Here is a 144179-nt window from a genome sequence, read left to right on the forward strand (position 1 = left end):
GGCATAAGTTGAGGGGGTACTTGGGCATTATCCCTAAAATTTATATATCTAATTTATCGATTCGTTTTGATTATTTTTGCGGTTGTTTTTTAGTAAAAACAATACCAAACCAAATAGTACGATTTTCAAAATTTAAAAACCAAACTAAATCAAATATCAATTTTTAAAAATCGATTTAATTCGGATTGCGATTTAATTTGGTTGTTAATCGTAACCATGAACAGCCCTATATATAAGTATATTTAGTCTGTCTTCTGAAGTATAAACATATAAATAAAAACTTGACCCCATTTAAACAAGTTATAGCCCTTGGTCCAATGGTTAAGGGAGTTTGATTTTGTGCAAGTGTCCAGGGTCAAAATCAGACAACAACAAACTAATTTATTAGTTTTTTTGTGAATTTTTTTTCATATTTGAAGCGATTTGGTTAAAAAAAAATTATTTGTGAATTTTCTTCTCTATATTTGAACCTGCTTGGCAAAAATTTTAGGTCTGTTACCGATGCACTAGATCATTCACATAAATTCCTCTATTTTAAGATGGTCTTTTATTTTTGCCCCTTAAATTTGTGGTCTTTCAGTAACGACAATACGGGCAAAAATTTTTCATAGAAATACCATTACAGAAGGTGTGGGTGGGTGGGTAGGTGGGTTGAACAGCTAATCACATTAGGAGATCTTTGCTAATTGCGTAACTAATGATGGTCAAATAACTAATCAACTCAACAATTTGTAAATTTTTGGTCCTCAAAAGATACAGAGTTCATGGTAAAAAACACACACGTAAACTATTACTTTTTCGTAAATTGAGATAATATATTGTTTGATTTCTTCATGAGTTGAAATAGATAGTTTCTTACTTCAACTATTTATTGTTCCTTATACTTAGCTAAACTATCATTCTATCTGTATTAAAAAAGACCTTAATGTTGAGTTGGTCAAATACATGTTATCGATTGGGAACAAATATTTGGCTAACTCAGCACCGGTCTTTCTTTAACACAAAGGGAGTGATAATTTAGATAGGTAAATGACATAATGGATAGTAAATGTATGAAACTCGAAAAAAAAAGTATTCGGATGTGTGTTTTTTAACTATTAACTCGAAGAAATAATATGCTCGTTAGAGAGCAGAAAATAGTGATATAAACTCACAAGTAGTATTCTTCTTTATATGTTCAGCTTCTTTCCCTTTTAGGAAGTAGCTAGTCGCAAGAGAAAATCAGTAGTGGAGCCAAAATTTGAAGACTACGGGTTTGAATATTGAGATATTAGTACTTTTTAAGTCATCGAGTTCTAAATTTAATAATTTTGTACATATTCAATGAATTTCTTAAAACAAATACACATGATTTTGACCAAAGCTACGATTTCATCATTTGCTCATGTTATATTTGTATGGTGAGATTTACTTTCAATTAGTTAGTTTTATGTTGATGTTAGCCTATTGAAGTTCTTCTCCATTATACATTATACGGACTTCAAACAGGCAATGCGAGCAAGCTCATATGAGAGTTTTACTCCCCGGCATATATAGTGTTTTATTTTTTCATATGGACGATAGTTAGGTTACAAAATCAATAATGATGATTCATTTTCTAGGAACGAAGACTAATGTTTTTCAATATGATGGTAAACTTCTTTACTCAATTTCTTTTAGTTAATGATCGAATTAGTTTCAAGAAAATTATGAGTAACATGATACAATTTGTTCGAAAACTGCAATTTAGGTTGATATTTGATATACTGGGTAAATACATATTTATCACCGAAGAAAATAGACAGTGCATCACAGTAATACTAAGTCTCTTTTTTTCTGTATAATCAACATACAACACTTATAAATATAGAGTACAAATGATAAGATACGTCGTTACAAATGAAAAAGATTAAGAGGACAAATGAAAAAGGAAATCAATGTGGTAAGAAAGGTAAAGCTAGGAAGTTGCAGTAGGCTACGAGAAGCATGACTTGTGGTGATGCTTGATAAGGACAATAATGCTATCATCACAAAGAGGATTGAGCAATTGCTAGAAGGCGCCATTGTTGTAGATTTGTTTAGATGGCTTAACCTTAGGAATCAACAATTGTCAAAGTAAAATGCACATCACTTAACCATATTTAAATGTTAAAAAAGTTTATATGTAAGACCTGTTTTACATTTACTGATTTTGGTGTTAAATAAATAATGTGAATTTCATTTAAATATGCCAATGTTTCGTAATATATTTTTTAAAAAAGGCTAATGTTTTGTAGTGAGATATGCCAAAGACGAACAACTTGTGTTGATTTATAGATGAGAGAATCCATCAAATGGGGTGGCTAAAATGCTCCAACATATTTCTTGAAAATTCAGCACAATAACAAGGAAGAATAATGACAATAATCTTAGTCAGTGATGACACTTTCCCTGGACAATTTCGACTAGTTCTGCAATATTATGACCTCTTTGGGCGATTCCAATGCTCGTCAAGCCAGAGGCTGATAGAGATGCCTGGTTACAGGTTCACGTGAACTCAATAGCTTTTGCCCAGATCTTGAATATATATTTAAAAATCTATTAAACTATGAACTCGGTTACAATTCTAGTGTTAACTCAAGGTCACAACCATAGGAATTCATGGATAAATACACATTAAACAGTAATAGACGCTACATTGGATTAAGACAAATGACATAAATCAATATATATCACTCAGAATAGTACAAATGATACAATACATCGCCAAGAATCACATAAAAGATTAAAATTACAAAAGAAAATGCAAAAACACACGCGGTAGAGACTAGTAGAATAAAATAGGTAAAAATCACGCAGTTGGAATCCGAAAGATTAGTTGGATGGAGGAGGTGAAAGTGTTGGAATTGCAGGCATGTTGGGAAGTGAAGGCATTGGTGGCAGAGTCATTTTCGGAACAGAGGGCAACGTTGGCAAAGATGGTAATGGTGTTGCTGTTGGAAGTGTTGGCAATGGTGGTAATGCTGCAGGGAAGTTGGGAATATTAGGCAGTTGTGGCACTGTTGGTTTAGGCAGCGAGGGGATCGTAGGCAAGTTGGGAAGTTGTAGTAGGCTACGCGCAGCATGACTTGTGGTGATGCTTGATAAGGACAATAATGCTATGATCGCGAAGAGGATTGAGCAATTGCTATAAGCAGCCATTGTATCGATAATTTGAACGAAGTACTATTTTCTTTCTTTCGCAAAAATTATGCTAGTAATGGAAGTTGCAAGTTCTGTTTTAGTTTGAGTGAGTTTGATCATTTTACTAAAGGGGTATATATAGGGAAATCAGAAGGACTATATGACAACTCTATTAATTAATTTGTTAGTTCAACTTCCTTAATGTAAAATGCACAAACTTTTTGAGTCAATAATATTATGGAAGTAGTTATATATAGATGAAGTTTAGATCAACCATATTTGATGTACTAATAAATATTAATAAATATTAATATAGTCATCATTTTTATTTTTAGAGTCAAATTATAATAATTTTGGCTAACATTTTAAGATGTATTTTTTCAGCATATTGATATGCAAAAAATTTGTAATTTATAATACTTTTCATATAGTTTTTGAATATCCAATTTTTTTATTTAAAATAGAAAATTAATGTTATCTAATTTAACTTTGAAATTATTTAAATTGACTTTCGAAAAGCACAACATGACAAATAAAAATGGATCGAACGAAGTAGTTTCTTTGTGAATTTTCTTCTTCATATTTAAACCCACTTGGTAAATATTTTTTGTGTGTGTGAATTTTCTTCATATTTGAACCCGCTTGATAAAAATTAAGATTGACGCATTTATGTATTTTAAAGGTCCATTAATTAACTTGTCAACTCTTGAACCAACAGTAAAACACATAATTTCATTGAAATACAATCATAAAAGGTGTGGGTGGGTGGGTGCGGTGAACAGCTAATCACGTTAGGAGATCTTTGCTAATTGCCTACTTAATGATGGTCAAATAACTAATCAACTCAAAAATTTATATTTTTTGGTCCTCAAAAGAAATAGAGTTAATGGTAAAAAAAACATGTAAACTATCACTTTTTCATAAATTGAGATAATCTGTTGTTTTATTTCGTGAGTTGAAACAGATAGTTTCTTACCTCAACTATCTATTATTCCTTATACTTAGCTAAACTGTCACTCTATCTGTAATAAAAAAACACCTTGATGCTGAGTTGATCAAATACATATTATTGATCGGGAACAAATATTTGGCTAAGTCAACGTCAATCTATCTTTAATACAAAGGGAATGATAGTTTAGATAGATAAACGGATTCATGCAGTTTTAATGATTGATAAAGAAAAATGAAACACGCCGGTCAACATGGTTCAAAGATGCAATGTCAAGAGCAGTTGAATTCGAGAAAGCTTTCAGAATGAATGAAGACAAGAGTGCAGAAATAAAGAAATGGATATTGTTAATTTTGTGAGAAAACCCAAGAAAATAAACATATGACGAATTGAAGAGAAAGAATCAATGAGTTCGATTTGAAGAAGGAGCCTAAAGATGCAAGGAGTCTCACTTAAAGTAGAACTCTTCAAGTCACTATTGAATTGAAGTGTTGGAGTTTTACTACAATACAAAAGAATCAATGAATATAGTTTGAAGAGTAAGTCCAAAGAAGTTAGGAGTTCGAATTGAAGAAGGAGTTTTACTTGAAGTAATACTCCAAGTCAAGAGAGTTCAAGTTAAAGAGGAGTTTCAAGTGAACAATAGCTCTATGAAAAATTGTGGTTAAATGGAAGTGAAGTCGTCCAAAATAAGTGTGCACTTATAGAGCAAAAACAGCAAATTGAGAAATTAACTTCTTGAATGCTACTAGCAAACCGAAGGAACACATCGAAGAACCTGATCCTTTTACATAGTTTATGTGTTTGGAGTTTTTCTTTGTGAATGAGTCTTGATGTAATCTCAGTTCAGTGACCTAAGAACTGAACTAGGAGTGTTGTCTTCAGGTTGTGATAACTCGAAGAGTTGGGAACACATACCTTGGGAGGTTTGTGTTAAAGGTTAAGAATTAGAGATAGTTTCTAGGATTACAAGAGTTGAAATCTAAATCCATAACTTGAAGTTCAGGTAGATTGCAAAGTTTGTAATCTATTTCTTTGAAGGCTCAGTGATTTAGTGAGTTGAAGTCAAATCCTGTAGGGGTACAGGTCGTGATTTTTTACACCTTTTGAGCCGAATGTTTTCCACGTAAACATATTGTGTTTTTACTTACATCTTACTGCTTTGCTGGAATACGTTAGACAACTTGTCTTACATTTACGGGAAAAGTTAAAATCAGTAAATTATCAGGTTAGACTAACACTGGACAATATCGACTCGTCTGCAATATTATGACCTCTTTGGGCAACTCAAATGCTCGTCAAGCCAGAGGCTAATAGAGATGCCTGTTTAAAGGTTCACGTGAACACAATAAATATTTCCCAAATCTTGATATATATTTAAAAATCTATTAAATTATGATCTCGATTATTATTGTAGTGTTGACTCAAGGTCACAACCGTAGAAATCGTTAATCAGTAACAGACACTTCATTGGATTAACACAAATGACACAAATCAATATATATCACTCACAATAGTACAAATGAGACAATACATCGCCGAGAATCACAGAAAAGATTAAAATTACAAAAGAAAATGTAAAAACACACGCGGTAGAGACTAGTATAGAATAAAATAGGTAAAAATCACGCAGTCGGAATCCGAAAGATTAGTTGGATGGAGGAGGTGAAAGTGTTGGAATTGCAGGCATGTTGGGAAGTGAAGGCATTGGTGGCAGAGTCATTTTCGGAACAGAGGGCAATGTTGGCAAAGATGGTAATGGTGTTGCTGTTGGAAGTGTTGGCAATGGTGGCAATGCTGCAGGGAAATTGGGAATATTAGGCAATTGTGGTAGTGTTGGTTTAGGCAACGAGGGGATCGTAGGCAAGTTGGGAAGTTGCAGTAGGCTACGAGCACCGTGACTTGTGGTGATGCTTGATAAGAACAATAATGCTATGATCGCGAAGAGGATTGAGCAATTGCTATAAGCAGCCATTGTATGTTAGTAATGGAAGTTGCAAGTTGTGTTTTAGTTTGAGTGAGTTTGATCATTTTACTAAAGGGGTATATATAGGGAAAATCAGAAGGATTATATGATAAATCTATTAATTAATTTGTTAGTTCAACTTCCTAAATGTAAAATGCACAAACTTTTTGAGTGCAATAATATAATGGAAGTAAATTATATATAGATGAAGTTTGGTCAACCATATTTATTGAATGAATAATAAATATAGCAATCAGACAAATCGGTTTTTACTGCTTCCTCCGTTTCAATTTATTTGACTATACTATAATCATTCACACAAATACCCCTATTTTCGGGTGATCTTTTGTTTTTTCCCCTTAAATTTTTGTCTTTCAATAAGGACAATATGAGCAAAAATTATAACTTAAATTTTCTTTATAGTTAGTCCTAGAAAGATCGACACGTTTATGTATTTAAAATGTCCATTAATTAACTTGTCGAACTCTTGAACCAACAGTAAACGCATAATTTCATTGAAATACCATTAGAAAAGGTCTGTGTAGGTGGGTGGGTGGGGTGAACAACTAATCACGTTAGGAGATCTTTGCTAATTGCCTAATTAATGATGGTCAAATAACTACTCAAACTTAAAAATTTATAATTTTTGGTCCTCCAAAGAAATAGATTTAATGGTAAAAAAATATTTATGTAAACTATCACTTTTTCGTAAATTGAGATAATCTATTGTTTTATTTCAAGAGTTGAAACAGATAGTTTCTTACCTCAACTATCTATTGTTCTCTGTACTTAGCTAAACTATCACTCAGTTTTTATTAAAAGGAACCTCGAAGCTGAGTTGGTCAAATACATATTGGCTAGCTCAGCGCTCATTTGTCTTTAATACAAAGGGAGTGATAGTTTAGATAGGTAAATAGAACCATGGATAGTAGAGATATGAAACAAGCCAAGAAAATAGTAATCAGGTGTATTTTTAACCATTAACGCGAAGACACAATATGCTCGTTAGAGAGCAAAAATATTGATACTAAACTCACAAGTAGTATTCCACTTTATATGTTCGGATTCTTTCCCTTTTAGGAAGAAGTCACAACAGAATTTGAAGATTACCAGTTTGAGTATTGGGCTACTAGTACTTTTTAAGTTATCGGATTCCAAAATTTAATAATTTTGTACATATTCAATGAATTTCTTAAAACAAATACACATGATTTTGACCAAAGCTACGGTTTGTATGGTGTGATTTATCTTCAATTAGTTAGTTTTATGTTGACTGTTAGCCTATCAAAGTTCTTCTCCGTTATATAGACCTCAAACAGGCAATGCGAGCAAGTTCCTAGGAGAGTTTTACTCACCCGCATAGTGTTTCATTTTTCACACGGACGCGATAGTTAGGTTACAAAATCAATAATGATACACTTGATAAATACACATGTATAACTGAAAAAATAGACACTGCATTGCATTAATAAAAAGTCTTTTTTCTGGATAATCAACACACAATACTCATATATATAGAGAGCACAAATGATAAGATGTGGCGTTACAAATGAAAAACGAACAGCAAAAACATCAAATGGTAGAGGTAAGAAAAGTTAAGTGTTGGAAGCCGCGAGATTAGTTGGATGGAGGAGGTGAAAGTGTTGGAATTGTGGGAATGTTGGGAAGTGATGGCATGCTGGGAAGAGGAATATTGGCAGGCATTGGAGGCGGAGTCATTTTCGGGATAAAGGGCAATGTAGGCAATGATGGCAATGGTGTATTAGCTGTTGGAAGTGTTGGCAAAGATGGAATGCTTGGCAATGGTGGCAATGTGGCTGCTGTTGGTAAATTGGAAATAGTGGGTAATTGTGGCATTGTTGGCTGAGATAATACTTATCCGTATTGATCGTTTATACCTAACTAAATAATTTACCTTAAAGAACCAACAATTGTCAAAGTAAAATGCATATCAGTCAAGTGTTAAAAAAGTGTACATGCAAGATGTATGTCTTAAATTTATTGATTTTGCGTGAACACTCGGTGCAGATAGACTTTCAACCAACAACTATCGGTCCATGTGAAAAAAAGACTCTTCCCTAAACTTGGTTTCCTTGTTGATTGTTTAACCAAATATGTTGAACTTCAAAATATTGTTGAGCAGATTAGTTATTTGAGCATCAATTATTAGGGAAGTAAACATATTTTCCTAAGTAGTTGAACAACATTGGAAGAATCAACATAAAATAGTCAAATTAAAAACAATAGAAAATGATCAAACTCACTCAAATTCACACACCAAATACCTCATACACTAATCTTGTTAGTTTTTTCAACAACTTTCCCTATATATACCCCTTTAGAAAATGATCAAACTCACTCAAATTTTCAATTTATATCCTTAACTTCATTTCCCAAAAAACAAAGCAATCTAGCAAATTACAACAAATATGGCTGCTTCAAGCAACTTCTCAATAGGCCTCTTGTTGATCGTAGCATTATTGTCCTTATCAAGCATATCGACAAGTCATGCAGCTCGTAGCCTACTGCAACTTCCCAACTTGCCTACAATCCCGTCATTGCCTCAACCAACAATGCCACAATTACCAAATATTCCAAACTTGCCCACAACATTGCCCCCATTACCAAGTTTAACATCTCTGCCAGCACTTCCAACAGCTAATTCACCTTTACCATCTTTGCCCTCTGTAGTCCCGAAAATGACTCTGCCTCCAATGCCTGCGAATCCTCTGCCCAACATGCCATCTCTTCCCAAAATTCCTACTATTCCAACATTTTCACCTCCTCCATCCAAGTAATCTTTGCAGCTTCCAACCGCGTGATTTTTATCTTTCTTACCACATGCTCTTTTTGTTGTAATTTTAGTCGTTTATGTGATTCTCGACGATGTACTGTATCATTTATACACTTCTGAGTGCTATACATTGATTGTCATTTGTGTTAATCCAATGCAGTGTCTATTACTGATTCATGTATGTTATTTGTCCAATATATTTCCTGATACACGAAGATCAACATACATACATATTTTTGAGCAAATTTGATTATAACTGTTTTGTCGCACACAATCAGATGGCATTTCATTCCATTTAGAGAAGTAACAGTGATTCATACTACTAAGAAAATGGTTTAAGAAATTAGGTGAAAAGAATTAAAATTGGCTACTACATAACCAGACACTCAAACTTGGCCTGAGCTAGCAAGTATGTACTTTAGCAGATCTAAACATCTCAACTTGGTCTCAACTAACAAATAAACACTCCAACTCGTCCCTATTCTGTCTCGTTGACACCTGATGTTGACCTAACACATACTCTAGAGGTGTCTAGATGATCATTTTTGTAAGTTGGAGAGTTTAATTAACATACTGGAGATAAATTCAGGTGTGTCTAGATGTGTACTCTCAAAATTGAAGTACTTAATTACTTGTCAGTTGAGGGTGTCTGTTTATGTTTTATGTCAATAAAATACTCGATTAAATTTTGTAAAGGAGTTCAGCAGAACAAGCAGTGCACTCCAGTATCCGTGCAAATTATCTTTACTCTATTTACTAAGTTTCAGCACATAACTGTTGCTATTACGACGTTTTCAAGGAGGGTAAAACTTATCTCGTATCAAGTATTTACATTAAATCAATGAATGTATAATATTTGTTGGTAGATACACCACTATCATTTAACCATGGTTAGTTAATGCATATTTTCACTACATTAAATCACATAGCAAATTATACTGGAAACCAGTATATTTTCATGTGCATTAATTTATATTCCTCAAAAAAATAACCTTGAATGATCAAATAAATTGTTTCGGTAAATACATATTTGTACTAGATGTTTTCCCCTAATTAGACGGTTAACTTTTTAGAATCAAACAATCTAAGGGAAAATGCGTATTATTTAACCATAGTTAAGTATTAAAAAAAGTATATAACACAAGGGTCTTGCTTTTATTGGTTTATTGGTAGAGTCAATAGACATACATTATTAGCAAAATTAAAAAGAAACAATAAACAATTAAAGTTGTGGTTAAAGAGTGCTCCCTTTAATTGGTTTGGTCCCACGTGATATAAATCTGAATTAGTTTGACTCGTATGTTCTGAATACTCAATTGTCCATCAAATATATTAGTAGTTATTCAATCGTTTGTTTTCGAGTTGATTTTCATAGTGATGTGTACTGTCTGATTGCTTTATGTTTTGATTGTGAAACAGAACTTGATGTACTTTTCTGTTGCTTTTAGCTAATTATTTATGCTTTTTTTTTCTTTTATCATAGTTAAGCCTCTTCTTTGTCTAGTATCTATATTTTATATATAATTTTTGTTTAAAAAGCGACTCAATAAAATTAGTGGTCTAATATCAAAAGGATGTATAAAAACTAGAACACTAGATTTCATAAATTCATACTACAATGAGACACAAATATACATACGTAAAGATAAATCCATAATTTAAAATTTTGTATTCTTAGTTTCTAGAATAACGATATCACCTCAAGTGTTAGTAACTAGCTAGGGTCTAAATTTTAATTTTACGATCAAAGATATTGAGTTCAACCCCAAACCCATATGTTAAAAGACAACCTCCACCCGTGGAGATCTTAGATTTAAGTCCTAGAAATATAATGTCGTACTTGATGGTATGGTACTTCTCTACGTGAATCTAGATTAATAGGGTATCAAACACACAGTAAACAAAGAAACAAATATCAACTATATTGGGTTATTAAATATGTATACCGAAATATGTCAACAAGTCGCTTTGGCCGAGTGGTTAAGGCGTGTGCCTGCTAAGTACATGGGGTCTCCCCGCGAGAGTTCGAATCTCTCAGGCGACGATTTATTTTTAATTTTTTTAATTAATTTCGCCTTCGATGTTGGATACACCATTTTTGAAATTTTTTTAATTTTACTTTCGCCTTCGATGTTGGGTACACCATTTTTGAAAAATTTTTTAATTTTATTTTTACAAAAATATTACAAGAATAATATTGTTAATCACGGGATCAAAAATATTTAGATTAATTATGTTGATATTATCTTTTATCGATTGTTTGATTTATTGTATTAAATGAATTGAATGCATTAAGGTAGAAATAGTAGTACTAAATGAACTATATTAGAACATGATTATTATCTTGTAAGAATAGTAGTAACATTATCTTTTATTGACTCTTTAGTTTGTTTTATTAAGATAGAAGCAGTACAAAATAAACCGTTATAGAACATGAATATTATCTTATAAATAAAAATAGAAGTGAAGATGATGTATAACTAAACATAGACTGAAAAAACACTACCAAACAAAAATAAATCATATAACAAGAAAGTTAACAAACATATATTATTTTTACTAATACCTTCCACCGAACGACTCATAATTTAAACACAAATCCAAATAGTAAATTAAACCACTCAATGAAAAAGAAAAAAAAGACAAACCAAAATACAAAACACTTAAAAAACCCTTTTCCACAATTAACATCTTTTAGGTAGCATAATTGATTGGTCCCCCTAGTAAACGTGGCCTTTTATTATTTCCCAATAAATCTTGGCCCATATTTTGTGGGCCAAAATTTGCCTTGTCCATAACCACTTTTAATGCTCTTCTTAATTGCACAAATAGCCCTTCTTTGCATCCATTCTCTAACATTTCTAGCCACAAAATACACTTAATTCTTCCTCCTACTGTTGACATTTCTGCCCTTACAATTTTTCCTTCTACTGTACTCAATGCCCTTCTTAATTCCATCATTATTTCTGGCCTATCCTCACAACACATTGATGCTTTTATTATTAAATTTCTATCGTCGTTGTTATTATCAGTATTGTTATTATTACTCTCGTTACAATAACTTAGGTTTAATTCATCCGATTCACTCGGAAACATTATTTTCGTCATTAATGTCGTGTGATCATCATCGTCGTCGTTTTCAGACATTGTTGTTGTTGTTGTTGTTGCTCCTAGTTCTGATGTTGTCTGCTTTAGTTCCCTTACACACCTTACTGCCTCTGCTAGTAAAGAGGCCTTGTCTGTCTGCACAATTTTTGGATGAACAAATCAAGTTAGAGAAAATGATAAATGTGGTCCTTTAGGTTTAGGATACGTTCAAAAATAGTTTCATTTAAGGTGTGTGTCATCAAATTCTAGAAATTGAATTTAAATATATTTGTTGAAATCGAGTCTATCGAAAATAACATCATTATTCCACGATAATATGAGTAAGATTATCATATACCTTAATTTTTTTCATATCACATTTATAAAACTACACTGAGTATATTATTATTGTAACTAGCATATATACAAAATATGCATAAAAGTTATCGAGTTCGAATAAATACATAACTTGTACCCTACTACCAATGTTTGTCAAAACTAGCGTGTAAAAGTTGCCTTTTTGAGCGTGAAAATGTGGTATTATTTCAAGCGAGACACAATCATTATGAAAATTATTTAATAGCAACTATACTATAAGTGGTATATTTGACTATATTGTATATTTCTTTATATTTACGAATATTTAAGGACTTTTAAAAAAGGAACAGTATAGGTGGAATCAAGTAATTCCTAGTGTAAATTCTATAATTGAGATCTCGAAGCGTTTATAACATTATTTTTATCTTATAAAAATGACGAGATTATTTCCGATAGAATATCAAATAAAGTATGAACATCATAATTAAAAAGAACCTAAGATTATACCCTAAATTGCATTTTTAAAAAAAAATAAAAAACTTCATCCTACATATGAAACCTAGCTATCACATGTTGTTTGGTGTGTAAAAAGCAAAAAAAAAAAAGAGTAGAGTATTAGGGCCTAGGGGTTTCATGATTATCGAACAAACATACATCATATTTCAAAGTCAAAAATATTAGAGCTAGACATATTAGTACATATTTACATATCGAGAGATAATGGCAAATTCAAAATATTTGACACTATATAGACAATATAATAATTCGATGAAAAATATTAACCTGATCACCTTTAAATTTATATGATTCCAGCTAGCACCACGGTGTGGGCGGAAATTAGAGGTGACAAAATCAAATCGTTTTTTAGTAACTCACTCAACCTAATCATATTTAAACAAATTGGATTATGACATATATAATATATAAGGTAAAAATATTTAACCTACATACTAAATATATCATACTAATCCATATATATAATATATAAAGTAAAAAAATTTAACCTACATAAAAAATATCATATTGTGGTAAAAGATGTTCAATTAACCGCCACATGAAGTGATAAAACCTAACCATTGTTTTAGAAACTCATAACTAAATCTATCTGTGTTTAAACGAATTGAATTATGACTTGTTTATCGACTCAACTCGTTCATTTGTTATCTCTAAAGATATATATACATATATATATTATTGAGATTGAATTAAAAAAAAAACTTACTTTGATAGTGTTAGGAAGAAGATTCCTAAGAGTAGCAAGATGTCCATTGATTCTTTTTCTTCTCCTTCTTTCAGCTTCACTGTGACTTTTATTAGCTGCAATTGCTTTAGCTTCAGCCATTGATCTTGGACTAACACTTGAACTTTCTAAATTATTAATATTATTAAACATTTCACTTGATGATGAAGTTATAATTTCATGAAGAAAATTATTATATGAATCTGAACATGTGTTACCTAGTTCATAAAAACTTGGAAATTGATACATTTTTTTTTATTTAAAAAAAAAAGGTAGAATGTTGATGAAGAAAAAAAAAGGAAGAATATATGATGATGATATATAACAAAAATAAAGATTGTTGATTAAGAGGGTTTTTTTTTTCTGAAAAATGTTCTGAAGATTCTTTGACAAATATTCTTCACAAAAATTTTGGTCAGAGATATTGATTTGACTAAAATTTGGATTATTTTTTTTTCTGTTACTAAATTTTGTGAGTTTGGTTTGTGGTATGAGCAAGTGAGAAAATGAGATAAGTTTGGTTTTTTATAGTAGTTGTAGTAGTAGTGTGGAAGCATAAAGCAGGATATTGTGAAATTTTTGACATGCTTTTTTGACTCATCCAGAGTTTCATTATTTTGGTTAATTGGATTAGATTTTAAAAAATATGTATATATGAGATTCGAGCGTTGTATTAAGCTTTTATTATGTGTAAAATTTAGAAAATGTCAGATCATAAGAGACTATTACACGAAGCTGCCTTACGCTACATTTCTGACAGAGTACATCTCAAACGTGTATATATAACAATAATTTTATCAATTACGTCAAAGCTTTCTATTATAGTTAAAAAAAATGTGTATATGTTTTATATTCATTCAACTAGGAAATAATCATTTCATATCACTTTAAAGGCTCTTTAGGGTTTACTGTTAGTACTGTTCTCTCTTGCTGATTTCATTTAATAAAATTAATGTTATATTGAACTTAAAATGATATTACAACTATATTTTGTCCTATTTTATGTGAGAATGACTAACTTAATTAGCACAAAATTTCAAAAAGAAAGGTGTTCAAAAATTTCTAATCTTAAATTATAAAAATATTGTTTATAAACTTAGTGTGAACTTATTCATATTGTTGGATTCAAGGTAAAACTTGTCTATTACAAGAGTGAGTTTAATCAATGTAATGAATATTCATATAGTAGATTTAAAAAAAAATGAGTTTGCAAATTCAGTTTTGAAGACTTAAATAACTTCAAAAAATTATTTATTTGTAGTTGAAATAATAGGTCAAATAGATAAACTAACACTAATTTTTACGTCAAATAGATGATAGTTCAATACACTAGCCTCATATATGCACGAGATATGAATAAAGACTGAATCATAAAAATCTATTGTACGCGACTTTACCCCGCTCCTTGACATCATTCCATGCATCTAGATAATCCAGAAAAAGTATATAATGAAGCTTAACTATTCACAACTGCAATGACTAAAGTGCAATTTGACTTGGAATAGTAATGTTTCCACTACCTATTGTAAGACAATTATAACTTCTCCACACACACTTAAAAAAAAAGAATTACAAAAGGGGGTGAATTTTTTGGAATATTCTTTAATAAAAGAGTTCAGCCTTTTGGTAGAACAAAGTTTCTTATTGACTATAGTCCATTTATATTTCATGGTCTATTTGTTCCTTGTATATGAAAGTAATTGTAATTATACTAAACCTAAATTAAATATTTCGAGTTCGAATTCACTTTTAAAAGATAATCTAAATTTAATTGTACCTCAGTAGTGATACGGAATATTTGGGAAAAAAATCAACTTAAGTTGTTTACCACATACTTGCAATGAATTGGAAACAAATATTTTATTCTTCATTTGATAAAAGACAAATTTGAGCAAAGAATATTATCCACTGGATTGATGTAAAATTGAAAATTGAAAAGACTTAAAGTTACAAAAAAATTGGAAATGTCAAAATTAATTAGTCAAGGAAGGGAATTCACCTCTCAAAATCACCTTAACATTAGGCTTTTTCTATCATATCATTCAAGCGCTAGTTTTCACTAAAAAAAATTAATTAAAAATAAAAGTAAAGGCAACGAGTACTTTCCTACTGATAACATAATTAAAAACAAACCTAAAATTTCTAAAATATGAATCCATCATTAAAAATATATTTATATGTATTTAGAAAGAATAAGTCGCTATATATTGTTCTTTTTTTCATAAATAATAAGGTGTCCAACAATATATTATTAAGTTAATTTCAAAAATACGTACATAAAATATCTAACTTAACAAAATGTACACAATATAGATAATTATTAACACTCAATTTTGTAGTATGAATACATAACTAACTTCAACTTGTGAATGTGAAACATGATTTGTATTCTTTTTTGTCAAAAATTCTAATATTAATTATTAATGATATGCATTATTTTGCAAAATATTTGGATAAGCATGAGTAGTTGAAGATATAAGAAAAAAGTTTAGAGACAAAAAGTAGAAGGTAGAATATTATTTTTGGTTTCACAAAGATGTACTTTTTAAAGCTTTGACAGAACATAATATTCAAAAGTGCAATCATTTTCCGGCGCAGTTAATTACGGTAAAATATGCCACAAAGAATAACTTGTACTCTCCTATATTCTATGTGTTACCACAACTCATAAATTACTTATATTTAATAACGATAATACTTTAGGTAGAAAAAGAAAATAATTAATATTATTTTTAAATAAATAAAAAAGAAATTTCATGAAGAATTAATCTAAATAATTGAGCATGTAACTGCGTAACCTAAGTATAACTATCAGAATGTATATATATGTATACTGATTAACAAAAGCAAACAGAAAATTTAGCTGGTTATTTACGTAAATACTCTTTAATTATCGCGCTTGAGAACATTCACATAAATTTTTTAAAATTTGAGTTAAAAAGTGATGCAAGTGAGACGAGTGTCTTTTAGAAATAACATGTCAATCTTCACGAGAAAAAGATAAAATTTGTGTTAACAATCTATCTTTCTCAAACGTCATTTATATATGAGATTATATCAGTATTATTTTTATTGAGCTAAAAATATTAAATAAAAATATTTTATCATATATTCATTATTCAGATACTCAAGTCTTAACATATCATAACTGGTGTAATTAAATGAAAATTTAGTAACAAGCTTTTAGAGACGATATATCTACGATAGCTGAACTAAATTCTAGCTATATAGTATATAGTTTCTTATATTCCCTTCCTACATTTTTTCTTTGTTTTGTGGGGGGTCCCAAGACAGAAGAGAAACAAAGGTAAAAAAAGAAAGAAAGAAAAACAGCCTTTTCTTTTCTTTTATTTCTGTCTATTTCATTGTCCCTCCACTACTAAAACCATGGGGACCCAAAAATATGTAAAAATAAAAGAAGAAACACTGCAACTGTAAAAAAAATCTACAGTGTCTGTTTGACCACATATAGTTCAATTAACATATTGTTGAAACGTCGCTATAATTTTTTTCTACAAGGTTTAATTTAATTCTATATGGTTGAGGAGGGGCTCGCGTCTAATTAGCTAGCTCGTATGTAATCGGCAAGGCTATAGTTCGATGGGAAGTTGGTAACTTGTTAGGAATTGGTTACGTCTTAGCTAAAAATAATAACGATTGAAAACACTTTAAATTTGATGTAAAGTATCAGTTTTATTTCTGAATTATAGATAATGTTAAAAAAAAATGTTTTCCTATTTGATTAACTAAACTTAGAGACACTCCTGATCTGTCAAATGACATAGCAAATGATCTCAAACTCTTATAAGAGTCTGAGACTCTTAATAAATAGTTGAGAGAAGTGTTGAAACATTCCTAAACTTGGTAAGAATTTAAAAGTGTGTTTTACTCATGTTTCAGTCGGGGAGGGGATGGGGGCGGGGTGATTTAAGTTCAGTTAGTCAAGTAAAATAGTTTTTTAATACTGTCAATAGTTCGGAATGAAACTTATAATTCATGTCGAGTTCAGAGGTTGTTTTAATACTTCTCTTTAGAGTAAAATGATCAAAAATTAATCTAAATTATTGTTTTGCATGAGTTTCATATATCAATTATCCATTGTTCTCTTTTTATATATATATATATATATATATATATATATATATATATATATATATATATATATATATACACTTAAAATTAATATTTTTTTAATATTAAAATATATTTTAACGTTGAATTGGCTAAATATTTGTTTCTAGTCGACAATAGATATGTGTATGTCAATTCAACATCAAAGTATGTTTTTGGTAGTTACGTCTGAGCCAACCAATTAAAGTTAAAGAGATAATTATGGATAAAAATATAATGAGGTAAAAAAAAATTGTGAGTTTATTTTCTATTTGAATTGTGACCAAGTATTTATCAAAATTCAAAACACTTCGACTAGTTATGATATGTAGTACTGTAAACTCTTTTTGTTTTAAAATGTTATCAAATAACATTTCATGCGAATATTTGAAAAGATAATGATCAAAAATATTTAATTTCAAAATTTATATTTAATCGTAAAATTTCAAATTCAATTTGAAGTTAGAATTCTCGAATTTGAAACTATCAAGAAGTGTTTTTCTCACTTCAAATTATTCAAAAGTAACTTTAATTAATTTGTTTTCTTTTTACAGTTTTCATGATTAAATGGATTCTTAATTCATTATCTATCTTTTTCTTGAAATTAGTCCTACTTATAACCTGTAAATACACAATAATGGCTACCACTTCTAACCAAAGGGCAAATTAACCTTTACCATTCATTTCTACCATTACCCTTTCCTTGTATTAGTGTAAGCCCCACCCCACCCCCCACCCCCACCCCACCCCACCCACCCAAACACACACCCTAAGTTTTATTATAGATGGTAAAATCAAATTTTTACATAAAGAATTGAATTACGAAGAAGTTAATCAGTGTCGATATGTAATATATTAAGGAAATAATTATCTAACTATACAGAGTAATTTTTTGATAAAAAAGATTATCTAATTATACAGAGTAATTTTTTGATAAAAAAGTGTATTTAGATAAACGTAGATCCACCACTACTACTACTTACAATAAATCTTCATGTTTTACCTATACGAAAATTTGAAATGTTCATTTTCTTTTTTTAAATTTGTAAGTAGTGTCTCTACACTCTTTTACTCGTAATCCTTTAGGACGTAAAATTAGATAGTAATGAATTTATATAATCATGCATAAGTAGTTAACTTTTTCCACGTGAAGTAAAATAATAATTACAATGAATATAAGACCAAATTTTATGTAATTTCAAAATTAAAAATAAAAATAGAGCTGGTGGATGGTCACTTTTAGTGTTGGTTAATTAGAGAACATCATATTTTAGCTTTATCCAACAGTCAAAAGTCAAATGTTTCCAACAAATAATAATGCAATTCATTTTCAACGTAAAAAAGTTTGAAAAACTTAAAAATTGTAAAGCTCTAACTTTTTATATGGAGGGAATTATAAAAGCAATTATGTAGAATAGAACAAAAAGGAGGAACAATATGTCAACTAAATAAAATAAAAACACTAGTTAGAAGATAAACAATATATTTATTTTTCGCAATTTAGTATTTATGTGCGTCAAAAAATCATTTATAAGGTAATAACATGTAAATCTCTGTTATAAACATTAATTGATATCCAGATAAAAATTTAATGGTTATGGTATGTCAAAGTATATCGGTGATGTAAATAATCCTAATAGATATTGTCAGTGTATTTGACTTAAATTTCATTAAAATTATGCAGGTTAATTTATGAATATAGATAACGTAATAATTTTTTTACACAATCAATGTAATTTAATTTGATTTATCAAGTTATTAATTGTTTATTCTAGGTTACACATAAATGTTAGTATTAAATAAAATTACATGTCATTACCTAATTTAGCCATCATAAAATTAAACTCAATTTTCATAAACTCTGTAAATTACTTTATTATTATTATGAATAAAGAACATCAAGAATAATATAATACAACTTTTAATTAAAAGGAAATGACCAATAAAGCATAAATGATAGAGTATTCGATATTTATTATTAATATCTGAATAAATTTTCATTCATGTTGTTGAAAAGTTTCATATTTAGTAATAAATTATTTTTTAATAAAAACGATATTATATTTGAAATTCAAACTCGAAAACTTTGTAGAAGCAAAAGTTGTATGATTGTGTACAAAAGGAATAATTTCCCACGTTTAAAAAGCTGAGAAAACGAAAGGTGTAAACAAAGAATATGGAAAGTCTAAGAAAAGGAATTGCTTTTTTTTTTATATATATATATACTAAAGTGTTAATACAACTTTGATTTATATGTGTTTTGATTATTCTATTAATCAGAAGTCAAACATGTTGAATATTTTTAAGTGCTTTGTCAGATTCAAAAAATAAAAGTCAAAATTAATGTGTGAATATTTTCAATTTTTACTCTAATATGAACACTAACATAATCACGTTATCCACATATTAACTTTTATCTTTAAGGGGGGTGCAAGTCGGTTTTGTTGGATTTTTTCATTTACCAAATTAATTATGTTATTTTTTTAAAAAGAATTGATAAACCAAATCAACTTTATATTCGATTTTGATTTTATTGGTTTTTTGTTGCGTTTTCAAAAAATTTTAGAGAATTTGTGGCATGTTAAACCTCGATAAAATTCAACGCTTTACATGAAATCTCCACGATGACACAAGAATATATAGCTAATGCTTTCGCATATTTCTTACGTGCTAGGTATAAGATAGAATAATTATATAGTGTTTCAATTCTCGTGAAAATAAAGGTATATGAAATAAGTCATAATATTATGCTAAAATATAGTGTCGTCGATAATAAAGATGATAAAAACTCGTAAAATAAATGCTACTTTTTCCGAACCACTTTGTTTGTTACATTTTTTTACTTATGCGCGCCCCTTAAACAATTATCTTGAGTATCATACTTTTATTTATTATCTAATCATTTAAAATGTTAATCTTTGGTCAATAAACATCTCTTCGATCAATAAAAAGAAAATTAATCTAAGCAATCGTACTATTGAAGTATGTGTATGTATTCTTCACTAAGGTTTTCTATGTTAATTAGTCAATAATTATTAATTCTAAGAAGGTTTTACTGAGAGTAAAATAGAAGGAATATAATCGAATTATAATTTTTTTAAAATGACAAATACTTTAGACTATCTAATTTTAGTAAGGACAATAAATAAAGTGATCTGGAGGTTAATAAATGATAGTGGAAATGCATATGATTATTGTTGAGCTTTATTTGAGTTATCAAACTATCCATATACAAAATTATAAAATTTGACATTTTGTCCTTCAAATGAGATAAATTTTAATTTTTGTTATTTAACAGTTGAATTTAATCAAATTTATGCATAGTAAGACATAAGTTCTTTAAAAACTAGAGTTATATCTATGCATAATCTATAAAATACATAAAACTTATAGTGAAAGACAAAATATAGGGACAAAAATGCAAATGACCTGCTATCATAGGTTTAACAAAAAATTTATTGCATTCTGTTCATTTTTTTGTCCAACTTTGCATTCTTTATTGTTTTAAGAATAAAAACTTTCCCAACTTTTTATTAATATTTAACTACCGATGTTACTCGAACTCTTCAATAATATCGAGAGCACAAAGAAGCATGCTTGTTCCTCCAAAAGTATTACATTTTTGGAGATTCTGACAAAACAGCGACAATATTTTTGGAGTCCGAGCAACATCCTTTTTCAATCCCTTTGTTTATAGTTTCTAATGAGAACTCAGCAAACTGCAAGTAAATTTTCATTCAACCACTTGATTTCCATCAGAGAAATGCAAATTGTTCCATTGTCTAAATTAGTAAAGAACAAATTGAACAGGTGAAATACATTGATTAAGATTAAAATTGCAATCTCCAACAGCTACATTTCAATTGAGTCTACTCCTTTTTCGATTTGGAGAGAGCTTTCTTTCTCTGCCCGAGCATGTAACCGTACATGTGAGGACTACCTGCAGTTCCGAATATAGCAAACTAATCAAAATCTAAAATGGAAAACATCGTCATGCCATGTATCCTTCTCGGATTTGCTTATGAGGAAAAGGTATGATATAAGGTTGAACACAAATGTATTAGGATACTTGCCTGGGACATAGATACCGAGGGCAACAAGTCCTGCATAGTAGTAATCGAAAGAGAAGTTCCATTTGTTTGGCATCCTAAGAGAATACATATCCGATCCCTAGAAAAAGTAGTTCTGTTAGAAAATGCACCATGCATATAAACAGAAGAATTAGAACTCGTGGCAAGGAGTGAAATTCCAAGTTCAAGAGCTGAATAAACCGAGCATATATATAGTTGCAGGAACTTATGCACAAGTGTCTCGAGAGGCCCAAATAGAAACTATACAGCAAGTTGGTTTTGATGTCAAGGCAAGAGTGGAAGCCGGGAAAGGGTGCAATTTGGAAGGAGCTATGGATACAATAGCGTGTTGCTACTACACAGAAAATCATTTTGTGAAATCAAACAAGTGAGGTTATGCTGGAAAATATACAAAGGAGAAACAGACTTCTCAAACTTTTTTACGACTTATTTTGTAACTTTTATGAGTTGAAAAAGAGAGATGCTGTTTCAGTACCTTGATGTAAGGCAGAGCGCTATATATCAAACCAACTTCACTTGTGATGCCACTAGGATACAGCAACAAGAAGGTACTATACCTGCAAGAAGAAAATCGATATCCAAACTTCAGCTTTGAAGAGCAAACGAAACAAAATTGAATCTGATGGGTTGTCCATTCACAATAAAGGTTAGCAGTTTAGTCTTGTATATGATGCACGGTTGAAACCATCTCAAATACTCCCTCCATTCCAAGTCAAAACCAGACAAACAAGTTGAAATGGAGGAAGTACTTTTTAGTTTCTTTCCCGTTTCTTGTCACTTGTTACATTCCATTCTTGATCATCTATAATGGTGTCGTTTGTCTTCTATATAGAATAGAAGAACATAATGATTAAGACAGCATTTCATAATCCCATATATGATGCACTTGTGAAAAATTTGTTGCTCTAACGAAATGATAAGTCTCTTTTGTGTGGTTATTTGACAAGAAAAATAGGTTGTTCCATTTTAAATGGGCCAAAAGCAGGTTAAAGGATTTGTTAACAACAGATTATCCCCAATCCATTTATCATGCGAACTCATTTACCTTGCTCACAAAGTTAAAAGAGTCATTACCTTAGCCACAAGAGCCACGAAGGTGCAGAGCCAAATGCCTCTTTTGTCCCAAAAAATGAATACCGAATGATCTGAATATTTAGCAGAGAGAATATACCAATAATCAACATGTTGCTTAACCATGAATTGACGCGAACTATCAACATATTATTTAGATATGAGTATCATCAGTTAAACAGTCATGAAATGACATCGTTAATAACCAAAATTGGCCCTTGGTCACAGATAGAAGTTAGTGGATAGCAAGAGATTGAGAAGAATAGTTGTACAGTCACTTTATGAGTTATTGCATGCATCGGTGCAATGACATGATATTTCATCTAATATGCTCTCACAAACTTATTAAGGGAATCAGGGAACATAAGTCTGAACTACACAATTCTACGTAAGTGTAAACTATATGGAGTAAGGATAATTGAAGGGCATCTTTGTTAAGGTGAATCGGTGCATAAGGCATTCCGCGTTCACACAGGATCAGAGGAAGGGCCACACTCCCAAGGGGTGTGATGTAGACAACCTACTCTAATGCAAGCACTATTGGCTGCTTCTGCGGCTCGAACTATGACCTTATAGGTCACAAGGAGACAACTTAACCGTTGCACCAAGGCTCCCTTCAAGAAATATCTCTGTTGAATAACGATAATCAAGTGGACTACTTGGAAATTTTAAAAAGACAAACGCATCAAGCAAACCATACCTATTGTCTACTGATATTCCCTGGTGTAGAGTATTTCTGAATAATTGAACAATCATCCAGTTTAACAGTCTCACAATGCACAAGGATGCTTTAGTGGAAGTTGATTATTTCAACATTCACGTTAGTCCTTACTATACAGAAAGCAAAAGCAAAAGCAAAAGATAAGGACAGCTAAGCTAGCTTGTCTGTAAAAGAACAGTCTAATTTTGTAATATCATCGAGTATTAAATTCATTTAGCTGGTACTAAATACATTAAGCTGCCCCCACAAAACACTCAACAACTTTCGAAACTAAGAAGAGAACTCTGGTGAGAGTAATTCAGAAAAATTTCCTGTCCAGATACCTCTTTATCCTCTTCTCTGTCATCTTCCCATTTGAGTGTGGGTCTCATGGGAACCAACTCAGCCTCAAGTCTTCGCAGCTTCACTGGATTTCACATCTATATGGAAGATAAAGGCTTATATCTATATGTTGTGTCGGTTGGAATGTTAGTAGGTAGTAGAGCGTTGTTGTCTTTCCTTAACAGTAGTCGGAGTATTTCTCTTGTAGTTTCTTGTCTTTCGATTTCTGTTACTATCTACTATCTCTTGTACTTCGATTATCACTATTTTGTTGTAGTTACTACCATTCTTTAAGAATGTTTTGTCATGCTTTCCTTAGTATCTGCTTTGATATGCTTTTCCATAAGCCGAGGGTCTATTAAAAACAGCCTGTCTACCTCCCAAGGTGAAGTAATGTTTGCGTACACTCTACCCTCAGGCCCACTTGTGGGATTACATTGTGTATGTTGTTGTTGTGTCGGTTGGAACATAACACCCAAATTAAAATGAAGGCAGAAGTAATCACAATTTTGAATTCAGCACTCATTGCACATGGTTCATGCTTATGATGGTTTAGTACATCGTAAAGCAGTACTCATGATTGTTAGTATAAGATATTGCAAGTAAAAAGACCCAAGTTATGGACTAAGATTAAGGATATTTTATCGATCTTATAATCAAGTTTTCCTAGACAGTTAAATAAATGGATATAAAAAAACATACGAGTTCTGAATAATCTATGTCTTTTCATTTGTCTACCCAATAGAACTCGCTGTGTTCGTTGTTACTTCCAAACTAAGTACATCCATCAAAATCATTTGAGTGTCAAATTATTGAGATATCAATCTTAAACCCAAAACTATATAAGACCAGAAAAGATTGTGGGGAAAATATTAATGCGTATGGTTAATTTGAAAAGGCGGTGTTGCTCAGCTAGATACTATAACATTCTGACATATAAAGAAGAAACAGAATCAATCTTTATCCAAAAGAAAAGAATAAACAAAAAAAAATTCACCTGTATTTAGGAGTATCTTCGATCTGTTTTATTTGTTATTATTATCACTACAAGGTAGTAATGGGAAACAACTTCTCTACACTTACAATTACTTAGTACCAGCATAGGCCTCGGATATTAGACACTTTAACATAAACAAAAGTTGAAGCTACCGAATAAGTAAGGCTTACCTCCGTTATAGACCAGCTAATCACTAGAGAACTAACAAGAATATGAGACCGAAGCTGCATCAGCAAATAAATTCGTTAGTTAAAGTACTTCTATATTTTACATAGAAATTCAAGGAAATTAATTAAGCTAACCTCAGGGAAACTCCATAGAATACCCCAGGTTACATATAATCTTGAACTTATTTGTGGAAGCGTTGCTGATACTGGCGATCTTACCAAACCTAGTTAAGGGTGATGGAAAAGAATAGGTTAATACTAGAGTTCAAAAACTTCTCCCTGAGCTTATTTAAACTTGGGATCTAGAAACTTACCCACTAAACCATGAAGTATCTGTTTCGCGATTCATGTGGAAAAGAAAATTAATCTGTTAGCATCTAATGATAATAACACCATGAAATAAACAATACTAAACCCACAGTTCCGCAACAACACTTATTTACCCAAAATTTGATTAAGAAATTCCATAAGCATATAATAAGAGGATGGAGACAGCACAAACAACCAATTACATGTCGGTTACAGGCGGCTACACAGGGCAAGTTACATGTGAGTTGCAACTAGGACTTTTATCTAGCAACAGTAGCAGCACAAACCACTGAAACATTTTAAAACTATTTAAGAAATGAGAAGACACATTATTCATTAGATTTAAGTAACTACTCCCTCTATTATAATTTGCTTGTCTTACTTTTCTTTTTAGTCCATTTCAAAAAGAATGTTTTTTTGGCTACTCTTTACTTCTAAATTTCTACATGGGATGACCATAGATTCTATTTTAACATCAATCCAGTCCCCCTTTCTTGTTCTCGAAAAAAGTGATCCGATTGATCGGTTTGGTATGAGAGATGGTTTCAATGATAATCCAATCTTTCGTCTTAGGACATATAAGAACATTAAATTAAAGGACATTTTGATACATTCTACATATCTCTAGTGTAAGACCACAAGATTAAAAAGACTTCAAAAGTCTTTTTTACTTCTTAACTCCATGTGAAGTCAAAACTAGAAAAACAAATTGAATCGGAGGAGGTATGACATTATTAGTCTTCAGAAGGAAAAACATTATCATTAGATAAAGATCATACAAAAGTAGGTACCGTATTTAGAATTTATGTTTCAACCAAGCTTCATTAGTTTAAATGGTCTGTAATAAGCAAATTATATTTGAAAAACCAATTTTTTTTCAAGTAAGAAGAGAAGCAACTTTTGGGAATTCCAAAAATAAAAAAAGAAACTTTTACCAATACTACACTTAACTGCATGTTGTGGGGATGGAGTGGTAGAGTGTCAACAACTTTCAGCCATATTCCTTTAAAAACTTGTCACATTTGACCCAACGTATATGAATGAAAATATATCTATTAGGTAAAATTTCCCAAAATAGATATTCCCTCATGTGTATCAAAATTCAAACATTCAATCTTTTAAGCAAATTGAATAACAAATGTCTAGAATTTCATTTATTCATCAACCTCATATTCCAACTAACCCAAAACTAATGAGAAAATAGCATTGTAACCACCACTCCACCTCCATAAATATACCCATCTACACACAACATGACAATAATCTGGCGGAATTAGGATTTTCACTAAGGGACTCAAATATGAAGTAGTAAACACAAGAAAAAGCCGATAAGGGTTCAACATCAATTATATACTCATAAAAATACTAACTTGTAACCATGTATAAACAGTGTAATATTCCATGGCTCCACCCCTTACATAGCAATGGTGGGAGTTACCTCTAAAATGGCCGCGGTTTGAGCTAAAAGCAAAGGCTTCTCTACAGCATCATAGACATGTTCATGCCCAGATTCTTTCAGAGTTTTCACAGCAAAATAAAAAACTTGAAACCTGAAATTTCCAATTAAAGATCTCAGATCTACAGTTAATGAAAAAAACAAAAAAAAAATCAATCAATCAACTATGTTCAATCCCAAAAAGAAGTCCATATCTCCAAGGTACCTGAACCCCATATTTTGAAGGCGAAACATAAATTTATTGTAAAATTCATTAAAATTGCATATAACTGAACCCATAATTTCAAAAATACAATAAGTTCAAGAACCTTAAATATTGCACCATAAAGTTTAAATCTTGAATCCGGAGAAGAAAAATAATTACATATACAGGACGATAGAAGAAAAAATAAAAGGTGGGTATTGAAGCTTACCATCCAAAAAAGACAACCCAATTGTAAAGTGTGAGGTAAATACGTCTTAGAACTGATAAAACTCCAGCCATTGACGGACTCCAAAAAGCTTAAAACTTTGAAAAGTATAAAAAAAAATACCAAAAAAAAAACCAATTGGGTATTTGAAGAAAGAAGGGTATTTATGAGGAATTAATCAGTGTTGGTGAGCAGATGAACTACTGAATCTGCTTCTCAACTGTCAACGCTTAGCTGACAAAATTATTCAAAATCATGTAAAACTCCATTAATGGTAAAGAGACGGGCAGCTAAAACGACGCCGTAGTGAAGTGGTGGTGAATGTCTCTTCTTGTTTAACCACGTGTCATGTTATGAATGTTAGGTAGAAAATCATAACAATTTTTGTATGAAATTCTAATTCGAAACTCTATTTGAATTAAATTTCGAGTTTTTATTTTAGAATTTGATTTTAAATTTTATATTCTAATTTCTTGATTTGAAATTTGTCTTTTGGTGTCAATTATCGAGCTTTACGATTAGATCAGATTTTGATAAATTAGATGAATGATAATGTGAAAAAAAAATTTAAAGTTAGATTAATTCTAAAGTATAGTATGATTTGATTATGAGTATATAAGTATATATGAATCTAACTCATCCTTTTTCCTACTCATTTTTTCACCCAATTTATTTTAATCTTACGAAATAAATATGAATGAATTAAATTATTTTCATTTATATTAGTATTAACTTTGTTAATATTTGTACAACTATAATTACGCCATTAAATAAAAAAATTATGTTGCGGTAAAATATAAAATAACGTTTCTTCTTTTGGTACAAATTAAAAAAAAATGTGTAATATAGTATGAGGCGTAGAATAATATTTTATTTTCATATAGTGTTTTTTAAGAAGAGAAATAATTGCCATAACTAAAAAAAAACAGTTAAGATGTTTCAAAATTTTAAGAAAATACAGGTGGCCTAGCTATTAATAAAGGTAGATATTAAATTAGACCAACCTCAGTTTTCTTCCAATAAATTCAAAAGATTGATAATATAATTTTCCTTTTTCATAGAACAACAAAATATCTAACCAATAATTTTAAAAGAAAACACAACTTTACTTTAAAATGACATAGAGTCACTAGTTATAATTCGATATAAGAAGGTGCTACAACCACTAATTACTTTCTATGAAACTTAGGTAAAATATGAAGTTTTTTTTAAAAAAAAATAATAATAATAATTTAATGACTTGTTACGGTATTAAATAAAATTGAATAACTTTAATCGTTATAAAAAATAGTTTGATTACTTTAGTGTAATAAAATAAAAGTCAGAATATAAACAACAAATATGTGATTTTATATGCTACGGCTATGACTTAATTTGGAGCTAAATTAACTCCCAACCATAAACCAAAAATTAATTCTTGTTTAATCTACTAATTAACAAGAAATCTTGAGCTTTTTCTTAATTCTTCTCTTTTTAGTTTTCTTGTGCTTTTCTCTCATGTTTGAAACTCTTCCTCTTTCCTAAAATATTTTTATTCTTTTGAGAAAACATAAAAATAAAAAAAGAGGAAGAGTTTCATTTATCATGTGAATTATTTTAAAAAGGAGAAGAAAAAAAGATCAATAATTGACAAGATGTTACAAAGAGCTGCAAGCAATGCTTATTCATGGTGGGCTGCTAGCCACATTAGGACCAAACAATCTAAATGGCTTGAACAAAGCCTTCAAGGTATGGTTTTCAACAACAAAAATGAGTGGGGTATATTGACGTTGATAATCATTTAAATTTTTAATTGTGGTGTCAGGTAGATATCTCGAGTAATTTCATTGAGTACTTATTATCTTGTACCAGCATAACATATGTACCATGTAATTATGTTAACCGTGGTTGGATGAATAGGAAGAAATTAGCTCCTCTTCATTTTGTTTGTTTGCATTGTATTGTTTTTGTATTTTTATTCAATTTAAAAACCAGGTAGATAAATATTATCTAAAGAGTTCTAGGTATATGCTAGATTGCACAATCTTATAACAAACAATAATTATGTACTAGGTCTCGATTTCAAGCTAGTTGGGGTCGATTGAAAAATATTATTTATTGGTTCATTTCAAAGTTATGTTGCTCAGACTTTTTAAAAATATTGTCGCACCCCTTCAAATCTTCCAGAAATGTACTATATTTTACTAAATTTGAAAGATCCAACATGCACCGATTGAAAACAAAGAGTTCAAGTAACATAGTTTCGAAGTGGTCCATGGTAGTGATGTCAATCAAAGGAGTCATTTTCCTTTTGGCATAATACATAAACATACATTTTAAACTTGGCCTTAGCTGGCAAGTAAGCACTCCAACTTTGAGAGTGCATCGCTAGACACCTCGATTAAATTGACGACTAAAACACTCCAACTCGTCCCCACTATGCTTGTGGAGATTCAATACCGACATGACACATAAATTTTGAAGGTGTCTAGATGATCATTGGAGACGTGAAAAGATATTTAGATATGATGCACACTTAAAGTGGGAGTGTTTACTTGCCAGCTAAGGCGAAGTTTTGAATATCTACTTATGTATTATGCTTTTCTTTGTGTCTTGCATTTTCTTGCTTGTTGAATATGAAAAAGCAATAACTCCATTTGTATATGGTGTTAACAGATATGCAAGGGAGAGTTGAAACTGTGATTAAGCTGATTGAAGAGGATGGAGATTCATTTGCCAAAAGGGCTGAAATGTACTACAAGAAAAGGCCAGAGCTGATAAACTTTGTAGAAGAATCCTATCGTGCCTATCGCGCGTTGGCTGAACGATATGATCATCTGTCAAAGGAACTACAGACTGCCTACAACACAATTGCTACTATCTGCCCAGAACAAATTCAACTAGCGATGGAAGAGGAAGACGAATATGGCGCCCCAACTCCAAGAATGCCAAAGGATTTTACACAAATTCCACCAAATGGATCATCAAACATACCAAAGGCTCCTATAAAAGACTTAAAAGGTTTTATGTCAACTACCACAAAACAAAGACAAGGCAAGAAATTGACAGATGATGCAGACAAAAATGATGTCGCGAAATCTGGTTTGTCCAAAAACGAGGCTATTGAAGAGATCGACAAGCTTCAGAAAGACATATTGGCCTTGCAAACTGTGAAAGAGTTCATAAGGAGTTCCTACAAGAATGGACTTGAAAGGTACAGAGGAATTGAAAACCAAATCATGGAAAAGCAACAAAAGATATGTACGTTGGAGGATGAATTTGGCGAGGGTCAGGTTATTGAGGATGCTGAGGCTTGCACTTTAATGGCGGAAGCAGCATTGCAATCGTGTCAAGAAACATTAAATCATCTCCAGGAGAAACAAGATGTATATACACAAGAAGCGCGAGATGAGTTCAACAAAATTGACGATTCTTGTAAGAAACTTAAGTCCTTTAGGCATAAGTATCTGCCCGGGCAAATTGATGAACTGAAGGCCGATAGAGTTAAATTCCCAAACCAACAAGTTAGTAAGGAGATAAAGTCATTACAAGACAAGATTAAGGACCAAATGGACGCGAGCTCTAAAGGGTCTTTAACGATGTCCCAATTGGCGGAGAAAATTGATGAGCTTGTGAATAAGGTGATCAGCCTAGAAACAGAAGTTGCATCTCAGACACTTTTGATTGACAGATTAAGAAGAGAAGCTAACGAACTCCAAACACAAGTTCAGTCTTTGGAAGACGATAAGGCAGCTCAGACAGGCGATACGTATAACCTGAATATAAGGGTGACCGCGATAGAAGCAAAATTGGCAACTATTGACAACATCAATAAAGATGTTGTAAACCAAGACAGTAGCCTACGAACTCACTTTGTTGAAACTCGTGCTAATATAGAACATTTATCCGGTAAATTGAGTAGTGTCCAACCGGATGAGGAGCTCGATGGAACAGATTCATCTCCAAATGAAGTGACTATGAGACAAGATCCTGTAACACAAAAAGATTATCCTAGTTCAGGTGAAGGGCACAAAGAGCACAATTCCAGTCAAAGTAACAAAGGGGAATTTAAACAATCTACAAAGAAGCACGTCACATTTCTGCAGCCAATAACAGCTGGAAAAGGCAATGTGAAAGTCTCAGCTCAATCTGGAACTAGTGTTTACGAGACGAAAATAGAGGAAGTTGCAGAGAAGGATGATGATCTTAATTGGCAACAGATGCTGTTGAGTGGTTTGGAGGATAAAGAAAACATTCTCTTAAATGACTATAAAATAATTCTCAAGGATTATAAGGAAGTTACAAAGAGGCTAAGTGATATGGAGAAGAGAGATAGAGAAATCGAGTTTGACCTCACACTTCAGATCAGAGAGTTTAAATATGCTATCACAAAGAGGGATGAAGAGATACATAATCTACGTCGAAAATTGAGTCTCATGCACCAAGGACATGCTTCTGATCAAGGTAAAGAGCTGAAGGAAGAAAATCCTTTATCTGATAGAAGCTTGAAACCCGATGATCTGCCTCAAAGGAAGGACAACGATACTCCTATAGTAGAGCACGATGAAGAAGACATCAAGACGATTTTGGTTGATAGACGTGCATCAGTACTATCGCCAATTGAGGGGGAAATCCGGTTTAGCATTAATTCAATTCTAGACGAAAACTTGGACTTTTGGCTAAGGTTCAGCTCAACATTCCATCAGGTTCAAAAATTCAAGACCACGATCCATGACTTGCAGCTCGAAATATCCAAACTCAAAGACAAGGAAATGCAAGATAAATCAGAAATCAGGCCTTTATATAAACAGATGAAGGAGATCCACAGTGAACTAACAATGTGGTTATCACACACATTGCTTCTAAAAGATGAACTTGATCGCAAGTTCTCAGCTTTATGCAGCATTCAGGACGATATCACAAAAGCTCTAAAAGAGGGAGTTGCATTAGACGGAATCGGATTGAGCAGTAATGAAGCAGCAAAGTTCCAAGGTGCAGTTTTCAACATGAAACAAGAGAACAACAAGGTAAGAGAGGAACTAGAAGCTGGTGTACGTCGTGCAACTACACTTCAACTAGACGTCGAGAAGACTATAACACAATTAGATCAAGAATTTGGACTTAACGAAAACCAAACACAATTGATGCACACAGTGAGCAAATCAAGAATTCCCTTACACTCATTCATCTTTGGAACTAAATCAAAGAAGCAAAAGCGTTCAGTTTTTTCGCGCATTCACCTCAATAGGAAATACTAGAACCTTGAGGGCTTGAGTAGAACATGTATTCTTGATCTTGTTTTTTCTTCTTCCTTGTGCTTTTTCCAGGTTTATACATGTATCTGGAAGTTTGTTAATAGTCTTAGCAGTTATATATTTCTCTCTACAAACATTCTGACCGGCGTAAAATTATGTTCGTCTAGTCAAAAAGTACTATAAAATGGGATGTTGTAACACTATGGTATAAATATTATGTTTGTACTTGTCAAATTTAGTATAAAAATGAATGTAATGAGACTATAGTATAAAAAATTGTTTGTACTTGTCAAAAGTAGTATAAAAATGTTGTATCTCTCAAAAATTGAGTTTGTTAAAAGCTAATAACAAAATAGTTGGTGAAGAGTTTATACTCACAATGAAATAAAATAAGACAAGTCTCGAGGCACAAATAATGTTCATTAACATACGAGTTCAATAGAATCCAGTAATTTTAATCGAAATCTTCTATTTACATTAAGAAATCCACTAAATATATACAAAACTCAATTACTTAAATAAGTCGCTATCCTCATAAAGCTCAAATCCTGACTTCGTCTCTGCTCAAACTTTCTCGGAAATGACATCCAATTCCCCTTGAGACAAACTCATACTCCCACAAAACCATTTCCTCTCATTTTCATCTTCTTCATAAACAACATAAATGTAAAAGAAAATGGAGCTTGCAGCAATGGCAACGACGTAAAGAAACATAGCAACCACGAAGCCTAAAATCGATGAAAACTGAAAGACAAAGCCAAACATGATGGCTGAATACAAGAACCATATAACAAATCCTATAATGTCCTTATGCAATGACTTTACCTTTGATGGAAAACTACGATATACATACGAGAAGTATAGTAACAAGAAGAAGCTTAAATATACGAATAAGATGAAAGCTAAGAGCGAATATTGTTTGTGAATATATGCTCTGTAGATATTACCCAAAATGTTAAATGCCATAAAAAAAGATACGTATATCATTGAAGGTGAAAAGCATGCCATAGTTCGTTCTTCTATTGATAATTATCAGGGTCGGAGTTACAATCCGCTAAACTATACTGAAAATCTTAGTTCCGCCTCTGTTGATAAAAGATTATGAGGTGCAATGTTGAGTTTGATGGTTTAATTTTGTAGACTTTATTATATGAAAGGTATATATAGTAGGAAAAATGTGTTTGATTTACTTGGTAAAGGCTCAAAGTTAGCATTGTAAAATTGGAATTCAATTTTGGAGTAATTTCCTTTGAAATATCTATGAAGAATCGATCCACTTTACAGGAAGCTGCCTTTAGTCCTTTATTGGTCAGCTATGAAGATAGTTGTTGGGGCGGGTGCGTATTAACAAAGTCACATTGATAATAGACAAGAAATAAAGTCGACAAATGACATTAGCTCTATATTTTGGTTGTTTTAGTCAAATATTTTATTGGGCAACTTTCACGTCATATTTATATGTTATAGCAAAGTTTGTATAATTGCGCTTCATAGCAAACATATAACTGTATAATTCGCTGGCCTAAATTGTATAATTCGCTGGCCTCGCTATACATATACAATTGTATAATCTTGCTCGCCTAAATTGTATAATTCGCTGACCTATTTCGCTGCAATTGTATAATATGCTGGCCTATTTTACTGCAATAATATAATTTGCTGGCGTATTTTGCTGCAATATGTGTATATGTATATAAAATTTGCTTTGCATACAATTGAATTGAAGTAAAATGTTTGTATATTGTATACTTATAAGTGTATAGGAAGAAGATATATGTTTTTCTCTCGCTTTATACAAAAACAGAAACACAATTTATACACTTTTGTTGTATAAAGCGAGAGAAAATTGTATTTCACTGCAATTGTATAATTCGCTGGCCTTTTTCGCTACAATATTTGTGTAAAATTTGCATTTGTATACAACTGAATCGAAGTAAAATATTTGTAAATTGTATAATTAAGTGTATAGCACGAAGATATATGTTTTTGCATGTGTATATACAATTTTCTCTCGCTTTATACAAAAAAAAGAAACACAATTTATACACTTCTGTTGTATAAAGCGAGAGAGGCGAGTAGAGGGAGAGTGGCGAGCGAGAATGAGAGAGTGGCGAGCGAGAGTTTTGGGAGAGAAGCGACCGACAAACTTTGGTAAACGTTTGCTATGGGGCACAATTAAATCAAATAGTAGCTATTCCATTTATTTTAAGTTATTAATTTGCTATTATATACAATTATTTCTATTTTGTTTTATTTTAAAATTTAAATTATATATAGGAAAGAGAAATGAGGGACAACCGGAAATAAATTTTTCAAAATTTAGATAACCAATCAATTGAATCAGTAAGCTTGAATGAGAGTAGTTTCATTAGTTTTTCCATTTTTGTTGTTCTATAAGTTATTTCCGTTATTTTGGCCTCTATTTTATTTAAATTAGACCTTTATATTAAAAATATATTTTTCTTTGTGATATAAAATACATTTATGTATTACATCGCTCAACGTTCCAATACATTATCTATGTTGATATAAAATGCACATATTCTAATACATCATGTCCTGATAATTTTACCCCACTATGGGCCTCGTTTTAACGGATAGATCCGAGCCCGGAACCCAAAATTACTCCAAGCCCCAATTCTGTAAAGGGTTCACTTTGCCCAAGTCACCGGCGGCGGACGTTCTACTTCTCACTCTCAATCTCTATCCGCTGCAAATTATATTCTCCGACGGAATAAAATTGTATGTATTTCTCTCTTACTCTTCATATATTTTCATGTGTTTTTTTTTCAAAAAATTCAATCATGAAAAAATTTAATTCTAAACCTTGCACGTCTAACAATATTGCATATACTACTTGCGGCGTCAATTTTTGTTTGTGAATGATGAGCAATGGAATTTGTGAATGTGTTTGATCCAGATGGCACTAAGAGGTGTTTGGCAGCTAAGGAAACTGGTAGTCAGCTATTGCAATTGGGGTGGCAGTAGCAGGGGAATAAGGTAAAGGTTAACTTGTGAAGTTTTCTTTATCGTTTATATTGGATTTATAGATGAATCTGAATCATAATGAGGCTGTTTCTACTGGGAATCTTCGAATAAAAATGATGAATGAAATGAGAGAGGAAATGTGACAACTAAATTTTTTAGAAATGCTTTAATTCGACATATTTAAGAAATGTGGCAATTGGAAATGTTGTATTTGCAATTTTGAAGCAAAACTATAGAGGAAAAAGAAAGGATTATACTTTATATTATTTCATCCACAATAAGATATCTTTATGGATGATTATCCCACCTTCACAAGTTTTTAAGTGTTCCATACATATTTTTATGCATCCCAATCTGATAACCTCTTCCAAACTTTGTTCTTTATATTTTTTGGTGTTTGCCGAATTTGGTTAAGAGAAGTGTGGATGAATGGAGCAATGCTATTTCCTTGTTCAGTGGAATGGATTGAGTAGTATAATGTTATGAGCCTGACTTTCCTTTGAAATTCTTTTTCATACCTTATCGGAATGTTTAACACAATTTTAGGTATAAGATGAATGTTTTTTCCCATGTTGCAATCTGTCAAGAAGTAGTATTTTCTTTCTGCATATATTGTGATTTGAGGTAAGTGTATCTGTCTAGAATTTTGATGTATTGCTGATGTGCAATTTACATGTGGAGGTGTTTAGTCCTATTTGAAGTTTAAACATGTAGTCGCGAGAGGAAAAGATTCAGACTTTATATTGGTAAAACAAAATGGAATAACAATTATTAATCAACATAAGCAGAAAAAAGAGGAAACAAAATGAGCTGCTAGTTTCTGGATGACTGAGGTAGAGGAATATACATAACAAAATAGCTCTGTGGCTTATGTTAAGATATGTATATACTGTTGCAGGGCATTCATGGAGTCTGAATTGCCAGCACTCAAGGAGAAAAATCCACATCTTGAGGTGGTCACTGAACTCAATCGTGGTCAACATCCTTTCTTGAAGGGATTATACAGTAAGACTTTCTCCCTGTTTTCGCTCAAATCCATACTGTAAACAATTATTCTTTCTGTGTCTAAGGTAGATGTACATGAAGAGAGAAAAATTAGCAAGGTTACTTTCAGTTGACTGTGACCATAGCGTCTTCTGAGTTTTGCTTGGGTTGCCTAGGCATACTTTGATCTGGTATTGAGAAACTAAAAAAGCTCCCACTCGATAAACGCTCTATGTTTAAAGGTTCTTTTATTGTGTGGTTTCCCCCTTTTTTCTCATATATCTGCCAGGATCCTTGGTCAGAAGGAACAAACTCTCCGACTACTATATCCAGGGGGCTCAACTATAGTGGATTACACCGGAGCCGAAGTTACTATAACTGGCCTTTTCCATTATGTCTTGCTGAAACCATTCTGAATTGGAACCCTCTCTAAGTTAAAGCTGTCCAAATGGTGATTGGCAGAAGAAAATTTTTGCTCTCTTTGTTAATCAGCTGTATTCAGTTACCATTCAGCTATGCCCATTGTTATTGGCTATGTTTTCCCTTTCGCTGCAGACCTCCTCAATGAAAACAGTGTCCCCCCCCCCCTACCCACACCCCGTATCATCCTTCTCTTTTTATCTCTGTGACTTCTTATACTTTCCACTGTTGACCTTTCTTTCAATATTTATGCATGTGAGACTCATTGGTATACATCTGATCTCTATATCAGTCATGACCCTTGGTATCTCTCTCTTCTTGTCTGGATAGATGTAAAATAATTAGCCAACCATACCGATTTTGGTGAAGGTAACATAGTTCATGGAACCTATGGAAATAAACATGACACATGCACGTATCTCGTCAAAAACTTATAATATCACTTGCAAGACTTGGTTCAGAAAAGATAAGTATTATCTTGTTTTGAAGTTATTATCCCAATGATGCCATGAATGACATTATCTTTCACCGGATCAGTGTGACTTCTTATATTCCATCTTTCCAGGCATAGCTGAAGAGATATACTGAGTCTATAAATTGATTTACAGATCAGACTTACTCCAGCGAGCCTTATATTGTCTATAGGCTTCGACTAGCAACTATTTGCATTTAAGACTTATTATGTTGAAAGCTCAAGGAAGTGTCAAATAAATGTGTCATATCGAACACATTTTTCCACCACGCAACCATGTTTAAACTAGTCAAATACCTATACATGCACTGTACTAAAATGTTTTTTGTGATATTAATATTCCTAATTATGCCTCGTGTATTTGTTGTATCTGTTTATTCAAAAACCAATTGTTTTTCCTGTAATTTCTTCTCATGGGTATGTAATGATTTGCTTTTCAATTAGAGAACAAGAATGAGCGTGTTGTATGTGTGAAAAACTTGAGTCAAGATGAAGTACTTGAAGCAGCGACCAAGCTAAGGAATTCACTTGGCAGGAAGGTGGTGAAGCTGAAGACACGGCATGTTACAAAACAACCGAGCGTTCAAGGTACGTGGTCAACAGCATTGGAGTTATAAGCGCCAAAAGAAAATGTTATATGCAGGTGATTTCTGTCTTCCTAGGTTTTATCATATGCATCTGTAAGTCGTAGGTGTAGTCCTTTTGGACAAACAAGATATGGATTATGCGGTCTACGTGTATGAGAAGGTAAACTTATCAATCGCTACTGTAATAATTTACTCGTGGCTATAGTTTTGAAGGGGTGCTATATTTAAGATGTTATTGATGGAATGGAATGCATTTGTTTGTTATGGTCATGTTGTAATTGAGTTCTTGGGTTTGGAGTTAGTCAACAATACGTGTATGTGATGTTTGATTGGTACTTTCATTAGTACCTGTTTTATGTGAAATAAAATGTGGATTAAGAAGGTGTGCACAAACTTCTTGCTGAATTTAGTGGTGTTAGATGGTATTGTAAAAAAAGAAGAAAGTTTTTTAACTTTCGATGGCATTTGTTATCTCTAAGGTATAAAATATGGTTGAAAAACAATTCTTGAGCTGCTTTTTTTTTTTTTTCAAAAAATAAAATTTTAAAACAATAAATTTACAGCTAAGATCAAATACTGCAGTTTAGCAAGAAGTCATAATGATCCATTTATTGCTTATTTCACTAGTTGGCTTGCATCAATTTAAACAAATAAAATTTGAAGCTACCCCATGAGGACTACTACTAACATAAATTTTAAACACATGTTGAGTCGGCTAAATATTATTCACTCGACCACAGACACATGTAGGCCAAGTGAAGTGGACACAAACCTTACCCCCAACTTAGAGGTAGAATGACTGTTTTGGTACACCCTCAATTCAAGACAAACAATCCAAATCAATCCAAAAGTAGAGAAGCAATAGATAGTAAGATAAATAGACTACAACAAAACAATACGATTGTAAAAGTACAGGAAACAATAGATAGTAATAGAAATCGAAGAACAATATGTGTCCCATATTTTGAGTCTGAACCACTCACCTACATACAACAAGAATGAGCGCTACAATTATCCAAGGTTCCTCCACCATCTATTCTTGATGGGCATAACAACATTGTCTAAGAGAAAATAGTAAGAGTTGAGCATCAAAACCTCAACAAGCCTAAACCATGTTGTTCTCCAATAAGGATTGATTCCGAGTACTGCAGTTATTCCTAGTAAGATTGCTCCATAAGACACAACAAAGCTGATGTAAAAACTGTCTGTATCCAAAAATCCTGCAGATTCCTCATTTCCATTGTTTGAGGTGTTTGATGATTTAGTACCGTAACACTCGTCTAATGGATAACCACATAGTAAAGGATTCCCCTGATAGCTGCTTTTGTCGAAAGTTGAGAATTGAGCTTTAAATGGTGGTACTGCACCAGATAAGTTATTGTATGCTACGCTGAATATTGCCAAAAAGTGTAGCTCAAGTAGGTCAACAGGAATTGTCCCATTCAAGCTGTTGTGGGATAGGTCCAGACTCTCGATTTCATGTAAATTTGAGAAGGTATATGGGATTCTTCCAAAGATATGGTTGTGCGATAGATTAAATGCTCGTATTTTGCTCAGGTTCCCTAGCTCAACAGGAATTATACCCGTTAATCTGTTACTTGAGAGATCAATACCCGACATATATTTTAGAATGCTTCCCTTGTAAGTGTACGAATTTCGTTTTGTTGAAAACTGAACTCGGGTTTCCACATCCATCAAATTGAAGTCACTTAGAAATCCATATGAAATGTGGTAGTGCCTTGTTGAACTTATCCAACTCTTGAAATCTAACCAAGCTAACCTGGAAGATGCTTGATAATATACACTTCTTGTTTCTGCATCATTTTCTGCTAGCTTGAAGTTACCCAAACAAGGAAGGAGCGGACCATAAAGCTTGTTAAAAGACAAATCCATGATGGATAACTTGTTTAACAGACAAATCTGAATTGGAATTTCTCCATCCAATTGGTTATTATTGAGGAGAAGAAAGTTGAGGCTTGAAAGTAAAGCTATGGTGTGTGGGATGTTTCCAGTAAAATTGTTGTATCCAAGATCCAATGTTATCAGAGATGATATATTGAAAAGCGAATCTTCAAGTTCACCGCCCAATTGATTTTTGTCTAGATGGATGTGTTTAAGGGGTAAATCACTCACACAAGAAGGAACAGGTCCTGAGAGTCTGTTTTCGGACAAAGCTAAGACTTGAATGAGCTTCAAATTGCAAATCTCAACTGGAATCGAGCCTTCAAGATGATTTTTGGCTAAATCGAGCTGTATCAGTCTTGTGTTATCTCTAATCCATCTTGGAATCTCCCCAGAGAAGTTATTACCGCTAGCATCCAGTGCAATAAGGGGTTTGAGAAAAATGTTACTAGGTAACGGTCCCTCAAACCTATTTCCATTCAAGTACAAATAAAATAGTGTACTTGGCCTGATATCCTTCGAAAATATTGTCCCTGACAACCTATTGTTTGAGAGCCGGAGGTAAGTCAGCGCGGGAGAACTAACTGCCAGATCGCTAGGAACACCTCCAGACAAGAGGTTGTGAGATATATCCAGCATGACTAAATACAACCCGCCAATATCAGAAGGTATAGGACCTTCAAGCAAATTTTGTGACATGTTCAGAAAATTTAGCTTTGGGAAAGCTGAACTTATGTTTGCTGGAACATGTCCGCTTAGTTTGTTATTAGAGACATCAAGTTGCTCTAAACATAGATGACTAGTGGATGGCAATTTCCACGGTCCAATGAAAGCATTACCTCTAGCATAAAGGCCTGCAAGTCTGGTGTTATTCTCTAACAACCAAGTTGGAAACTTTCCTGGCAATTGATTTTTGTCTATAGAGATGATTCTCAAGTCGTGCTGGTAATGAAGGAAAGAAGGCAATTTTTGAAGGTTTATGCATCCCTCAACAACAAAAAGCTGCAACTGGAAATTTGGAATCCAATTCTTGAATTCGACATCTCTAGTTATAGTATTCTGGCCAACATCCAAGTAGGTAAGTTTTGAATTGTTGTCGAATTGATTGAACGATAGTGGAATTTCAAATTGGTTAAATGAAATATCCAAGTACTCAAGTGATGTGAGTGTTCTCCAAAGAGGATATGAGGCTATATTTCCAGTGAAGCGATTCCCATGAAGGCTAAGCCATCGAAGTGATGTCAAGTTCCCAAGACATGAAGGAATTGTTCCCTCAAAATTGTTGTTAGTGAGTGCCACCTCTTGAATGTTTTTAAGCTCACACCAACCTATATTTTTTGAAAAAAGAAGATTCAGATGACATTTAGCTAACATAAATGTGTACAATAAGTTATTTCTAAACTATGTTGTTTTTTCTGAAATCGTGTGAATCTGCACCAAAGAGTGTGGCCTAGTGGTCAATGTGGTGGGTTGTGAACCAGGTCTCTGATTCATATCCCACCGAAGATGGAAAACGCTAAGTGATTTCTTTTCATCTGTTCTAGTATTCGTGGATAGGGTTATCTGGAACTTGTTGTTGGTATGAGGTGTCAGGTATTTTGTGAAATTAGTCGAGATGCGTGCAAACTGCGCGGACACCGCGGTTATAAAAAGGAATCCTATGAATTTTAATTATGTCAGATTTACTGGTAGGTTTGAGAAACCTATTATCATTGCAGGCTGGAAAACTCATGTCCTTGTAGGTTTAGGAATAGCCGTGGTCTATAACAAAGGAGTTGTTAAATCTCGTTAAATTCCAGTGTTATTCTTTTTTTCTATTTGCGTTGGTGTGGTTGTTTGTGTGTTAACTCATGATTAGATTCATGGTTTAAAAAAAAAAAAATTAAAAAAGAGAGAAAATAACACTACCTTGATTAGGGAGGGTGCCATTGTTGCCACCAAAAGCCATAGTCAGCACTTTAAGAGACTCTATTTGTCCAATGCTTGAGAGAAAATTCTCATTTAAATAAGATCCCTTTAAATCCAAGTACTCCAGTTTGCTCAGATTTCTTATTGCTTATATCAGAGAGTCGAAGGAAAAAAACACACAACATCAGCATAAAAGGAAGTGGTGATAGAAGTAGTGTACATATAGACTTTGTTGTTGACAAAGGGAACTCGCAGCTGCTACCCTATCGTACAGGTGCACGTGTGCATAAGGTAAACCCCTCTCCTATGTAATAGAGGTATATTGCACTAGGCAACCTCTGTATGCGAGCTCAACCGAGAAAGCATATAGGGAATTTGAACCTGAGACCTCTCATTTGGGAGATCACCTACTCAACCGACTCATTTGCCCTTGCGGGAAAATGTAGAGAGTTTGAGCTAGAGCTTACCATAAGTTACGGAAGAAGCACTGAGATCACCATATTCATAAGAAAGTCTCTTGAGAGATGAGAACGATTTTAAGGATTGTATGATGTTGGTCGAGTTGGAATTAGATCCTCCAAGTCGTATATTCCTCAGTGAACTCATTCTTCTACTACCTGTTTATTAGTGTACATAAATGAGGGTATAATAGCCAAAAAAAAAATATACTCTAGTTTATGTTTAGTTAAGAGGCGCGTAAAAGAAAAACACAATAAAAATTGCTTGAAGGGACCAAGTTCCTAAGAAGTTAGTAATCCTTGTACCTTTGGTAGTCACAAAGCCCTCAAAATTGTTCATCTGAAGATCTAGAAATTTCAAATTGCTCAAGGCTATTATATCTACACAAGTCGATCAAAATAAATAATAAGCACAAAAATAAAATAAAATTCATTGACAAGTATTAAACTAGAGACATGTCATTAAGGGTGATGGGATCCTATTCATTCTACTCCAATTGTCATACGACATTGAAGCAATATACATGTTATAGTAAGAAGTTTTACGAACCACTCGTTTCGATTTTTCCACCAATGTCATTGTTTGTGAGATCTAGATGCTTGAGAGATGGAAGATGTTTAAGAGATGAAAAGATGGTGGAGTTGAAGTCATTGCTTGGCAAATAGAGTCTCTCTAAATTCTTCAGTCCAGTAAGTTTACCAAGACCTGCATTGATTTGTGGAATTTGTTATACATAATCTAGGAAAATTAAAAACAATGTAAAGTTGATGAGAGTGGGGATCCGCTCCTCTTCGGAGTGGCGTGGGGGAGGAGACAATTAGCATGGTGCACATATGGAATTTATTTGTCTTACTCCGCCAACACACTTTTTCCGTTTCAATCTGTTTGTTTGGTTTTAACTTGATATAGAGTTAAAGAAAGTAAAGAAGACTTTTGAATCTTCTTGTATCAAAATGTAAAAAGTTGGAAGTAAAGAGTTGCTAAAAAGGCGAAAGAGACATTATTTTTTGAAACAAATTAAAAAGAAAAATAAAACAAACAAATTGAAACAGAGTGGATTAAGTTATTTTCTCGACTTTTAAGCAACTTCTTTTTTAGTTTTTCACTTGATGTTCAATACTTGTTTCAGGGCTCTGTCTAATATAGTTTCGCACAAAGTAAGGCCCGTTGAGGAATGAAACACTCACTACTAGATTTTTTTTTTCATTTTTAGAGCTCGAACTCGAGATTTCTGGTTTATATGCATAGATACACGTATGGAAAAGGAGCTTACCCAGTGTAGAAAGAAAACTGGTGTCATTGATTCCATATCCTGCCACCATGAGTACCACTAAATTGCTCATCCCTGGACATTTCTTAGTTATGCCTTCATCTAATAAAAATAGAACAATATCATATGAGTTTGCATAAAATTAGTCGAGGTGCTTGTTAGTTGGTCTGAATACCATAACTTAAAGAAGAAAAAAAGAGGTGATATACATTGACGGAACCAAAATTTTACCTTTCTTCATTACTATTGAAAAAAAAAGAAGAGAGTAGTTGAGGAGGAGTAGTATTATGTACCTATAGGTGCAGAGCGATTTTTTAACGAAGGGAATTCAATTGTACCCATTTGTGAGCCGGGGACACGATTAAGTATTAGAACCTCAAGAGATGAAATCCAACAGAAAGATGATAAAACATTTGGAAATAGGAGATAATTGTACTGCAAATCAAGTACTTTCAAGTTGGTCAACTGTGACAGTTTGTTGAACCCTAGATAAACAAAATCACAGGTGAAAAAAATATTTGAAAAATCATGTATATATAAGGTCCTTAACATACATAATTTTTACTAAGATAAAGAGAGAGTATAACCTTCATTTTTGTTCCACCCTGTAATATAATTCTCAGACAATATAAGAACTTGTAGTGATTTGAATGGAAGAAAGAGAGAAGCATTAAAACTCCAACCATCCCCTGATCCTTGCCTTGCTGCTCTGAGATTAAGTTTTATCACTCGACCTGTTGTTAAGTTGCATCTTACCCGACGCTATGAACAACAATCCAAATAACCAGTCTTATTATAGGCTTCCCAAAGGGTCAAGTATCCCCCATTTGAACTCATCATGTCTTCTTCTAGTTTCAGTAGACCACTCCTCTCCTCCTCCCAACACCTCCTGGGTGCAGCAGCGGAACCAGTAATCCTAACAATAAGGTTTCAACAAGATGTGTAACTTAAAGCCAAATTATAATACGGAAAAGGGCCTAAAATACTCTTGAAGTATTTGAAATGGTATAAAATTATTCTCAATCCACCTATTGGCTCTAAAATACCCTTTCCACCCACCTATTTGGGTCGAAAATACACTCACATCACCATTGGTATTTTGGAGCCAATAAGTTGATGAGAACGGCATTTTGGAGCCAATAGATGGATGTAGAGCTGTCAATATGGGCTAGTCCATCCCATTCGGGCTAACCCATACATGCTTTGATATTTTACATGTCAGGCCGGGCTAGCCCATTTTTGGCATGGGCCAGAAAATGATCGGCCCAACCAATAAGTACGTGAGCTACAGGCTTGACGGGCCAACCCACTTTTTTAAAAAAATTATATTTTTTTTATAATTATTAAATTAAATTTAAAATTATAATTTAAAATATTATCATAAATATCGACAAAACAATATTACATGATATTAATGTTAAACTTGTTAATTAAATCAAAATAAAATTATTTTTATAATATTTATAGGGATAATTTCAAAGACCTCCATGTTTCGCTCTATAACACTCACCTCCCCTTTGGTTTACGATGTTACGTCTAACTCCCTTATTTTCATTTACTTGTAACCATTTTTTAAACCTATTAAAAATAAATATAAATTAATATAGATTTGACAATTTTACTCTTTTTTTATATAAATTTCTTCTAAATAAATATTATATAAAAAATAACTCATTTAATAAATACTTTAAAAATAAATTAACAGAAAGACTTGATTTTTTAATTCAACAAAGATCAAAGTCTTCAACTAAGCTGACCCACATTTTCACCAAATATTAATTCTTTTATCTCTATTTCATCTTTACCAATTCACATAATTTCTTTCCTCACAATAACTCATTATTTTCCAGCAACAATTTCTTCAAATAGAAGACAAAATTGAACTTCCCAAGAAAGAAGTTCGATAAGAATGATAAGATTTTGTTCTAGTTAAACATTTACACAAGCGAAGAAGAAATATGATCCAACGAATAAAGATAAATCATTGAAAATTTGATTTAAACATTCATATATAAGGGTAAATTTATCAAATCTAAATTAATTTATATTTATTTAAATAGGTTTAAAGAATGGTTACAAGAAAATGAAAATAAGGAAGGTAGACGTAATATCGTAAACCACAGGGAAGGTGAGTGTTATAGAGCGAAGCCTGGAAGGAGGTCTCTGAAATTATCTCTATTTATTAAGTTTGTTTTTTCAAGTAAAAGTATAAATATATAAATAAAAATATTAAACTAATTATTTTGAATTTGGACTCTCTTTAATTTTAAATTTTAATATTATATTATATCTTTAATTAATTATTATTGGCCCACGGACCGACCCTACCTATATTTCTGAAGCCCATCAAATCAATAGGCTTATTCAGGTCGGGCTAAAAAGTCTTTTTCTTAAATGGGCTCCAAAAATCTTAGCCCAACCTTATTAAATCCCGGGTTAGGCCAAGCCGGCCCAACGGGCCTAGCCCATATTGACGGCTCTAGGTGGATGGAGGGTAATTTTCATTCTCAATACTTTGAGGGTATTTTAGGCCCTTTTCCGATTATAATAAGAGGCCATAAAAAATACATATAGAATAGAAATGAAATAGTTCGAACTTCATGTGTGTGTAGGGAAGGCCTATGTGATAAAAGGATAAGGATATAGAGTTCTAGTTTGCCTTTCGGGGAAGAAATTTGATTTTCCATCTTGAAGGTTTACCATGAAATAGTCATTCTTGTCTTGAATGTTTGACTGACCTCTGCTTATTTCATGGGCAAACTTTCAAGACGAAAAAACAAGTTTCTTTTCCAAGAGGCAAACAAGGTCAAAAGTTCAAGACCAACCACCTCTAAAGTCATTAAAACTTGGAGCCTCAAACCTTGGAGGTTTAAAGCTAAGCAAATGTCGATAAAGGAAATTTAAAAATTTATATATAAACAAAAAAGATTATTTCATCCTATTTGTACTATCTAATATTTGAACGAAGGAGATTCGATTGAACCCCTTTAAACACACTTTACCTCTGCCACTGATTGGCCACCAACATCAGATAAAGCACCAACAAGCAAAATTTAATATTCCTCCTATCCTTCATCCTTAATAAAGTAGTGCACTTTTTTTTTCTGATTTTATATAATTTGTTTTTTCTTTTCTATAGATATTGTTTTGTTGATGTTGCAAACCTAGCTAGTTAAAGGGTTTATATAGGCCCCCACTCCCACCTCCAAAAAAAAATATCATTATTTTCCATGGTGCAAGAAAAAAATTAGGAAGTTTTTCCGTATTTCATACGTTTTTCTATTGAATTGATTCGATAGAAAATAGGTGGGGAAAAGAATCATATTTCGAAACACAAATTTTATTAATTTGCGAAGAAAAAAATCTCTGTTTCTAGTCCTTCTAGATGGCTCAGTTGGTTTCTGGGATCGATTTTCCCTCAATGACCTTCAGTGTCGAGTTTGTCGCATAGATTTGCTTAGTGTGATTTATATTTCCTATATAATTTGTAAATAAAGTTCACCCGAAAAAACAGATATTGTAGCAACCACAGATTATTCCAGAGTTATTAAAAAAGCTTTGTTTTCGATAATACCTTAGCCACTCTCAAACAAAAAAAAATAAGTCATTATTTTCAAGAATGCATGCAGTGACAAATGGGGCAAAATTTTGTTTGTTTTAGATGACTTGACTTGGAAAATCAGGTATAGAGATGAGCAAGTTGATTGGAATATCAAATTATCGATCAATTAAAACTGTGAGATCGATATAAAGAAATTTTACACTATTATATCATAATTATTTATTGTTATAAATATAATATAACTAACTGATGATATATATTTTGAAAAGTATCTATAAAAACATTTTTTGAATGATAAGATGATGAATGTATTTTTATATTAAACGATGTATATAACGTGAATATAAATGAAGGAGATATTTAAACCTCTGCTAGGCAGCATTTCCTTTTTCTACAAATATTTTGTTCTGATCCTTTAAAATAAAAAGAAAGCCTTGTTTTGAATTTCTTAACAGCTTTTTGATTAAATTATGTAATTGTAATATTTATTTTAAAATTTATATTTATGATTAAAAGAAGTATAGGATCTTATTAATAAAAAAGAAAAAAAATATTATTTAGTTAATGTAACTTATGAATAAATTTATATTCGAATGTTAATATTCTTATTCTTTTTTTTCTTTTCATGAAAAAAATTTCCAAGTATGATCTTTTAACGTTAGTTTTTTTCATCCACTCTCTTATTTTAATCAAATAATCTTATAAGAAATTAATATTAATTTAAAAAATTATCATAAAGTTAATATTTTAATTTTTTTTTTTTTTTTGGGTAGACTTGTTTCAATCATCTACTGTGGTTGCCCTAAGTCTACGGCAAACTAATGTTGTCAGCCATGCATTTAACTTACTGGATTTCAAATATATATTCCCTCTATCTAAGTCACGTCTTACTTTTTTAAATCTATTTTAATATGAAATATTAGTTTTCATAATTTAAAAATATTTTTTAGTGAAATGATTTATAGCTACGTAAATAATATATAAGAAAATAGATTTTATTCACCTTTAATAATCAAATAAAATGTGAATAGCTCGTCTTTTTCTTTTTGAAAAAAAAGGTACGGGCTTCTGATTCTGTTAATATTTAAAAGAATGATATTTTCTTCTTCGTATGATTATACATCATCAGTTACATAGGAGGCATTTTGAGAATTTTAGTAACATCTTAAAATATTCACAAAGAATGTTGAAATATTCATGATTCGAAACAATAAGAATTCAACTCAAGGACCGGTGAGAGATACATGTAATTATCCTTTAAATAACCTGATTAGATAAATATTTTTGTACTTTAATAACATAAAACTAAACTCAGTTTATAATTTAACAATACAAGGAATTCATGCCAAATTAATAAATATATATAACATTTGCTTGCACATACATTTCTTTCACTTTAATTAAAAAATGTTTTTAACTAAATTAGTCTCAATATAGAAACTAAACTATTTCATCAAATCATATAGAATATTCACACCTACAAATAGGAGGGGAAAAGGAAGATTTTACAAAAAGAACAAAAAAAAAATTACAAGTAATGGAAAGGCCGATTAACACATTAAATTTAATTAATATTTTAGTTTCTTTGCTTAATAATAATTGGGGGTGTAGCTCATATGGTAGAGCGCTCGCTTCGCATGCGAGAGGCACGGGGTTCGATTCCCCGCACCTCCAATTTAACTATTGTTTTGCTCTTTAGCATAATTTTGTCTTTCATGTATCTTACGTAAAAAAAAAAAAAAAAAGAGAGAGATAAATATCAAAAATATATTTAAATTATGCACTTTTTTTTAGTTTCATACCTAAATTATTGAAAGTGTGAGTTGCAATAATTTATAGTAGTGTGTATAGTGTGTTCTCTTTTTTATATGAAAAAAACTTTGACACATGGCATTCCACATAAATAAAATATTTTATCGAAATAAAAATTAATATTAATTAAAAATTAAAGATTACTATCTATATAAAAAAAATTAAGTTATTTTTCTTATCACACTCCACCACCTCCTCCACGTACCATCTCTCCCCCGCGACAACCCCATCCTTTTTTTTAAAAAAAATTATTTATAAAATGTTTTTAAAATTTTCATATTTCAACCTCCCCCTTCCCCCATAGAAATTAATATTATTTCATTTAAAAAAATCTATCTATATATTTTTTCGCTCACAATTTTTATTTTTTTAAGTTTTTCTTATTTTGTGTTAAATATGCACGTACAAATATTGTTAGAAAAAATTTTCTACTAGTGTGTAGAATATAACATAAACAACTAAAAAATATAAAAAGTCTTGTGACGATAAGTAAAAAAAGCATTTTCGATATGTATATTTAAACACTGGGGAAAAAATTGAAAGTGGAGATTTAAGTGGGATGGGTAGAATTATATTTTTAAGAAAATAAAATAATATATAAATTAATATTTGATGAGGGGGAGGAAATGAAGTTAAAAATGAAATACTTTTATAAAAGAAATTTAAACAAAATAAAAAACTTTAAAATATGTTGCGTGGTAAGAAAAATATTTTACATTTTATTTTATAACGAAAATATTATTTTTTTATAATAGTTTTTTAATTTTTATTTTTTTATTTATTTTTTGTCAAGGTTGAATATTTTGTCCATGTGGAGTGTGATGTGGAAATTCTTTAAAATAAAAGAGAAAGAGTGCATTACACATACCATAATGAGAGTGGTATAAAAGAGAGATGTTTTTCTCGAACTAAAAGTGATAGTTTAGGTATGAAACTCAAACTTTCAATAGTTTACATATGAAACTCAAAAAAAAAAGAATATATTTTAGGTGTAATTTTTACACTTATCTCTAAAAAAAGGAAAAGGGCCTAAAATACCCTTGAAGTATTGAAAATAGTATAAAATTACCCTTCATTCACCTATTGGCTCCAAAATGCCCTTTTCATCCACCTTTGGGTTCAAAATTGATCACTTCTTTAATTGTTTTAAAATTAAAATATTTAAATATTTTTTAAAATACTTGGCGTTCAACTATTGATTATAATTTTGGACCTAAAGGTGGATGACAGGGGTATTTTGGACCCAAAAGGTGGGTAGGAAGGGTATTTTAGAGCCAATAGGTGGATGAAGGATAATTTTATACCATTTCCAATACTTTGAGGATATTTTAAGTTATTTTCTGTTAAAAAAAAAAAGATATCATATACATCGTGTAATGTAATATTTTACAATGAACCTCCTCGACCCTACCTAGCTCCGCCCCGCGATCATATTTGAGAGTAATTAGGAAGCTTTTTCTTACAAGGTAAGTGGGAATAGACTCATGTGAAAGTCTAGTTAGCTAACCAAATTTTTTAAAGAAACAACAGAAAAGGGTTTGTCTTTGTATGTACACTTGATATATGATAACATCTTAACAAAATTCTACTATAGAATATACAAAATTATGATCAACTACAAAATGAATCATCACTATGATGATTTCAACCAAATACAGAAACAATATGAAAGAAAACATAAAAAAAAAATGTGCACTTTTTTCATATGTTATAATGTACTTAATGCAGTTCATTCCTACTGCATTACTTGTGCTGCTCCGTAAAGAAAAACTCAAAATTTTAGATGTTGATTCTCTTCGTTTAAATGGGGTAGCATCTCGGAAAATTTCAACCAAAAACTAGCAGCCATCGACTCAAACTCCTCTCGCTTTTACATGCTTATATAGCATAATGGATAACAACTAGAATACACAGAACAGCAGAAGCAGAGCTAGGATTGATAGCATTTGACAAAAAGAGTGTGCAAAGATTACTCCATAACGAGCTCCATATGGCGGTTGAGATCCTGGATATAATGTGTGCTTGTATATTCGTGTGAAAACATCAATGCTCTCCCTCCCATTGACCTCTGCTTCATTTCTACTGGTGCGTTCTCGCCTCTCAATAGCTGAACAACCTGCATACTCGAAGAAAATAACCATTTCGTGAAGTTTCAAATTTTATTTGCGGATTGTGTTTATTGTGCATATAAATATCAAATAGCAACTCTTATTCTTACTACAAAATCTGGTAAGTCGCGTTGGATATATGTTACTCTCTCCGTTTCAAAGAAAAACGCCTCTTTCCTTTTTTGACAAATCTTTAATTTCAATTTTTCACGAGATATGTTTAAGACCACAAGATTAAGGAACATTTTGGTACATTCTACATATTTTTAGTTTAAGACCAGAAGATTCAGATGCGTGTTTGAGATCTTTTCTGTTCTAACTCTATAACCAAGAACGCCTAGGTGATTGAATCCTTCACAGGATCAACCTTTTTTAGCTGTGTGCGTTTATAAACCTAACATTTGCAAATTCTAGCAAGGATCAGCAACACTCGAAATCAAAATTACAAATGATGGTGGGAGTTGATATGAAGGACATAAAGGGGACAGAACGTAAAAATGTACTGTTACCTTTTTCATGTTCGGACGAATGTCAGGCAAGTGGTGAAGGCAGCATAAGGCTGTAAACATGGCGCGTTTCATCTCAACAACATCGTAAACATCACCTAAACGAGGATCTGCTATTTCCTTGATGTTGTTCTTTTGCAACAACGGTTTTGCCTATGCACAATTGTAACAGGTACCAGATAATTTTCAGAAACATTGAATGAAACATACTAAAACCCCTTCAAATGAAGTTGCATGACAAATTGTATGAATATTGTGTCAGTTTAAGAGGATCATTACCCACAACACAAGGCTCTTTCTATATGAATCAACTGCACGGCGACCAGTAATAAGCTCCAATAATAGAACTCCAAAGGCAAATACATCCGTTTTTTCATTGACAATTCCATGCATAAAGTACTCTGGAGCCATATATCTGAATATCAATTTGCAATACATTAGATCATAAGCAAGCAACATAAAGGAACATGATCCAGGATTTTCACTAGGGGGTTCGAAAAATAAAAATATAAAAAAATAGTGCAGTCCCTAAGAATCAAACCTTGGAGAGGTGGGTGCATTTGAATGCCCGAACCGCTGAGTTAACCTTTTGCTTATTGTTTACAGGATTCAAAATTTATACATGTACATAAACACAAAATATCTACCCTATATATATATATACAGGGTAACTTTTTGTTGAGGGGGTTCGGGTGAACATTCTCTCGTCCCTCTAGATCCGCCCTTGGTCATGCAATTTAAAAGTACTAATTTTTACATACCCAAAAGTTCCTTCAATGGGAGAAACAACATGATGAACCCATTTTTCTGGCAGCCACTTTGCTAGTCCAAAATCAGAAATCTGCACAACAAATTGGAAAAAAGAACTTGAGAAATCGAAATGAAATCTCACTTCCCAATTGAAGTTTCTAAACAGAAAGAAAGATTGAAACCTGAGGTTCATAATCTTCAGTTAGTAATATGTTTGAGGCAGTAATATCTCTATGGATTATGCGCTTTGGACATTCACAATGAAGATAAAGCAATCCTTCGGCAATACCAGCAGCAACTTTATATCTTATATCCCAATCAAGTCTCTCATCCGAACCTGAAATGCCGAGTTTTCTGCTTATCAGTCACTCTATAGACATTTCATTCAATGTTAAGTGCATATTTATGATCACTAGGCAAAGAAATCAAATCAGTACTGAACGAACATAGCTAGTGTTTAGAGGGAATACAGCACCGTGTATTAAGGAACCGAGGCTTCCATGGTGTAAGTACTGAAGAACAAGGTATAAACCGCCATCAGCACTATAACCTATTAACTTAGCAGCATTAGGATGGTTAATGTGAGCAATAATTCCCAGCTCAGATAAGAAATCATCAACTTTATCCTCGTCTTTCTTCTCTTGCTTAGTTATTTTCTTTACCGCGACTACTTGACCATCAGATAAACGCCCTTTGTACACATCTGCATGTCCCCCTTGCCCGATCAACTTGTCTGTCACATTTCAAGGCATGATTTAGTAATTCAAAGGGTTAACTACGCGCAAATTCAGATGGTTTTCGAGTAATACAGATTATGCAATATCCACTTAAAACGGATTAGATTTGCAAGGAAGTGACATCATTGGTGTAAAATTGTTGGAGCAATGACAATGACAAGAAGATGCAGAGAAATGTTAGCTTGCTGACGACGGAACACATCGTCAATTAAAAGGTCCTCAGGGTCGTCCGATAGGATGCATTAGAAAAAGTACTAGACACATTAGCTTGTTTTTTTTTGACGACAAGGGAAACCCGCAGCCGCTACCCTTTTGGGTGCGCACAGGGTAAAACCCCGCTCCTATGCAATAGCTTGCAAACCACATAGGAGAGGTAACCCGCACTAGGCAAGCCTGGTGCACGAGCTCGACCCAGAAGGCAAACCCCTTACTTTCGCTGGCAAGGAGTTTCAAACTTGAGACCTCCAACATGGAAGTCCCAAACTCAAACCACTGAGCCACCGCGAAGGGTAGACACATTAGCTTGTGTAGTACCAATACCTTGTTAAATTTTTTCAACTTATGTATAGTTATACACTATTTGATATTACATGACCAATCATGGTATTAACAATGGAAGGTTTCGAATGCATGCATTAGCATGGTTAAAGACACAATTGTCCCTCAAAACCTTTTCCACATCTTTTCTACCATTATTTGTGGAGGGTACTTTCACCGACATAATTTATTCTAGAAATTATACAATGCATATTATTTTTTATATACCAAACCAAAGAGTGTGTAAAAATAATCACAGCATAACTAATACTAACATTACTAATAGACCTATTCAACGCTCATCTTACACGCTCTATCAAACGACCTCTTAATGAGACAAAAGCATCTTACACTTTCTTGGTGGGGACAAATAGAAACATGAAGGACCATAGACATTAAGGAAAATTTAATAAATTGGCCCATCAATAACACATGGCCAACTCTACAACAAAAATTTCCATATTCAACCCTGATGTCTGATAGCTGGCCTAATGTTCAATGTTCTGAACATTACAATAGTTCCAATTCTTTTATAGGAACTACCATTTTCTCTTATCTATCCAGTCTCAAGAACTTGACAAATTAACCATAGAACTAACATAACTTTTATAGATCAAAATAAGGCACAAAAAATGAAACTTCCTACAAAGATGATCTAGTGAATGCATCAATCATAGGATGAAAATTACCCGTTTTGATTGTATATATAACAAAATTAATGTATTTTTCCTAAAAAGGATTACTTTTTTTTCTTTAGTACTTCAAGAAGTCAAAGTTTACTTTCCACCATGCCCAAAAACGAATGAGGATCAAGAACAGTCCTGTTTCGGCAGCAAATTACACTGGTTATACATGATTAAAATTATTTTGTGTATATATATATATATATATATATATATACACATAGTAGATCTTGAAAGTCCTTTGGCTTCTTCGTGTGTTCACATTTTCATATTTTGAACCCTCTTAATGAAAACCAAGGCTCCGCCACTGTGACCTCAGGCACCCAACATAAAGGGAACTCTAGTGAAATCTTAAGCAGGCATAAGCAGGGGCAGAGCCACTCAGCATGAGCCTCCGTGTATCTATTTCTACAAATTTTGAACCCCCTTATTGAAAATCCTGGCTCCACCACTCAGCATGAGCCTTAATATCTGCAAAGTACTTCAATATATGTCTTTTTGTCTAGCATTTTGTAGTTAAATTAATCAGAACTATATAGCAGAGTATATTATTTCATTTAGTACAAAATGGTCCTACTTTGAGACATGACTTTGACATCAAAAATAACAGATGGGAACTATGTTACTCGGACGCTCCAAAAATTCTGTCGTACCCATGTCCAATCCTCCCAAAAAATGCAGAAATTTTTTGGAGGATCCTAGAAACACCCAACGGAATTTTTGATAAATCCGAGCAATATAGAATAGAATCACCTCTTCATATTCTTAAACTTTGTGTCAAATCAAATGAAGATACATAAATTGTGACGGGAAGAAAATACCCCGTAGAGATGTGAAAATTTGATGCAAGTTATTTATACTTAACAATATAAAGTTACCTAAACTACCTTATAAAGGAACTTAAATGCATAAATATTCTTTACACCATCAATGCATATCACTTAAACTCGTAAAAAATTATGAAGTATGGATGTATGTACCTGGACTGAAATTATCGGTTGCTTCAACAAGTTCCCCATAGCTAAAATTCCTCCAAGAAGGCTTAGGAATATCATCAGAATCATTAGCCTCTTCTTCAGCACTTCTATTCTTGGACAAAATCCTTCTTATATTTTTTGGTAAAATCATCTCATATCCTAATATTGGTATACTTGACAATCTTCTCATTGACCTTCTTTTTATTTGATCAAAAATATTTTTCCAATAAACACCTTGATTTAATTCCCCTGAAGGTGATGATGCAAAACTGCTGCTCCTATCATCACTGCTGCTAATGCTGCTATTGTCTAAATCCGACGAACCCAATCTGGTAGTCTCTAAAACTCCTCTTGGTGATGACGATGATGAGTACTGATCGTCTCTATTGTTGTTGTTGCTGATATCTTCCTCTTTTTTCTCGTCCTGTTCCTTCTTGACTTCATGTTGTTTCTTGTTTTCTCCATTTCCTTGGACATCAGCTGCACCTCTTCTACCTACAAAGTTCATAAGCGAAAAAGTTTTATCAGTCTTTAAGCCCGAATAAAGGAGAAGGGTTACCTTATACATTGACAATCAACATATTTTTTAACAAAAAGACAACGATTTTATACGGATTGTTTTGTTAGGATTCATCATGAAATTGCTAGTTATACCATAACCTTCCTCCTTTATCTCTACTTGGGACCTGCACTACGAATAACTTGTTTGGAATTGAGGCATTGTTATTGTGATAATACGAGTAAAACCATTAAGATACCATAGCATTCATATACTTAACAAGCAAAATGAAGTATATATACACAATCTTTATCTTAAAAATATTCAAGCTTTATTGTAACACAACTATTTAAACCATTAATATAAGAGAACATTCATATACCCAATTAGCAAAATGAAACATAAACAAATTTGTATTCTTATAAAGATTCAACCTTTATTGTGACATCACTATTCAAATCATTAATATACAACAACATTCATATAACCAATCAGACCAACAAGGATTCTAATGCAATAGTAAGTACTCCTTCATAGTTACACAGATGTCTAGGTTTCGAGCTCTAAGTATGAAGTCATTTTATTAGGGAACACTTTTTAATTGTTCGAACTCAGGCTCAACAACACTAAAAGAGCCTTAAGCATCCACCCAAGAGCCAATGGACCAGGCAAATCATTTGTTCATTAAGTGCTCTTTGTTAATTTTATACAGATACTTCTTAATCTCTAAATAAATATATATATATCCCGAAACAAGGTTAATGGTGCTCGAGCACCCAGTTGACTCCATATGGGTCCGCCCCTGCTTGCTTCAATGCCGATACCAGACACCAGGTGGAATATCTAACAACAACAACATACCCATGTAATCCTACCAAGTGGAAAGGTAGAGTGCTCGCATACCTTAATCCTACGACAACCACGTGGAAAATCGAAAAAACAAAAATATACCCAACAAGCAAAATGAAATCTTAGTAGCACAATTGATTGACTATCAACTACATGAACTTTCACGTTGTTGGTGATTTTTCGATTGACTGCCTTGTAATCTCATTTTTTTAAAATCAAATAAAGGGTATACAAATATTTTTATGTTATAAAGATTCAATCTTTACACCTATAAAAGCAAATAAATTACAATAAGTTGAAGCTGTGAACCTTCCATGGGAAGATAAAATGGAATTCTTGTCAAAAGCAAAAATAATCAAGAACTCCTGTTATAATATGCAAAGAAAAAAGCTTAAGATAAGATTTCCATTAACATAATTAACTCTGAACAATATTTACATAGAGAAATTTCCAATCAAATTCTTTCTTCTCCCCTGCTAAAAAAAACAGGAAGAGGAAGAAGAAAATGAAAGGAAAAAAAAAAGTTGAATTTTGTGAAAAAAAATATAATTTAGCTTTTAGATTTATTTTTCTTTGAAAAAAAATGGAGGTGAAACTGCATAAGTGGAGAGAGAAAAACGGAATTTTGGGGGTAATAGAGATACTTATGTTTTTGTACATTTTTATAGGAGTTCTTACAATTAAGGTAGCATGTCATGTGAAACGTTTTTATTTTATTTAGGGAAAAGGGTCAAATATGCCTCTAAACTATTTGAAAAGGTTTAGATATACCCTCCATTTAAAGTTTGGTCCATTTATACCCTCGCCGTCCAACTTTTGGTCTACATATGCCCTTTTAGGCGTTAGTTGGCCAACTCGGAATATCCAACTCATTTTACTTTTATTTAAATGTCAAATGAATATTTCACGTCATTTTTATATATTATCCCTTGACATTTATATTCAAGGGAAAAGGGTCAAATATGCCCCTAAACTATTAAAAAGGTCTAGATATACCCTCCATTTAAAGTTTGGTCCATTTATACCCTCGCCGTCCAACTTTTGGTCTACATATGCCCTTTTGGGCGTTAGTTGGCCAACTCGGAATATCCAACTCATTTTACTTTTATTTAAATGCCAAATGAATATTTCACGTCATTTTTATATATTATCCCTTGACATTTATATTCAAGGGAAAAGGGTCAAATATGCCCCTAAACTATTAAAAAGGTCTAGATATACCCCCGTTTAAAGTTTGGTCCATTTATACCCTCACGTCCAACTTTTGGTCTACATATACCCTTATGGGTGTTAGTTGGTCAACTCAAAATATCCAATTCAATTTACTTTTCTTTAAATGCCAAATGGGATTTCACATCATTTATATATATTATCACTTGACATTTATATTAAAAGAGAACGGGGTCACTTATGCCCTAACTATCCGACCCAATTTTAAAACACATATACGACCGTCTTTTAAATGGTTCAATTATGCCCCTAATCCGACTCATATATGTGTGAATTATTTTGTTATTTACATCATCAAAGCCTGCTGCAGCTTGCAGTTGTGTCTGTAACGTTGTTGCGGTGAATTCCTCTGCTCTAGCCCTTGCCTGCCAGATTTGCGCCTCCAGCTCTGCGTTGCGCCTAAACGCTTTTCAAACCTCGACTTCCTTTTCCTTTAGTTGTCGTGTCATTGATTCCTCGACAGTTCCAATCAGAGCACGATAGTGTTCGCCATTTAAATGGTTCAATTATGCCCTAATCCAACCCATATAGGGTATTTAAAAAAAAGGGTCAGGTTGTATAGATTACTTAAAAGACGGGTCATATATGTGTTTTAAAATTAGGTCGGATAGTTAGGGGCATAAAAGACTCCTTTCTCTTTTAATATAAATGTCAAGTAATAATATATAAAAATGATGTGGAAAATCCATTTGACATTTAAATAAAAGTAAAATGAGTTGGATATCTCGAATTGACCAACTAACATCCATAAGGGCATATGTAGACCAAAAGTTTGGACACGAGGGTATAAATTGACCAAACTTTAAACGGGGTATATCTAGACCTTTTGAATAGTTTAAGGGCACATTTGACCCTTTTCTCTTGAATATAAATGTCAAGTGATAATAATAAAAATGACGTGAAAAATCCATTTGGCATTTAAATAAAAGTAAAATGAGTTGGATATTCCGAGTTGGCCAACTAACGCTCAAAAGGGCATATGTAGACCAAAAGTTGGACGGCGAGGGTATAAATGGACCAATCTTTAAACGGAGGGTATATCTAAACCTTTTCAAATAGTTTAGGGGCATATTTGACCCTTCTCCCTTTTATTTAAGGCATAATATATAAATATACCTTTTAACTTGATTTCAAATTATATTTATGTTTTTCAATTTTGGATGTGTATAAATAGACATTTAAATGTGTATAAAGTTGAACAAATAGACACACATGTCATCCTACGTGTAATTTTTTGTCCTACGTGTATTGTGTCATGTAGGACTCATGTGTTTATTTATTTAAAAGTTGAATAGTTAAAGTGTCTGTTTTTGCATTATGAAAATAAGATGTCAAAATTAAAATATGAAGTCAAGTTTAGAATACAATATATGTATTTTGCCTTTATTAAATATTAAGTCACGTGAAATTTTATTATATAACCATGCTTTGAAGCATGGTAAAAAAATAAAGAAACTTTTTACACAATAATAATAAGGTAGTATGTTATGTTATGTTTATTTTTAGTAGTCATGGTGAAGTTTGATATTAAAATGTATTGAATTTGAATGTAACATTTTAAATAGATTGTATTGCTTTTGTTATTACATAATACTGCACATTAGCATTTTAAAGGTCAAATCTATAAGAAAAGATGGGTACGTGATAAAATTATTTTGCAAGAAATTCCTCATTTTAAGAGTCAAAGTTGGAATAATTTTGTTGCTAAAATGTGGTTTTGATTTGAATAAGATTTAATATTAGTCCATTAGTAAACAACTTAACATGATGATATAGTCATGATCAATGTGATGTTTTTTGTGTACATAATTAATTATAAAAAAAAACACATCTTAAATAATCAAAAAGTACTCAATTCGACTCCAAACATTAGTGTTTTGACAAATTAAACTTGATCCAAAATATTTAACGTTTTAGAATCACTTTAATTATTGATTTTGACGGTTAAATTGATTGATTTGATGTAAATGTCGAATGACATGAAGTTTTTACCTTGTTAGTTCTGGAACTTTTTATCTCACCGAGTCAAAATTTGAGAAAGGAAGAGATTAGCGATCTCTGAACAACAACGAAAGAGAACTCGTAGCCTCCCTCTCACTCTTCCTCACACTTATTTGTTCACCTAGCTCAAACAAACGCAAACCCTTCTTTTGTTTTCTTAATAATTAGAAAGACCCATGATACTTTTCGAAATACTAAAAAAGTATCTGAAGACCTACAGGATGACACTTTCAATAAGATTCTCTTTCAAGCTTGAATTAGAAATTTATGATTAAAGGTAAAGAAGTAATACATCCCAATTAATTCATGCATTTTTTTAAAATATAATTTTATAAATATTTATGGTTTGTTTTAAAACCTTTAATATATTATTTTGAAAAGAAGTTACCTATAAAGTAACATCAGATAATAGACATTGAATGTGATAATTTACTTCTATAGATATTTTTCGCCAAATTTTTTTTAAAAAAACACTCAATTTGCAGTAGCTTTTCTGTTGTTGTATTAATAACGTAATGGGTTTATTAATTTGGAGGGGTTTAATTAGTTATGGGTGGGTATTGGATTGATTTATAAATTATATTAATAAGTTCAATTAGAACAAATAGTTGAGCGCCACGTATTTAAAATAATATTTAAATAGTTTAAATATAAAATCGTTAAATAAGTGGTCAATTTTGAACCAAAAAGTGGATGACAGGGATATTTTGGACTCGATAGATGGATGGGAAAGGTATTTTGGAGCCATTAGGTGGATAGAGGATATTTTTGTACCATTTCCAATACTTTGATGGTATTTTAGGCCCTTTTCCGGATTTTGTGAGGAATATTAAGGATACATATGTTGTTCAGAACTCATTCGTCCAATTGATAGAGAAAATATTCGAAAATAATTGTATTTTACTTCAAGTCATTTAAACACATTAGAAAACAAATGAGACTAACACACAATTTGTCTTCATTCCTTCAATCAAAATCATTACAATGCAAACACAATTAAAGGCATTTACAATAGAAAAACCGATCAAAATTAACCAACGATGTTTACAAAGAACAAAATTATGTGTGATTTAATGATTCAATAGAAATATGACATAATTTAAATACATGAGGAGAAAAATACGATAACTTTAGATATTTGTTTTGTGAATTTGGCCTGATTAAATGTAATGATGTGTTATTTACCTTGGATCTAGTTAATGTATGGTTAATCAATAAATTATTTTCAGTTGATCTGTCATGTGCTAAACCTAGGACACTACGTTAAAGCAAGAATCTGATACCAATTTGTCCTATAAATATACAATTTTTCAACTCAAACTTTATCACATAATTTTTCATTATTTGCTTAAGTTGTTTATTTTATTTTGTATCTAAAGTTTCTTTTGAAGCATTTAATTGAAGAGAAATTATGGGTCATTTGTGGACTTTGATCACTAGTCTTCATACTCTTGCTGGGTAGTATTATTATTATAGTCTTTTATTTCCTATTTTTGTCATTCTAATTTTTTACTTTTGGGGGCTATTAAATTCTTGAAAATGACAAGTTGTATTTTGTTTTAAAATTGCAGGCCTGTGATGATGTTGATCTATCCTCTGTGAGTAGTAATATTCTTATAAATAATTAATCTCTTTCATCTCCCATTTATCCTTTAGCGCTACGTTATTATCGAGCCTAAATATACGTATTTTATATAAAATACAGAAATAGTATTATATTTTATAAAGTTCTTTACGATTTTTTTCTCATTTTGATGTGAATTTACATAAGATGTCATAAATATCTTTTTTTCACAAGCATATAGTTATAAATTTGGTAATAATTAAAAAAAATTATCAAAATCTATTATTTGTGAGAGTTTGGTGAAACTATGAATATGCAAACTATCTGCATCAAAACATAAAGACCTTATGAAGTTCAATAAAGATGCAAACTATTTGCACCTGAACATAATATAAAGACCTTATGAAGCTTCAATAAAATGCTAGTTTTTTCGATCGTCCTCGATACGTTAAGAATTTTCATATACATAAAAATAAATTATTAGAACCCAATTTGTTAATCTAAAAATGTTGTGTAGGTATGCATCAATAGTAGCTCTAGAGAGTACATCTAAATTGGATGATGAACAATGGCTTGCTTATTGGATTCTATATTCTTTTCTTACACTTGTGGAGATGCTATTTCAACCCATTCTTAATTGGTAACTAAGTCCTCCCTTTTTTTATACTTATTATTTTTGTGAAAATATAATTTACTTACTTTATTTTATTTTGGATAATTATTAGGATACCAATATGGTATGATGTGAAGTTGATTGGTGTGGCATGGCTAGTTTTGCCACAATTTAGAGGAGCTACTTTTATATATGAGACTTATGTTAGAGAAAAATTAATAATGAACAAATATGGAGATCAAGGAAAGTCAAAAAAGAAATCTGTTCACTTCATGACTCCAGAGAAGGTGAGTTAATTAAATAAGCAAAATTTTAATGTGTTTATTTTTTTGAATAGTAAGTTTCGTTTGATTAGTGAACAAGTTATTTCAAGATCAATAACGTTGGAACTTAAAATGACATAATTATTTATTTTGAATATACTTTTATTAGTAGATATTTTGATTCTGAATTAAAATTTCTTATCTCACCGATTAGATTGCCTCATATTTATAATAAAATAAGAAGAAGAAAAATAATTTTCTTAAAGCTTAATCGTCTTGATCTAGGGATTGAATCTTTATCATATGTCAAACAAATTAAATTTTGATTTAATCTTATTTTGACCTAATCCATCGGTAATCTCTTAAACTTGACAGCATTTTCAGTTATACATATTAATTAGACTTTGTTCATTTTAGACACTTCATGTCAAAATGACACAACGAAGCCTAACATGAGGTGTCTAAAATGAAGAAAGCCTAGTTAAAGTGTCTAAGTAAAAATTATTGCCAAGTTTAGAGGCCACCGGATGGGTTAGACTTCTTATTTTTGTTCTAAACAAACCCCAAGTAGATCATTAATTTTGCAATTAATCCTTATTTGACCATGTATAATTTACACAATATATTTTGTTGGTTAATTAGGGGGAGGATGAAGCTTACGACTGAAAGGAAAATACGAGAAATGCAGACCATTACTCAGTGCACAAATCTAACCGGTTTGATCGAGATAGATTCAAGATTTATAAATTACAAGTTAATTTAAGTTTATTATACGTACATATTCGGTGAATTTTTAATAAATATAAGAGTTTCCACCATACTTTTTCATACTATTACGATCAGTTATTTCAAATCTCTACTGTTTGCTTCATTTCTCAGTTTTTGAGGAATCTACAAATCAAAATGTTGTTAAATAAGGGTACCATCGCAAACACAAAGCTCTCTTTCCCCAATGATATTGTTTATTTAGCGGAAACAGTTTAAGTGTCTAATAGCGATAGTTTTAAAATTATATATTGATAATAATATAAACATATGATGCTCGATTTTAATATATATTGTTTATCGACTGTTATATTAAAATTGAAAAAATAAATGAAACGATTTGTTTTCATAACTTTTGATATAATACAAGAACATTATTATAATATAAAACAAGAGTTTTTATTTCTCAAATCCACAAATAAAAATATTTATAGAAAAAAAAATAACAAGTGAGTAAATTACATTTGTACCCTACAACTTTCTCAAAAAATATGTATAATCTCCTCATATTTACTGCGAAGGTCCTTCGAGTCTAATATAATCATACATTACTCCGTTAAAAGGGGTACCACCTTTAGCTTGAGTTAAATATATGATATTTTCTCCGATTTGTAAATTATTTCCCAGAATTTCAAAAGTGAAAAGTGAGTATAGTCCATGAATTCCATGTCTTGCTATTGCATTACTTTTTCCAAGTCCTGGGGTCTGAAAAATTGGCCTTGGTTTGGTAGGATTGTTTATTCTTCCCTAAAATTGAAACAAAAAAAAAATATTAATATTTAATTATATATTATATTTAACGAGAAACTAAAAGAAAAGTAAGGTATTAAGCAATAAGATTTAACTCTTATATACTGACAATAAGATATCAAATAAGTCGAATAGGATAGGGTGTCCAATATCTTATGGCTATGTAACGTTTTAAACATAAAAAGTCATAAATACATTGTAACAAGATTTCTCATGTGTCGATGCTATATGTTTAGTCCAAATTAGCCATAGGACAGACTAAACTGAAAAAATGTGTCATATAAATTGAGACGTTAGGAATTTAGAGAAATTAAGCTACTTACTAGCAAATGAGAAGAAGTGGCTGAAGCTAATGCTATATGGAGTGTATAAGTTCCACTTGGATCCACAGTTGAAAGATCAAATAAAATTTGCCATGTTGTTGGTATATATTGTTTATGTACAGTCCTCCTGAAAAGGCAAAATCCAAAAAATTAAAATTAAAAACTGTCAATAATATGTTCATTTTTTTTATAAAAAAAAAATGACAGCTCGATTGGTGTATTAAGGTCCCATTATGATTAGGACTAAGACTCTCCTGCATTTCTGTAAAGATCGAATTAATTACAGTAATTTATCAGTTATCGCAAATTAATTACCTGGTTACATGGGCATAGAACCAATCCTTTGTGTAATCACTAACACCAACTCTGTATACTAAATCTTCGTTAGGATATAAATCTGTATAACGATCCCATAAACCATATTGTCTAAACCTGCGATATATCAAATTGAGCAGTATATTTAATCTTCTTATACACTTATTATTTACGTTATTAAACTTAACATGATATATTTGTTACATCGTCGATCGATAATATATATAAGTTTGAACTCATAAGTTAGGTTTAATGAAATATTACCTATGTGTTGTACTGTTTATGAATACATGATTGGTGAGGCTAGGCAATGGATCAGGCACAAAAAATTCAGCTGCAGTTCTATCAGGAATTCCAATTTCCCATAAAGTTGGACCATTTCTTGGAGGATTATAAACTAAGTCACCTAGATTAATGTCACTTCCTGCAAAAATTAAAAAAAATATATTATTGAAAATTTTGTTTTCGTGTGACATATAGGTCACAGGTTTAAACAATGAAATATCAGGGCACAACCCTTAAGGTGCGGACCTTTTACGTGATTATTATGAGAATGCCAGAATGTTTTGTATACCAGACTGTTCTTTTATTATCGAGAGAAGGAAAAGAAAAAAGAAAAAGAAAGAACCTTGAGTTATGGTAAAGTTGAGGTTGTATTTGTAATCTCCAATAACTCCAGGGACCCATGAGTACAAGTTATAACTTCCGGGTATAACTCCATTAATCTTGAAATACCCAGACTCATCTGTTTGAGTCCAAAATTGATAACCCTAAGCAAAAAAATAGAAGTTACCTCATTTATATAAAGATTATGTCATTGATCATATTTATTTAATCACACACAAAATTAAAGAAAGACACTTTTGACCTTTTATGGCTATAAAATTGTAAAATAAGAAAATTCAAAATTTTATATATAAGTTATCGATTGATTTTAAGAGACTAAAAAAATATCTAAACGTGTCGTAACTTACCTTGGTTTCAGTTTGCCATGATCCAACATCTCCAGGCAGGGCCAATCCAACATATGCTGATTTTGCATAAAAAGGATCTTCACTTATGTACCTAAACCAAAATCACAAAACATTCGGTTCAATAAGTAAAAGAAGAGTATTTTTAAAATCGAATTTGATGAAAAAAGAGCAAATTTAAGTTATTTTTATTAAGTTAAAAGAGCATTATTTTACCTGTCATTGACCAATAATCGACCGCTAACTGTGGCCTGTTCATTGGCTTTGAGATATTCTTTTGATTGTGGAAAATCATATGGCCATTTTTTAGTTTCTTCAAACATCTGCAAATGAATAAAATTCATGTTATACATATACTCGATCAAATGATCACACACATTAACATGTTACTAGACAGATACAAAAAGAATTTTATAATTTTAATCCATATCTTATCATATTTATTTAAATACGTATGTATATATATAATAAACTTTTAGGACTTATAACATTTAAATTTTGAATTCACGTTCATGCATTACGACTTACGATAGTTGAATATGATGATCAAATTACCTGTCTTTTAGCATCCTCCCAAAGGGTTTGATGGTTATTACCAGAATCTGAATTGAGATAAAAGAAAACAGGACCAAATACTTTTTTCCATGATTCTCCATCTTGGAGATCTAATCCTAATTGTGGACCTGTATAATGGCCACTAAAAAATGTCTGCAAAAAAAAATTATATGTATATATATTAAAAAAAATTGAAAAAAAAGTATGTCACGTAAATCGAAATAGATAACAAATAAAATTACTTACGGCTAGAGAGGTGGGACCAGAATGAGAAGTAAGATCTTGTTTCATTGGTCCACCACATGTATATTCATTAGTTGGTGTAATCACCCAAAAACCTACATGTGGATTATTACAAATCCATCCATGTACTTTAATATCTTTGTTATCAGAAGAAAATTGGTACTTGTCATCAACCTAAATAAAATATTAAGTCATAAACATTAATGATTAGTTACAAATTTTGATTAAATGTAATTATAAGAGAAAATTAAATCCTTTAATTAATTAATAATAATAATTACCTCATAGTTAAATGGAGAATTGGATGGATGTGTTATTTGAGTAGCTTCTTTATAGGCAAGGGCTTTTCCATGGGATATATCTTGATTTGTTGGCATTACCCTTTGCCTATCATCTGATACAGCCATATAGTGAAACCTAAATAATATAACAAATAATTCATTAATTCACCAAAATTATAAGAATTTAATTAAATTGAAATACTTATTAATATTAAAAAATCATTAATACACCAAAATAGTTACCAGCAACAACAACAGATAGATAATAATCAGTTGAACATCGTTAATCGAAAAATTTATAGTGTGCATGTATATTAATCTTACAAGTTTTGACTGAGCTTGATTGCAATTCTTGCTTCGTCTACTCTAAGTGCAGGCATTCCCTCTAAATGCTCAAATTTTCCATATGAATAAAATCCTGAATTTCCTCTTAGCATCACAAACCTGTAAATTATAATATTATTCATGAAAAAATTAACATTTATTTATTTTAAATTACAAAACAAAAAAATAAGCAACAATTTACTTAAGATTAGTTGATATTCACATACTCACATTATTGATAATGTAATATATGGAAAACAATAGTTTTAATCTCTGGATTATTGATAATACAGATTTTAGTGATATATGACAAAATATATATGTAACCATCAACCAATTAAAATGTGTATAAATGGTTCATTTATGTAGCGGTATATTTGGACTACTTTAGGAGAATATTACATTATATTACCTTCAAATATAAAATAACAATACAAATTTAATATAACACATGAGTAATTTAACGACTTAATAATTTTAAAAACTTGTGAATGTTCATATGCAAAAGGGATTAAAAGTGAACATTTCAAGTAATTGAAGATTAAATTAGATATTATAGAAACAAAAATTAGAATTTATCAATATTTGAGCGATCAATAATGTTATTAACCTTATAGTTATGTATAATATATATATAAAATAAAAAATAAAAACTCACCTTTTGTCAATGTTTAGAGGAAGATCATGGTCTGCATTGGAATTCCACGTTTTTGTAAAAGAAACTTCAACTTTATCATCATCTTGTGATATAACTTTGAAATTTTTCATAAAAAACCTGAAATAATTTTTTTTATTTTGCATACATGATTATAATTAATAATAAAACACACGACATATTTATGTATGTAGTATAGAAAAGCAAAATTATATAATTTTTCATAATATTAACATAAAAGTTTTAGATTACTTACGTATCAAAAGTGCCACCCTGGTCTTTTGGAAGTTTCCACATAACATCCCAATATCTGTATTTTTTAAAAAAAATTAGTATTAAATACAATAGGAATTCAAATATAATTATCCTAACTTTGTAACTTTATATAATTATCCTACCTTAAATTATACTTTATTATTTTAGTGAAAATAACCAAAAAACAAAAAAAGTACTTACCCTCTCCTTACTTCTCGATTCTTTTTTTCCAATAGATTATCGATTCCATTATAACTTATCCCAGAAATATGTCCAGTTGGATTTGTTAGGGTAAGTTGAACAATGCCATTATCTATCACCACCTGATAATAATAATAATAATAATATCATAATATATAAGTCGTCAATCACATAATATTACTTGTAATTAAATAACGATAACAATATATTTAGTGTAATTCTTACGTATCGATTTGAGATGTGCAATGTGACTGGAGGAGGATGCATCATATCAACATGTCTATGTGTGACTGGAGGAGGATGCATCATCTGATCATGATGCCTATGTTTTAATCGTGTATGCCTATAATAATTAGACAAATAAAAAAAATTAGATATATGAATTATCAACAAATATATATATATATATATATATATATTCAAATAAACGCGACTTATTTTAAATTAAATTTCGTAAAAATAGACATTATAATCAAAGTCAGAGTTAGATTTAGTTTAGTAATACCTTGCATGATGCATCGTCCTCGAAGTAACAATCGAGAAAAGTTGAACTACGATTATAAACCAAAATAAAATTCCTTTCAACTTTCCCATCATAAAAAACTGCAAGAGAATAACTATAAATGTTAAAAGAATTTGAATATATAATTAAGTAAATAAAAATATGTCACGCAGCAGATAAGAGCAGTGAAATATTATGAACTTTTGTTTTACTATTGAGTGGAAATTACTAACCTTTTAGGTTTAGACAAGATAATATATATATATATATAGTAGTTGAAATCAATAAGAAAACGTATTTCATTGAAACTAGAATATTAATTAGGGTATTTGCGTTGATTATTGACAAAAACGCACAATACTTAAAAATAATAATAATAATATGTGTATATATAAAAAATCAAAGTCTTGGAAATATGGTGATTTAACAGGCACAGAGTCATTAAAAAATAGAAAAGAAAAATAATAGTAGAAGAATTTAATGAGGTTCAGATACTTACGATAAAAAGGAGATCGAAAGAGTTTTTCAGTATGAAAGAAAGTTTCAGAATGCTTTAGAATCGTTAACTACATACCCTATATATAGATCCCGAGTAATTCCAAATCTATAAGGAAAAGATTTTCCAATCCCATTAAGATACTTAATATATTACTTTTCCGAATCCATTAAGACAAAGGTTCCTAAACTAATAAGAATTATGGTTTTCTAAAATATATAAAGGAAAAATTCAAAGGTATAATTAATATATACGATAGGGTTTTGATTATAATATATTTTATAATTGTGTAATTTAACGATTCGAGCTGGCGAGGTTGGTCTTTTTCAAAAAAAATAATAATTAATTAATTTAAAAATGATGATATCACGAGACCAAGTTTTTAAGTAAATGAATATTTAAACTAATAATCCAATAGACTACAAGTATAAAATTAATTAAATTAGTAGGAATAATGTCTCTCTTTGTTTGTGCCAATATCCTCTAAAATAAGTTGAGGAATTAACGGGAAAAAATTAATCTTTTTTCAATTCTTGTACCAAATAATTAACAAACTTTGAACCATTGACCCATCACCCATATGATTTAATAAAAAGAAAATTTCAAAAACAGTACATATAATAGCTACGTACAGTTTTGATATATAATTGCGCTTCATAGCTATAGCTAGTTTCATTTGCTCTAAAGGTTACAGTTTGTATATTTCTCATTTGTAATTGTATCAGCATCTCCCAATTTCCTTTTAATATGCGATGATCCACCAAATTGGATTATTTACTCATTTGTGGGGGTCCTTCAAGACGAATATAATCATACATGATTCCACTCCAAGAGCTCGAACCTCTACTTTGCTTAAGAAACATAGTATTACTTCCAATAGTTAGAAGATCACTAGGTATATCTATACTATACATTCGATATAATCCATGAATTCCATGTCTTGCAATCGCGTTATCCTTGCCTATCGACCCTGTTGTGAAATGAGGAGCATGTTCTGGATTTTGATCGTTTATTCGGATCTATAAAAATTTAAAAAAACGGAGTTAAATTAATCGAAGAAAAATATAATGTATACATGAACAATATACAAGGTATACAGATTGATAAAAATGTGAAAATTAGTTTAGTACATACTTGTAATTCAGCTTCATTTGATGATGCTAATGCTAGTTGAAGAGTATAATTTGAGAAATCCTTTACTTCTTGAAGATCAAACACAATTTGCCATGTAGTTGGTATATATGTTTTGTCCCCATTATCCCTATTTGGCAAAAAGAATTAGAATCTAGTATACACTATAATTTTACAAGTAACATCTGAGAATGGTACACGAATTTTATCCCTATTATATATTTTATGATGATTGAGAGGCTATTAATGATGGACTCTAGACCCAAGGAGAAATTAATAAGAAGTATAATAACGCAACACAGTAAGATAGTAAGATAAACGAAGTGACACTAACAAATTAGATAGTACTCAAGACCTAAGGATATATAAACATTTAGTTTGGTCTATGGAAAAGAAATACGCTCAGTAACCTTCTAAAGTTCTACGATAATACTTGACTTTCACACCCACCTATCAACGAGCATGTTCTCAGTTAATCACATATAACAAGTGATCGTAATAAGTAGAATTAATTAGTAAATAGTAATACTATTTAAAATACAATAATTCCCGAGTGGACAGACAACATACTACGATATATTAAATTATGTATAAAAATTATCTACGCTATCAGTGCATATACTACTTAAACAAGCTAAAAGGGAAAGGATGTTTGTGAACATACTTGTAAATATATTTATTCACATGAGCAAAGAACCAATCTGTTTGATAGTTGCTTGATCCAACAGTGTAGATTAAATCAATATTAGGGTATATTTCTGTATAACGATCCCATAATCCATATTGCCTAAACCTGAAAAAATAAAATACAAAAATAGTAAAGTGACTTATCGTGGTACTTAGGTAAAGTTGAGTGATTTTATCGTTACGAAAAATAATTATAGTGCATGATAAAATTGACTTACTTTTCTTCATAATGTGCAATACATAATTGGTTTTGAAGTTTTGGTTGTGGATTAGGGATGAAGAATTCTTCAGCAGTTCTATCTGGAATGCCTATTTCCCACAATGTTGGACCATTTCTTGGAGGGTAATACACAAGAGTTTGTAACCTAGTTCTTGATCCTGTACGTTTTTATAGAGACGAATTTAAAATTTAAATTTAAAAATACGACCTTTATAATTTTACCATTGAACCTATTACACATGGGACATTATGATTTACGTTCATAATTAATTTATATTCCTTGAAATTGTAGTGAAATATATATATATGCATACTCTATGTTGAGTTTAATTGAACCCATAGGAGACAATGTTATATGGTAATGAGATTTTTAGGACAAAGATTTGTGATTGTGGAGATGAAAAACCAAAGTTTAAAAATTATTTTTCAAATATAGAAATATGTTTTATTTTTTAAAAGAAATTAGAACAGACTAATAAAGAAATAGTGACACGATCAATGAAACAAGAAATGGACACATGCCTGGGGTGATGTTGATGTAGTCCTTGTATTTGTAATCACCAATAAATCCAGGGACCCAAGCGTACAAGCTATAATTTCCAGGGATGATATTGTTAATAAAAAAATATCCTTCATTATTGGTTTGAGTCCAAAACTGATAACCCTGAAAAATAATATACAAAAAACATTTACCAAAATTCTGGGTCGTAAATTACCACATGAAAACATGATTCGTCCAATCTATTTAAGTTTAAATGTGATAATCGAGTGTCTATTTGTTAATCCAATTTTTTTTGACACATTAAATATAACTCATCGAAAAATTGTATCGATTTTGTGTTGAATATGAAATTTAAAAATAACTCATAAGAAATTTTATCAAAATATTTATATATTTTTTGGGTTAAATATATTGTATATCGTCATAATAAATTAAAAGAAACTTTATAAGATTTGAATATATTATAGGAAAACAAAACAAAGAGATAGATTATTTAGCCACAGTTTAGCACATTTTGACCCAACTTCTCTCATCCCAATTAATAGTCAGGTGGGTGAGTAACTCATTCATTTATTAACTCTAACAATCAACGCAATTTAATTAATCTAAATTCAATTTTATCCGCCCATTTAATAACCTCAATTCCAAAACACAAAGTAAAATCACAAAAAACACAAACCTTATTTTCAATTTGCCATGATCCAACATCTCCAGGTGCAGCCAACCCAATGAAAGTTGAATTTGGAGTGACAAGTGTTTTACTCATGTAGCTAAAACAAGAAATTAGTAAGTTGTTACTAAGTGAAATAAAATTTATTCAATTTCTTAAACACGAAAAAACATATTTTGATGCACTAAAATTTTGCTATGCATGTTTGGGGAAGAATTGAAACACGAAGGTTTTATACACTAACAACAACAATAACATATTTAGCATAATTCCACGAGTGAAGTTTGAAGAAAATAGAATATACGTGAACCTTATCAAGTTATTTTTAAAGATTCACGACTTAAAATAAAACATTTTCAAATGGAATACAGAAAATAAGAGCACCGACAAAAAATGTGAAATGGAGAACCCATCACAACGAATAGATGAAAGAATAATAACGTCAATAAAATAATGGGACAACCAAAGTACAAAAAATATAGATGATGATTACCGAAAGTCTTATACGCTAGTACATAAAAATAGTAACTAAATCAATGTACCTATCGTTAACGAGTAATCGGCCACATACAATACCCCGTTGATCAGCTCCAACGAAATCTTGCGAAAGAGGGAACTCATACGGCCACCTTTCGGTTTCGATTAACATCTGTATTAATTAAATTTGAGATCGACAATTAAAAAAAATTACATAACTTAATACATTTTAAAAATAATTTTGTTTATAGCAATATTGTAATAAATCTGTAATATGTATTAAAATTGAATTATGTATTCAATATATTTGAATTATAATTGTTTTTGAAACGTATTATGTTTGTTTGGTAAAAAATTGGCACGTTGTATTATAAGTGTATTAAAATGTGTGATAAATGTATTATCCATCATTAAAACTCGTATTATATGTGAATAATAAATTGTTTTTTGTAATATGTATTAAACTTATATTATAAATGAATTAAAGTGATCAAGTGAAAAAAAAATGTTATTACTATAAATGGTAAAAAAATTATTATAATATATTTATACAAGTTTCCCAAAAAAAAATTATTGTTCTATTTTTCTTGGAATATTGTGTAAGATTAATTCAGTACCTGTTCTTTTGCATCTGTCCATAGTGTTAGAATGTCTTCCTCATTTGGCACGGAGTTTAAGTAAATAAAAACTGGCCCAAAGACTTTCTTCCATGGCTCTCCATTTCGAAATCTGAGCCCTATAATCTCCCCGGCATAATGTGTACTGAAGAACATCTATAATATATATATAAACAAAATATATTAAATTATATCTATATCACCCTATAACTTCCCCTTGATACCCGTGATTAACTAATAGTGTGGTATATGTGCGGATATTATCATTCGAATTCTTAAAAGAACATTAAAATTTAGAAAGAAAAAATAAACTAAACGATCGATGAAATTTTGTTCAAAAATGAAATTTTATTTGGTCTTTTTCTGATTTTGAGCCTATAAGTTAAACTTCTATTTTGTTCTTGATGAAATGAATATCCAAATAATATATTCGTGTCGAATTACCTTAATAATTTCTCACTCCCACCATAATCATCCAAATAAAATATTCATACGAGTGATGGAATTATATAAAAACTATGATATACTCACCGATAATGTTATATAATCGTCCAAATAAAATATTCATACGAGCGATGGAATTATATAAAAACTATGATATACTCACCACTAATGTTATATAATGGTCCAAATAAAATATTCATACGAGCGATGGAATTATATAAAAACTATGATATACTCACCGATAATATTATTGGGCCGGTGTGAGAAGTGAGGTCTTGTTTAACAGGCCCACCTGCTTGGAACTCACTACTTGGTGTAATCATCCAAAATCCAGTTTTTGGGCTTGGGCTTATCCACCCATGGACCTTGTTATCCTTGTTTTCAACAGAGTATTGATATTTATCATCCACCTAAATACATAAATGAACAAAAAAATAGTAAATAAAATTTTAAAAACGATAAAATATAATAGAAATATCTGATATTCGTATGATTAATTAATTAAATTCAGAATATTTATTATACGATTCAGAATATCTGATATCGCATATAATTATTTCCTTTTTTAGATTCAAACGATAAGCACTTTGACAAGCATTTTACGATATATTTTTTCATCATACTGATATGCGAAAAATTTCAATTTACAGTACTTTTCGTATAGTTTTTGAACATTTAACTTTTTTGTTTAAAATATCAAATTAATGTAATCTAATTTTACTTTATAAATTAATCAAACTGACTTTGGCAAAGCACAACATGACAAACACGGAGAAAATATAATCATAAAAATTAAAATGTACCTCTCCTTTGAGGAAAGAAGTAGATGGGCCTGTAAGAAGTACAGCTTCTTTGTAGTCAAGCTGTCGGCCCATTGCTCGATCTTGGGCCGTGGGCATTATCCTCTGCCTTTCATCTGAAATAGCCATATAAGAGAACCTGTCCAAAAAGTTCAAAACTATTCATCTTACAACCATATAAAAAAGGCAAATGACAGAACTCACATACTTTTAAAACAAAATTATATAATTACAAAAATCCTTCAAACTAATAAAATAATATAATTGAAGATACATTGATCTGATTCGCAAAATATATTAATCGTTTAGTAAGATACATAACATTTTATACACGACACACTAATCTGATATATTTATACATGATACACTAATTTGATGCGCGAGATACATTAATTTGATGCGTTGATACATTAATCTGATGTGTGAAAATGAGAGATTTTGGAAATTTGTAAACTAATAGGGGATAATGGTAATAAGAAAACTTAAAAGTGGGATTTATGTCACTTATCCTATAAAAAAAACACGACTTGGTGTACAAAGCATCCTCATTTATCCAAGGTTCGAGAAAAATCAAACACTAAATGAATATGGTGTAGACAATATATCCAGATGCAAGTATATACATATACATATACATATATATATATATATATATATATATATATATATATATATTAACATTCTCTTGCATATATACACACTCTCGTACTAGCCAAATATGCACATGCATGTCATAATGCTCCATTAAGACCAAAAAATATCACCCTACTTGTTATATTATCGAATATTTGCTTGAAATTGTCATGCTCAAAAACTCGAGTTAACAACTAGAACATATATACACATATGTCGTTACTTACAACTTTTCGTTTAGCTTAAAGGCCATTCTCCCTTGATAAACATCTATATCTGGCCATCCTTCCAAACGCTCAAAAATTGCGTAGGAATAAAAGCCACTACTCCCCCTAAGAATTATAAACCTACAAGAAATTAAAATAAATATTAGGCCAAAGAAAAATCTTAATTTCATACAATATAATGTTATTCGAGTCAAGTTGTATATGAAAAAATTGAGACACTTATTTTAAAAAGTAAGGTCATTAAATAATAATATTTATAAGTGTTAATTAATGCAAGGATTAAAGACTTACACTTCACCTTTTGTCAATATTCATAGAAAGACTTGAGGAATTTAATGTCTTCCAAGTCCTTGTGAATGAAAGCTCTACTTGATTTTCATCTTGCAATATAACTTCAAACTTTGTCCCTTCAAGTCTACAATATGTCATAAAATGCAAAAAAAAAAAATTAAAAAATAGTAATAGAAAAACATGTACTTTTAATCCCTCAAATATAGTTGATCTTTGTGATATCTAATTAAGTACGTTTAATATTTAATTAATTAAAAACATTCAATTTTTATCCCTATGCGACTCTGCTTGTGGATTTTCACAAATTTATTGAATAAATTATACTATCTAGTTATTTCGTTTTATGCTAAGTTTCTATAGCTACGATACAAATAGGATTGATATTATTCTTTTAAAATAAATAAATAAATAAACCATTATTTCTATATAAGAGACTAAAACCACACAATTCAATTAAAAGTCAAATGCACTTAATCATCATAATTTATCAATAACTATTATCCTTATTAGAAATTCAGGATGAAAAAAAAAACTTACTTGTCAAAAATGTCACCTTGTTTTTCTGCTTTATTCCAAACAATATCCCAATACCCTCTATTATTTTCTTTATTTTTATTTTCCAATAAATTATCAATGCCATTGTATTTTATATTAACAACCATTCCATCTGGGACAGAAAATGTGATGCTGAATAGGCCATTATCCACCAACACCTGCAAAGGGAACAAAACAAAAATATTGGTACTAGGAATTATAAATCTATTTACGCTCTTCGATTCATTTTAATTATCGTGCTTATTAAAAATAATTGTCATTTTAAACCGACCACCTTTAAATTTAGATAGATATATCATTGATTAAAAATATAGTAAGGGTTCTTACATGTTTATTTAGTCTAATTAATTTCACAGGAGGATAGGTTTGCAAATCCAATGGAATATTCTTCTCATTGATTCTCCTGAAAAACAAATTAAAAAAAAAACATGTGAAATATTTGACTAAAATATATTTTTACCTCTCTTCAATATTAATTAAGAAGTATGGAAATTTTATTTTTTGGAGAAAGGATAAATAGGATGAATATATTAAGGGCCCGTTTGGATAGGCTTAATAAAAGCAGCTTTAAAAAAGTACTTTTGAAAGTACTGAAACTTATTTTTAAAACAAGCAGTTATGCGTTTGGATAAAAGTGCTGAAGTTGTTATTCCAAACGTGAAAAGGGAAAAATAGAAGAAAGAAATGTTAGGGTTATATGGGTAATTTGGAGATTGTATAAAAATATTAAGGACAAAAAGATAAAAATTTGGTCAACTTAAAACAACTTATAAGCTAAAAAAAAAAAAGTACCCCTACCCCAGCTTTTAACTTTTGGCTTAAAATAAGTTTTTTTTTAACTTAAAATAAGTTATTTTGAGTATTGCCAAACAGTTAAATAAGTCAAAAACCAGCTTTTAAGTCAGTTTGACAAGCTTTTAAGTTGAGCCAAACAGGCTCTAATATCATCTTCTTCTTCGAGTTACGGAATACAATTCGTAGAAAAAGTAAATTTTTCATGAAAAATAAAGGAATTATTAGAAAAAATTTGACATATTTGAAGCATTATATCTCATGAAAAATAATTTAAAATAAGAATGGTTATATTATCAACTTCAAAACTAAAAGAAATCAATTTTATAAAAATTACTAACAGTTCAAATTTAAAATCCCATTTAATTTTTACTTTAAGCCACTTATATTCTTGAGTCGTTATCGTCATTTGTACTTGGAGGTGGAAAGAAGAAAGTACTCTCTAAAATAATTAGGTGTAAAAGATAGGTAAATTATAAATTGAGTTGAAACTAAAACAACATTATTGTGGACAAAGTGAGTTATTGTCTCCTCACTTTTGTGCTTTAGTAAAACAACATATTTAATAATTGCTTTTTAAATTAGCCTCCAAATCTAGAGCCACTAATTTTATGTTTGTTTTTTCTAATGTTCTCTTTAATTATGGTAGAACCTAATCACTTCAAACCTACAAAGCATCCCGTTCATTTGGTTTACGAATAAAGTTATTTTGAAATTATAATTCTATGCTTTTTAAGATTAATTTATTCAGTTTAGGAGGTGAAAAAAAAAAGTATGATAATACATTAACATGTTTTTTTAACTTGATCTCATCTCACATTTATATCTTTCAACTTTGGATGTGCACAAATAAATACTTAAATTTTTATAAAGTTGAATAAATAAACACATGCATCTTCCGTTACATTCTCATGATAATTTGTGTCCTACGTATATTATGTCACGCATGACTGATGTGTTTACTTGATCAACTTTACACAAATTTAATTGTCTACTTGTATACATCAAAACTTGGAGGACATTTATGTACAACGAGTTCAAGTAAATGAGCATATTTTTATATTATGCCAGAAAAAATCAAGTTAAATGTATATTTAGAATTAAAGCTGTCGTGATTATATTTGATAGAGAGAAAAATATTTTTTTTTATACTCTATTGGATTGAATATATATACTTATCCTAGACTTAAACCTTCAACTAAACATGGTATAATCTTAATTTTAATCATAATTTTGAAATATTCCACTTATTCTACGTACAAAACGACCTCTCTAGGAGTAAAAATTAAAAAATAATATAAAATCTATAGCATAAGTGTAATATTATTTTTATTTCGTAGTAAAGGAAAACATACCTTTCCCTAAACACAAGAAAACTAAGTCATGCGCCCATCAATTAAGGTACCAAAAAGGAGACATTTTGTGTGTCTTGGAACTTAGAATGTCCTAAAGTGAGGGGTTGTATTATGATTTGAGCGATGATTATTTCTTTATCCTTTTTAAAAATAAATTTAAAATTTGATTCATGAAAATGAAATTACTAAAAATAAAGAATGAAGATCTTAAATAGTCGGGTTGAATGAAATGTAAAAGTATTTTTTAATAAATTAAGTTAATAAATGAGCGGTTAATTAACCAATCAAAAGTTATTTGAACCGGAACGAATTAAAAAGTGAAAATAAAAGTATTTTTCCTTTATTATTGTTATGAATGATATCAAGTAATAAAAATATATATGTTCGAATTCAATCTTCCAAGTATGAAAAAATATTTTCGTTATTAGATGACTCATTGACTCTTATAACACTGTTGCTTATAACACTCATCTTGTTACTTCAAAACTGTTCGAACAGACATACGTGGTTGGTACGAAGGAAAATATTTTCTCGTGAAAAATGTTTTTTTGAAAATTAAGTAGATATATAACTTATTTTATCGGTGAGTAGAAAATATTTTTAAAAAATATATTTTATTTTTAGGTACATAAATTTAGTTTTATTTGGAGGGGGGTGGATGGATGATTTGAATCAGAGGGACGGTGGAGTGAAAATATAAAATTTCGAAATTGAAAATATTTTTTAGAAATTAATGTTTTTTTTTAAATGTAATTTAAAATTGGATGAGAGTTTTGAAAAATGTTTTCCTTAACTTTTGAAGAAATTCATTTTCCTTAATTTTTGAGGAAAATAAATTGATTTAAGAAATATTTTTCAAAACTTTTATCCCTACCAAACATGAAAAAATTAAAAAATATTTTCTTTCTTCATACCAAACTGAGCAGTAGAATCGAACATTTCTCTACAATATTGCATAGGTAAACCGATTATTATAGGTGATTGTCTGTACTAGTTTAAAAAGACTTTTGTTGTTACCAACTTTTTTGAATTCAAATTAATCAAATTCAATGTCAAACTAAAAAAAAAGAAAAGAAGCAGATAAACCAAAAACAAAAAAAAGGAACAGCTCCAGTTCTCTAGATTCTCAAACAAAATCCAAGAACTTATATTTCATAAATTGACAGAACAGAGAAAATAACAAAAATAATCATAGTCTGATATATACTTATAATGCCAAAAATTATTTTTATCTTTTTGACTTTTTAAAAATATTCTTACATCTTTAAAAAAATATATACAATATCACTTTTGAAAATTCAATATATACAAAGTAATATTTTTAAAAGATTCGAGCAATATAATAAAAAAAAACATATTTATATAGAAAAGAGAGCAATACCTTGTTGCTGCACATTCATTAATTAGCAAAAATAACTGAAGAAAAATTCCCAACAATCCAAGAAAATAACTCCATTTTCTCTTCCACCAAACTTTCTTCATTATTTTCCAAACTTTTTTTTTTCTTTCCTGCAAAAGAAATACATTAATTAGTAAGTTCTTGTCACATATATATTTTTAAATAAAAAAATATTTCCAGAATCAAAACACTTATATATAATAATTACAGATTAATCTCTTTGATTAAAAAGATCGTAATTGTTTCACTATCACAAAATAAATTTACTATACAATAATAATATATTCAGTATAATTTTATAAGTGGGGTATGAAGAAGATAATGCGTAACCAGCTAAATTTAAAATCAGTAAGAAAGAAAAATATAATAGTGAAGAAACATATAGTAGAAAAATAATGGAGAAAAAAATCATAATATTATTGATGTGTATAACTTAAATTCGCGGTTTTACACATGAATATAACATAATGAAACCAAATAAAAACAAGAAGAAAAAATACATACCTTTGCAAAGACAAGAAGAAATTGCTGTATGTTTTCTTTAAGGTAATTTTTGAGAATTACCTTTAGATAAACGTTACAAGCTAAGGTTATATTATTATTATTATTATTATTTATAAGAGTAAAGTTTCAATTTATTTTTCTTTCAAACAAGTGCTACTTGTGCTTTCAACAATGGACTCTCTCTCTCTCAAGTATTTATAAGCATTTGCTAAGGAGTTGGAACTTCCAAAAATGGTTAACATGAGTTATGATACAGTGGTGAAATTATTTTATTTTTAATTATAAATTTTGAGTTTGAATTTTGAATATAAAAAAATTATGTTGAGAGTGTCACCCTAAATGATGAGTCTTGCGGTATGCAATTTAAATTTAATCAAAGTTTTAATATGAATTTTCATGGACACCTAATGAAAAAACAAAAAAAATATAAAATTAAAGCAGGAGTCATTTAATTACAGCTTTATTTTACCAAATTCTTCTTTTTATGGATTTTTGTAATTTTGGTTGTGTTTTTCAAATATGGGAGGTGAGGGTAGAGGGTTAAACATTAATTTATAAAAAGGAAAGGGCTAAATGATTTTAGAATTTTTTTGTCATAACACTAAAAAGATTATAATATTTTTTAAATTCTAAAATAAACTGATTTTTTTAGTTAAAAAGTATTAATATTTTAAAAGAAAAAATGTTTTTAAAAATAAAATAATATAAATAAAATATCATTCTGACAAAATATTCTGACCAATTCTTTTTTTCTTATATAAATTACTATACTCAAATTTCTCTATAATAAGTTGTTTGTTTGGATACACTTTTAATTGCTATAAAATGTAGTTATAAAGAACATAATGTTTATGTGAATTAAATGTTTATTTATTTGTCTATTTTAACCAGTTAAGACTTAAAAGAGAGTTTTTTTTCTTTTTCAAATCAACTTAATATTCATTAAATAATACATAAAATAATAGTAATCAAATTTAAAGTTTCAAAATATCATAAATAAGATTAATTCAAATAAAATACAAGTTTATTTTTATATTTGTTAGAAAAAAATATAAAATTAACGTGGGACAAGTAATGTAAACCGAAGGAAGAAATATAAAAGAAAAAATAATCTGAAACCCCTCTAATTTATATTCGAAATTTTAACTATACATTCTAATTTTATGAATGCCCTATTATCCACGTTAACTTTTTTTTCTCTAGATGGTAATCAACACTTAATATTAGTTCCAAATAGAGATGTTTGGTAATTGTAGCTGACTTATATGTTCTGCTTATTTTGATGAATAATGCAGTTGGAACTTTAATTTTGTAATTTGTCATAAATATAAACTGTTTGCCTGTTTGGGATGGTAAGTTCAAAAGTTTGGAAATAGTTACACCTATTTTCTCCGTATTAAATTATTCATCGTAATTTTAAAAATTTACTCCCTTCGTCCGGTATTAATTGCTATAGTTTCTATTTTTAGAGTCAAACTATAAAAACTTTGACTAACATTTTAAGATGTATTTATTCATCATATTAGTATGCAAAAAAATTGTAATTTATAGTATTTTTCATATAGTTATAGAATATTTAATTTTTTTGTTTAAAATATTAAATTAATGTGATCTAATTTAACTTTGAAAATTAGTCAAATTAACTTTCGAAAAACGCAACATGACAAACAATTTTAGACGGAAGGAATATTATTTAAGAATTAAAGATAAAACTAATTATTTTACTCTCATTTTTCCTTAGTAAAAGGAAAGTCTTGACGTAATCGATAGAATTATTGTCATGTGACTAGAAGGTCATGGGTACTAGCGATAGAACCAACAACCTTTAAAGAAAAATAATGTATAACAGACTTTTATAATTCGATTTTTTCTCAAACTCCACACATAGTAGAAACTCAGTACATTAGGCTCTGTTAATTTATAAAAGATAATGTATAAATCTAAAAAGACGAATCCAACGTGTAAGGGTAAATTTAATAGTCTTTGTCTCAACTTTATATCGGTATTAAGAAATTCGTGAACTCAATTTCTTTATATATTAACTTAAAATTACGATAAAAATCATAAATTTTAAATTTTAAATTAGCCCGAATAGAGTTTTTAAAAGCAAAGTACAATAACCATATTGTGTGAAATCATAGATTAAGTAAAAAAAAAAAACTTATTGTCAATATTATTAAATGGCAGTATATGTGGGGAATTAGTTGATTTTGGTCTTTGCAATTATAACTTAAACTGTTTTTCTTCTCTTCATTAATTCTATATACATTGACAAATTATCTAGCTAAACCAAAAAAAATTTGGCAAATTTTATTTAGCGATGAATTAGTGATAAAATTTATATATAAAACTTGACTTTAATCCACCATTTATAAACCGACTATGTTGATATATGCAATACGTTAAAAAATCTTAAAGATGAATGCATTAATTTTAAATTCTGAATCCGAGTAAAATGAATGGTAAATTGCTATCTTGATAATTGAATTTTGCTTTGAAGAATAAAAAGAAAGAAAAGGAAGATTGTTGGTTGAGGTTTGCTTGTTGTATAGGTAAAGGTTCCTCTAAATCTAATTGTAAAGCAAAAGGAGGAAAAAAAAACAAAAGGGAAGGCTAAAATATAATTTTAATTCTCCATGGTGGAAAAATCACAACTTATAAATTAAACTTTTGCAAATAAAATTTATGATTATAATATTAAAGGCGGCAATTAACAAAAGATTAAAAGCTAAATTACTATACATTTGAAAAGAAAATGAAAACATAAACTTTTAAAGACCAACATGCACTTGCACCTCTTTAAGTATTTTTCTTTTTGGGTATAGGAAAGATTAAATATATATAAATTCTTAGGCAAAATGGTTTAAATATGTAGGCAGAATAAACTTCAATTTTCTTATGCTTTTTTTTTTAGTCCTTCTAAAAAGAATATATATATATATATTTAATAATTTTTTAATATTAAATTCCACATAACATGTTTAAGATCATAAGATTAAATTATTGTTTAATATATTCTACATGATATCTTGCACGGTGACAATCTTCATTTATAATTTTAAGCAGATGATATAAATTGTTAGTTCTAGGTAAAATGTGAGGCACTCTTGATATTTACATGAAATTAATGAAAGCATAAAATGCGTGTATACTGTTTTTTTTTTCTTTTTACTTAAATCATATAGTCGATTAATGTATATTTTTATTTCATCTATTATTTTCCAACAGCTAAACTTGTTAGCAATTCTACTAGTTTTACTTATAATAATAATAATAATACTTTATCTAAAAATTAAAAGATGTTTGGTGGACCATTAAGTTATTATATGTTTCATTTACATAAACATCCAAAAAATAACTAATTGTCCACTTTTAAGTTTTATAGCTAGAAAACTCTTTAGTATGAAAAGTGTGAAAATGAAGGCACACAATTTTATTTTTTAAAGAAGTCCATGTGATGTCCAATAACTGTATGGCCACTTATAACAAAATTCTACATAGTGGACTCCTTTATTGTTTTTCTTTGTATTTCTAAAACTCTAAATCAAGTACAATTAGTCCCTTTTTCTTGTTAAAGTTTTCAACAAGGAAGAAAAAAGGTTTTTGGATAACATAAAGAAATTGTGAAGTTTTTCTCAAAATAAAATTGACTAGTTCTCCACTTAGCAAGAATTAAGCCTATTTTTGGCTACACTTTTGAAAAGTTCAGTAAAATAAAAGTGGTTGTCCATGACATGTAGTGTTGGTTTTGAATTAATTAACAAGCTTAACTGATTCATCGAGTTTAAAAATATGCGTATCAGGTAAATCTGTGATATATCTTATAAAGTTCTCTCTGTTTCTTTTTCATTCCAATGTAAGAATCACCTTCTTCACAAGCTTATCAAACTAAAAATCTAATAGTATTTCTGATAGACTTGCTTTCGATTATAAGTGTTATATAAGACCCCGTCAGAGGCTTATTATCCTTGTTGATGTTTGTCTTACCATCGTATCGAGGGAGTGTCACAATTTGATGTATATTTGTCACTATCATGACATATTTTGCCTGTTTTGGCCCAACATGAGTCACAATTTTTTCCTTAGGTTACATCATCATCTAGCTCAAAAATGATTATACCATTTGAACTTATGACGTGCTTTATAAAACTCTTTATTTTTCTCTTCTATTTCGATATATGATTCATCTAAGTGTCAAAAATCAAAGACCAACTTATCTGATAGACAAAAGTACATTTATTTTCTCTCTATTGTGATGATAAGACAAACAAATTACATCGAGATGAATAGACTCCAAAAGATTGGAGAAAACAAGGGAAACTTACATAAATATACTATAATACATAAATATGTCATTTAACTTGGTTTCAAATTATATTTATGCCCTTCAACTTTGGATGTGCACAAATAGAGACTTAAGCTTGTATAAAGTTGAACAAATAAACACACATGTCCTATATGTCATTTTTTGTCCTACGTGGTATCCTACGTGTATTGTGCCATGTAGGACTCATGTGTTTATTTATTTAAAAGTTGGATAGTTTAAATGTCCGTTTGTTTCAAGTTGCAGGTCAAAGTTAAAATTTGAAGTCAAGTTTAGGGTCCAATATATGTATTATGTTGAAAAAAATATTTACCATATATAGCAATAATATTTTTTTCCACTTGATTAGTTTTAATTCATTTATAATATAAATAACAATTTATTATTCACATATAATACATGTTTTAATGATGAATAATATATTTATCACACATTTTAATACATTTGTAATACAAATATGTCAAAGTTTTACCAAACAAACATAATATATTTCAAAAAAACAATTATAATTCATATATATTGACACACAATTCACTTTTAATTCATGTAACAAATTTTACATAATATTGCTATAAATAGTAATAAATAAAAAATATCTCTGAAATCAGTAATTATTTATTAAAGGGCAACTTTCACATATAGCAAACAAAAAATTCATATCTGTATGCTATAACAAACTTTGCATAATTGCGCTCCATAGCAAACATAAAAACTGTATAATTCGCTATACATATACAAGTGTATAATTCGCTGGCCTAAATTGTATAATTCGTTGCCCTAAATTGTATAATTTGCTGGCCTATTTCGCTGCAATTGTATAATTAGCTTTGCATACAGTTGAATCGAATTAAAATGTATGTATATTGCATAATTATAAGTGTATAGCAAGAAGATATGTGTTTTTCTCGCTTTATACAAAACCAGAAACACAATATATACACTGCAATTGTATAATTCACAATTGTATAATTCTTTGGCCTTTTTCTATGCAATATTTGAAGTAAAATGTTTGTAAATTGTATAATTAAGTGTATAACACGAAGATATACATTTTTGCATGTGTATATACAATTTTCTCTCGCTTTATACAAAACAGAAACAGAAATTATACACTTCTGTGTATAAAGCGAGAGAGGCGAGAATAGGAGAGTGGCGAGCGAGACTTTTGGGAGAGAGACGCCTGACAAATTTTTGCCAACGTTTGCTATGGAGCACAATTAAATCAAACCCTAGCTATTTCATTTAATTTAGGTTATTAGTTTGCTATTATATACAATTTTCCCTTTATTAAAATGTACCAATTTATTTAATTTTTCCAGCAAACTAAGGCCCAAAACAGACAACATATGGGACAGAAACCCATTTGATGAATAAACAAGGCCCAAATTAACAGAATCTCTACTTGCACATTTTGGGCCCTAACCTAGCAACTAAGGCCCAAACAACAACAAAAACAGTTAACAATGGTAGACCCAAATTAAGGGAAAATTATGTGGTTAACCGAACGTATACTAATTAATTAGTTATTTTATGACTAACATTCAGTGATAATTATGTGGATCAGGTTTTCGAGCTTGTATAATGTAATTTCGTATAATTGTTCGCAGTTTGAATGTTTGTGTTTGTATAAATTCCTTATTTTGAGTGTATAAATTGTGGATTATACACACACACTAATTATAAAAGAAAAACTACTTAAAATGTAGCTATAACATGTAAATATGTTGTACTATGCAACATAATTAAGTTTAATATGGTGACTATTTATAAAAATTTCCAAAAAATTAAAGTTCAGCAATTAACGACTATCTCAAAATAGGAGTAGTAATGCAAAAAAAAAATAAAAAAACTGACAATATATACAGTGTAATTCTGTAAATAATATCTGAGAAAAGTAAAATATATTAAAATCTTGTCCTATCTTATTAAGGCAGAAATTCTTTTTGTAAAATCCTCTAACTCAATGAAACAAATCAAACCAATTACGAAAAGAAAAATAAAAAACACAATAACTCACAAAAAACCACTACATATCATTCATAAAAAAAAATCAGTCACACCACCACCAATAAAATAATGCAATAATCGACCAAAGATAACAAATATAAATTTGGGCCTATCAGAAAGCCCATCTTTCAATAATGGGCTGACCCCCCACCCCCTATAGAATTCCTTAATACTTATTAACTTTTCTTCCATTGGCCACCAAAAACTAAATCCCTAAAAGCTGCTAGCAAATTTCAATCTTCACCCAGAAATTCCTTTGTAGATCTCCCTCTAGATCAAATCTTTTTCAATCCCATTGAAAAAAAAATTCAATCTTTACCATCAAAAAGTTCAAATCTTTGCAATTTTCCCAATCAAAAACATCAATTTTTACACTTTTCCCCATCATCCTCACCTTTCTCTCCTGTATTTCTCTTCATCTCGCTCCACGATTCCCAGATTCGTTCAATTTTCGGTCTTTTGCTTCAGATCTTGGTAAGTTTTGACTTAGTTTTTCGTTTTTGTTAGATTTGGTCGTTTTTTTGTATTGTTGTATGCGGATTGTTCAATTTATTATGAATTAGCTAAAAATTGCAGATACCCATATGGGTTTTTAAGCATCAGGGTCTGATTTTGACCCGTTTTGGGGAGTTCATGTAGCATAGGTTATAAAGGTTCAAGTTTTGTTATGGATGAATTACCTGTGTGCTGATTTGCAGATTTACGTATTTCTCTGTGTGTGTTTAGATCATGTTTGATGTTCTTTCCTTCTTTCTGTCCTAGTTCTTCATGGATCTAATTCATATTCTGTATATATTGGAGGCGGATTGCTTATTGCTGTTTGACTTATAATCTCTTGCATCCATGGCTACAAGTTTCCTCAACAAGCGAGAGATTGGATATAGAGAACCAATATGGCCATGGTCTTTGAGGGTAGAAGGTAGTTGAGGTTGTCCCCCGTTGCTTATTGTTGTTTTATTTATAACCTCTTGCATCCATGGCTACAAGTTTTCCTCAACAAGCGAGAAACTGAATATAGAGACCTAATATGGCCATGTGGGTAGATAGTAGAGGCATTATTTGCTTAGTTTATTGTTCTTTCATTAATGCTACTACCTGTTGTTTCTTGTGCTTTTTTTGTCACATTTTTCTGCTTGGTATGGTCTGTTAGCTTTCCCCTATTATTTGCTATGCCTTGTTCTACCTCTTTGTTGTGTTTTTCGAACTGTCCTGTTATGTGTTGCCTGAGCTGAGGGTCTTTTGGAAGCTGCCTCTCTATCTCCATGAGGTAGGGGTTAGGTCTGGACCCGAACATTACACTCTATCATCCCCAGACCCCACTTGTGGGAATAAACGGCGTATGTTGTTGTTGATCTGTGGTTGTTCAATATTTGTCTACAAGTTTTGCAGATGTACTAACTAATAATTGGTTTATGTATTTTTTGGCTTTATTATCTATATGCATTTTTATTACTGATCTGTACTGAAATTACTGGATTACTTTGTTGATATAAAATTCACATTGTCAACGATGCTGTCCAATGTACTGATCACCTGTGTTTTGCCTATTTATTAAGAACTCACAATTTTCTGGTTGAGCTGTATATCTGACATTTGTAGTGTTGATTGAGTATGTATTTTCTTAACTTGTTAGTTAGTGTATTCTGATTATTTTGCTCTGGATGGTTCCAGAAGTTCAAGTTCTAGTTTCTATGTTTCTTCCATTCTCTGCACTGGTTTCACTTTTACTAACAAATACTTATTACTATTTTTATTCTTGCCTACAGACTGTTTGTTTTGCTGCTGGTTTATTGTCCTGCATACTTCATGGCTTCCTTGGATATGTCTCTTGATGATATGATAAAAAGTAGGAGAAATAATGAGAAAGGAGGTAGGGGACAAGGCAGGGCCCGACGAGGAAGAGGGCAAGGAGGATCAGTTAGAGGTGGAAGAACAACAGGAGCTCTTCGTAAAGGGGCACTTGGTGTAAATGCTCGGCCATCTGCCAACAGAATTGCCAAGGCAAGCATAAAACTGTCGGAGTCTTTTGCATTTCCTAGACAATTTGATATGCTTAAAAAATCAAACTGAGGATTGTCATATATTTGCTTTAGAATTGACATACAAGAGATATTGATACGTTTGGCCCAAAGAGAAAGTCCGCTTTTGTACAGCCATAATAAGCTATTGAAAATGGTAGTGCAAGTATCGATGATCCTTGAACTTCTTCATTTGAATGGCGTTTCCTCGAGGAATTCGCAATGGATTTTGATAAAATGGGATATTCAGGTGGCCCTGTTCTTGCATACATGACTTCTTTGTAGCATGTTGCAAAAGGTGCTTCAATAACTGGAAAAATTAAAGAGATTTCAACATTTAATTTCCATAACATCTAGAGGGTTGTACTTTCTTTACCATCTCTTGTCCTCATTGTCTAATTGCTATTGCTCTAGTTTCTCACCACTGGTATAAAAGGGAGTTTGCAATTCTCGTGATGGATCCTACTGCAATATGTGGAACTGCTACAGTGTCAAGATCTTCTATTACAATCTATTCCATGGTCTTTTTTGCAAAGGTGGCTTCATTCACTGAACATCTTAAGTGGAGCTCTCACCTTTTGTTTAAGGATGTGTTGATGTGCAGTTGGTCAAATCCTCCATTCCACCAACACTTTTTCTGCATAGTTCATTCCCCTTTCTCTGTTAGGTTACATTGTTTTTTGAGCAATTCGACGTAAGAAACTCCTCCCTAGTTCGATGGGAAACTGATGATATCTGATTTAATCTTGAAGAATGGTTATTTGTCTTATTTTTTGGTAGTATGATGATTTTTAACTTTCCACCTGGATATCTTTTGGACATTCTTGCTTCAGTCTTTCCACAGAACCAAGAATTTGCCATGGCAGAATGGTTTGCTTGAAGATAGTCTTAGAGCTGCAGGGATATCGTCAGGGTTAGAGAGTGGCACTAAGGTGTATGTATCTAACTTGGATGTCGGAGTGACAAATTCAGATATAAGGGTATACCTTGAGCATGTCCTTTACATATATACTGTTTTTCAATGGATATCTTTCAAGATCTGTTATAAAAGGACTTTCCACACAGGAACTCTTCGCCGAGATGGGTGAACTGATACGATATGCTATCCACTATGACAAAAATGGACGTCCAAGTGTAAGTTGATCTTCACTAATTTGAATCAGAGTCTTTCATTTACTATAAACTCAGGCCACCTGATCATCACATGCACAAGTTCTTCATCAATTGGTGATAAATATCCTGCCTGCTTCCTAACTAGGGAATTGTATTACATGTCAGTATGGGCTTAATGATGTACAGAATAGGGTACTCCAAGTGATTGGAGTTGCAGCATGTAAGAGGAAGAGAAAAAAAATTATGATAGCTTCTAGCAATGTTACCAACAGGTTTTGGAAAGTCCCCGCAGGGTTGAAGTTTGATGTGGCTTAGAAATGCATTTTCTGAGTTTTTATCATAAGAAATTCAATTATGGCATGGGGGTGGGGCTTACAAGACTTATGAAATATCTAGTTGCATCAGTAAACTTATGTATATTGGAAACAATTTTCTGCATATGAATGTTTCAGAAATTATTGTTTTAACCTGCATCCTATATTACCTCAAACTGTCCCCTTAAAGGATGGGCCTCAATTATTCAGTATGTCAAAGTAATACATTAGATCCGCTTCTGGGAGCTGCTTTCAACTTTTAATGTATCACTTTCTAAATAAGAGCCTTTCTCATGCTGAGCTATTGAGCTCTTATCTTGATATAATTTCGTTGTGTTGAAGCATTTTACCACATCTACTATTTGAGATGGAGTGGATATCATTTTGTTTGAAGTTGCAGTGTGGTTAAGGCAGCATTTATCTGTTCGTAGGTAGGCATGAGATAACTCTCATAAAGTAAATTGAATATTAGTGTCTTGAATTTGATGAGAAAATTACTAGTCAAACTTTTAATCAGTTTTGCCTTCCATGTAGAAGACCTCTAATCACGGAGGAATTGTGGAAGGGATATGGTATAAGGTGTAGTTTGAGTTGAACCCACGCCTACCATGTAGAAGACCCTCACAGATACCACTAGAGTATAAGCATTGGTTGTTTGTACATCAACCCGTTTATTATCATCTCTGTCCAATTATATTCTTGTGTATTACACAATCTATCAATGTAGTTCTGCTTTTATCATCTTCTGTTAGTTTGTGGTACTGATTTTTTTTTTCGAGCTATCTCTTTTGCTGCGTCTTTTGTCCTTGTATTGGCCTCTCAGTTATTGCTTGTTTTGGATTCAACAGTCCAATTGTTTTTGTAGTATGCTTATATAGTTTTTTAGTTACTAATGATGGAAAATATTGAACCCTTATAGGGCTCAGCTGAGGTGGTTTTCGCCAGGAGGAGTGATGCATATCAAGCACTTAAAAGATACAACAATGTTCAGTTGGATGGGAAACCTATGAAGATAGAAATTGTTGCTCCCAAACCGGACATTCCTTTATCAGCTCGTGTAGATGTTGGACGAGCAAATGGAAGGAGGACTGTTGTCATGATGTACGTTGTATTAATTTTGCTCTCTTCGTACCTCTATGTCTGTGTGAGCTCCATGTTTGTCTGATAGACTCTGATGTAGCATCAACGCCCATTTCACTTTTAGAATATTTTGCACTCGTATTGGCTATCGCTAAATAGCAAATACTGCAGATAATGTGGTTTTAGCCTCTTTATAGCTTTGCCAGGTTCACTAAGTCAATTTTTTGAAATTTGACGTTGGAGTCATTTGCATTAGTTTTTAGCAGGATGTGGTAGTTTTGATTGCTGGGGTAATCTTATAGGAATATTGTTCTCCAAAGTATTATGCTGCTGCTGTGGGTGAAATGTGTTCAGTATAATTTTGGAAGTTAAAGTGAGAACTTATGTCTTGTGCAGGCCGGGCTCAGTTCGTGGAAGGGGTGGTGCATCTGCTGCTAATCGTGGTTCAAGGTGAGTTTCTCACGTGCACAGTTATTTATTCTATGGATGTGTGGTTACTGAGTTGTGTTTGGGAGGTTAGACATGTTTGGTCGGAGACAACTGAAGGCTATTTATTAGTAGAATGGTGGATTTTGTCTTTTAAGTCAATTAATAAAGTTGATGATTAACAGATATTGGATAGTGGAATATTTAATCTGCATAGCTCAATGGATGATTATCGTTCCATTACTGGAGCTTTGACATCCAATTTTTGTTGCAAGTTCTGAAGTCATCTCATAAAACATAAGCTACACAGCTTATTTCTTTTTTGGTAGTGCAATCTCTTTCTTATTTACTATGTAATGCCATGTAAAACAAGAGATTCCTTTTTGATGGTCTAATCAAGCGTACCTTTGATGTGGATATGGCTTGGTGTTACTTTTGGGAGTTCAAAAGTTTAACATGTTTTATACTTAACGGTCACACATGTCTATGTTGAAGTTAAATATACGAGCAAATGTAGGTGATCATTGCATCAGAATGAAATGTTAATTATGGAAACAAACCAATTAGATGAATCCCTTGATTAAGGAAAGAGATGCTTGAAAGTTTTAAGATCTGAATCACACCGCACTTGTTAAACAATTTGTTGTTTTTTCTGAAATACTTTTTAAATCTCATTGTATAGTCAAAGGGGCCACGGTGGCTTGGGTAATGCATCAGGACGAGGCCGCGGTCGTGGACGTGGAGGACGCGGTCGTGGTGGTAGGGGTAGGAAGAATGGCGTTGAGAAGTCGGCAGAAGATCTTGACAAGGAGCTGGAAAACTATCATGCTAGTGCAGATGCTATGCAAACCTAATACAGTGGTGCACTTTCAAGAACTGCAAGAACATTTGCTGTAAAGTTTGCTGACTGCTATAGTATTTTTTTTCTGATACTTTCGGAGGATGCTAGTTTTTGGTTTTAATGGTTTGTAACATGAATAGTAGAACGTCGATGTGAGTTAGTATAATGACTATATGGTAGCTTTGTTGCTTTATTTTGTTTGTGTCCGTCCAAGTATTAACCATGGATCTGGAACTAACTAGCAAAGCATTTGCTTGGAAAAGTGAATATGGTGAGAAAATTGAACTTCAATGTTTGCTTTATTTGTTCAATCATTTGGTTTACAAATTGATTTTTGTAGGAATTACAGATGAGCAATTTTATAGAAAATTGTTCAATCATATTTTATTTTTATTACTATGTAGAGGAGCTTGTTCCGAGTGTCTTTTTGGAACAGCCTGTCTATCCCTATTAGGTAGGGGACCTTGTATGTTGTTAGCGAGATGCCATAGAACATTTAATCCTTAGTGCGTAGTTTAACTATTAGCACCTGTGCATAATTTTGGTCTGGTCTGTTTGGAACATGATAAAAATGGAATCACATTTAGTTTTTCCAACTTGGCATAAAGGTTTTATATAGTCTATTTATAATTTATTTTAAATTACAGGATATAGTATTGTATGTTTCGTACTCGCCAATAATAATAATACGTCGATTCAAAGTGAACAGTTCTTAAATTACCTCTTTTCAATCATCAAACGTGATATTATTTTTATAAAATTTAGTACGTGTGTAACTCAACCCCTAATCTGCTACCAAATGCCTCCCTTATTGAATTAATTAATGACAATGTACATAATTGTAGCAGAAGTTATAAGTGGGTCTTTTTCTTGAAATTAATATTTTATACCTTAGCATAACTTCACAGAAATCAAATTAAAACTTTAATTTATGCAACAAAAATGTGGCGACATGCATATGTCACACATGTGTCTTTAATTATACATTTGTCCCCCACCCCACCAGGAAGTCAGGGTGGTCAGCAGACATTCTTCGTCAAAAAATTATACTATATACATTTTTTGGTTTCTTATTCGGTGTTCGAAGTTCATATTGGAGCTCTGACTAAATTCAAATCGCGCTCTACAGGGCCTATTCAGGAGTGTCGCTCCAACAAGATTTTCTCCATACCTACGGCTCGCACCCAAGACCTCTAATAAAGGGTGAAACACTTCCACCAATACACCACGACCCATGTTAATACACTCGTAACGAAATTTCTGGCTCCGTCACTATATCCACCCCACCTCCAATCATCACTAACCACAAAATTAACAAAAGAACAACAAGTTCTTCTTGTTTATCATGTATATATATAACTTGATAAATCATGAGTAATAATGGGAGGCAAATTATTTTCAGTAGAACTTTATTGAATTGAACATGCTTAAATCTTGAAAAAGATGATGTTGAAAAGCCTATGTTTCTTTTTTTTTGTGACATGTTATTTCAAAGTGGCATCCAATGAGATAAATCCTAAGTGCACCATATTAGTTTTATGTTATTGTAATTATTTATGGATAAAGTAATATAATTTCTAAGACTTAGTGAATGAAACTCTTTGCAATTGGAGAATATTTGCCCACTTAAGTCAACATCCTAACAAATCCAAAAAGCTTCAACTAATGTAGCAATCCTAACAAACTCCAAAAATGTTCACCAAATTCTTAAAGCAAGGTGTTAAAAAATGATTGAAACAAGTAACCACTCAACCAATCAAGAAAATGGTGACCACATATTAAAGCTTATAATAATGAAAAAGGAATGGAGTACACATGTGTCTTAATTAGGTTGATTTCTATTCATTCACTTAAATCTTAAAAAATAGGTATATGTATTTATGTTAGTCAGACAGATACTTCATAGACTTAATCGATGTGTATCAAAATTGATCTGAACACCAGAATTATATATACGTTTATATAGAGAGAGATTTTTCTTTTCCAATGAGTACTTTTAATTCTAATGGTATTAGTACACTTTGACAACAAAACAAGAAGAATGTAGAAACACATAATATGCTACCTAAGGATAAGGTTTTGTACATATAATATTAAATGGATAATATACTATGGAATGAGTAGTTCTTCAAACCCCCATTACTCCTCCACTAGAAAAAAAAAAGGGAAAAAGAATAATTCATACCAAATTTCAATTAAAATGAAATATTTAGAATAAATCAATACAATTTATGAGGTCACATATAATAATGACGTCTTATATAATACACATATTAAATGGAATATTCTCATCCTAAGTCTTGGTTTCGTGTTTGTATTTTTGAGGGTAATGTTGAGTTAATTAATTTAATAAAAGAATAATATATTTTAATCGAATTTAATGTACATATATTTGAAAAATAAGTTTAACGTCTAAATTGTAGATTCACCATCAGATGGTCCAATAAATAATGATTCTTGTGAAATGTTTATATCATATTTGGTGATGTGTTGAAAAAATTGTTCTCACACAAATGGACATCAAATTTGGTGGAATTTAAAAATTGGAAAGTGATAAAGAGCTATAAACTCTATATCTTGTACACTATACATAGATCTATCTTTGTGGGGTTCTAATTGGGGTAATGGTTCTTGAGAATGTCAATCTTTTATTGGCTGTTGTGTTTGAAAAAATAAAATAAATTATGATTATTATGCATTTTATTCCTATATATCTTTAAAAAAAAAGTTATTTTTGATAGATCACCCACTCATAAATCATAACATAATTCATACTAAAAATAATAAAGAAAGAAACAATAACTACCATATTATATTATATGATAGTTGAAATCAAGAAAATAATAAAATAATAAAAAACTTATAATAATATATTACTCATGAGTCATGACTAGTGAAATGTACCACTCTCTTTTTGGTCCCTCAAAAACTACAATAAAATTAAGTCTCAATTAAATTTAGAAATTAAGTATCGTACCTTGTTAGTGATTATTTTCTCCGTTTAAAAAAGAATGACCTCATTTTTTTTTAATCTGTTTTAAAAAAATGACTTTTGTTTGGGTAACATTTTTACAGTTTTTCACGTAGCATGTTTAAGTTCACAAGATCAAACTGCTATTATATATATTTGACCTAACTTTAATTTAGAACCGTAAAATTTAAAAGTCTTCTTTATATTTTTAAACTCCATGCCAAATCGAACCATGTCATTCTTTGTGAAACGAATGAAGGAAAAATAAAAAGCTAATGTGTCATGCCAAGTGTCAATAGAGGTGAAGAATAAAACCCCACACACTATTCCTCTTGCTTGAAATTATGTTAGCCTTACATCATTCTTTTTTTTTTCTTTTAATTTTATTGTATATAGTTAAAGGAGGTAAAGAGGAAATTGAGAGAAAATTACAAGGTGAGAAATCAATTTAGATATCACAAAGTTCATCCAAATTTTTTTATGTTAAAAAATTATATTATATTAGATCAAAGTTATTGCTAATTAATGTTTATATAGTAAAGTTAAATCTCCAATAACTTTTTAATGTATTTCTTACTTTATATTTCAAATTTTCTTACTAAAAGTTTTAGTTCAATTATTGTGTGGTGTTGTGATTCTAATTGCAGTATATGCACTATTAAGTTTCGAGTCAGATTCCTATTAGGATGCGTACTAAGTAAATCGATTTTATCTTATATGAAATATAAATCGTTCTAAACAAGTTTGATACGATAAGCTTTGATTGAAAAGGCTTCTAATAAGGAAAATCGATATCAAGTCTTCCTTGTAAAAAATCACTTACTCAACCGATTCAGTCAAGACTGACATATTGTTTAAAATCCCTCAGTAGCTTGCCTATGTCAATCAATCCAAGGAGTCAACAAACCCTAACCAAATGAAAATGTCATTTTCTATTCTAAATTTTGAGTCATGTGATGAATATTGGTTAATATGTAAAGTTGATAAGAAAGATGGAGTCCGGAACCAAAAGATTAATGCGATATTTTAAAATTTTAAAATATCATTAATAAAATGAGCTTAGAAAATATACTTCTAATTAAATTTTACGACATATGTCAATTGCGATCTACAAAACGGAGGGAGTAATGAAGAAATATTTTTTTATTTTATTTTTTTAAAATTTTCAGCCATGAAGCTTGATAAGGAAAGCAGAAAAAGGTCAATTGGGCCCCAAAATCCACTAAAACAGACCAATAAGGTATACGCGTGGGCCGACAAGCCCTTTAGGATTCTGCTGCCGCCCCAATTTTAAAAAAAAGAAGAAAAAAGTATAAAAACCTCAATAATTTGGACGTCAATTTTATATAATTTTAAAAGTTTTTCAAATTATAATAATTTTGGATTTCTAAGAACTTACGGATACGTTGATCCTTCCCCCGATACATGACTTATGTTTTAGATACATAACTATAAATTAGTTTGAAGTAATCAATAATTGTATCAGATACATTATATACAAATAAAATTATAATGTATCTGATATATGTGCCCCTCACCCCACCCCACCCGACCCCCCAAAAAAAGCATTTTTGATTTAATTTTTAGGGAAACTTGCAAACCCCCCACTAGTTTAGGAACTAACTAATTAGATATACTCTAGTTTGAAATATTACGAGTCTTAATTATCAAATTTGGATTCGTCTGGATAAATGTATTTCATGATTCATGTGGTTAAAATTAGGTATAATTTATTCTAGATACAGTATATTTAAGTGAATTCACATGTATCTGTAGGGATACATAGACAAATCTAGATAGCTTCTCTACCATCTCGCTTTCTACTTCTTATGAAATCTGGATATCGAATATATATATATATACATATATCTAATGTAATTCGCAGTTCTGTGATACATGACTATCTCCCTCCTATCTCTTTCGCCTCTCTCCTTATTTTAGTATATCTGATATCAAACATGTATCTAGGTGTATCTTCGTCAATATATGAATAGATACTCTTAATTAATGCTAAAACACATAATTATTTGAAACAAAATATAAAATTAAAATATATGATAGAATGTATTTTGTCTAATGAGGTCGTTTTTCCTACCTTTTATATTTATTGACATATTGATTTCAATAATATTAAGTACTTATTTTACAACTTTAGTGATTTGGGCTTGGTCTCAAGCTTGAAACTCCTTGCCATCGAAAACAAGGTGCCTTTTCAATCGACCTCGTCGCACCGGGTTTGCGTAATGCAGATTATTTCCCTTATGTGATTTGCGAGCTATTGCATAGGAGCAAAATTTTACCCTGTGCGCATCCAAAAAAATAGCGATCGCGGATCTACGTTATCGTAAAAAAAAATACATATTAAAAAAATAATTTTCATTGAAATCATGAAAAGCTACTCCTTTTCAACTAATTTAATCAATTTATGAAAATTAATTTTTTAACATTTTTCAACAAAAAAATAATAACTATCAATCAAATTAATATTACAAATAATACTTGGAATATCTTCCCATATAACTCGATTGCTAACATCGAAGGAATTATCAAACTTCAAAGATAACATAATCATACCCAATAAACATACTAATTGAAGCACGAATATTATTTTATCATGATAATCTTATCTATTTGATTAGAATCTAATTCTTTTAATTATTAAAGTTATCCAATTCAAGCACAAATATTGTTAATAAATAAATTTCATGTGCTAATGTGTCATAATAGTACCTTTTTATCACCAATAAAGTTATTAAGGATTCTTTTATTTTGTGTCTGTGGGGTTAATAAAGTACATACTAACGTCATATTCAAGGAATTTTTGTGTCACAATGATGTAATAATCTTAATTAGAAGGATTCAAGAATATATTTATATAAATTTAAAATATATAAATACTTAATAAATTTCTTAACAAATACACAATCTAGTATAAGTTGCAAATGCTAAATGTGGTAGCCACATCTATATATCCCATTTGAATGCCGACTTATAACTCGTATTCGTTAAACATATTATTATATCTTTAAAGTTATTCAAACTATTAACAGTCGAGTAAATAAGATATTGTATCATAAAATTGAAATATCTTATTTTAAGACGCTAGTTTTGATCTCTCTGAATAAGTCTAGGCTCCGTAATTCTTCAAACCAACGTCTCACCCCGATTGAATCAATCGATCTTCGTCTTTAAACTTCGAATAATAGATGAATTTATTAATGTTTAAATTACGTTTCTCCCTTTTAAAAGTTAACATAATAAGAAAAAGACACTAAATAGATATCTTTTATATCACAATCAAAACTATTCCCTTGTCTCAATATGTATATATATATAAATCAGTTATTATAATTAATAATAATTTATACGTTATTTTTTTTAAATATATAAATTTTGTTTCAAAAAATTTAAAACTTTTAACTGTGTTGTATAAATTGGAACGAAGGAAATAAACATTATCCTTCCAATCAAAATCAAACTAGGTTAACTTAATAAGATCTTAACGATTAGACAAAATGCTTTTCAACTTAATGATAAAATATTTTAACTTTTTCCTTTTTTTGTTGAAAATATGCTTTACTGAAAGTGAAATAAGAATAAAGAGTATATCATAAAAAAAAAAAAAATTAAGTAATGATCCATCTTTATTTATTTTGGTTTCTCATTCAATGTCAATACTAATTCTAGATTTCAATTAATTTAAATTTGTACCAAGTAAGCTTCATTCTGATCAAATATTAATATTATATCTCGATTAATTTAGATTCACGCCAGTAATTTCATAAACGATAATACTTTTTATGAAAAATTCTTTTTTTAAAAAACAGAACTCAAAATTAAGACTTTTAATTAAGAAATAAATAACCCCATCCATTGTATGACATTATTTTTAATAGTAATGATCCTTTTTTCACAAAAATTTGTACACAATCAATAAAACTTTTTATATTTTTTATTTATTTATTGAGACTTTACGACTTTAATCGAGTCTAGTAATTGAAAAAGTAGTCTTCTAGCTTAAGTACGGGCAATCATAAAAAATTAGGTAGGCATTCGAAAAAACCTTTAGTAAAAAAACATATTTTTTATGTTTATAATAATATTGTGGACTTGGTCCACATTTAAACCAAAAATAAAATAAATTAATAAAAAATAAATTATTGAAGAAATGTAAGTAGGTTGACATAAGTTGAATATTAGGAGCTTAAGGAGAAAAAAAAATTCAATATAAGTATTTTATTACTAATAAATGAAAAATATTTTCAAAAAAGAGAGTGTGAAAGAAAAATATTCCAATATAAGTAGCCTGTAAAATACTCAAACGTTCACATTTTCACATTAATTACATTAAGAAAGTACATGACTTATTATTTAGCACATTTTAACCTATAGTTTATTTCAATTTGTGCAACATATTAAATTGATCACTTCAGATTTTACTAAATTTGTGTATTTAAAATCTTAACATCTGTAGACTTTGAAATTATAATGTATATCAATAAGGTTTCGAATATCTGACGTTTATTGGATGGATAAACTTTTTATAAAAAAATTTGGTCAATGATAAAAAATAGGTATCAACAGAAATTTCTAAGAGAAAATTAATTTACAGTAAAAGTAAATCAAATTATTTTTTTGGACCATTAAGTAAAGTCTTGACTCATACATATCACGACGTCTTATTGTTAACTAAATAAGACGATTACTCACCACACGCACCATACGCTACTAAATAATATTATTTAATTCTATAAAAATGCAATCGTGCAAATAAAAAAAATGGTCGAACGTAATGCTCATTTAATTTTACCATAATGTGGTCATTGCATTTATTTAATAAAATCAAAGTCAATTGCGTTGTAAGAAAAATGTTGAGAAAAATCACCGTCTAAATCTAGTGTTCATATTTAACAGTCAAAATTTAATTTGTACCATGTACGGTTTAGTCAAAAGGGATAAATGCTTTGTTTTATATTCATATATAGATTATAAGTTATTCTAATATTAGATGTGTTTCATTAGAGTAACATAGGCACGAAATATTTCATATTTATGTAATATTTGAATAAAAATCATACTCCGTTTGACCATGTGATATGTTTTTATGATATAAAATTATGTTATGGTATGATGATATAAAATCATGAGATGAAATTGAAATTTTGTTTAGACATGCGATATGAAATTTTGAATACATAAAATCTCACAAGTTCTAAAACTATTAAAATAGTCTCAATTAATTAATTCAATTTTATCAAATAGACAAAAAATTATAGAACTGTATAATAAATTATTACAAAGCTATTTGTTCTCCACTTAAGTAATTGTTTCAATCTAACTTTCAACCTAACTTTCACTTCTCATCAATATATTTGAGTATTACCTTTCATCGGCTCTTCAAGATTTATTACTCAACAATCATGAAGTTTGAGTTAAAGCGACTACATGTTGATTGAAAATAATACTAAATTTTGTGTCGGGTGAGAATAATAAAATTTAAAAAGTAATGATGTGATTACAAATTTTATTTACATGTGAAATAAATGGTTAATAGATATAAATGTGGGGTTGTTTTAACAAAATATAAACTTGTAGATCAATTTTTGCATTAAAATATCTCAAATCATGATATAGTATTCCCATATGATTTCATATCATGGTTTTAGGAGAATAAGAAATCACATCTCATGACACTACAACAAAAATGATCATTAGCGGTAATTAATTATTAATTACCGCTAAATATGTATTTTTAGCGGCAATTGTCACTCTTTGTATATGTTCCTAAAGCCTTTAGCGACATTAGTTCTAATGACACTTAAATAATGCTGATAAAGACTTTAGCACTTTTTAATAATGTCAATATTTAATGCCGCTAAAAGTTATTTCTGTTATATTGTAATATGAAATCATAAAATAAAATCATCGTAAAATTACATATCCAAGCACTGATTTTATCTTGCGATACCATATACTTAAAAAATTATTATCCTGACAAAAGAAAAAAGTCACAATGACATCATATAGGAACTACTAAATGGTGAAAGCTTTTTGCTATTTAATATTTAACTCAAATCATACTAATTACTTATCACATGTATGTATATCATATATATATTTTTAATTCGACTAATATAAGCACTCAATGCAAATAAATTATTTATCTGATTCATTTACAATTCATCTTTCAAAACAAAATGTCTTCATAAACCTCAAACAAGAGACTAAATCGCTCATTTAATCAACCCTTTGTAATTTTGTTCTTTTCCCTTCTATAGGTTCGATAAAAACCGTGGTAATAATTTTTCAAAAAAATAAATAAATTTAGAAACACAAATTCGTTTAGACAAAAGCTACTTGCATACTGAAGCAATTACATAATCAAGTTAAAGGAATCTTAGGTAGGCACAGAGGATTTTTCAGAGAGTTATTAATATATATTCTATAAAGAATTTAATAAGTTTTCTCCATCAACTCAAATATATTTATATAAAAAAAGATTCGAATCTTCTCATCTAATTTATACACACACTCAAAACCAAAGAGATTCCTTTCTACTAAAAGACGGAATCAAAATTTAATTTTGATAATTTTAATTTCTTAAAACTCTTAATATTATAGTTATTAATTAGTTATTATGCTTTTGATATTAATGAATTTAAAATATATATATAATATAATATAAAATACTGAATTCAACTGAACGCATGAAAAAGTAAGTTATATCCGCTTTTAAAGTTGTTGGAAGAGCAAATTTCTAACAAAAAAAAGATCCCGATTGGATCTCAAAGTTCAATACTTTATGATTTTCTAAGATCTCCCAATTTAATTTTATTTTTTTTTAAAAAAAAGTGGTCCTTTTTACCTAAGAAAAAAAAAGTGTGGGAAAGGAACTAATGGCTAATATTAAAGTCAAAATTTACATCTTTAAGTAACATCTCTACCATAGAGAAATCACTCAATTCTCGAAGACTAATTTTTTTTTTACTAATATTTGATATTTATAGCTTACTAATTTAATTAATTTAAATTTATTCTAAATGGATTGATAAAATATTTTCTACAATTATTTTATTTTTAGGACAACTCAAACTCATAATTATTGTTCTAATTAATGATGAAGAGACTTCGATCATCTCTTATTAACTCGCTTAGCGTCATCAACATAAGAAGAAAAACATAAAATAATATATGTAGTAAGTAGAATGAAAACCACAATATTTCAAACAAATAGACCTAAAATTGACTTATAATTGTTCACCTAAAATCATACTTAATTACCAAAAATTCAAAATTAGGAAACTTAATTTCAAGATATTGAACTAAATTGGACCCATATATATATATATATATATATATATATATATCACTAATGTGTTAGTGCAAGACTTTATTCTATACAAAAATAAAAGCTATGTTTGAAATCCTCCTCATATATCAAAGCCCTATGATTCATAAAAATAGATTTTTATTGATTAATTTTTCAATGATCTGTATCGACTAATCTAAATTTACATTGCACAAAATCTTTTCAAGCAATCAAACTATTTTTTTTCTTATTCAAAACTCAAACTATTTCAAGCCCTCTCTATCCACCACAATCCTACTAGCGAAATTCTTTATTATTGACTTAATTGCGACATTATGTTTTTCTGTTATTTTCTAACAACTAGGATGATTTGCAATTCGGTTCATTTAATAATTCCTACCTAGTGTCTTATTTAATATTTGATAGATATATTCTAACAAATATAATTTTTTATAAGAAATAAAACTATACAAACGCACGAAGAGTCAATGAGTTAATTGTATTTGGAATAATATATGTTTCCAACAACATCTTTGAATTTGTAATCATACCATATTCTTAGTTGGAAATATGATTAGGTTATCTAATTATGAATTTAAAAACCAACTAATTAGACAATAGCAACTAGTATATTTTCTTGGTCAAGCTCCTCGTATGACCCTTGTCTATTGCACTTAATTTATTTTTCTTATATAATTTGTGTGTCACTTTATAACGATATTACCTAAGGTATGAGTACGTCCAAGATAACAACTCTGAATTATTTTTTTCACACTTATTAAGAAAATAATTTGTTTTTTCTTGTTAGTCAAAATGGATAAATAATTAAGAACAACTAAAAAATATAGACAAATAATTAGAAACTAAAGGAGTATCACTTGAGACGTTTTGTTTTAGGTCAATTTAAAAATAGTAAGTATTTAGTTTACACCATTGGAATAAATAAAAAGAGTTAATTTTTCTAGAGGAGGAACTTATATCATTAATGCAACAACAACAACATTGTCAACACATATATGTGTTGGGAGGTCTCATATAGAATCGAAAAACTATTTTTCAATATATTAACAATCAATTAAAAAGAAATGTTATGTGCAGTAAAATTCAATAAATCATTGATTAAAAATAAGTGTAATAAAATATGATTATAAGAAAAAAACAATAGCACCAAAATTGCATGACAATGAAGCAACAAATAATAATAATAATTTTTGAAAATAAAATGGTATGCAAAAATTGAAGAAAAAGTAATTATTTTGTTCTTAACCTCCTAATAAAGATTTAATACGTGATGATAATTTTAAAATATAATTTAATAGGAGAGTACTGAATAAAATAATCAAGATACACCGCAAACTAGCTCGAACACCTTCGTCCAAAACTACTAATACATTTTTCTTTTTGACAATAATGTTATTACATACTTTTTTTAAAAAAAATAAATAAAAGAGAAAACGGTGATAAAATATATGTTTTATTCTGATTTTGGATTAAACGCGTCATATGTGATTTTGAATTAATTGTTTTTATTTCTCACTCGATTTGTTATATTTATATTAAAGTTTTCTTAATTTGAATTTGTGTAATTATTAGAAACAAAAAAAAATTCATCCCGAATTGATGTGAAATTTATGCTATATAAAATATAATTTTTCATTCATTTTCTATCCAAATTAGCTCACTGAGAAAACACATAGTAAAAAATAGATTATTATTGAACAAGTGAGAAGGTTCCTAATTTTTCCATATGAAGCAATTACTATTTCTTTTCTTTTAACAGCGATTCAATCAAAATATCTATAGGAATAGTCACTGAACATTTTCAATTAGAAAATAATAGTTTTTCTAGTAGTGTGCATTGCGGGATCCATTTTTGAGTATCGTACTTTCAATATATATATATATTTTCATATACAAAACTCAAGGACCATCTAATTAAGAGTAGAACGATCTCTGTCTCCCACCATAATTCATCATTGATTTTTAACAATAAATCCTCTAGTTCTTGGAGGGATTTTATTTTCTAAATTATAGTGTCATAGACCAGAGTAACCTTTAATTATATATGATTTTTTAAATTATTATCATATGACAATATATATTTTCGTCTAATTGTGCAAAGGTTTTTCTACACTTCTAATTTTGCATTTAGTCAATGATATTAATTTAAATATAATGTTTGGCATCTTCCATTAATTTTTTAATATTATCAATTTTAATTTCTAGTTGGGACTGAGGAAGGTTTAATTTCCACTTTGAAATTGCGACTTAATATATTAAATTAGTAGAAAATGTACTTGATAATATTTGACTTTCGTAATTAATATATGTAATTAGTCTATTTCCCTATATGAACTTATAAGTTATTATTTGACTCGAGAGAAATTTCATAGAGTAACTGGACGTCTTAATCAGTTAGGTAGAATGATTATTGTAAAGAAAATATCAAAGTTATCTTTGTTATCTTTAGATTACGCATTTGAATCATAAAAATAATTATTAATATTTATATCATGATAAAGTTTTACTTGAGATTTCACAAACTTAACTATGTCGAATGCTTTATGCATCAGATTAATTATTTTGATACCCAATAATAAATTAATTAAGTTTAAAGTATATATAAAACTAAAATTAGAAAAGAGTTTTACACTTTTATATTATCATCCATAACATAAATATATTTGATGAGGCTTTTTATGTAATTTGCCTCCATAAATATATCTGTTGTTTTTTTATTGTCCATGAACTATAGTAACAACTCTACCATCTAAACTTCTATAAACAATACAAAAAAAAAGAAGAAGTGATTGGTCAATCAAAAGAAAGAGCTTAATTTTGCTCTCCTTTGAAATATTAATCACAGTATTAAAAACATGTGAATTTTAATTTTCAACGAACTTTTCAGAGAAGAAATATTATATTTTTAATGGAATGTTTATCGAAAATTCACGTTTTTTTTAATAGTAGTCTCAAACTTCCAACACTTGTGACCAATCTTGAGAAATGGTGGTGTTGTTCATGTCACTAACATCATCATCATTGAGTAAATAATCCAAAGTGCTTCTAAAATCATCATCAGCCCAACTAATTTCCATGTTGAAATCACATTGCCAATTTGGCAAAAAGTCTTCAAGAATATTGATGGATGATTGAGAAGAAAATGAAGATGTTGATGATGTTGTTGTTGATACATGAGGGACTAAAATTTCATTTGGTGAAATTAAGGGGACTTCATTAGTACAAAAGTCATCATTCATGACTTCATCAATTGAGTTGATGTTTTTTGGGCATGTCCCAACGTTCTCATTTACTCGCGGACTCAAATTTGTTTGAGACTGAGACGTAATTGTTGTTGATATCGTCGTTCCAATGTTCTTGTTTTCTTCTGACTTGATTTCTACGAGTGGTTCCTCTATAGGAATTTGTGTTTCTTGTTGAATAATTGGTTGATTTTTTGTTAGTTGGTCACTAGTAATTGGATTGTGAGTCGTTGGATCAATCCCCATTTTCTTGAGCTTCTTCTTAATATGTGTATTCCAATGATTCTTAATTTCATTATCAGTTCTTCCTGGTAAATGAGAAGCAATTTTAGACCACCTGAAAATAATTTTAAACAAATAAATGTAATGAGGAACAATTCTCATAAAATAAAATAAAAATTTAATTTATATATCGATATAGTGCTAAAAATCTTACAATTTAAAATATAGTAAGCTAATACTCATATCAAAAAAGACTCCCTTTGAAGTGCAATTCTTCCTAAAATATGTATAAATGCTACTATACTTTATGAATTAAATTATTATTTTTTATATCGAAAACTTTCACATACCTTTTCCCCACTTATGTAAAATAGTGTAATGAATAGCCAAAAAGAAAATTGATGTTAACAAAATAAGAAAGTAATAGAAAGGTATACAGTGGAGCATGGGTGCCTAAAATTGAATCGAAATTGTTGTCTGCCACTTTAAACTATCATTTGAAGTCACTCCTTTTCTTTTTCTTTATTAGAAGTTTTTTTTAAAAAAATAAGCTCCACATGTAACATATATATATATATATATATGTCACGACAAATACAGAATTTAAATGTTGTGAATTTCATAAAAAAGTTTTATTTATGATTATTTTTTTCACATTCACACACATACATATAAGGATAAACATACAAAACAATTAGATTATGATAAATCCGCGAACTTATGATTGAATTCCAAAGTGCTAACTCCAATATGGTATAATTGGTTAAATTAAATTTCGATAATGAAAATGCTGACTCTATCGTGCTAACTCTAATATAGTATAATTGGTTAAATTAAATTTCGTTAATGAAAATGCTGACTCTATCGTGCTAACTCCAATATAGTATAATTGGTTAAATTAAATTTCGTTAATGAAAATGCTGACTCTATCGTAATAATACGAATAAAAAAAATTGTACCTATTGCCAAGTTGAGCATGAAGATCAATAACCATTTTCTCTTCATATTCTGATAAAAGTCCCCTTTTCAAATCTGGTCTTAGATAATTTGTCCATCTCAATCTACAACTCTTTCCACATCTCAATAGTCCTGCACCAAAATTATTATTAATTTTTTTCTAAAAAAAAAACAAAAACTCACCAACATAAACAATAAAATTAAAAAATAAGATTCCAAGAATCATAGTATTTCTGAGTTATCTGGTGATGATATCTTCTATAAAGTCAATAAATTTATTATCTGTAATTTTTTATTTTATTTTAATAAAAAAACCATTTTATTAACAAAACCATATATTTTCTCCCATGCTTGGATTTCTTTATGATAATTGGACCAATGGGTGGGTTGGTACAATCATTGAAATTTACAACTCCTTTTCATTTCAAACATGTCGGGGGCTCGGAATTTTTTTATCGAAAAATTATACTTAGTTTAAATAAAATAAATAAAAGTTTTTTTAGTCGTATGTCATAAATGTTGAAATTTCTCTAGTATAAAGAAAAATTCTATTGTAGCGATTATTTTACGTCACATATGTAATGTTTTAATAATTTTTTAAATTTCTTGATACAATTAAATTTTTGATTACGACACTGTCTGTACGATCGTGAGTATAAGAGGAATAATGAGAAAGGAAAAAACCTGCAAGTTTAGGGAGAGATCTCCAACAACATTGACCATTATTAAGGATGAAATTAGTAAGCTTCTTGTCTTCCTCAGATGACCATGGACCTTTTTTCACTTCATTTTTGTCACAACAAGGTTGTCTCCCCATGTTCTTTCAAGAAATTAAAAAATAAAAATATGAACTTTGGGATAAAATGTTATAACCTATAGTTTTATCAAAGTTTATTGTTGAGAGAGAAGAAGAGTTTTTTTTTTAGAGGGAGAAAATAATAAGAGAAGAGAGGTCCTATTGAAGACTAGCACCAAATGCCACCTACATATATATAATCAAAAAAATCTACCCCACCCCCCACCTAAATTTCAAGAATTTTTTTCTTATCATGGTAGTTTGATAAATTTATCATGGTGAGTTAATTACAATTTATCATGTTTATATGGACCTATAAATATTTATCATTTATTATTTGAATTTTTCTTATGATCATTAAACAAGCAATTATGAAATGTTGTGTGTTATTGACTATGATTTCAATAGAATTTAGTATTTTTGACCAAGGATAATTTTTAATAGAATTTAATAATTTTGACGAAAAAAGTATTAACATTATTGTTTTTGTATAATTGTAATAAATTTTTTCTAGAGTTAAATAATAAAAGTTTTGACTAACATTTTACAATGTATTTTTTCACCGAGTAATTTTCCTCGATTGTCAGCCATGTTTGGAAAATTACTTAGTAATATCATTTATGTTTGTTTTAGGACTAAAATATCATCGATTTTACATATATTCCTCAAAATATACTTGACACAAAAAAAACATTATCTCTCCTAGGCTGTAATGTCACATTTTTTAATTTATTAATAATTTTTTTTAGATTCTTTAAGTGTTTGTTCTCCTGCTTTTCAGTATTATTTATACAATGTTTGTGTTTATTTGTTTTTACTTCTCTGGTTTGAAAAAATTATTTAGCTTATTCTATTTTAACTTAATTACTGGATTTTTTCTAAAATTATAGAATTTGTTTTGGTTATATCTTTTAATTATAAATTCATATTCTTTCGTAATATCTTTATTATTTTGGATGTCGATAATATATTGTAGCTACTTTGAGTATCAAATCAACGATCGATGAAGAAAAATACTTTAATTGTGGACATCTTAATGAACCTCTTTACTTTAAATTTGTGCAAACAAAAAGTAATTAACGACTTAAAATATTTATAATCATATTAAATTTAATTAACTTTCTAAATTCTAGCATAGACATCCATGTCTAGTTTTAAGCTTACATGTAAGTTTTAAATTTTACTTCTTTAAAGTTGGAAGTTCTAAATCAATATTTTATATATTTTTAATAATTTTAAAATCATAAATATAACTAAATTCTATGTAACCAAAGATTAACTCCGCTCTCAATTTCTTGTGAGAATCGACATGATTTTATCTTTATGATTAATAAGGAGATTTTTTGTGCGAAAAAAATCACGCACGTAATAAAACTCACATGTGTAGTACTAATTAATTACTTTTATAATATATTATTTTTCAAGTTAATAATAGAAACACTTAATTAAATATTACTATTCACGAACTTCGTATTTCAGTTATCTATTATTTCCTTTATCTATCTAAATTATTTTTTCTTTGTGTTAAAATAAATCTCGATATATAATGATTGTTAAATATTTGAAAGAAATTAGTATTAGGAGCCTACATACATTTAAAGAATTACAAAAATATAATTAATACATTTAGAAACTGTCACATGACATTCCATTAGGAGAGAAATAATATTTTTTTGTGTCAAGCATATTTTGAGAAAAATAGGTAAAGTTCGGTGATATTGTAGTCCTAAAACAAACATAAGTGATATTATTAGGTAATTTCTCAAACATGGGTGACTATATAAGAAAATTACAGTCATATTAATATGTAAAAAAAATGATAATTTTTAGTATATTTTTTGTATAGTTTTTGAATATCTAATTTTTCTTTTTTTAAAAAAATATCACATTAAAGTAATCTAATTTAATTTTAAAAATTAGCTGAATCGACTTTTAAAAAGTAATATGACAAATTAAAGTGGATGGAGGGAGTAATTCTGTGAGTTAATTCGTTAAGAAAGCATGTACTTATTGACTGTTGAATAAGTAGATTCGAAATTTAATATTTATATTATAAAATTGTAGAATATAGAATATAATGTACAAATATCCCTTCAAGTTATGCCCGAAATCTCAGAGACACACTTATACTATACTAATGTCCTATTACCCTCATGAATTTATTTTATTAATAATTTTCTACCCCTTTTCAGCCTACGTGGCACTATCTTGTGAGCTCAACGTTGGTTGACTTTTTTCCAAGCTAGTGCTACGTAGGCTGAAAAGGGTAGAAAATTACTTATAAAATAATTTCAGGGGGTAATAGGACCTTAGTATAGTATAAATGTGTCTTTAGGATTTCGGGCATATATTAAGGGGGTACTTGTATATTTTCCCAAAAATATATATATATATATATATCCCATTTACTATTTTTTCACATTCTTAATGTTTTTTTGTTGTTGCTTATTTTGAAATTATTTGATTTTAGTTTTTGAAAAAAATATTTAGACTTTCTCTACACGTGTCACTTGGTCATGCGGCGCGTGCTAGCGCGTGTCATTGTTTACCTTCTGAAAACGCCATTTTAACATCTCATTTCCTCTCATTGCTTTAGTTTAAAGGAAAAAATAAATGATTTTATTGGGACAAATATTCAAAATTCTCAAAGGGGCAGAGTATGTTTCAAATTATATTTAATTATAAAAAAAAACACATTTATGTACTTTCAAAATAGTTATATATACGTTGACTATATAAGATAATTTTTAAAATTTTTAGTGTAATTAAACATGACACAAAATCTATTGTTAACAAAAATAATATAATAAATAGATTATATATGAGTATATACATGTATGTTTTGACCAACAATAATTGATGATACGATAAAAGTGATCATGACTAATTATATATGTTTATCTCATGACAGTGTAAAAACAAATTTAATTCAAATATATTTTAATTTTAAATTTAAAAAAATTATTCTGAAATATTTACGCTGAATCAATACACATATGTATTTGACCATAGACTTTACACTTAATCATATTAATTAGTTGATGTGCATTTTTGTTTTGCTAAATTACCTAACTACAATAAATTAACATGATTTAATATAAATATTTACCTTAAAATCATATTAATATGACTTCTCATTATACGTATGATGTGTTCACAATGATTTTTTTAATTAATTATTTTCATTTTTACGTTGTCAATGAAGTTGAAAGAAACTGCCAACTTAACTTGATTTCTTAAAGTAAAATTCATCGAATAAAGTTAGATTGAAAACATTGATCTTACCTTAGACATAAATTCAGGATATCATATACAAAATAAAATATTTAATAAAATTAAGATACTTTAAAATGAGTATGTATATATATTATATTTCATGTTCTAAATCTCTTGTATGTCTTTTCAGTCAAGCTCATCGTAAGGGGCTAGTTTAGAACGAACTATTATATTGGAGTAGAGTTTATATAACACTTGAAAGATAGTAATTATCGATTTTCTGGTAAAAAAAAAATGTGTGTATATACGTGTATACATGAATGATGTGTATAATATTTGTACTCCAAATTAATGGACCTATATTCTTATGCATTAAGTAAAAATTTTGCCCCACAAAATCTAAAAATTAGGACCAAAGAAAATGTCCAAAGCCAGCTATTGGTCAAAATTAGTGTAATATACTTTTGTTTCACCAAATTCATAAAATACTAAAAGTCTACTAGAAGACTAATGAGAGTGAGTTTAAAAAAATATTATACAAAAAAGTACAAATATTCCCAATTTTTGTGTCGTGATTCTTTTGTTTTTGTATAAAGTTTGAAAATTTCAATCCCTGTTTGCTTTATTTATTTACTAACCTTTTGAAAGTACAAAATATTATCTAATCGAATGTTAAATGTACTTTGAAAAAATTAATTATTGTGTACATAATAATCACCTTGTATATTCTTGTTGCTTTCTTAGAGTCAAAATTTATGTTATGAACCATACAGTAAGTAACCTAAATTTGTTTTTTACCTGACAATTTTTTCTTTTCAGTGTTTAATATGTGTATTAATTTCAAATAAATTGAATTTGCACGTTGTAAGATGTATTTTTTTTGAGCAATGCTCCTAACGAAAAGACTTCATGTTCAACTCATGCATATATTACTTGCCATAAAGTTACTGTCACGACCCAAAACGAGCCGCGAGTGACACCCACACTTAACCTCCTATGTGAGCGAACCAACCAATCTAAACCTCAACATTTCAATCATAATAAACAGAATAAAATGCGGAAGACTTAAAACTCATTAATATAACCAATAATTAATAACTTCTAAAATTTATCAATTACTATCCCCAAAATCTGGAAGTCATCACCACAAGAACATTCTATCCTCAAATTACTAATTCTAAGAGTGTCTAGGAAGCTAAAGTAAGAAAACAAATGGTCCCGAACTTCAAGGACATCAAGACATGAATGAGAGAGAATCCAGTCCGAGCTAGGAACAATAGCTCACCCTGAAATCTGACGTGATGAAGACTGGCTAGAGTTGCGGTTGAGTTGAAGATAACGGTACGTTTGCTGCACTCCACAAATAACAAAGAGAAAACATACAAGTAGGGGTTAGTACAAAACACAAGTACTGAGAAGGTATCATCGGCCAACTCAAAATAGAAAACAGTATATATCAGATAATATCATAAAATCGACTACAATACTCAACAGGTAGCAACACAAGTACGAGAATCATTGATACACCCATGAGGACTCAAGCCTCCATACCATACTCGTTGGGAAATAGGTTCATTAAATTGAGTATATTAACATATTTCAAGATTCATTCTCTTTACTATCCTGGTGTCGGAACGTGACACTCCGATCCTCATCATACTATCCTGGTGTCAGAACGTGACACCCGATCCACTATTACTATCCTGGTGTCGAAACGTGACACCCGATCCACTATTACTATCCCGGTGTCGGAACGTGACACCCGATCCATTAATACTATCCTGGTGCCGGAACGTGACACCCGATCCATTAATACTATCCTGGTGTCGGAACGTGATACCCGATCCATTAATACTATCTTGGTGCCGGAACGTGACACCCGATCCATTAATACTATCCTGGTGCCGGAACGTGACACCCGATCCCCTAACCCCATTCTTTTAGTTCATCACGCCTTCTTTTATACCAAGGCATCATCATTAACAAAGAGGTTTTTAAAGGTTTAAGATTCAACAGCCTCATCATGCTAATTCATCACAATTACATAATCACATCATGCAAGCACACAATTAAGCATATAGAAGACTTTACAATACTACCCAACACATATCATTCGCTATTAAGAGTTTACTATGAAAAGCATAAACCATAACCTACCTCTACCGAAGAGTTCGTGATCAAGCAATCTACTTTCCCAAACCTTTGCTTTCCTTGCGTTCTCCTCTTCTCTCGATCGTTTCTCTCTTTACTCTCTGTTCTTTCTCTTTTTCTTATTCCAACCCTTTTGTATTTTACCCTAATTGTCATATAATTAAGTATAAAGATGGTAAAAGTAACCCAATATTTATTCCAAGGTTGTCTCCTTTAACCCCCAAGTAATTGAATTATTAACATTTAATCACTAACTTTATAATTATAAGCAGAAATAGTCCAAAACGCCCCTTAAAACATTTAACAGAAATCCGACCCAGGCAGGGTTATGCAGACTGTGACGGCCCGTCGTGCCTGCGACGGTCCGTCCTGCTGCTTCCGTCACAAAGTTCAGAGACTCAATTCCTTGAAGAGTTCGTGACGGCCCGTCATGCCTGTGACGGTCCGTCCTGCCATTTCGTCGCGAAGTTCAGAGAGTCGATCTCAGTATCCAAATTTCAGAATTCTAAGTGTTTTGGAACAAAAAAAAAGTGTTTTGGAACGAGACACCCTCGATGGTCCGTCGTGGGATCCGTCGACTCAGACAATTATTACCAGAAATACTCTACTGCTCAGAACGACTAAACAGATCGTTACAGTTACCTACTTGTAAGAAGTCTGTGATTGATCAAACTATCTTCAATACTTTTTTTAATTAAAAAGTAATTTTAATTTCTTTTTAAATGAATTTTATGAGAATTCATATTAATTAGGGTTTAATATGAATATATTGTTCATCGAACAATTAATTCTGATTACGAAAATATTAGTCATTTGATTAGTTACAATATCATCAGACAACCCCATGAGATAATATTAAACATTTAATTATCCATCATTATCATGAAGAAACAAAAGCAACCTATTATATCCTGATAAAAGAAATACTTTCTGTGGGCTAATTTTCAATTGTTGTTTCAATGTCTTGATTGATTTAATTTCTATATATATGTTATAACATTTTTCATAGTTAAATTCTGATAAGTACAAAATTAGATTAATGTAATGTACTCTAAATTAGAAGGTATTTGGTAAAATATTTTCTTTTATTTTTTAATTTGAAATATTATGAAGTTCGAGTTGAAGATGAAGTTATGTTTAATCATATTTTTATGTCTAATACTAGATTGTACTGTGGTATTAGAAATACTATGAAATTTGCGTTGAAGATGAAGTTACGTTTAATTATATTTTTATGTCCAACACTAGATTGTACAGTGGTATTGAAAATATTATGAAGTTTGAGTTGAAGATTAAGTTGTGCTTAATCATATTTTTATGTCCAATACTAGATTGTACTGTGGCATTGGAAATATTATGAAGTTCGAGTTGAAGATGAAGTTATGTTTAATTATATTTTTATGTCCAACACTAGATTGTACCGTGGCATTGGAAATATTATGAAGTTCGAGTTGAAAATGAAGTTGTGTTTAATTATATTTTTATGTCCAACACTAGATTGTACTGTGGCATTGAAAATATTATGAAGTTCGAGTTGAAGATGAAGTTGTGTTTAATTATATTTTTATGTCTAACACTAGATTGTATTGTGACATTTAAAATATTATGAAGTTCGAGATAAAGATGAAGTAATATTTAATTATATTTTTATGTCCTAACACTAGATTGTACTTTGACATTTGTAATATTATGAAGTTTGAGTTGAAGATGAAGTTATATTTAATTATATTTTTATGTCCTACACTAGATTGTACTACCGTATTGGAAATATTCTTGATTACTTCTTTCGTTTAAAAAAGAATGACTTCTTTTTTTGTAACATTTTAATTTTACTTTTTTACGTGATATGTTTAAGGCCACGAGATCAAATGACAATTTTATACATTTAACCTAACTTTAATTTAGGTTTACAAAATTTAAAAGTCTTCTTTATATTTTTAAGCTCGGCGTAAATCAAATTAGATTATTCTTTATGAAGCGGAGAGAGTATTTATGCGTGCCGAACCTAATGGGTATATTTTGTCACCTAATTAACCTTTTTTGGTTTACATAGAACATATTTACAATTAAAGATGTTATCATTTTTTGAAATAAAAAGAACAAATTGTTCTTTTGCTGATAAAAATATTAATTAAGACAAATTAGGTAAGTTACTTTGGTGTCCTGGATCACCAACATATTGGTATGAATATTCATTCATATGCATTTCATATATTCGCATCTATAAAATGACATATAGTGAAATTTATAATGACAAATGCTCCATTCTAGAGATTCCTTCAGATGATGACCCTTAGCACATTCAGATCTAGTGAAACTAATAAAGACAAATATATTTTGAGTTTCGAGTTTTAAAGGGCATAAAATATTAACAAAAATTTCAAAATGGTATATAAAATTTTATATTAACTAAAATGGCAAAATTGTTGCATAAACAACGATTTACTCTACCGGAAAAAACAAAATCGCTGCCTCGGCAGCGATTTTGCAAAATGTGATTTTTTTTAAAAAAAATTAAATCGCTACCTAGGCAACGATTTTAAATTTCTTTTTATATTTTTTTTAAACATTTTTTTTTAAATGTGGAAGTCGCTGCCCAGGCAGCGGTTTTCAAAATAATTTTTTTTCAAAAAAAAAAATTAAATCGCTGCCTAGGCAACAATTTTTTTTAAAAGAAAAATTGTAAAATTTTTAAATCACCTAAGCAACAATTTTATATTGTTTTTTTTAAGATATGTAAATCGCTCAACAATTTTATATATATTTTTAAAAAAATAATGAAAAAAAAATAAATTTAAAAGTAGCGATTTTATAAAATAGAATACTAAAAAATAATAATTTATATTCGCTGCTTTAAATTTTTTTTTTTGAAAATCGCTGCCTAGACAGTGATTTTCATATTTTAATTTTTTTTTATAAAATCGTTGAGCAATTTACATATTTTAAAAAAATATATAAAATTGTTGCGTAGGCACCGATTTAAAAATTTTATAATTTTTTTTTTAAAAAAAAATCGCTGCCTAGGCAACGATTTAAATTTTTTTTTAAAAAAAAATTATTTTGGAAATCGCTGCGTAGACAGCGACTTCCACATTCTCAAAAAAAAAATTAATTTTTTTTTATAAATCTCAGCCTATGTAGCGATTTAAAAAAAATTAAAATAGCTGCGTAGGTAGCGATTTCATTTTTTAAAAAAAAAAATTCACATTTTGCAAAATTGCTGCAGAGGCAGCTATTTTGCTTTTTCCGGTGAAGTAAATCGTTGTTGATGCAGCGATTTTGCCATTTTGGTTAATATAAAATTTTACATACCATTTTAAAATTTTTATTAATATTTTATATCATTTAAGCTTCGGACGCATTATATTTTTCTAATCTCTTAAAATAATAACGTGTAGCATGCTCAAATCTAGTAGAATATATAACAAATATTTCAAACTCCTTAGGACCCTTGAAAAGAGAAAATCTTCGACAATAGGGGCTACTTTATGTAACACTAAACACTAAGGGCAGTTTGGTTATGGTATAGCTTGCCGTTTATTCATGTATAAAATAATGTATTAAGTTATATAATGTTTGGTAGAAATTTTTGTTTAAGTAGTAAAGTTAACATAACTTATATCATGTTTGATTGTATTTTTGTAGTTCTACAAAATTAATACCAACATAACTTATGAGTGAATCTATGTATAAAGTTATGTGGAGTAGAAAGTGGAATAAGGTGTGTGGGTATTATTTATACATGTATTAAAGTGACAAATCACATATTTATTCTATTAATTTATTTTATTGTTTATAATTGGGAACTTTATTGTATTCCTACATATAAGTTTGTTTAAGTTTGTTGTTTTTATTTCTTTTTTATATTTAGATCATTTTTATTTTTTTAAATTTTTTTAATTGGAAACTCTGTTGTTTCTTATCAAACATGCGTTGTTTTTATTTCTTATTATATATAGATTATTTTCATTTCTTTTTATATTTTTTTTATTTTGATTGATTTATGCAAATATAAATATTTTTTAAATATTATAAATTGATTGTATATTTTTTAACGATACATATGCTAATCAAATATTAGCATTATATATTATTCAATATATTTCACATTTTATTAGTATGTATTATTATTTTGTAATAAATTACTACAAGTTTAATATTCAATGCTTAATAATTCATTTATTGTAACATCTAAACCATGTATAACTAATATCTGCATAACTAAACCCTGCATTGGTAATACCTACATAACTAAACCTTGCATAACTAATATGTGCATAACTAAACCCTGCATAACTAATACCTGCATAGCTAATTCCTGTGTAATTCTAACCAGTAATCAAACAACCCCTAAAAAAAAGACATACAATTTTCTAACCATATGAAAAAAGGGTTTTGCAAGAATTTCAATAAGGGATTTAAAAAGAAAAACTCTAGCTTATGTTTTGGGGCTTAACAAACAATTTATTTATACACATAAAAAGCTTCTTTTTTTTTTATATATATATATATATACACAAGACTATTTTTTTAATAAACGTATCTTCACAAGGGGAAAAGTATTATAGAGGTGTGTTGATTCTCATACGAACAAAGAAAAAAAATGAAATATCTCGAAGATCGTATTAATACATCAACATTTTATTTTATTTTTGAATTTTTCACTCGATCTATTTAAAATGTGGTAACTTTGAATGTTGTTTAAGTTTCTGGCCAAAAAGTAAAAATGTGTCTTGTTTTTAAAGGAAGACATAATATAAGCTATGTCCATAAAATAGACCATGGACCTGGGCTTAAGCCCAGATTAAAATTTGGACAATCCATTTTGGATATGGGTCCAAATTAGATGGCCCAACTGTTTATTTTGTGACCTTACGGTTGCTTTTGGAATCGTTATTTAATTTAATGCTAAAATTTTTCGATAAGTTTACTCACTTCAGACACAAATTCAAATGTACGTGACTAAAGTTTAAAAGATCACGTATGACTTTATGTTTGAAGTATATGTTCGGTATTTTGTCTGAAGTTTCGTATGGCTTTCCATGATCAAAAACAATTTATTTTTAACTGAAATTAAATATCTGATAAGATTCAATTTCTAATATAAATCTCGAAAATTGCAATTATGCATATTGTGCTCGTCTATGATTTATACCCCTTATAATAAATAATCTTTTCATCGATGTATAAATATATATTTGCATGATATCATAATATATCAAAAGTTATGTAAGGGCATGAATTCAATTTCTAGAGAACTTATGATTACACTAAACGTTTAAAAATTAAAGACTAGCTCATCTAAAGGATCAAAACTAAATATCAATCTATTTAAAAGACAAAACGTATAATTTTACAATAAAAGGGAGAACAAAAATTTAAGATTTACCTCTTTGAAATGACAAATTCAAGCCCAAAAACAAACTTAAATTAAAGCCCAACTCAATATTTTTTTTTCACTCATGACCACAGTAATTATCATAGGGATCTCCACAGATCATCATCCCCTACATCATCTTCTCCAATGTACCAAAAGATAAGCTTTACAGAACCTTCTGGATCTTCCAGAAAAAACTCCATTAAACCTCCATTTCTTTATATAGCATTCTCCTCCTAAAATAAACAGATAAAAAAGAATGGCGATTTTTGGTGATCCTTTTAGAAGATTCTTATTGAGTCCGACGATTCATCGAAGCTTTTCTGGTTCTCCAGCTCTTCTCGATTGGATTGAATCTCCTAATTCTCACATCTTCAAAATCAATGTCCCAGGTTTTGATTTCTTCACTTTGCTATTCAATTTTTATAATTTCGTCTGATCGGAGAGGCGAATCTAAGATTTAAAGAGAAAATAATTCGTATCAAATGTTTAATTGTGAACTTACGCTAACTAAGACGAAGCTATGATCTCATAACAAATTGTGAATTTATAAATTTTAAATCCTGACTCTGTTTATCGGAAATTATAAATGTTATCCTGGCCAATTTGATTATCAAGTTGATAAAAAATTATCGTATCGTAGATGTTTTTATATGTATAAGTATAACTATACTTAATTTGATGAACTTGTTTGATATTACAAGGATCGAAGTTGAAAGATTTAATAATTCAATGCAAGTAAAAGCTAATTATTAATGGAAGGAAATGTAACAACATATGAGTATTGTGCTTGGATTTAATATAATTCGAGATTTATATAGTCAATTTTAATTTGTTTGAGATCAGGTCTATAATGGGTTCTGAATGCACTAGTTTTGTTTCACAAATACAAATATTTAATTTCGAACACAGTGTAATAATATAATTAGTGAATTTAGTGGCATTTAGATTTAGAGCGCCTAGAGTTCAAAGTATGAATCTATCTTTACTTGAAAGTTGAGGCATAACGCTAGGTGCAACTTATTACAAGATCCATGCTACAAATTTTTGAGTCGAGGATTTATTAGAGTCAGTCTTTCTATTCGATGAACGTATTCAGACTTGACTTGTAAGATCATGCTGGATATATTATTTGAAATGAATTTGTTAGGATATAGCAAGGAGGATATAAAGGTGCAAGTTGAAGATGGAAATGTGTTGGTGGTGAAGGCGGAGGGGCACGGCGGCAAGAAGGACGAATTCCACGGTAAAGAGAAGGATATAGTGTGGCATGTGGCGGAGCGAGGAGGAGGGAGAGGTGGCGATTTCTCGAGGGAGATCGAGCTGCCGGAAGATGTGAAGGTGGATCAAATTAAAGCTCAATGTGAAAATGGTGTTCTTACCATTGTTGTACCAAAAGATGCAACTCCAAAAACATCTAAAGTTAGGAACATTAATATCACTAGCAAGCTATAAAGTCTTGGTTATGGTATAATAAAATTAAAAGTATAGTTTTGTGTATGTTGTCACAAGTTGTGGAATTGAATGGATGTAACAAAGTACTTGTAGAATAAATAAGGCTTTTTCTTAATCCAAGCTTAATGCACTTCCTATAGTTTGTGTATAAAACTCTTATCAATGAACTTCTAGCGCAACTTCAAATTTGTCCTACATTAAAAACAGCTATCACTGCAGGTAAATCGAATTAAATCGTAGATCGAGTTGAATTAAAAAAAAAACTTTTTGATTTGATTAGGTTTTGAAAAAAAAAATCGATTATATTTGAATTGGTTTGATTTTAACTAAAAAAAATTTATTCTCAATCAAATTAACCTGATATTATATATATAAATTTTAAATTTTATTTTATACATAAAAATATTTACTTTGATATAACTTTTAAATATTTCTTATACATTTTTCACAATTTTTATTTTTTAATATATTATTTCAAGTTTAAACTTAAAATCTTGAATGGCTTTATAAATATTATAGTCTACAAACTGTTGGTAATTAAACTACAATCAAATTAATGAAAATCAATTTAATCAAATTAATGAAAATCAATTTAACACAAAGAATGATAATAATATTGAATATTTATTTTTTGGTTTGACAATGGCTTAAAGTTTAAACAATTAAAACACATAGTCTAAGTTTAATTTCCTTTAATATTTAGTCATGTAACCAATATTTATTAAACTTGTTTTAGCATGATTTAGTATTTTTAAATTACGATCATCTTCATTATGACTTGTTAATTTGCAATATCTTTTACACGATATCGTTATTATTATTATTTTGGATATTTTAATGTGTGATATATGTATAATATTCATCAATAAAATTTGTATTATATTTGAATAATAAAATTGTTCTTTGCAATATAAATTATAATGTATTACAAGTGCATTAAAAATGATTAGTAAAAAAATATTAATTTTACCATAGATAATAAATATTTTTTATTTATAATATATTTACTTAAGTTTCCATAAAACTGGCTACCAAAAAAACACTTTATATTGTTAATTGGGATTTTAGGGAACTTGCAAGATGGGCTTTAATCATTATGGCCCAAATCCTTTTTTTCACACTTTATAATTGATACTTTCCTTCTTAATTAATCAAAAGACTTTCTTCAATTCTTCATCTTCTCTGAAAAAAAAGAAAAGAAAATTACCTTCAATTCTTCGATCAATCATCAATGGCGTTGGAATGGGTTGTTCTCGGCTACGCTGCGGGTGCAGAAGCAATCATGCTCCTTCTCCTAACGATTCCGGGTCTTGACCCACTTCGTAAAGGGTTAATCGCAGTGACCCGAAATCTTCTCAAACCATTCCTCTCGATCGTACCGTTTTGTCTCTTCCTGTTAATGGATATATACTGGAAGTATGAGACCCGACCCACTTGTGAATCATCCGAATCTTGTTCCCCATCGGAGTACCTCCGTCACCAGAAATCGATTATGAAGTCTCAGCGTAACGCGCTGCTCATCGCATCTGCTCTTGTCTTCTACTGGCTGTTGTACTCTGTTACTGGACTTGTTGTTAAAGTTGAGCAGTTGAATAAGCGTGTGGAGAAGTTGAAGGCTCAGGATTGAAGGGAAGGATTTAGATCGGGTTTTCCAATCGGATCTGCCACTCTTTTGCTGGTATTTATATGGTATGGGATATTTAGTGAATTGGGTTTTTCTTGTACTGCTTTCATCTTTCATTATGGAGTAATAATGTTAAACGACTTGTGAATTGCTCAATGGATTATCTTGTCTTGATATTTGGGGTTTCGATCGTTATATTAGTTAGCACTTGTTTTGATTTGCTTGTAGACTGATGCATAAGCTATATTTTGAACAATTTATGACTTAAATGCGCAATGCATCTTATATTTTGTTACTTGAGCTGAGGGTCTGTAGGAACAACAGTTCTACCTTCTCAAGGTAGGGGTCACACTGCGTGCACGCCACCCTCCCCCTGAGTGCACTTGTGGGATTACATGGGTGCCATTGTTATACCCATGTCTAGAAACTTAATGTGGTATTCATGAATAAAAGTTTAAACTTTATTCATTGGTCAACATAACGAGAGAAAAGTCAGGATATCGAGCGTACTGCTCGCCAAGTGGGTGGCGTGAGCAGCAGCAAGTGCTTGGTAAGCCCAACGTGGAAGTATTTTAGTTTATGTTGTTGATAGTATAGGTAGTAACTACACATGTTGCCAAAATGCTGAATGTTGTGCTATACTCTTGGTATAGTTCTTGATTGCTGTGTGTTTTGGTAGAGATTTGGATCCAAGATGTTGGATTGTTTGTAACTGGAACTGGATAACTAACCTTTCCGATATCAATCAGATTCCCAAATCGGTAATTTTGCTAAAGTAATGTCTTACTGAACAAAAATAGGAAATGGAAAAAAGAACTAATAATTAATGTTTTCTCAAGATGATGATCAGGTGATTGAAATATTGGACTGTAGATCCGAGGTTTGATCCCCTGGTACAACAATCGGGCTAAGCTTAAATACTTCTAAGCTTGGTGGACAAGATCACCTGCACCCTTTGCTTGTTGCATGGTAGCACGCTACCTAGTGGTTAGCCAATGTGCGTGCAAGTTAGTTTTAGATACAGTAAGTTGTTACTACTCAGAAGACTTGATATATCCTTATGGCTCGTGCACCGCGTTTTTAAATGATGAGGTGTGCATGGTTACTTGTAAACATGGTTGTTCTCTTGTCTCTTTTTAAGCATAACACATTAAGTAGTGTATTTTGCATACCAATCGAGTTGACTTTTTAGGTGGAGTTTAATCAAATTAACTAGAATGTTAGCAACCTCATTACTAACTCTTTAAAGATGGCAATGGGTGGGAATCATTTCTTCCCATATATCCTTGCCCGCCCCACATAGTCTTACCCAATTAAAACTAGCTGTGTCCACCTTCTGGTTTGGTGAATTTCCTTGTTATTATTTGTAAGAGTAAGGACACCCTTGACCCAACCCATTGCCACAACTACTTCTATTGTCACTTACCTTCATTTTTTTCTTTGAGAGAGGCTCTCTGAGATCTCCACAATGTTCTTCTTACGGCAACCTCATTTCTTATGTGAACTTTTAGAGTAATCATGACTTACTAAGGGTCAGGACGAGATCTCAAGGTAGAGAGGGGTTTAGCTGTGCTACAGAATTTAGTTCTTAAGGATAGAGCTGAAAGGAGCTGCGAATAGTATTGGACAACAAAAAGGAGGATCACCTTGCTTTAAGAAACCTAACGGATGTCCAATATCTATTTGATGAATGTGGTGTCAAGGTTTGGTTTATTTGGAAAAGAGATCAATCTTAGGGGAGACCATTCGAATGGGTAAATTGATGACTTCACTTTGATCTTTTCGACTGAACCTAAAGGAGACTTCAATAATTCTACTTTAGCTTTTGAAGGATGTCACTTGGAAGCTTTTGAAGGATGTCACTTGGAATTTCGGAAAGTGAATCCTCTCTTTCAGATCCTGGCCTTGGTAGATCATTTCACCATGCTTTTTCCATCCCCAACAGCTCTGATATCTCCTTGTTTGAACTTTGAGCAACTACTAAGCAAGTATTTATTCTATTACCATTACCGTTGTCAAATAAAAACAAACAAACAAGTATTTACTGTACCCATGACCAAATATGGAGCCTTAAAAGGGTATCTTGCTTTATGTTTTCTTTTATTTCTCTTAGAAACTAGAGCCAATATTTGGAAAATCAACATCAAATTGAGGAGAAACATATGGTGCTTAAAGGAGAAAGCAAGTTAAATCCGAAAACAAACCTTCTTTAGATAATCCAACTGCACCTGGGGAAACTGGCAATTTCTTACAAGAGAGTTTGGCCAAGTCTGCTGGACTGACTGGTTAGAAATTAGGATGATGATCATCTGAGTCTTTTTGACTGTAATTGAGAGGTCAATTAATGTGATTTGAGGTCATTATTTTAGAAGTCAGGTTGTATAAAGTATGAACCATGTTGGCAGTGTGGTGGTCGTCTAGTTGATGATTGCTTATAATAGCCAAAGAATTTTTCAGTTCTTTTTGCGACGTAGCTTTTCACGAGCCGAAAGTCTTATCAGAAACAATCTCATTACCTTTCCCAACATGGTAATGTTCTTCATCATGTTGTTGTAGACATGACAATGAAATTGATATGTTTGGGATTTTAGGCAAATTATATTAGCTACTGCTCATCTTCATTTGTTATTTACTTTAATGAAGAACATTACAGTAGTCAGTCAATCAGATTCGATCTTCCTTTCAATTCTAAAGATGATATATCCCTTTCAAAACATTCCATTTTCATTAAAAGACCTAGATGCAATTTGTAGCGCTTTTGTATTTCCCTATCTAGTGAAGTGTAAATTTGGATAAAATATCCGGTCAAGGCATTCTTGATTGATTGAGACGACAATCTTGATGAGTATTCGTAAAGCTGTATGAGCAGTGAAGAAGTATAGAAAAGCAAAGAAGGAATTTATACTATTTTTTTTTTAGCCAATGACAAAGGGTACACATCACATTGTTTAAATAATAACCCGTTGAATGTGTTCAGGATCAGTCGTATGGTGACAAAAATCATATGTATACATTTTATCTATAGTTACAACTTATAGGCAAACACGATCGTCTCAAATTCACCCAAGACATCATCTTGATGAAACTCTGGGGGTGGAATAGTTGATCCTTGTTTAACTTGGAATTCAGATTTAAGTGCCAAACATAAAATATATTTGAAATCCAAGCCCACATGACAGTAGAGGGAGGGAGGATTAAGAGCAATCATCATAAGTTAAAAGGTAACTTTACTATCTTCAGGCAGAAAAGTAAAGTTCCTAAAAAAGACTGCACCCTAAACAACACTGTTTGTGAGCCTAAAGCCATTCAACAACCTTATCTCCAATTCCAAGAAAACAAAACAAGCGAGGAAAAAAAAAACTAAACAGTTCTATGGGTACCTCTATGTTTATGTTCTCCTGAAAATTGGAGTTAGCACTAAGACAGATTGCTACGACTCCTCCGTCTGCAGTTGCTACTACACTGTTACATCCGGATAAGGAGGCTTGTACTCCATCAACCATCACACACGATTTCCCGTCTTTTTAAAAACCAAGACATGCCCAAGGATTATAGGCGCTTGGTTCAAACCTTGGTGAATGATATGTGGCCCAGGTCCAACACGTGGTGAACAATCACCAGCCTACAGTTCGAAATCTTGAGAATAATGGCCCTACACCTCTACCTTCCTCTTTTTAAAACCATGCTTTGTTCCCAACCGTGATGTGCAGCTAATCCAAATACCACTGTTCTAATTACTTATTTACAAGCTATTTTTACCACATTCTTTGGCTGATGTAAACTAGGCCTCTTCTGCCGGGCTTGGTGGTGGTGGTGGAGTAAGTACCTGAGCCCTGCATCCCAAACGTAAAACAGTTCCATGGCCACTGGAGCCACGGTTGATTCTTGAAAACAGGTCTATTTTAGTCCGCCTACATTGGGACGTGAGCCGACTAACTAACATCTCCAATGCTTCTTTCATCCACCCCTGCTGGCAGAGCTTTCTTGCTTCTTGAACGCTCATCTGCAAATGACATTTGAAAATAATAGTAAGCAAAGATGATAATGTGACATTATTTATGTGCAAATTTATCGGTTATGGACAGATGCATACCCAAAATCTTTCGCGGATGTCCTTCTCAGGCCACAAATCTAGTTCCTCTTTCACAAATAAAGGAAACATGTGTCCTTCATAGGCAGTGTCACCATTTTTATTCTCGAAGTACCATGTTCCTAGTTTGCCCTGCGTTGAAGTTTCCAACCTCTTGTTAGAACTACATCTAACGACCTATATGTAGATATTAACACTAACAGGGTTGCAGATCAACAATTAAAAAACAGCTAGCAAGTAATAAGATTTCTTTTCGCCGTTAGTTGACCTGTTACTATTAAGCATTGATTTTAAAGATTTAAGAGTATCTTTAAGAAATGAATCTGACTTCAGTACGAGTCTTAAATGCGATCTATCATGAAACCATATTGAATCAGAAACTAGTGTACTGATTCAAGATCAAAACTCAGGATTAATGGTAACAAGTTGGAATTGTAAGAAGCCAAAAGGAATGAATCACTGTTTTAAAAACTAACCTCAATATCACCGCAAACACCAGCTTCCTCAATCGTCTCACGCCTTGCTGCAACTTCAATTGTTTCATCCTTTTCCCAACCTCCCTGATATAAAAAGAGCGAGATTTGTAAGCAAAGCAGACGAATGAATCTGTAGAGTTTAGAGAATAAACTATCATTGAGTTCTAAACCCATATAGATCGTTGGCTACCTTAGGGAACAACAGTCCTTTTCCTTTTCTCTGAGGACTTATGAGAAGAACTTCAAATGCATCTTCGTCCCCCATGGATAGGTCAAAATTATCCTTATATCTGTAAGGGATACATCTGCAGAAGACACCAGAGAATTAGACACACCGTTGATTTATACTTGAAACTCATCCCAGGACAACGTGAGCATAACGATGAAGTTACATATTTTTAGCGGTACAAAAAGAAATTCAAACTAGTATTAGGTCATTCTTTAGATGCCTTCTACACATGAGAATCATATAACAGAAACATATCCACACGGTAACTGGTAAGCGCAACCAATGATCAGATCAATATTGTTAGACAACAGCTACTTAATTTTAGTTATTGTCCAAGAACAGTCTCTATCTCCACGAGGTATGGTTAAGGTCAGCCAACAAATCTACCCTTCCCAGACCCCACTTCTGTGATTACACGGGGTATGTTGTTGTTTTTGTTGTCCAAGAACAGTGTACCATACTTGCACTGATATAATTTTTGAAGAAAAAATGCACCAAGAAAAGGACAATGAATAAATGTCCCACCTACCCTTTCATTTAACAATTAAATAGATTAAATGAGAAGAAAAAATGGTCCTTTTACCAGAGAAAAAACAAAACATGTGATGAGGTGAACACTATGCCACGAGCTCATGACTATTTCAAGCTTAACAGAAACATCCAAAAGAAAAAAAAATACACTAGGGAGAAAATGACATATGAGGTCAGTTGATAAGATAAAGACGGAAAAACTTATGCTAACTAATTATTTATTTCTTTATCAATCTTTGGTAAGTGTCAAAACTGAAACAGTTCACCTCATGTTCATTTTCAAAAAATACAAAAACTTCGTTTTCATAAACGACTAGGTTGAGAAGCTGCAATCAAGTACTCCCCTCTTGGTTTAATCTTGTGGTCTTAAGCATGTCACATGAGAAGTCAGAATTAAAGACTAAAGATTTGCCAAAAGAAGAAAGATGCATTTTTTTTAAAAATAGAACTAAAAAAGAAAGTAAAACAAGCACATTGAAACGGAGTGAGTAGGAATTACTTCAAAGACTCTACTTTGTAAATCATTGCATATTTCTACACAAGTAAAAGAACATCAAACACCTCTTGATGTTGGACCACTTGGCCCTCCATCCCACCTACTAAGCTAAAGGCTAGTAATTAAAGAGATCCTTGTAATTGCAGACTGAAATGGACCATTGCGCTATCATTTTGTTCCATGCTAGATGTAAACTCTTCATTACACCCACTTTCCTCCCACCAGAAGTTTTGGTTAAAATTAAAATAGGTGGAGCCCGAGCAGAAGGCTCTTGTCTTGTGACTTGCTCGGACAGTTGATGCGACATGATTTTCACTATGGGGGTTCAACATATGCAACTTGTATGTAAGTGTGATTTTCCAGTGAATGAACTCCTCCGTCCCCGGGGTGGGAGAACAACAACAAGAACAAAATACCCGCAAAGTGAGATCTGGGGAGTTTAGTAGAGTGTACGCAGACTTTACCCCTATTGTTCTAAAACTAACTTAAAAACAGCCTCAACTCCTCATCCAAGAACTAGTCATTAGAGAGGCTAGTTCCAATATTCACTCATAAAAACTAATCTTCCATAGTTAACATTAATATTCACCCAAATTTGGACACTATACACAAAAATTTTGGAAGCAAAAAGACAAGAACTAATAGTCTACTATACCAAGAAGAATATGCAAAAACAGGAGAACTTCAAAAAATTATACATATAATAACATGGAGTTAAAAGACACTAATTGTTTATTAGAAACATGATCTACAACAACATACAAAAATGTAAACACAAGTGCAGTATGTTGGGACTTGGGAGGGTATGATGTGCGCAAACCTTATCCGTCGGTTCAAAATAAACATGATCTAATACTAAATCAAACTGAAATTTTAAGTAGTTAAGTGTATACAATTTAATCTTGAATTTGTCTCTATCAACAAGCATGAATACAGGGGGAAAGTGAGTTTTTTTGTTTTTGTTTTTACATACCCAACGACTTGGCGACGACCCTTGTTGTATCTCTGTAAATGCCTTCCAGAACGTGAAACTAGAACCACCATACTTTTAAATTCGAATAAATTCTGGGTAAAAATGGAATCTTTATTTGAAACCCAGAACGAAAAATCAACAAGGATCCAAACAAAACACTTGAAGTGCGACTTATAAAGGATTCCACAACTGAAAAGAAGAAAAACCCAAAAAGGGTATCAGCAAAAAAGGAGAGAAAAATACTGAAACCCAATTTTGGGGCAAAAAAAATTTGAGTCTTTATCTGAAACCCAGAACAAGGAATAAACTTAAAAACACTTAAAATGAGACTTGTAACTGAAACTAAGAGAAAACCCAGAAAGAAAATCAAACTAAAAAAAGGGATGAAACCCAATTTTGGTCGAAAAAATCTGCAAAAAAGAAAAAAGGAGTCTTTATATGAAAACCCAGAAAAAAGAAACTTGAAATGCAACTTCTCAGTTTTCAAGAACTGAAAAAAAGAGAAACCCAGAAAGAAAATCAACAAAACAAAGGAGAAAAATGGTGAATTCTCCAATTTTGGTTGATAATTTCTGCAAAAAATAAAATAAAAAATGGAATCTTTACTAAAACTCCAGAAAAAAAGAAGCTTGAAATGAGATTCTTCGATAAGAAAAAAACACAGAAAGTAAATCAGCCAAAAAAAAAAAAAAGGGAGAAAAATAGTGAAATTTATTGATTTGAATGTTTAGTAGAAAAGTGAAAAAAACCGTTACTTTAAATGATATGAAAGGCCACTTCCAAACTCCTATTTTAATCGGTGCGTCTGGAGTCATACGTATGTGTGACTCAGCGATTTGTAAATAATTTTTTTTAATATTATATTACACGTAATTAAAATCGAGATAAATAACGAGGATAATTGCACAAGTAGCCCCTCAATCTATGTCCAAAATCTCAGAGACACACTTATATTGTATTAATGTCCTATTATCCCTGAACTTATTTTATTAATAATTTCTACTCTTTTTCTTCAAGATAGTGTCACATAGGCAAAAAAAGGGTGAAAAATTATTTATATAATAAGTTCAGGAGAATAATAGGACCTTAGTATAGTATAAGTGTGTCGGATATATAAATTGAGGAAATACTTGTATATTTTTTCTAAATAATATAATATTTAACTATTAACTGTTGAGTATTTATATAAATTATGTTTAAAGTTATTAGATAGATGACACGTCTATACTATTGTGTCACGAAGAAAGGAAGAAGGCAGAAGATGATGAGGAGTACATTAGAAATTACGTAAAAGGTCTTATATGATAACTTTAAAAATATTTAAAAAGTATAAAATTATTATGATAAAAAAAGGAAAATCTGTAATTTTTAAATAATAGGAATAAAAGAGGACCTAAATAAAGCAGTATCCTAGAGGTCTTTTTTAAAAAAATAAAATAAAAATTCCTCCAAAGTATGCTAGACTATAAGTCTTTGAAAATCAAATTCATAATAGATATATTTTTTTGGGTATTTAATCTTATACTTTAGTACTTTTTGGCATATTTTAAGTTTGAAATTTAATAATAAGTTTAATTATATATATAGAAATTAATTTAAATGAAGTGAGATCGAAATAAGCTATTGTGAAAACAAAATAAGAGCATTATTTTAATAGTTAGAATAATTATATTACGATTAGAATAATTATATTACGATTTTCAACGTGTTAAACGATTAAAAATATTTTGAAAATTAAGTCTTCTACATTGAGTCGCACCTCTAAAAGCTCTCGATTAGCCCTACTTTACACTACTTTATTAAATACTAATTTCACCTATTTCATTATTTCTAAGAAATTAAGTGCATTTTGTAAAAGAATATCGCTTTTTTATATTTAAAATTAATTTAATTTTGACAATTTCAATTTATCTTTAAATACGAATACACAAAAAATTAAAACTGGAAATACATTTTTTCTTGTATTTTAATATCAAAGTCAAATCTATTTTAATTAATGATTTATTTTAATTTTGTCTCTCCTAATTTATATTCAATAAAAAAAGAAATGTAAAGTGTCCACACCAGTATTAATGTAAATTATTAGCTCCTTACATGATTCTATTTTTTTATTTTCTTTTACAAATCACATTTAAAATTACATTAAGTTATTAAAAAAACAAGTACAATGTATCTCAAATTTAATAAATTTATCCACATGAGTGTCCAACACTTTTATAGTCCTAGTCATTATTTTTATATTTTGGGTTAGAACCTAGTATTATATTTTTATCTCAAAGAATAGTGTAATTACAGTCATATTGCATAGTGTACACCCACTAACTTATCAAGATCCATCTCTTACTGTTCTGTGAATTTATAATTACTTGACAAAATAGCATATGGAGTATCGCTAGTCACGAAATAATGATAAAATTATTTTTATATAATTTATAATTAAAAATTTAATTGTAAAATTAGTTATTGAGACTTATACGTTATATGTTATTAATCCGTTTGAAACAAAAAAAAATATGTGTTGCGTATATTACATTATCCCTTTTTATTGTTCTTCAAATTTAATTGGTTTTCCTTGTTAAATATGGATATATGTCAATTCAAATTTGTTCTTCTTTTTTGTGTGGTGGGGTTTAGGAATTGAATTATTATGTCCAACTAATTTGAACTTATATAATATAGGTTAATATTAGTATTATATTATATTATATTTAGCGATAACAATCCAATTAGTATTATATTATATTACATTTGCGTCTTAGTGGAAATAAGTATTTATAATAAATATTCTTTATAAAAGTCATTAAAAAATTTAGCAACTCTAGATAAAAATAACATTAACGTGGTTATAATCAAATATTTTTGTGATGATAAATATTATTGCTACAAAAAAAATCTATTATCGTTATATATCTTTTTTACGATAGTTATAAATGAACAAAAAGTTTTGTTTATCAACAGTTTCTTCATTTTTATGATATAAATAAGTGTAATTATGTATCACATATTAAAAGAGAATTATTTTAACAATTTTTACATTAATTATTGCATATTAAACTTTCCAACGTAAAATTTCTTACTAAAATATAAAAATATCATTCATCCGACCACATCTCTCGATTAGAGAGAAAGGGGGTCATGTTCACGACAAAGAAAGTGACATAATTGGATTATATCAATAGGAATTTTCCTTCTTATAAATCAACAATGAAGGTTAATATTGTAATCTATCGTTATTATTAATCAATAATATGTGTTCCATCACATGTAACAACATTTTCATGTGATAGACCAAATGTTAGGGGCCGATGCAGCTTTATGTTACGAGTTTATCTAAAATCATAATTTTGATGAAAAAATATAAATTTTAGTTCACTAAAATTCTAATCAATAGTAAGTATTAATTTATAATTTTAAAAATATTAAAGGTTGAATTCATGAAACGTATAGATTTACTATCTACTAACATGATCATTTTTATTATTCCGTATTTGAATACTAATTTTGAGATATCAATTATGTGAGATTTACATCATGTAAAATTCATTAAAAGAAATGTATAATTCAAATTTATGTTGTGTAAAGCATACTGTAAAAAGATGTTTTGTATTAAAAAAAATAATCCAAAATTTCTTAATTATGAATGAAAATCTTATATCTATTTCATCGACTGAACTCTAAAAAGATTTCTAAACTTGTTGGGTTTAATCTGTATGTACCTTAACTTCTTAATTTTCCTATTAAATTATTGAACCACCTATAATTTATTCCATTTAAATATTGTTGGTTGATTTCGATCGGCTTTTCTATTGTAAATGTCTTCAATTGCATTCGTATTGCAATGATTTTGATTAAACGAAGAAGACAAACTGTATGAATCTCATTTTTTTCTAGTATGTTTAAATAACTTGAAGTAAACACAATTATTCCCGAACATTTTCACTATCAATTGGACTAATGAGTTTTGGAACAACATATGTATCCTCATGCCTCACAAAATCTGATTCCACATTAGCCAATGATGTTTGTTTAAAAAGAACAAATTATGGGTGGTTCAATGTTTTAATAGAAAAATAACATAATTGAAGTACCTAAGGGAAAAACCAACAAATTTAGAAATTTATTTATGTATTCGACCCTATTTCACCACTATCATTGCTGATTAGTAGTGTCATTCACAACTAGAGATCCTTTCTTTATCATTTTATCCTTCACTTATTAATTGTGTTCTAATTTCAATGGGATGGAAGAAATAAAAATAGCCTTGTATGTTATAAGATCAAAAAGATACTGCAATTATTATATTTATGTATGGAGTAATAAAGATTTGAACAAATACATAAGAAATATATCTAATAATATTACAAATGAGAATTTTAATAAAATATTTTACGTTTAAGTTAAATTTTTTTTTTGGCCAATTACATATACAGATTCTTAAACTTGTTTCTGAATTTAATTTTGGCACTTCAATTCAATCTTGTTCCATTTTAATTTTTCAACTTCAATTTTTATGTTCCATTTAGACACTTCTAAGTTATAATATGGCAGTCTCCGCATCACATTTTCTCTAAGAGAGTGAAAAGCTAAAAAAGATTTTCTTTAAAAGATAAAAATTAACCCTTCAACTCTATTTTTTATGTATCATTTAAACACAAAATATTAAATTTTATAATTTCTTTATTTCTATATATGCTCTTTTACTGCAGTTTTGCATTTTAAAAATCGGCGTTCATCTGTTAGTTATTGTAAAAAAATTGAATTTGACGGATGATCATTGATTTTTTTCTAAAAAAAAGTAATAATTTTTTTTAAAGAGTTTTCCTGTATTTTTGCGTGAAAAATAACCAACGAAAGCATCGATTTTCTTTCTTTCAATATTTTTTTACAATGTTATTAATTAGCAATGAACATGAGTTCTTTTTACTCGTATCTAGTTAAATAAAAAATGAGAAAGCTGATAATTGAGTTAGTCCAAATAGACTGGATATAAAAAAATATATGTACTGTTATTTAATTTAATTAATTGTTTTAAAAATAAAACCAACACATTTTTGTCAATTATCTTTTCATACAATAATGTACAAAAAATCTATAAAAATACTTTTTAAAAAATTGATGTTCGTCTGTTATTATTTTTTTTTAAAAAAAAGATATGGAGTTGATTTTGTAATGACCCGGAAGGTCATTTTTGGAAATTTTGAATATTTGCTTAACTTGAGTTAATTAATCGATAGTTTATGGGCTAAAGTGATAATTTATTTAAGACTCTATACCATTTAGACTATATTTAATTAAATATGTGGGTAAAACCTATCACTTTTAGTACTTAATTAATTTAGAAAAGAAAAGGAAGAGGAGTAGAAAACTAACCTGCTTGCGGCGTGAACAGAGAAGAAGGGGACGAACTGCTCCACGACTTCTCGTAAGAAAAAAAAATTCAACTGAAGCTTTTCTAATTTCTCATATGACTACAACATTAATTGATTTGCATATAATCATTAATTGTTGTGCACATATATACATATATATATTAATATTATATGAGAATTGAATTTGGGGTTTGGAGATTTGGAATAAGCTTTTGGCAGAGAAAATTTATGTATGTATATAGCAATATTATATAGGTACTTATATATGTTTATAATAATAAGTAGTGATTGCCAAGTTGAACCTTAAATATGGAATGATAAATCACGTGAATTGTTGGAAATTGTGATAATATTGAAATTAATTTGTTAGTTGTTATTTAGTGATTTAGTTGTGATTAGTTGATTGGTTTTATAATAGACAATTAGTATGTATTGCTAAACAAAGAAAAACAAAAGAAGGAAAAGACAAAACAATTGTCATAAATATTATAACATGAATGGAAATTCATGGTTTGTTTAGTGTGGTTCCTGGAAGAAAATAAATAAAATTGAATTGGAATGGGAATACAGAAGAAAGGGAAATTGGTTTATTTGCATAAAATATATTATAAAGTGGTAGTTAATTATTTTTTTTATCGGATTCTTCTTATAATTATAACATTATAATTCAAGTTTTGTTTTATTGAAATGAGTAGTTGAATATTATGTGTATTGTATTTTATGAATATTATTAATATTAGGTTAATGAATGAAGACTTACCGAAGCTTGAAACTTGAATAAATATGAAAGTTGACATCTAGCTAGTTGGCATCAATATTAGGAATTTGATTATAGATTTGAGTGAGTTTTTGGGTTTAGGTTAGACCTATAGTAACATGAGTTTTGTTATTTCCGAAATTTTATTGTGATTATTAATGTGAATAGATTGCTTTGAGTTGGAAGCAAAACGGAAAGGGAAGGCTCAAGCCCCAGAGTGATTATTCGAGTGGTTAAGGCAAGTGGATTTCTAAACTCTTGTTAAGCGTACGAAATTCGTGTATATCCTTGTGTGATGTTGAGAATGATTTGGAGACTTGTTGTTTATTTGTTGGTGTTGTATTTCTTGTTGTAAATTGTGTTTGGTTATCAAATGGTTATCTCCTCCCTTTTCATTTGAGCATGTCATTTGCATTGTATCTGAGACATTGTTGTGGTAAGAGGATGGTGTACTATTTTCGAGGGTCGTATCGCGCGCCGCGACGGATATTATATTTCGAGGGACGTATCGCGCGCCGCGAAGGTTACTACTTATTGAGGGTCGTGTCGTGCGCCGCGACAGATGCATGGACAGATATGTCCCCCATGGGTCCCGGACTGAGAGACAGCGGGTGTGTATCGTTAGGGAAGACATGCATCACTATATTTGACATTGCATCTCATGGCATTACACATTTTATTATTGATGAACTTGAACATGTGTTTTGTTGATCTTGTGAGTGTTTCTCTGTGAAGCTTGTGACTGTTGAATATTGAGTTGTTATTGAGAATGTGTAAACTGATAGAGTGTGGTTATTGAGTTGTGTGTTTGGTAAACTGTAACCTATTAGACTGTATCGTGGAGGTTTAGATATGGTGTAAGGAGTGCCCGTATTTTGTTCACTTAACTTGTGTTTAAAGGTTTGCTTGTTGGGTACCGCGTGGTTTGGTACTCACCCCTTGCTTCTACAAATTTTTGTAGGATACGAGCCTGGATCATCGTGATACTTGTCATTCTTTTCGTTTCCGAGGCATCTTGTGGAGGATTGTGAGGTAGCTGCTTGTCATCTCAGCGAACTTTCCTACTCCAGTTTATGACTTTGTTTTTACTTGAAAGACAACTTCATTTAGACTTCTATTTTATTTCAATTCTAATATTTACATTAGAGGCTTGTGCACGTGACAACCTGATTTTGGGGATTGGATTAATATAACTTGGTTTCATAATAGGAATTGTTGTTGGATTGTCATTTACTTCCGCACTTTGTTAGATATTTGGTTTTAGGCTGACTTGTCTTGGTGGGATAAGACGAGTGCCATCACACCCATTTTTGGGTCGTGACAAAATGGTATCAGAGCCCCAGGTTCATAGGTCTCACGTGTCTACAAGCCGAGTCTACGTAGAGTCTCAAGGGTCAGTACGGAGACGTCTGTACTCATCTTTGAGAGGCTATAAAGATTACTAGGAAACTTCCTTTTGTTCATTGTTTCTCATCGTGCGTAGTTACCTTCGTTAGTACTGAGTTGTTGTATACTCTTTTGACAGATGACGAGGACTAGAACTAATGTTACTGGTGGTAGAGGGGAGGCACTTCCCGAGGCAGTTGTTGAGGCCCCAGCTAGGGGTAGGGGTAGATCTCGAGCTAGAGGTCGTGCTAGTAGTACGACAGAAGCCAGAGGTCGTGGACGTGGAGCAGCACCACTGAGAGGTAGTGCTAGAGAGGCCTCTACCGAACCTCAGATTGATGACATAGAGGACCAGGTTCCTCCAGATCCCGTAGTCACACCTTTGCTTCAGGATACGCTATTGAGGGTGTTAAGTGTGCTAGAGGGATTTTCTCAGGGTGGTGGTGCAACTACCACACCACATGACTCTCGTACTAGAGAGGGGGCTCAGACCCAAGAGCAGCAACAAGCTCCGATTGTTCAGGATGCGGTGGGGCAACTACCAGTAGATCCCGCGGTTCAGAATGATATTGCACCAGCAGTTGGGGGTCAAGTTGCATCGATGGTTGTTCTGACAGAGGATGAGCAGCGTAGGTATGAGAGATTTCGAAAGATGGACCCACCTCAGTTTCAGGGTGGGAAGAGCGAGGACGCTCATGAGTTTCTAACTACCTGCCGAGAGTTACTAGAGGTGGTTGGATTAGCTGAGTCACATGGGGTTAGATATGCTACACTCCAGCTTCGTGGACCAGCGAGAGACTGGTGGAGGACTTATTCGGGGGTTTTGCCAGTTGGATCTCCTCCAGTGACTTGGGAGCAGTTTGCTAGTGCATTCCAAGATCGTTTTATCCCATGGAGCGTGAGAGAGGAGAGTCGCTTGAGGTTTGAGAGTTTGAGACAGGATGGTTTATCGGTTACAGAGTATGAGGCGCGTTTTTGCCAGTTGTCTAGGCATGCGTTGGCCATTATTCCGAATGAGACAGAGAGGATCCGCAGATTTGTGAGGGGATTGACTTTCTCTATCAGGTCAGCTGTGTTTCGGGCATCTAGGGAGGGGGCTTCTTTTCAGTCCATTGTGAGCGCCGCCAAAGAGGCAGAATTGATGGAGAGAGAGGAGTTTGGGGACCCTAAAAGAGCCCGTATATCAGGACAGTTTCATGGTGCCTCATCTGGAGGTAGGGGATCACAGAGAGTGAGTGGTTCTTTTCAGCAGCGGGGACCTATTCATGCATCTATGCCGACATTTGAGGGTGGCCAGACATCTAGGGGTTCTTATAGCCCGGGTCAGAGCTCGTACGGTTCACAGCAGCGACCTACAGGGCGAGGAAGTTATAGTGGGTTTTCAAGGTCCACACAACAGTTCCCAGGTCAGAGATTTTGTTTTACTTGTGGAGATCCCGATCATCTAATGCGGCAGTGTACTTCACAAAGGGGTCGTGGTGGTCCTCGACCTAATTCCTCATTCCAGACTAGACCACCAGCACCACAGGGTAGAGGTCGTGGCAGAGTTCAGTCAGGTAGAGGTGATAGAGTTTTTAGTAGTGGTGTTGCAGCTCAGCAGTGTGGGGGTAGAGGTACCACCCAGGATGGAGGTGGACGAGGAGGCCACTGCTATGCTTTCCCCGGGAGACCTGAGGCGGAGACCTCTGATGCTGTTATTACAGGTATCATCCCAGTATGCCATCGACCTGCGTCTGTGTTGTTTGATCCAGGTTCTACATTCTCTTATGTGTCTACGTAGTTTGCTGCTAAATTTGATATGATATGTGATAGTATGACTGTACCTATTCGTGTTTCTACACCCGTGGGTAAACCCTTAGTGGTGGATCGAGTGTATCGATCCTGTCTTGTTTCTTTGGCTGGGTATGACACTTGGGTAGACTTAATCATTCTGGGGATGGTGGACTTTGATGTTATCTTGGGTATGGATTGGCTTTCTCCTTATCATGTTGTCCTTGATTGTAATGCTAAGACTGTGACTTTAGCTATGCCTGGTGTTCCGAAGGTTGAGTGGAAGAGTGTTAGTGGTTCTTACCCTAGCAAGGTCATCTCTTTTATCTGTGCTCAGAGATTGGTGGAGAGGGGGTGTTTGTCTTACTTAGCTTTTATTCGGGATACTAGCGTTGAACCACCTCCCATGGATTCTGTTCCCGTGGTTCAGGAGTTTCCCGATGTATTTCCTTCTGATCTTCTAGGTGTTCCTCCCGATAGGGATATCGATTTCGCTATTGATTTAGAGCCGGGCACTAAGCCTATTTCTATCCCTCCATACCGTATGGCTCCAGCAGAGTTGAAAGAATTGAAGGATCAGTTGCAGGATTTATTGAGTAAGGGTTTTATTCGCCCTAGTGTGTCACCTTGGGGTGCCCCTGTATTGTTTGTGAAGAAGAAGGATGGGACTATGAGAATGTGTATTGATTACAGACAGTTGAACAAAGTAACAGTTAAGAATAAGTATCCTCTTCCGCGTATTGATGACTTATTTGATCAGTTACAGGGAGCATCATTGTTCTCTAAGATTGATCTGAGGTCTGGGTATCATCAGTTGAAGATTAGGGCATCAGATATCCCTAAGACATATTTTCGGACCCGGTATGGGCATTATGAGTTTCTAGTGATGTCCTTCGGAATGACTAATGCCCCTGCAGCATTCATGGAGTTGATGAATGGGGTGTTTCGACCATACCTTGATTCTTTTGTGATTGTTTTCATCGATGACATCTTGGTTTACTCTAAGACTGAGGAGGACCATGTCCGACACCTGAGGATTGTACTTCAGAGGTTGAGAGAAGAGAAGTTGTATGCCAAGTTCTCAAAGTGTGAGTTCTGGCTTACTTCTGTGACATTCTTGGGACACGTGGTGTCCAAGGAGGGTATTAGAGTAGATCCGACCAAGATAGAGGCAGTTAGAGGCTGGACGCGACCTACTTCACCTACTGAGATTAGGAGTTTTGTGGGATTGGCAGGCTATTATCGACGATTTGTTCAGAGTTTCTCTACTATTGCAGCTCCATTGACTAGATTGACTCGACAGGATGTGAGTTTTCAGTGGTCTGATGAGTGTGAGGAGAGCTTTCAAAAGCTCAAGACTTTGTTGACTTCTGCTCCTGTGTTGACTCTACCTGAGGAAGGTGTAGACTTTACTAGGTATTGTGATGCTTCAGGAGTTGGTTTGGGTGGTGTGTTGATGCAGAAGGGGAAAGTGATTGCTTATGCTTCTAGGCAGTTGAAATCCCATGAGAAGAACTACCCTACTCATGATTTGGAGTTGGCGGCTGTGGTATTTGTACTTAAGTTATGGCGTCATTATTTGTATGGAGTGCATTGTGAGATCTTCACTGATTATCGGAGTCTTCAGTATATCTTTAGCCAGAGGGATTTGAACTTGAGGCAACGAAGATGGCTTGAGTTGCTGAAGGACTATGATGTGACCATTCTGTATCATCCGGGGAAGGCCAATGTTGTGGCCGATGCTTTGAGTAGGAAGACTCATAGCATGGGGAGTCTTGCATCTCTTAGTGTTGAGGAGAGACCATTGGCTAGAGATGTTCAATTGTTAGCTAACAGTCTTGTCCGATTACAGATCTCAGAGGAGAGTGATGGGATGATTGCTTTTATTGAGGCTCGATCTTCTTTAGTCGAGCAGATTTGTGCACACCAGTTTGATGACGAAAAATTATGTCTCATTCGAGACAAAGTATTGAGAGGGGAAGCTAAGGAGGCTGTCCTTGATTCTGATGGTGTCTTGAGGATCGGAGGCAGGATTTGTGTGCCCAAGACAGGCGATTTGATTAGATTGATCCTTGAGGAGGCCTATTGTTCTAGATATTCTATCCATCCGGGAGCGGCGAAAATGTATCATGATCTGAGTCAGCATTACTGGTGGTGTGGGATGAAGAGAGATATTACAGACTTTGTTTTGAGGTGTTTGACTTGCCAGCAGGTCAAGTGTGAGCACCAGCGGCCTGGTGGTGTATCTCAAAGGATGCCTATTCCTACTTGGAAGTGGGAGCGGATTACTATGGACTTTGTTGTGGGTTTGCCTACCACAGTGGGTGGTTATGACTCTATTTGGGTTGTTGTTGATAGGCTGACCAAGTCTGCCCACTTCATCCCGGTTCGGGTAAAGTATACAGCAGAAAAGTTAGCCGAACTATATATCAGTCAGATTGTGCGACTACATGGAGTTCCTGTTTCTATCATATCAGATCGAGGTTCACTATTTACTTCTCACTTCTGGAAGGCATTACAACATGGTCTGGGTACTCAGTTAGATATGAGTACGGCATTTCACCCTCAGACAGATGGTCAATCTGAGCGGACCATTCAGGTATTGGAAGATATGCTTCGAGCGTGTGTAATCGATTTTGGTGCAAGATGGGATCGACATTTACCCTTAGCGGAGTTCGCCTATAATAACAGTTATCACTCTAGTATCCAAATGGCCCCATTTGAGGCATTGTATGGTAGACGGTGTAGATCTCCTATTGGTTGGTTTGATTCGGCAGAGATGGACTCTTTGGATACAGACTTGCTTAGAGATGCTATGGAGCAAGTCCGTATGATTCAATATAGATTATTGACAGCTCAGAGTCGACAGAAGAGTTATGCAGATCGGAGAGTTAGAGCCTTGGTGTTTATGGAGGGTGATCATGTTTGGCTCCGAGTATCACCCATGAAGGGTGTAATGAGGTTTGGAAAGAAGAGCAAGCTTAGCCCTAGGTTCATTGGACCTTTTGAGATTTTGAGCCGAGTGGGAGAGGTGGCCTATAAGTTGGCCTTGCCACCTAGTTTGTCGGCAGTTCATCCTGTTTTCCATGTCTCTATGCTTCGGAAGTATATTCCGGATGAATCTCATGTGATTTCACTTGATTCTGTGGAGTTGGGTCCAGACTTGACATTTGAAGAGGAGCCTATAGCTATTTTGGATAGGCAGGTTCGAAAGCTTAGAACCAAGGAGATTGCTTCAGTGAAGGTGCAGTGGAAGCACCGATCAGTGAGAGAGGCAACTTGGGAGACTGAGTCTGACATGCGTGCCAGATATCCTCAACTTTTTGAGGCTTCAGGTAATTACTTTTACTCTATGTTCGAGGACGAACATGATTTTTAGTGGTGGATAACGTAATGACCCGGAAGGTCATTTTTGGAAATTTTGAATATTTGCTTAACTTGAGTTAATTAATCGATAGTTTATGGGCTAAAGTGATAATTTATTTAAGACTCTATACCATTTAGACTATATTTAATTAAATATGTGGGTAAAACCTATCACTTTTAGTACTTAATTAATTTAGAAAAGAAAAGGAAGAGGAGTAGAAAACTAACCTGCTTGCGGCGTGAACAGAGAAGAAGGGGACGAACTGCTCCACGACTTCTCGTAAGAAAAAAAAATTCAACTGAAGCTTTTCTAATTTCTCATATGACTACAACATTAATTGATTTGCATATAATCATTAATTGTTGTGCACATATATACATATATATATTAATATTATATGAGAATTGAATTTGGGGTTTGGAGATTTGGAATAAGCTTTTGGCAGAGAAAATTTATGTATGTATATAGCAATATTATATAGGTACTTATATATGTTTATAATAATAAGTAGTGATTGCCAAGTTGAACCTTAAATATGGAATGATAAATCACGTGAATTGTTGGAAATTGTGATAATATTGAAATTAATTTGTTAGTTGTTATTTAGTGATTTAGTTGTGATTAGTTGATTGGTTTTATAATAGACAATTAGTATGTATTGCTAAACAAAGAAAAACAAAAGAAGGAAAAGACAAAACAATTGTCATAAATATTATAACATGAATGGAAATTCATGGTTTGTTTAGTGTGGTTCCTGGAAGAAAATAAATAAAATTGAATTGGAATGGGAATACAGAAGAAAGGGAAATTGGTTTATTTGCATAAAATATATTATAAAGTGGTAGTTAATTATTTTTTTTATCGGATTCTTCTTATAATTATAACATTATAATTCAAGTTTTGTTTTATTGAAATGAGTAGTTGAATATTATGTGTATTGTATTTTATGAATATTATTAATATTAGGTTAATGAATGAAGACTTACCGAAGCTTGAAACTTGAATAAATATGAAAGTTGACATCTAGCTAGTTGGCATCAATATTAGGAATTTGATTATAGATTTGAGTGAGTTTTTGGGTTTAGGTTAGACCTATAGTAACATGAGTTTTGTTATTTCCGAAATTTTATTGTGATTATTAATGTGAATAGATTGCTTTGAGTTGGAAGCAAAACGGAAAGGGAAGGCTCAAGCCCCAGAGTGATTATTCGAGTGGTTAAGGCAAGTGGATTTCTAAACTCTTGTTAAGCGTACGAAATTCGTGTATATCCTTGTGTGATGTTGAGAATGATTTGGAGACTTGTTGTTTATTTGTTGGTGTTGTATTTCTTGTTGTAAATTGTGTTTGGTTATCAAATGGTTATCTCCTCCCTTTTCATTTGAGCATGTCATTTGCATTGTATCTGAGACATTGTTGTGGTAAGAGGATGGTGTACTATTTTCGAGGGTCGTATCGCGCGCCGCGACGGATATTATATTTCGAGGGACGTATCGCGCGCCGCGAAGGTTACTACTTATTGAGGGTCGTGTCGTGCGCCGCGACAGATGCATGGACAGATATGTCCCCCATGGGTCCCGGACTGAGAGACAGCGGGTGTGTATCGTTAGGGAAGACATGCATCACTATATTTGACATTGCATCTCATGGCATTACACATTTTATTATTGATGAACTTGAACATGTGTTTTGTTGATCTTGTGAGTGTTTCTCTGTGAAGCTTGTGACTGTTGAATATTGAGTTGTTATTGAGAATGTGTAAACTGATAGAGTGTGGTTATTGAGTTGTGTGTTTGGTAAACTGTAACCTATTAGACTGTATCGTGGAGGTTTAGATATGGTGTAAGGAGTGCCCGTATTTTGTTCACTTAACTTGTGTTTAAAGGTTTGCTTGTTGGGTACCGCGTGGTTTGGTACTCACCCCTTGCTTCTACAAATTTTTGTAGGATACGAGCCTGGATCATCGTGATACTTGTCATTCTTTTCATTTCCGAGGCATCTTGTGGAGGATTGTGAGGTAGCTGCTTGTCATCTCAGCGAACTTTCCTACTCCAGTTTATGACTTTGTTTTTACTTGAAAGACAACTTCATTTAGACTTCTATTTTATTTCAATTCTAATATTTACATTAGAGGCTTGTGCACGTGACAACCTGATTTTGGGGATTGGATTAATATAACTTGGTTTCATAATAGGAATTGTTGTTGGATTGTCATTTACTTCCGCACTTTGTTAGATATTTGGTTTTAGGCTGACTTGTCTTGGTGGGATAAGACGAGTGCTATCACACCCATTTTTGGGTCGTGACAGATTTTCATAATGAAAAAGTGAAAACGAAGAACACAAATTAAAAAATGAAGAAATTATAAATCTAGTATTTTCTATTTAAATGGTACTATATAATATAGAGGTGAAGTATTTAAATGTAACAAGGCTAAGGTAGCATGTCAAAATGAAAATGGGCGCAAGTTAGAGAAGTTGTGTATAGGCTAAAGTCATATGCGGCTCCTTCAAGTTATCCACATAATTCACTTAGACACCTCAACTAGGACTAATACCTATTGAACACTTTTATTGTTCAGAATAAGTACCTATTTGACACTTTTCGCTGACATGGCAAGGAAAGTGTAATACACATCCATTCAGCGCGTCAGAACGTATTTTTGGTTTTTTTTTTAAATCTCTTTCTTCTTCCTTCTTCCTTCTTCCTTAGCCATTTCTTCCAAAACCAATACCATCTCCGCCGATGATGTTGTCACCAACACATTTCACCCTTTTCTTTTCTCCTGCCTCCTCTTTCTCCCTCCCCCTCACCTCTATCATAGGAAACACCATTACGATTTTCTTCTCCATTTTGTTTAAATTCGTTTGATATTGTACTTATTTACGAAAAAAAATATAGACTCATACAATGACTATTATATTTCTTCTTCCATTTTTTTCTTATCAAAAATATATCTAATAAATTAGATTTAAAATAAAAAAAATGAATCTGCTTAGATGATTATGTAGTCAATGATTTTATTGATATCTAAAATTATAAATGGTTCATATTTTGTATGTTCATGTATTGACTAATTTTTATGTATATGCAATTTGCTATTTTCAACTTAAAAAAAAAAACAGATCTGAAAACATAATAGTGGATTAAGAAGATTTCAAGGTGATGACAACTTTGGTGGAGGAGGGGCTGTGGTGAAGAACAAAATTTCAAAGAGATGACAACACTTCAATTTTTTCTTTTTTCTTTTTTTTTCATCAAAATGACACA

At 30.9% G+C, this 144179-nt stretch overlaps 17 protein-coding genes and 2 non-coding genes across 27 annotated transcripts; 9 read left to right on the forward strand and 10 right to left on the reverse strand.

Moving 5' to 3' along the window:
* Nucleotides 1-2832: 2832 nt before the first annotated feature.
* Nucleotides 2833-3159, reverse strand: LOC138347841 (protein PELPK2-like). The gene has a single exon (XM_069296387.1). It carries the CDS (start codon nt 3157-3159, stop codon nt 2833-2835), a length of 327 nt encoding a protein of 108 aa, XP_069152488.1.
* A 2579-nt stretch (nt 3160-5738) lies between these two features.
* On the reverse strand, nt 5739-6065 carry LOC138347842 (protein PELPK2-like). Its single transcript, XM_069296388.1, has one exon. It carries the CDS (start codon nt 6063-6065, stop codon nt 5739-5741), a length of 327 nt encoding a protein of 108 aa, XP_069152489.1.
* A 2420-nt stretch (nt 6066-8485) lies between these two features.
* LOC104646690 (protein PELPK2-like) lies at nt 8486-8854 on the forward strand. The gene has a single exon (XM_010320936.4). The coding sequence runs from the start codon at nt 8486-8488 to the stop codon at nt 8852-8854; it is 369 nt and encodes a 122-aa protein (XP_010319238.1).
* Nucleotides 8855-10812: 1958 nt separating this feature from the next.
* Nucleotides 10813-10894, forward strand: TRNAS-GCU (transfer RNA serine (anticodon GCU)). Its single transcript has one exon. It is a non-coding gene; the product is annotated as a tRNA-Ser (tRNA).
* Nucleotides 10895-11544: 650 nt separating this feature from the next.
* Nucleotides 11545-13597, reverse strand: LOC101245349 (transcription factor bHLH30-like). The gene is made up of 2 exons (XM_004236649.5): nt 13478-13597; nt 11545-12093 (listed from the first exon to the last, which is right to left on the reverse strand). Exons 1-2 carry the CDS (start codon nt 13595-13597, stop codon nt 11545-11547), a joined length of 669 nt encoding a protein of 222 aa, XP_004236697.2.
* A 7725-nt stretch (nt 13598-21322) lies between these two features.
* On the reverse strand, nt 21323-27536 carry LOC101245050 (very-long-chain (3R)-3-hydroxyacyl-CoA dehydratase PASTICCINO 2). 2 transcript variants are annotated; one of them, XM_010320935.3, is made up of 9 exons: nt 27152-27536; nt 26721-26832; nt 25288-25306; nt 25109-25197; nt 24977-25030; nt 22771-22841; nt 22172-22253; nt 21679-21775; nt 21323-21545 (listed from the first exon to the last, which is right to left on the reverse strand). In XM_010320935.3, exons 1-9 carry the CDS (start codon nt 27220-27222, stop codon nt 21475-21477), a joined length of 666 nt encoding a protein of 221 aa, XP_010319237.1. In that variant the 5' UTR covers nt 27223-27536; the 3' UTR covers nt 21323-21474. The 2 variants fall into 2 exon arrangements, with proteins under 2 accessions (XP_010319237.1, XP_069153091.1); XM_069296990.1 differs by having other exon boundaries at nt 21323-21541; nt 21675-21775.
* A 1105-nt stretch (nt 27537-28641) lies between these two features.
* On the forward strand, nt 28642-32616 carry LOC101244764 (kinase-interacting protein 1-like). The gene is made up of 2 exons (XM_004236647.5): nt 28642-28876; nt 29804-32616. Exons 1-2 carry the CDS (start codon nt 28783-28785, stop codon nt 32383-32385), a joined length of 2676 nt encoding a protein of 891 aa, XP_004236695.2. The 5' UTR covers nt 28642-28782; the 3' UTR covers nt 32386-32616.
* Nucleotides 32617-35019: 2403 nt separating this feature from the next.
* Nucleotides 35020-38103, forward strand: LOC101244479 (mitochondrial ribosomal protein L51/S25/CI-B8 family protein). Its single transcript, NM_001321916.1, has 4 exons — nt 35020-35124; nt 35303-35382; nt 36269-36375; nt 37691-38103. Exons 2-4 carry the CDS (start codon nt 35303-35305, stop codon nt 37861-37863), a joined length of 360 nt encoding a protein of 119 aa, NP_001308845.1. The 5' UTR covers nt 35020-35124; the 3' UTR covers nt 37864-38103.
* Nucleotides 38104-38684: 581 nt separating this feature from the next.
* On the reverse strand, nt 38685-46530 carry LOC101244177 (cuscuta receptor 1-like). 3 transcript variants are annotated; one of them, XM_010320932.4, is made up of 9 exons: nt 46375-46530; nt 43960-44288; nt 43666-43857; nt 43376-43474; nt 42652-42807; nt 42408-42482; nt 42111-42260; nt 41644-41790; nt 38685-41063 (listed from the first exon to the last, which is right to left on the reverse strand). In XM_010320932.4, the coding sequence occupies exons 3-9, from the start codon at nt 43712-43714 to the stop codon at nt 38845-38847; spliced, it is 2895 nt and encodes a 964-aa protein (XP_010319234.2). In that variant the 5' UTR covers nt 43715-43857; nt 43960-44288; nt 46375-46530; the 3' UTR covers nt 38685-38844. The 3 variants fall into 3 exon arrangements, with proteins under 3 accessions (XP_010319234.2, XP_069153092.1, XP_069153093.1); XM_069296991.1 differs by having other exon boundaries at nt 43666-44288; XM_069296992.1 differs by lacking the exon at nt 46375-46530 and having other exon boundaries at nt 43666-45326.
* A 2005-nt stretch (nt 46531-48535) lies between these two features.
* On the forward strand, nt 48536-48608 carry TRNAA-CGC (transfer RNA alanine (anticodon CGC)). The gene has a single exon. It is a non-coding gene; the product is annotated as a tRNA-Ala (tRNA).
* A 1700-nt stretch (nt 48609-50308) lies between these two features.
* Nucleotides 50309-57018, reverse strand: LOC101261221 (receptor-like cytosolic serine/threonine-protein kinase RBK1). Its single transcript, XM_069296993.1, has 8 exons — nt 56702-57018; nt 55048-55539; nt 52586-52843; nt 52293-52447; nt 52122-52201; nt 51640-51775; nt 51364-51513; nt 50309-50862 (listed from the first exon to the last, which is right to left on the reverse strand). Exons 1-8 carry the CDS (start codon nt 56706-56708, stop codon nt 50716-50718), a joined length of 1425 nt encoding a protein of 474 aa, XP_069153094.1. The 5' UTR covers nt 56709-57018; the 3' UTR covers nt 50309-50715.
* Nucleotides 57019-60943: 3925 nt separating this feature from the next.
* LOC101243882 (HVA22-like protein e) lies at nt 60944-62893 on the forward strand. The gene is made up of 5 exons (XM_004236644.5): nt 60944-61081; nt 61195-61221; nt 61705-61827; nt 61913-62087; nt 62706-62893. Exons 1-5 carry the CDS (start codon nt 61035-61037, stop codon nt 62727-62729), a joined length of 396 nt encoding a protein of 131 aa, XP_004236692.1. The 5' UTR covers nt 60944-61034; the 3' UTR covers nt 62730-62893.
* Nucleotides 62894-63155: 262 nt separating this feature from the next.
* On the reverse strand, nt 63156-68757 carry LOC101260927 (probable rhamnogalacturonate lyase C). 2 transcript variants are annotated; one of them, XM_019213373.3, is made up of 17 exons: nt 68703-68757; nt 68207-68304; nt 67927-68044; nt 67702-67823; nt 67502-67555; nt 67249-67365; nt 66591-66710; nt 66267-66402; nt 65989-66159; nt 65743-65895; nt 65404-65510; nt 65191-65281; nt 64845-64986; nt 64481-64640; nt 64217-64333; nt 63902-64028; nt 63156-63575 (listed from the first exon to the last, which is right to left on the reverse strand). In XM_019213373.3, the coding sequence occupies exons 2-17, from the start codon at nt 68296-68298 to the stop codon at nt 63339-63341; spliced, it is 2064 nt and encodes a 687-aa protein (XP_019068918.3). In that variant the 5' UTR covers nt 68299-68304; nt 68703-68757; the 3' UTR covers nt 63156-63338. The 2 variants fall into 2 exon arrangements, with proteins under 2 accessions (XP_019068918.3, XP_025886398.2); XM_026030613.2 differs by lacking the exons at nt 63156-63575; nt 63902-64028 and having other exon boundaries at nt 64213-64333.
* Nucleotides 68758-69245: 488 nt separating this feature from the next.
* LOC101260634 (uncharacterized) lies at nt 69246-80176 on the reverse strand. The gene is made up of 16 exons (XM_010320931.4): nt 80004-80176; nt 79482-79609; nt 76281-76356; nt 75936-76111; nt 75406-75522; nt 75108-75227; nt 74251-74386; nt 73687-73857; nt 73004-73159; nt 72452-72558; nt 71919-72009; nt 71260-71401; nt 70736-70895; nt 70495-70623; nt 69834-69960; nt 69246-69718 (listed from the first exon to the last, which is right to left on the reverse strand). Exons 2-16 carry the CDS (start codon nt 79580-79582, stop codon nt 69470-69472), a joined length of 2058 nt encoding a protein of 685 aa, XP_010319233.2. The 5' UTR covers nt 79583-79609; nt 80004-80176; the 3' UTR covers nt 69246-69469.
* Nucleotides 80177-86464: 6288 nt separating this feature from the next.
* LOC101268859 (THO complex subunit 4D-like) lies at nt 86465-92417 on the forward strand. 5 transcript variants are annotated; one of them, XM_069296995.1, is made up of 8 exons: nt 86471-86808; nt 87136-87262; nt 88101-88335; nt 89186-89332; nt 89418-89486; nt 90699-90880; nt 91256-91309; nt 91968-92417. In XM_069296995.1, exons 3-8 carry the CDS (start codon nt 88141-88143, stop codon nt 92137-92139), a joined length of 819 nt encoding a protein of 272 aa, XP_069153096.1. In that variant the 5' UTR covers nt 86471-86808; nt 87136-87262; nt 88101-88140; the 3' UTR covers nt 92140-92417. The 5 variants fall into 5 exon arrangements, with proteins under 5 accessions (XP_004236691.1, XP_069153096.1, XP_069153095.1 ...); XM_069296994.1 differs by having other exon boundaries at nt 86535-86808; nt 87097-87253; XM_026030614.2 differs by having other exon boundaries at nt 86536-86808; nt 87136-87253.
* A 12623-nt stretch (nt 92418-105040) lies between these two features.
* LOC101268562 (transcription factor MYB20-like) lies at nt 105041-107933 on the reverse strand. Its single transcript, XM_004236642.5, has 3 exons — nt 107533-107933; nt 106851-106980; nt 105041-106006 (listed from the first exon to the last, which is right to left on the reverse strand). The coding sequence occupies exons 1-3, from the start codon at nt 107663-107665 to the stop codon at nt 105379-105381; spliced, it is 891 nt and encodes a 296-aa protein (XP_004236690.1). The 5' UTR covers nt 107666-107933; the 3' UTR covers nt 105041-105378.
* A 10560-nt stretch (nt 107934-118493) lies between these two features.
* On the forward strand, nt 118494-119958 carry LOC101268271 (15.7 kDa heat shock protein, peroxisomal). Its single transcript, XM_004236641.5, has 2 exons — nt 118494-118780; nt 119539-119958. The coding sequence occupies exons 1-2, from the start codon at nt 118648-118650 to the stop codon at nt 119841-119843; spliced, it is 438 nt and encodes a 145-aa protein (XP_004236689.1). The 5' UTR covers nt 118494-118647; the 3' UTR covers nt 119844-119958.
* Nucleotides 119959-120982: 1024 nt separating this feature from the next.
* Nucleotides 120983-121641, forward strand: LOC101267983 (uncharacterized). The gene has a single exon (XM_004236640.5). The coding sequence runs from the start codon at nt 121075-121077 to the stop codon at nt 121468-121470; it is 396 nt and encodes a 131-aa protein (XP_004236688.1). The 5' UTR covers nt 120983-121074; the 3' UTR covers nt 121471-121641.
* A 2956-nt stretch (nt 121642-124597) lies between these two features.
* On the reverse strand, nt 124598-130079 carry LOC101267697 (nudix hydrolase 18, mitochondrial-like). Its single transcript, XM_004236639.5, has 5 exons — nt 128263-130079; nt 126224-126338; nt 126034-126117; nt 125561-125689; nt 124598-125470 (listed from the first exon to the last, which is right to left on the reverse strand). The coding sequence occupies exons 1-5, from the start codon at nt 128331-128333 to the stop codon at nt 125249-125251; spliced, it is 621 nt and encodes a 206-aa protein (XP_004236687.1). The 5' UTR covers nt 128334-130079; the 3' UTR covers nt 124598-125248.
* Nucleotides 130080-144179: the final 14100 nt, after the last annotated feature.

Source organism: Solanum lycopersicum, chromosome 4 (assembly GCF_036512215.1).
Source record: "Solanum lycopersicum chromosome 4, SLM_r2.1".
NCBI classification, from domain to species: domain Eukaryota; kingdom Viridiplantae; phylum Streptophyta; class Magnoliopsida; order Solanales; family Solanaceae; genus Solanum; species Solanum lycopersicum.

Coding starts and splice junctions, on each gene's coding strand:
- LOC101245349 (XM_004236649.5), bottom strand. CDS start 13,597: ATGGCTGAAGCTAAAGCAATTGCAGCTAATAAAAGTCACAGTGAAGCT. Junction 12,094..13,477: donor TTCTTCCTAACACTATCAAA/GTAAGTTTTTTT, acceptor AAAATTGTGCAG/ACAGACAAGGCCTCTTTACT.
- LOC101267983 (XM_004236640.5), top strand. CDS start 121,075: ATGGCGTTGGAATGGGTTGTTCTCGGCTACGCTGCGGGTGCAGAAGCA.
- LOC101244764 (XM_004236647.5), top strand. CDS start 28,783: ATGTTACAAAGAGCTGCAAGCAATGCTTATTCATGGTGGGCTGCTAGC. Junction 28,877..29,803: donor GCTTGAACAAAGCCTTCAAG/GTATGGTTTTCA, acceptor TGGTGTTAACAG/ATATGCAAGGGAGAGTTGAA.
- LOC101260927 (XM_019213373.3), bottom strand. CDS start 68,298: ATGATGGGAAAGTTGAAAGGAATTTTATTTTGGTTTATAATCGTAGTT. Junction 67,824..67,926: donor TGCACATCTCAAATCGATAC/GTAAGAATTACA, acceptor TATTATTATCAG/GTGGTGATAGATAATGGCAT. Junction 64,641..64,844: donor CAACTTTACCATAACTCAAG/GTTCTTTCTTTT, acceptor TAATTTTTGCAG/GAAGTGACATTAATCTAGGT.
- LOC101268859 (XM_069296994.1), top strand. CDS start 87,228: ATGGCCATGGTCTTTGAGGGTAGAAG. Junction 89,487..90,698: donor ACAAAAATGGACGTCCAAGT/GTAAGTTGATCT, acceptor GAACCCTTATAG/GGCTCAGCTGAGGTGGTTTT. Junction 91,310..91,967: donor GCTGCTAATCGTGGTTCAAG/GTGAGTTTCTCA, acceptor CTCATTGTATAG/TCAAAGGGGCCACGGTGGCT.
- LOC101268271 (XM_004236641.5), top strand. CDS start 118,648: ATGGCGATTTTTGGTGATCCTTTTAGAAGATTCTTATTGAGTCCGACG. Junction 118,781..119,538: donor CTTCAAAATCAATGTCCCAG/GTTTTGATTTCT, acceptor TGAATTTGTTAG/GATATAGCAAGGAGGATATA.
- LOC138347841 (XM_069296387.1), bottom strand. CDS start 3,159: ATGGCTGCTTATAGCAATTGCTCAATCCTCTTCGCGATCATAGCATTA.
- LOC101267697 (XM_004236639.5), bottom strand. CDS start 128,333: ATGGTGGTTCTAGTTTCACGTTCTGGAAGGCATTTACAGAGATACAAC. Junction 126,339..128,262: donor GGTCGTCGCCAAGTCGTTGG/GTATGTAAAAAC, acceptor TGTCTTCTGCAG/ATGTATCCCTTACAGATATA. Junction 126,118..126,223: donor AAGGACTGTTGTTCCCTAAG/GTAGCCAACGAT, acceptor TTTTTATATCAG/GGAGGTTGGGAAAAGGATGA.
- LOC138347842 (XM_069296388.1), bottom strand. CDS start 6,065: ATGGCTGCTTATAGCAATTGCTCAATCCTCTTCGCGATCATAGCATTA.
- LOC101260634 (XM_010320931.4), bottom strand. CDS start 79,582: ATGAAGAAAGTTTGGTGGAAGAGAAAATGGAGTTATTTTCTTGGATTG. Junction 76,112..76,280: donor TAATTAGACTAAATAAACAT/GTAAGAACCCTT, acceptor TTCCCTTTGCAG/GTGTTGGTGGATAATGGCCT. Junction 69,719..69,833: donor CAAATGAAGCTGAATTACAA/GTATGTACTAAA, acceptor AAATTTTTATAG/ATCCGAATAAACGATCAAAA.
- LOC101244479 (NM_001321916.1), top strand. CDS start 35,303: ATGGCACTAAGAGGTGTTTGGCAGCTAAGGAAACTGGTAGTCAGCTAT. Junction 35,383..36,268: donor GGCAGTAGCAGGGGAATAAG/GTAAAGGTTAAC, acceptor ATACTGTTGCAG/GGCATTCATGGAGTCTGAAT. Junction 36,376..37,690: donor TTTCTTGAAGGGATTATACA/GTAAGACTTTCT, acceptor CTTTTCAATTAG/AGAACAAGAATGAGCGTGTT.
- LOC101244177 (XM_069296991.1), bottom strand. CDS start 43,924: ATGTTAAGGACCTTATATATACATGATTTTTCAAATATTTTTTTCACC. Junction 43,475..43,665: donor AAATCGCTCTGCACCTATAG/GTACATAATACT, acceptor TATTTTTATTAG/ATGAAGGCATAACTAAGAAA. Junction 42,808..43,375: donor CAGTTTTCTTTCTACACTGG/GTAAGCTCCTTT, acceptor AAATCAATGCAG/GTCTTGGTAAACTTACTGGA.
- LOC101261221 (XM_069296993.1), bottom strand. Junction 52,202..52,292: donor CTGAAGATTATGAACCTCAG/GTTTCAATCTTT, acceptor TTTGTTGTGCAG/ATTTCTGATTTTGGACTAGC. Junction 50,863..51,363: donor TTCGTCCGAACATGAAAAAG/GTAACAGTACAT, acceptor TCGAGTATGCAG/GTTGTTCAGCTATTGAGAGG.
- LOC104646690 (XM_010320936.4), top strand. CDS start 8,486: ATGGCTGCTTCAAGCAACTTCTCAATAGGCCTCTTGTTGATCGTAGCA.
- LOC101268562 (XM_004236642.5), bottom strand. CDS start 107,665: ATGGGGAGACAACCTTGTTGTGACAAAAATGAAGTGAAAAAAGGTCCA. Junction 106,981..107,532: donor ATCTCTCCCTAAACTTGCAG/GTTTTTTCCTTT, acceptor ATTTTGGTGCAG/GACTATTGAGATGTGGAAAG. Junction 106,007..106,850: donor CATGCTCAACTTGGCAATAG/GTACAATTTTTT, acceptor AATTATTTTCAG/GTGGTCTAAAATTGCTTCTC.
- LOC101243882 (XM_004236644.5), top strand. CDS start 61,035: ATGGGTCATTTGTGGACTTTGATCACTAGTCTTCATACTCTTGCTGG. Junction 61,222..61,704: donor ATGATGTTGATCTATCCTCT/GTGAGTAGTAAT, acceptor AATGTTGTGTAG/GTATGCATCAATAGTAGCTC. Junction 61,828..61,912: donor TTTCAACCCATTCTTAATTG/GTAACTAAGTCC, acceptor GATAATTATTAG/GATACCAATATGGTATGATG.
- LOC101245050 (XM_010320935.3), bottom strand. CDS start 27,222: ATGGCTGGAGTTTTATCAGTTCTAAGACGTATTTACCTCACACTTTAC. Junction 22,254..22,770: donor TCGTGGCTCTTGTGGCTAAG/GTAATGACTCTT, acceptor TTCTTCTTGCAG/GTATAGTACCTTCTTGTTGC. Junction 21,776..22,171: donor GCGCTCTGCCTTACATCAAG/GTACTGAAACAG, acceptor TACTTTTTCTAG/GGATCGGATATGTATTCTCT.